The sequence below is a fragment of the Balaenoptera musculus genome, chromosome 2 (assembly GCF_009873245.2).
Source record: "Balaenoptera musculus isolate JJ_BM4_2016_0621 chromosome 2, mBalMus1.pri.v3, whole genome shotgun sequence".
Taxonomy (NCBI): domain Eukaryota; kingdom Metazoa; phylum Chordata; class Mammalia; order Artiodactyla; family Balaenopteridae; genus Balaenoptera; species Balaenoptera musculus.
Window position 1 is genome coordinate 46,672,810 of NC_045786.1, and position 144,179 is coordinate 46,816,988.

Below are 144,179 nucleotides of genomic sequence, written 5' to 3' on the forward strand. Positions count from 1 at the left end.
AGTTCTTAATGAAGTGAAGGAGAAATCCAGGCAATGATCTGGAGGAAGAAAGAAGCCAATCTGATGTGTTAGAAGAATAATGCTGTGGCTGGGGCTGGAGACAGCCTGTGTCAGACAAGGGAGATCAGACAGGATGTGGGTCAGAGAGGTAGTCAGGAGCCAGGGGAAGCCCAGTCTTGTAGGCTGGATTAAGGAGTTTGGGTTTTTTTCTGAGTATGATATGAAGCCATTGATGGGTTTTGAACCTAAGAATGCTGTTACCTATTTTATATTTTGCCAAAATTATTCTGGGTACTCCATGTACAATTGACAGTAAGTGGGTAATGATGGGTAAATTACTATTTTAAGCATTGTTTAATCAAGGCAATGTGATTCCATGGTGAGCATGACAGTGACACAGAGTGGATTGCGCAGCCCACTCCTTACTAGAGGGCCAACTCTAATCAAGTTACCAAACTTTTTTAAAAATTAATTTTATTGGAGCATAGTTGATTTACAATGTTGTATTATCTTCTGCTGTACAGCAAAGTGAATCAGTTATAAATATACATATATCCACTCTTTTTTAGATTCTTTTCCCATATAGGTCATTACAGAGTACTGAGTAGAATTCTCTGTGCTATACAATAGGTCCTTATTAGCTATCTATTTTACATATAGTAATGTGTGTATGTCAATCCCAATCTCCCAATTTATCCCTACCCTCTTTCCCCCTTTCGTAACCATAAGTTTGTTTTCTACACCTGTGACTCTATTTCTGTTTTGTAAATAAGTTCATTTGTACCACTTTTTTAGAGTCCACATATAAGCAATATCGTATGATATTTGTCTTTCTCTGTCTGACTTACTTCACTCAGTATGACAATCTCTAGGTCCATCTATGTCGCTGCAAATGGCATTATTTCGTTCTTTTTTATGGCTGAGTAATATTCCATTGTATAATTGTACCACATCTTCTTTATCCATTCATCCCCCGATGGACATTTTGTTTGCTTACCTATCCTGGCTATTGTAAATAGTGCTGCAATGAACATTGGGGTGCATGTATCTTTTCAAATTATAAGTTACCAAATTTTGAGCCTCAATGCTCTCATCCATAAATTGGGAAGAAGACCACCCACCCACAAGGCTGTTCTGAGAATGTAATAAAGGGCATATGTGAAATGTTTAATGATGTCACTGGAAAATAATAAGTGCTCAAAAATGTTAACCCCCCTTGCACCTCACCTCACTTATTCAGTTAGTTAAGCCTAGTTAGCCTTTACCACAGGCCAGGTGCTGCAGTCATCACAGAGTGCAGGGACTCTTACTCCCACCCTGAGAAGGGGGTGAGTAACATGGAAAAGTAGCAGGACAGACCATAGTAATTGCTAACTGCTAAATGATGCCTGCAGTGAACTCTGGAGAAGCTCAGTGGAAGGGGAGTGACCATGCTGGAGTTGTTAGGGATGACATCAGAGACCCACCAAACGTCAGAGCAGTTGATGAGGAAAGGGCAGCTAAGGGTGACCTTTTGTCCACATGTGGAGAAATCTATATTTTGCCCAGCTGAGAAAATGTAACCATTGCCCTCAAGTGCCACAATGTGAGGGAATTCTATCACTAGTGATGTCTTTATCTGAAGAAACATGTCTCTGATTCTGATGTCTTTTTGTTACACGCAGTGGAGTCACACACAGGAGGTTGTGTGGCCAGGGAAAGCTAGGGAGAGAAGGAAGAGGGTAGAAGAGCATGTAAATGAAGGAGGAGAAGGCACTGCCTGGCCTCAGAACCCCCTATATAATCTACCACAATGGGGAAAGCATAGTCAGGAGGACACATTGTAGATTTCAGCAAAGGAAGGGGTCACCACTTATGAAATGTCCACGGTGAAGAGAATAGCCAAAGATCCCAGGTTTAATTTCTCAGATGCACATTACCCATCACTAGGCCAAAAACATCAACATGGTTTCTTCTAACACAAACTTCAAGATGCTATGTACTGTGGAATGACATCCACCTCCTAATAGGTGTCTGGAAAATCCATTTTATATTATATTTGTTAATAAATCTTAGTAAAGCATGAATTATAAAGAAATGTAATGTCTTAGCTTGAAGAAATCAATAATGCTTTTAAATAGAAGCTCATTAGTATTAAAGATTATTCCCATTTTTCATTATATTGAGAAAGAAGGAAAATGATAATCATATCAATGTGTGTCATCCATTGAACTAACATGATGTCAAATGCATTGCCTAAAAAATTGAAATGTCTCATACAGATCAAATATTATTTATTTATTTACTACCCTTCTTCCCAGCAATCCTTTCACCCCCCCAACACAAAATTCCTACCAAAGAACATTTGAGACAGCTTACCAAAAATGCATATAATTCATTAAGACAAAAAAAGATCAAGATATCAGAGAGCCATATATTACTATTAAAAATAGCATGTCATACAAATGATAAAATGAACAATGAATACATCATGTTCTATAATAGTGGTTGCCTTTCATCCTATAATCTAAAAGGACTCTATAGATATCAACCTATGAATAGTCCTGTTATATTTGCCCAGGTAATCCATTTTAGAGAAGATTAATATTCAACAAGATATCAAGAAATTTGAGATTCCCGTAGAAACAATGAATATTCTAGAAAACTGTTTTCCATCTTTTAGGCCATTTTCACAGGTTCATGGAAGAATTATAATAATAATTCTTTAACAATAAAACCTCACTGGAATATTGTCTGTGCATGTCAACCCAGTTTTACTCACACATCTTCACATTTATTCACACATATACATAGGCTTTTGTTTCAGTGCATGTAGATATATGTATACTTGCTTTGTAGAGAGAGACAAAGATATTCCCAGAAGGCAACTGCCGAAGGAGGCTATCACATTTCTTAGTTCTTGTGGTGTGCAAGCTAGTACTTCCCCAAGACAACTAGATGAATGGCCATTTGCCAAGCAGGATTTGATCACTAGGAGATACTTGTCCTCAACTGTGACCACACCTCCAAGGTAATTGTAATAAGCACTGGGATTCCTTATGCGTAAAGGTATAAAGGTGAGGTTACCCATGTCAACTGGGAAAAGGAGACAGGAGCTTGGGGACCATGCTTTTACAAGGGATGTAAATCCACAAAACATTCCAACGCCAACCAGACCTCTCACTCCTTGTATAAAAGAACACAATCAGCAGAAGTCTCCTAAGAAATCACAATACAATTTTTTAAAAAGCACTCTAAAGTAGGTTTTGCATTCTACATAAACATTTCACTCAAATATTTAGTATAGAGTATTGTTATTTTTCATTTTCCTGGTTGTTCTTTAACGGAGAAAATTTCATTAACAAACCATGGATATAAAATATGAAATCAAGATCGTCTACTGCCTAGGAGAAGACAAACATCACTAAAAAGGATTAGTTACTTTCGCTGTCTAGAAATTTTTCATAGAAGACCTTGGCTGGCCTTTTGATATTAAAACTTCCTAACAAGTATTACACAGGAGTTTTAAATTAGAACTTGCTGTCACTGAGACAGTTATAAACTGTTAAATATGTCCTTTCTATGCTAAGCTCCTGTAAAGTATGCACATGGCCATGGCTGGGACACTCTTCCTGACAAGTAGCAGGGTGAGATCACAGAGATGTTTGCAAGCTGCCTGCAAGTCCATGCAGGTGGCCCCGTTAAGAGTGTGTGTGTGTGTGTGTGTGTGTGTGTGTGTGTGTGTGTGTGTGTGAGTGTGTTCCAAATAAGCCATACTTCTCTGCTTCTCAAATCATATACTTCCCTCCGATGAAAACTTCTCATGGAAATCACGTTGTATTTTTCAATGATATCTACAAACCAAAGAGTGATTTTCAAGCTAACCTTTCATCCATTGGATTAATTTAACATTGAGTTTTCTCAAATAGTAAGACCTTAAAAAAAAATCATTCTATTTTATCATTATCCATAAGGTAGATCATGATCCATAGGGTCTCATAATTTTACTGACTCTGAAAAACTGAGTCATCTCTTAAAAATATTTTCCTGTTATCATTATTTTTCACAAAACAGAAAAGTAATATATGAGGTCAATGACCACATCCTAGAAATTGGGGGCTGGGGAGAGGTAGAGAAAAAGGAAACTCACACTTCCACCTTTTCTCATTCTTATGTTTTATTTTGTTTATTTTATGATATTTTTCAACAACAAATATCTCCTTCCAAGTTCTGCTCTGGAGGTGGTATAATGAACTCTGCTTTCTCCTATCTGAGCAGCAAAGCCCATAATTAGTGCTTAATTATAGTTTATATGGCCACTTTGGCCAAGAAGAATAGAGCAGCTTTGTTACAGTGAATGAAGTATTTAAAGCTATGCCCAAGACAGGGCTGGGTTTATTAAACACTCGGGTAAGCAATAATAAACCTACATTGATCGGGCAACTCGGTAGATCTCTTTTATGTGCTGCTTACAAAAAAAATCCAGGTAGAATTAAAAATAAATGGGGGTCCTGTATGCTAAAAGTGGCCACTTCCCTACAAAGCCAACAGAATGGGAGAAACGTAATCCCTTCCTCCAAGAAAAACTGAGTCTCCAAAAACACGAGATATTCCTGCTTCACGTTAACTATGACAAAAGGGGTGGACACGTCTTATATTCTACAATAATAGTTATATGCCTTGAAAGACAGGCACGGGCTCTGCACTTTCCTTGAATATAAAGGTTAAATAAGTTGTCCAAGGCCACAGAGCAAGAATTCAAATCAAGGGGGTTTTGTTTCACAACATGAGCACTTAAATCCCAAATTCTCACCTTTCTCAGCTTAAGCAAAGAAGGATGCTGCTTGCGTGGACATTTGCCTTTTACGATTTTTAAACTAAAAAAAATTATTCTTGGCTGACCTTCCTTCCAAAATTAAACCTTGCTGGGAGACAGAATCCTCCTCTTAATGTAGAGGCTAAAGAGACAGGCTACTCATTGCCCCAGCTTCTCCTGCAGCAAGGGCATGACCATGTGTCCCAGGACAGCTGGTAGCATCCTGAGACTTGAACTGGGAGCCAGCAATGCCCAGGAAGGGAAGCAGGGTGGGGTGTCATTCATTTTGGCTGCAGCAGGTACACTGGCAGCGACATCTAATTTCCCTGAGTGGAGGGAATTGTGGTGTCAGCAGTGGTGTCTGGGGATAGGGGACAGTGCCGAGTGGGGCCTGGCAATGCGTGCTGTCGCATCTGTGCTCATCAAGACAAGAGCTATGTAATTACTGGCCAGGTCCTGGCTGCTGCCTGCCTTCTTTCAGCTTCTTTTTGCTGAGCCTGCTTCTCCTTACTTCCCACTTCTCTGGTGGCTTCAAAAGTATGTTTCCTCTTTAAACTTGTCAGAATTGGTTGTTGCTTGCAACTGAGCGCTCTGCTAAGCACTTGATGATAAGTTGCTGTTTCCATGTATTTAAGCATTCAGCAAAGTAATTGAGCTTGTTATATTTTGCAGCACTAGGTGAATTTCACATTATGTCTTTGGAGAGTGACATTTAATGTTTTATTATTTCTGGACTGTACCTCACTACTGTCAATCTAGCTCAGCACATGCATGGATAAAGGCCAGTACACTAAGCCCACTGCATCCAAGGCTGCACACCCTCTGTCAGGAGGGAGGGAGGGAGGCCTGCATTGTCATCCTTGTTCGTTCTCTCCTGGGATCATTGCTCAAGGCAGAGAGGGTTAAAACAAAAATGAAGCCGGATAATACAAAAAACAAACTGCCTCCTTCTGCTTTTTTTTCTCAACTCTCACCTTTTCTTAGTACAAAAATAATCAACACCACTACCTCTACAATACTCATGCATTCCTTCATTCACTAATTCATTGTCTTGGATGAACCATGACCTTGCTGCAGGACAGCTACACAGGCAACGGGGGAGCAGTCATCAAATAATCACAGAAATTCACAATTTGTAAAGGTGACAGTTGCTCTTAAGGAAGGGTCCTGGGTAGTTTGAGAATGTAAGATGGGAGTCAGGATCTGACCTGATAAGACATGGCATAAGAATATTGGGATTGGTTAGGTAAGGATGTAGGAGGGGGCGGTGTGTTGGTTGCTGCTGAACAAATTACTACAAACTTCGTGACTTAACACATATTTCTTACAGTTCTGGAGGTCAGAAGTCTGAAATGAATTTCAGTGGACTAAAAATCAAGATATCAGCAGGGCTAGTTTCTTCTTGAGACTCCAGGGGATAATCTGTTTCCTTGCCTTTGCCACCTTCCAGAGGCTACTTGGACTCCGTGGCTCATGGCTCCAGCCAACAGTGTAGCACCTTCTCTCTGACTTCTGCCTCCAATCTGACTTCTTCTGTCTTTTACTCTGATCCTCCTGCTTCCCTCTCATAAGGACCCTTAGGATTACATTGGGTCTACTTGGAAAATCCAGGATGATCTCCTTATTTATCTCAAAACCCTTGAATTAATCACATCTGTAAAGTGCCTTTTACCTTGTAAGGTAACATAGTCACAAGTTCCAGAGATTAGAGTGTGGATGGGGGCATTCTGAGTAGAGGGAGCAGCCTGTGCAAAGGCACTGGGGTAGTCTGGGGCATGGTTCATTTGAGCAATTGAGGGAAGTCAAATGGAGAAAATTGGGAAGAGAGTGGCATGAAAGAAGCCAAAGAGAAACAAAGAGTACTAATCACACAGGGAAAGACGGGAAGACCATGTCAAGGACTTTGCTAGGTATCCTAAGCACAGTGAGGAGCCAAGGTTCAATTTGCAATTTATACATATATAAATTCAAATATATATATTTGAATTTTTGTACATAGTTCGGTTAAATCATAGACCACAATAAGATTTCCGGTTATACCTGACTTGCATTTTTAAAGATGGTTGTGACTCCAGAGTGGAGAACTGGTTGTCATGAAGCATGAAAAGAAGAGGAAGAAGGAAGAAGGAAGAAGGAAAATTATGCACAGTACGTACCAAGAGAAAGACAGGGCATCAGATCCCAGGATACGTTTAGAGAATCAAAATGGGAGAAGGAGTCTGATGCCCTAAGGAGAACTGTACCCTTCACACTCCGTCTTATCTCAAGCCTGTTAGACCACAAGCCACCCCATCTAGGGTGAGGAATCTCTGAACAGAAATAGGTTTTTAAAAATCATGGTTAGCAAGGCAGGGACATACATAACCTAGGGAATTGAAATAAAGTGTTCAAATAGCATTAATTTTAAAGCAAAGTCAATTCTTGAAGAAACACTAAAATAAATAAGAATCAGCAGTGTTAAGTCTTTTAAAAACAAACAAACAAACAAACAAACTCTTGTCGTGGTAGGTTATCCTTCATCTTAGTTATTCTGGCATTGATTCTCGCAAGGGTTTTAATTATGCAGACTCATCTCTTTCTTAAAGTATCTAAGTTCCCTTTTACTGACATGAAAGTTAAAGTCTTTTACATTTGCCTCCTCTCTTATGTTATTTATATAAGTCTTGAAGAAAGAAAAAAAAAAAGACATGTTTTTCTATCCCAAATGTTAAGTTACCCTTGTTCTCAAAATATAGATAAAATTATTTTAACATTTATTATGCTTTCTATGGAAAGTCTGCCATCTTCTACAAGACTGCTACACTTTCTGGAGAGACGACATTTGCCTGGTTACCTTTGGCTTCGACTTCCTTTCTTAGATGAATTAGTTTAGTTTAGAGATTATGTCACTTTTCTGTGTATGCTCCACAAGCCCCTTGGGGCTTACGTGTGTAAAAAACTTTGCTGAAGTTTTCTATTGTTGGTTAATTTGTTAATTTTTAGTAAGAGAAGTGGTGAGTAGGGTATAAAATGTGTTTGGACAACAAAATAAAATAATATTGATGCAATACTTAAATTGTTGCAACTCTGAGCCTCTTCCCATAAATCTAGGGAAATCAATTCTTCTCCAGATATTCTCAAAGACTCACTCCAGAAATATTTACTCAGTCCAGAAAGGAAGGCACTGGAGACCTTTTCAGGAAGCATAGTCAATCTCCCCAAAGAATCTACTCTCCTTTTCTCCTCTGCTGTAACTTGACTCATGGGGTTGCCACTAAAAATCCACTTGAGATCATTGTAACCATTTCCCACAGTAGTTTCCGAGGGCAATGGGCCTGGAGATGTTTAATCATTGTGATGGGTCTCTTGTTTAATGCCTTAAAAGCATATCGGAGAATGTCTTTCTCCTTCCAACACTCTCTTCCATTGGTTTTTGTGAAATAATGTTCTTCTAGTTTGCGTTGGCCCTCTCATCCTCTCCATCCCAACTATTACATATTGGGAGTCCTCAAGACTCAGTCCCAAGACTCTTCTCTCTGTATATTTTCTTTGTACATACTCTTATCTATGCTGATTACTCAAATGATACTTCAGCTCAAACCTCCCTCTGAGATTCAGACTCTAATCTTCACTGAGATGTTCACCATGTCTTTAAATGAACTTAGGCTCTTTATGATCGTTTTGTCCAAACATTATTCTCTTCATGTACCTACTTCATCAACCATCCATCTAGCTGGGCAAGTCAAGAACCTAGGTGTCCTTAATTCCCCTCTCTTGCTTACATCAGTCTCTTATCTATTACCAAGTCCTCTTGATTTTACCTCCTAAATCTCTCTTAAAATCATTCATTTTCATCTTCACTGCTAACTTGACAGTCTATGTTCTCTCTCACTAGGACGACTGAAAGTCTTTGATTTCTTTATATGTAACATGCTTCCTTCTTCCCCGGGCCTTTGCACATGAGATTCTCATTACTGGGTTAACTCATAATTCAAACCTCAGCTCTAGAATCATATCTTTATGGAAGACCCAGTTGACCTCCCATTCTAAATTAGTTCTCCTCATTATGTGTGTTCTTTGCCTCACATAACTATGAAATTTTTGATTCATTTAAGAGATCATTTATTTAATATCTGTCTTCTCCACTAGGCTATAATTTGCATGAGGGCAGAACTCTATTTTGCTCATTATCACACCCAGCATCTTGCATAGAACTGGACACTTAATGGTAAATATAGACATATATTTATTTAATTGATGAATAAATTTGTGACCCAGAAAATCATAATAACCTTTAAATTTGGTCAAAGGTCAACAAACTTTTTCTGTAAAGGCCACATAATAAATATTTTAGGCTTTGCAACCCTGCAGTCTCTGTGGTAACAATTCATCCTACCACTGTAGCGTAAAAGCAGCCATGTATCAACGGGCATAGCTGTGTCCCCCCAAAATTTATCAACAGAAACAGGCTGCAGTCTGGTTTTGGTCCAAGGGCTTACTTTGCTGACCCCTGATCTAGGGTGTCAAGTTTTAAAGAACTCCATGTAAAGGGCATTGCATCTTTCTTTTTGATCACTTTTCAACCTTTGGTAAGGGTTAACGATTTCTCCAATTCACTTTACTAAATAGTACATTTAACATGTCCATCTTTATAACAACTGTATGCCAATTTCACAGAATCTCACAGTTTTCTCCTAGAACAAAGGCTACAGTTTGCCTTTACTCACCTCACTAAATGGCCATACTTGGTTTCCTAAAGCAAAGGAAGTTAACATTGAGGGCAGAGCGGATTTTACTTCCAGGAACTTAAGCTAGCAGCTACCCCAAATGACAGCTCCTCAGTTATACTAAACCGATTGAAAATAATTTTTCAGTAATAGAATTGTTCATGAATGCCCACTTCCTCTCACATCAATGGTTGAAGATTATATTCCCCACTCTGTGGCCAAACGACTTGCTTTGGCCAGTGAAATAGGTTTTGAAGTGTTGGGTGTCAATTCCAAGCAGAAATTTTCAGTCAGGTTGTGCTTCTTTTCTCTCAGACTCAATGGTCTCTAATGTTCTAGATAGAAACTGGTCTATGAGCCTGGACTCAAAGAGAAGACAGCCTGGAACACAACTGCAGCCTACAATGAGTACATAATGGAAGTACATTTTTTGTTGTTTTAAGCCGCTGAAATCATGAGGTCAATTGTTACTGCATCATATCTTAGGCCATCATGATGAATAAACTGGAAACCTCTCACCCAAACATAGAACATCATTGTTGGAAAAGCCACTGTTAATAAGGAATAACTATATTCTACATTGATGTGATAAGGATCCTAGTCGCAGTCAGCAATAGCTCAATGAAGTTAAACTGAATTGATGGACAAGCTACATAACAAAGGGCAAAAAACACATTTTGTGAAAATGCATTTAAAAAACGAAATCAACATAAAATTATTTTACAGTTTCTCATAAAATTGCCAACTTTCTAAAATCTCAGAAGATCTGGGTGATTACCTAGCATTCGTACATAGCAATGATGGACTGGAGCCGATTTCCGACTGCTCTCTCTAAACATGGCGCCCCCTCTCCAGTTTGCCACAGCCCTTCCCTCTCACGCAACAAATACAAATGCCCTTCACCAACTTCCCCTGGGCCTGCTCTTCCCATCCACCATTTCAGGCTTTGTACCTGCCAGACACTCCGTCTATACCCTTAGTCAGTGAGATTATTGAGACCAATGACTGTGCCTTTTTCATCTTTGCATCCTTGGATCTCATCTTTGCACAGTGCTTGGAATATAGTATGTGCTCAGTACATGTTGGGTGAACACACAACTGCAATTGAACTTCTGTACTAGAAGCTTCCGCAGAGTTAAAAACTTAACAATCAACTAGGCTTCAGATTCGCTTTGAAGCAATGAGTGTATCAATCCATCTAAATATTCATTAAATCCAAGCAAGTATTAAAGAGAGTCTATATCCAAAGTAGGAGGAAAAGAACAGAGACTGGAGCAGTCAAAGGAATGTATGATATTGGTAAGTTCTGAAGCCTACAGTATGTTGTCCAAAATTCAGTTGAACTTCTAAGGTTTTTTAAAAAGCAGAAAATTTAAGGACATGTTCATCCCTGATATTTAGTATCACTTAATATGAGACTCTTGCTCCAAGCCAGGTGTGGTAAGGTTCATCCAAATCTCAGGAAGAGAGAATAAAAGTTGATGTCTGTGAACCCAGAACTTTAATATTAATCACAAAGGCTATATCCTTTTCCCATACCTGTTGTATTTCACTTCTCCATCCTTCCCTCTCTCCACCCTTTTCCTTGCTCCATTACACTTTATTCTCTTCTTGGGGGACAGGTGACGGGGGGAGAAGTAATTCATGCTGCATCTTCAGACTGTGTGCAGAATGTCGTCTCCCTTCAAGGTGAACAACAGTAAGTCAAACTCTTCATTTAAAAGGTGAACATAGGATCCGCAGTCAGCAAAAGAATTATACCCACAGATCAGCAGAATCTCAATCCAAACAGACAAGGTATGAAGAATCACTTGGCTGTAGTATTTATTTACTTCTTGATAAACTTAAGAACAGACTTTCAGACGTGCACAATGTTTTTTCATTTACAATTTTATGTCTTTACGAGAGTAAAGAAATGATGGAGTTGCACTGATTTATTTTAATGAAAAAGAAATAGATATAAAAAGCTGTAATTTTAATTATATTTTACTTTCATGACATACTTGATTTAATTAATTTAACACTATTACCGCTTACAGTATGACATTTTATAAAGAACTGCTCTTAAGCAGGACTCTGCATTCAACTTTACTCTCTCTAGTGGTCTTATCATTTATCTGCATTATGCACAGTTTTGCAACAGGAGAATAACAATATCTTGTAAAAAGATAATAAACTCAGTGAAAGGAACTTGCTCAGAGTGCCTGTACTTTATTCCTAGGTGAATTTCTATTGTCCATTATCATTTATATCTAATATGAACCATTCTACACTGCTTGCCTCTAATCCCCACTCTTGTTAAGAAGCTTAAGAGGAGAATCACTTGATTTCAAGGCCTTTTGGAGTTCAAGGGCAAAGTGATTATTTCCTTAAAGGAGAAAAATAAAGATCACGGACTCATCACAATTTCCAAAGTTCAGCTCTTTTTGCTTCACTAATTAGAAGCCAGACCAAATGCATATCTGGAGGCTTTTATACAAGCGATCAGCCCTTTGCTCTGGGACCAATTATAGAAAAGTGTCTTTTACACATTACTCTCTGTGAATATTTAGTGTTCACATAAGCTGTCATGTTTCACCATGAGTCATGCTAAGACCATATAATCACATAGTTGAAGAGCTAATGATATGTTTGCTCTTCTCAGTTTAATTTACAAGTATAACTGCACTTAAATGCCTATGGCTTATCTGTAGCTTAAAAATAAATGCGTAAATATACATATATGTACATGTCAAAAACAAAGGATGCTATTTAATCAGTAAATAAGATCATGCTCTTTCATCTGAAAACTATGTTTCTTGTCTAATTCCATCCATAACAGTATTTTGTCCTTGCAAAATGACAGCAACAGTTGAGTGTATTTATTGAGAACTTGGTTTGGATACCAGCCTGAAGTGGGTAGTCTTTTTTGATGTGTTTCAGAGAACTATTGGCACATTGTTTATGCATCGGGTTGGCCAAAAAATTCATCCGGGTTTTGCCTTAATATGTTAAATAGACCTATTTTTTAAAACGGCTTCACTTTTCCAACTTTATTTATCTGGTAGAGAGAGAGAGAAAAAAAGGAAGAGATTGATTCTTCCTGACTGAGGAATTTGCTTATGTAATTATGGAGGTTAACAATTCCAAGATTTACAGTTGGTGACCCAGGAGAACCAATGATGTAGTTCCAGTCCAAAGGCCAGCAGGCTAAAAACCCAGGAAGAGCCAATGTTTCAGTTCAAGTCTGAAGGCAGGAGAAAACAAAACAAAACAAAACAAACAAAACAATGTCTCAGCTTGAAGGCCATCAGGTAGGAAGGGTTCTTTCTTACCTGAAGGAGGATCAGATTTTTATTCTATTCAGGCCTTCAATTGATTGGATGAGGCCCACTCACATTAGAGAGCACAATCTACTTTACTCAGTTTATTGATTTAAATGTTAATCTCATCCAAAAACTTCCTCACATTAACACCCAGAATAATGTTTGACCAAAAAGTCTGAGCACCCTATCGGCCCAGTCAAGTTAACACATAAGACTATTCATCACATCAACCAACACTATTGCTGGTCAAAATCTTCATATGTTTGATTTTGGTGGCCCAATGATGTCTAATTTATGTAAGTCATAATCTAAAAGAGCTTAGCTCTTGTCAGAGCTTTGAAAATTTGAAATGAGAAAACAGGAAATACTCACCTTTAAGAACTAGGCAATGGTACAATCTTCTCACAATGTAAAGTCTATGGAAAGAACATAAGAGATCTTTTAGAGATATGACACTTAGAAACCTCTGAAGGATTTGTATTAAATGCCATGTGTGTTTATCAACAATTCCACTTTCTAGAAAGGGTCACCTAATTGTGATGTTACAAGTGACTGTTGTCATTGAGTATTATTAATGGTTGAATGGTGGGAAACAATGCTCACAAAATAATTTTCTGTGTCCTCCACTGGAGAGACTACTTGATTATAGTTGACAGAGGAAAAAAACATTGCTTCTTCTATTAACTGCCAAGGCTAGGAAGCTAAGTTAATCTTTTTTTTTTTTTTTTGAATATTGCACTTAAGTCCACAAAGCACTTCAACATATGCTGATTTCCTATTTTTTGCTATGGGGGAAAGAGAGTATTAAACAGAGGATTTAAGGAAAGAGGAAGGGGTCATCTTGTCACAACTATATAGCAATGTTGGAATGGTTAGCTGGGGCTTAAAATAGGATATGTATTCTGAAAACAAATACTTGTATATAGTTTTAAATGGCTTGGTTCTGTGTAAATGTTATACATGTGAAGGTCTCCTAGGTTCAGGATTAGACTGAACCCCCAAGATTGATGGTGGATTTTGTTTATCAGGCTGATAAATAAGGTACCTTCTCTTCTTCACATCCTACCCTATATCTTGTATTTAAGTTGGATGCCCTTCCCAAAGAGAGAAAAAATTAATTCTTTACTTAATGGCACACAAGTAAAAGTCATCCCTTCCTAGAAGTGCCAAACAAGCACTCCAGGTTTATTTAGCCACCTTGTTAATTGTATAATTGTAGTTTATGTATCTGTCATGTAGTTTTAAGGCAATCAAACCTAGAAGAGGTTAGTCAGGGTTGCTAAAATTTTCTTATGACTATGCGACTATGTCCACTTTTGTAAAATTAAATATTCTGGCTTTGATTTTAGATAGATCCAAATTTGGGTTCTGCTGTAATTTCAAATAATAGACTTCCTAATTTAGTAAGTCACAGTTTATGGTACTAACTGCTAGGGAATGAGGTTAGACGAAAGAGTGTTCTTTCCTTTGAGATTTGAATAAAACTGGACTGAGTACTCTAGGAAGTGCTTCTCTGGGGGAAGCACAGTGCCTTTTCAGATTCTTACCGACAAAGATATTTACTTGGCTCTCCTCTATTCTCTCTCCTTCCTGCCGGCACATTTTCCATTCACTCTGTGTTTCAAGCAGTTTGGCATCTCTTCAGTTCCTTTGCCCCTTCAAACCATGCTCTCTAGACTTTACAGAGGACTCACATGCATTAAAAAAACAAAAACAAAAAACCCTGCTTCACTGAGTGTTAAGACATTCAGCTGAGCCAGAAGCTTCACAAATCTAAGTTTTCAAGCATTGAAAACAGAGAGAATGACACCATTTGGAAGTCCAGAGGAGTGTCTAGTGTAAGAAGATAGAGTACGATAAGCTGGTGCAGTCAGCTCAGGAATTACAAGGTTGGCCAACATGGAAAAAATATATTTTTCACTCCACAACTTCCTTCAAATGACCCAGAAACTTAGCATTCAAAGAAACTAAATATATAAAATTGAATATAGAATCCGGTAGGAAATATCAAAGCTGGAAGTTTTTTTATCACCATTCAAGTCATGACAGTCTCTGGGTTACAGATGTGGAAATAAGAGATAGATTCAGGAATCAGTTAATGAGGATGTTAATAAATATTTTGAGGATGTTTGGTCAAGGAGAGAAAACAACACGGAAAAGAAATAATATAAACCAACAACCAACACTGTATAAAATCTTATTTTGCTAAGAATGACAAACAATAATAAAAATTAAAGAAACAAAAGATTCTGATAAGATTTTCTAATTTAATGTATGCATATTATAATCAAATATAATATTTGTTAACTTATTCATTTGCTTCCTAAATGTAAATTAGCTTATGAATTGATTTGTAAGCCAAAATAAAGGCACAGATTGCTAAAATATATACAAAGTAGATGCTCTGAATATCCTTATATGCAGATTCTATGTATACTTGGCAGTGCCTGAGTTATGAATACCCACTTAAGAATACCTGTTCATAATTTAGGGATAAATCCCACTTGAGACCATAACTCTGCCTCGGTGAAATATATGAGAAGGTGGTCAACATTAGACGTTGTGAAGGAGCTGCCAAGATTTAATGAAAGTGTTAACTCATCATGATGCCATTTTTGCCAAGTTTCCAGCAAGGAATAATCCTGGTAGAAGTTTGTGGAGAAGCCCTATCTTAAGCTGATAAACTGGTTGTGTTCTTTTTCTCCCAACATAGACCTCAGTGAAACACAGTAACGTCGCTACAGAGGGACCATGTCCTCCAACAATCACTACCACTAAAACCTAAAAATTTCTGCTGTGACCACCCTATCCTGCCATATTCATGCTTTGGCTGGCCCCAATCTACTTCTTAGATTCCCTAGAGTTTTTCTTAAACTGACTAATGAAGAGTAGCGAAAAAGACAACTCCTCATTTCAAATGGGGTCATCAGGATGGTCAACTTGTTGTGCAATCTCTAATCTCCTTTTTTTTTTTCCCCTGCTGTGGCTCATTCATTACACTGGAGAATCCATCTTTGGCTACTTTTGGCACATAGAGGAACTAACCAGAGGAAAGTGTTAATTGGGAAAAAATGTTCTTTCTTTAAGAGAATCCATAAAGATGGAGTGAAATATAGTTGGGCACCGGAGTGGCCTTGAAATGAATGTAGCTTAGATGAATCCACAGAAAAGAATGGAGATGTTGGTAGTTTTGAGTAGAGGGTCCAGGAGAGCATGCATTATTTATAGAGGAAAAGGTAGTCAAATACAAACCAATGACTGACTCAGGCAGACAAAAAGAAAGAATTGTGGAATAAAAAGATAAAAACATAGTCTTAGGAACTAATTCAGCACAAATTTGATTTCTTTAAAAATACTATTATTATTATTTTCTTTAAAAATTTTTGTAGAATTAGCAATAGTGACATGGAAAACTAATATACAATTTTAGTTCTCACACCTTACTCTCTGAGCTTCTCTTTATCCCAAGGTCCTGGTCCATGTGTAGATTATCATCCTGGCCCTCTAGCCATAGATCATTGAGGTATGGATGACAACCTGGCTGAACCTAATTCAATAGGATTCTTTTCTCTTAGAAATATGGAAATAATACAGTGAAATGCTAATAACTTACTGTTAACTGATTGAACATGTGGTGGTGGTACAGATTACCCATTTGTTTACCTAAACTGAGGGAGTTATTCTACAAAATAGAAAGAGAAAAATGAAGTAATGGTGAAATTTCATGGATCCCACAGAAATAGTAAGTTTATATTGGTTCCTGACTATCCTTCCTTGTTCCAATATGGAAATAAAATATGATTTCATATCTAACCTTTGATTCTATGACCTCTTTTAATAAATTACCTTTTTCCTTTGTATATGTGAGTTTGAATGGTTTCTCTTCCTTATAACCAAACAATTCCCAAAATATAAAAATAAAAGGTAATTTAAAGTTTCTGTATACATTTATTCTTTATACAACATTTCAGTATGCAATATATGTCCAGTATACAATAGGTTTTTCTGAGATGTGCTCACCACCAACTCACACTATAATAAATGAGTAGGAGGCAAATCCTGTAGAATGTTGAAAGTCATTCTTAAATTATTTTAAAACCATTTCTAAAAGAGGATTTTAAAAAAACTCTTTTCTCTATTAGGCATAAACATTTTCCTGACTAACTCTATATTTTCTAAATAAATTTCAGGAAAGAGATAATCCCAAGTACCCCCAATTTCCAATCATATATTTGCTGTTTTTTAAGAAATGCGCTAATGAAATGGAGGTATTTGTAATGAGGTGGATGGAGTTAGAGTCTGTCATACAGAGTGAAGTAAGTCAGAAAGAGAAAAACAAATACAGTATGCTAACACATATATACGGAATCTAAGGAAAAAAAAAAAAAAAAAGGCCATGAAGAACCTAGTGGCAAGACGGGAATAAAGACACAGACCTACTAGAGAATGGACTTAAGGACATGGGGAGGGGGAAGGGTAAGCTGGGACGAAGTGAGAGAGTGTCATGGACATATATACACTACCAAATGTAAAATAGATAGCTAGTGGGAAGCAGCCGCATAGCACAGGGAGATCAGCTCGGTGCTTTGTGACCACCTAGAGGGGTGGGATGGGGAGGGTGGGAGGGAGGGAGATGCAAGAGGGAAGAGAAATGGGAACATATTGTATATGTATAACTGATTCACTTTGTTATAAAGCAGAAGCTAACACACTATTGTAAGGCAATTATACTTCAATAAAGATGTTTAAAAAAAAAAAAAAAAAAGATATAAGAAATGCGCTAACTTCCCTAATGGGTAGCTCAGATCCATGGGGAAATGCAAGACTCTTTTAACTGACACCCACAAAATTGGAAATAATTTATGTTTGACCGAACAGAGAGATATATAAATTGTTAAAGCAATTAATTAAAGTCCTTCACAATATAGAGGGTTTTAATAAGTATAAATTCTTAACTGGAATAAAGACAGTAAGTTTCCTCTTTTCAAAGGGAAGGACTAAGGATAATAAAGTTATCTCATAATCATTAGGTATTAATGTGGAAGAAATGTTATTGTCCAGGCTTCTGGTTATAGTGCACTAATTTATTTGGTTAAAATTTCCTGCTGAAGATAACTAGAAAAGCTAGGTAAAATATAAAAATCTATCTACTTGAAGATTCTTCAAATCAACTTCAAATCATCTTAATTTTAGAAATATCATTAAGATTGTACTAGAGTGCCATAAAACCCCAGTACCTGTCAAAGAAAAATATAAATTATTTTGGAGGAAGATGAAATTATGCATGTTTCAAAGTATTTCTGCAAACAATTTTCAAATAAAATATCAGGCAAAAACATGGCCAGGCCCATGAAGAACTCAAGACTGTATGAACAAACCCCGGAGAAATAGTTTAATAGGGATTCTAGAACCTGGAATCATCAGAAACAGATTTGAAAGTGGCAGCTATGTTTACTTTGTTCCACAAAATAAAAATCTAAAATATTTGAGAATCTTGGAAGACATCTATAAGACAAAGATGGAAACACAGAAGAAAAAGGAGAGGAAGAGGAAGAAGGGGAGAAAGAGAAGGAGCAGAAGAAAGAAGGAACAGGAAGAGGAGGAGACAGAGGAAGAAGAGAAGGAGGAGGATAAGAAAGAGAAAGGAGATGAGAAAGAAAAGAAAAAAGAGTCAAATTGAAAGTCTAGATTTGAACAATAAATAAACAGAATTAGACAATTATTGGATGAGATTAATGGCAGGAAATGACAAAATGGAAGAGATAATTAGTGAATTGAAAAATACATTAGACAAAAACTTTCAGAACGGTGCCAAATAGAAAAATTGAAATAGAGCAGAGCAACAAAGCATAATCCATGTAAAATTAGATTTCCAGAAGAAAAAAGGAAGGAGGGAGAGGAGGAGGGAGGAAGAACGAAAGAGAGAGAGAATAGTACAGAACGAATGTTTTGAGGAGATAATGGCTAATAATTGCAACACCAGTGAAAGGTCTCAAACAAATTCAAGATAGTCTATAATTATAATTAGAATAAATAAAAATAAATTTGCACCCAGAGATATCATATTACAACTGGTGAAAACAGGAGATTAAGAGAAAATCTTTAAAAACATAATTCCAAAGAAGGAAAATACAAATTTCCTAACTTCTTAATAGAAAGAATAGAAGGCAAAGAGTAATGGGATATTTTTTGTTGTTGTTAAAAAAATATTAAATGTTAAAATGAAATAACATCCACCTGAGAATTTTATATCCAGTAAAATTGTCCTTTCAAATTAAAAGAGAATTATAGCAATTTTAAGACAAACATTAAGAATTTAAGAGATTTATCACCAGCATTCCTGTACAAAAGAAGAGCTAAAAGAGATTTTCAGAGAGAAGGAAACTAACACCAGATGGAAGATCAGAGATCCAGGAAGAAATGAAAAGCATAAATAGATGAAAATTAATATCAACTGTAAAAAATAGTGTCCTGTGTTTATATATTTAGAATTAAATTTTAGCAATAACATATGAATAAGGAGAGTGAAATTGATTTAAAGTGCCCTAAATGTCTTGCACTGTCTGAAAAGAAAGTAAGAACACCAATCAATATGTCCTTGATAACCTGAGAAATACATCTTCTAATCTCTAGGTTAGCCACTAACAAAACAGTGAAAGAATGTATGACTTTCAAGCTAATAGAAGATGAAATGATAAAATTAAAAAATATATATTTCAAAACACTACATGTATATAAAGAAATAAGAAACAGATCATCAGAAAAAAATAGAAAGCATTTAATAAAATATTTTACACTCAAATATATCAGCTAGTATATAATATATAAATGTAGTAAGTGTTCTAAATAAAAGAAAAAAATTCCTACTGTATTAAAAAATCCAACTATATTCTATAGTAAGTGATATCTAAAATATAATAAAAATATTATAATAGATTTGGAAACATTGAAAATAAAGAATGGAGAAGGATATAACATGTAAATATTGATCAAAAAGAAAAAAACAATTTTGTTTGCCTGTATTAATAGAAGACACAGTAGACTTGAAGGCAAGAAAAGTTCAAACGTCATAAAAATAACAGTTTCAATTAACCAAGAATTCAAGTTAGAATGCACCTAAGAGCATAGCCTCAAAATATATAGAAAAATGTGGACACAATTAAAAGGAGAAAAAGACAAATCCACAATCCTAGTGGGATATTTTGAAATATAACTCTCACTTGTCAACAAAAATCAAAAAACATAAAACAAGCAAATTGAAAAGTTAGTAAGGATGTGAAAATTTTCAATAACAATACCCACAAAATTAACCTTGTAGAAATATGTAGACCACTACACCTAATAGCTGCAGAACACATATTTTTTTTTTGAAACATACATGGAACATTTTTTTAAATTGACTGAATAATGAGCCATAAAGACAGTCATCACAAATTTCAAAGGATCAAAATTATATGGAGAATATGCTCTGATTGCAATACAATTATTAAAAAAATAAGTAACAAAAAGCTAGAAAATACTCTTATGTGTGAAAATTTAAAAATAATCTCTTGTAACTAACCCATAGGTCAAAGAATAACTAGAAATAGAAATTTTTAAATATTTTCAACCAAAAAACCCCTGCATATATGAACATGCCTGTAAAGCTTTTGCCAAATGGGATATTTATAAGTTTGGTCACATATATTAGAAAAGAAAGAAGCTAGAAGTCAATCATTTAGCCATTTATCTACTAATTTTAGAAAAAAATGACAAATTAAGCCCAAAGAAAGAAAAAGATGGAAATAATTTACAAAATTATTAAATAATGTAAAACTAATATAAAATGACCAATAAAGTCAGAGTCTGTTGCCTGGATACACTAAAAAATAAATAAATAAAAAGACCTATAGTAAAACCAATTAAAATGAGAGAAAGAGTGCAAAAATAATGTTAGAAAGGAAAATATCAATATCACTGCAGAGGTTATACACATTAAACAGAACACAAGAAATGTTATAAGCATGTTTAGTAATTTTTAAAATTTAAATAAAGTGAATACATACCTTAAAATAGCAAAACTGACACAAGAAGAAATAGAAAAAAATAAATCTATAATTAAATGTCATTGCACACCAAAAAAATGAAAGGATGGGAAGGGGAAGAAAAATGAAGGAAGGAAGGGAGGAAGGGAGGGAGGGAGGAATGAAGGAAAGAAGAGAGGAGGAGGAAAGGAAGTAAGAAAAGCAGGCCAAGGTCCAAATGGCTTCACTGTTGAATTCCATCAAAATTTCAGGAAAGAAGTGCCAATCCTATCACAGGGAGTAAAAGAGAAACTTACTCTCCAAATCTTTTCTTGAGGATAGCATAACCTCATTACTAAAATCAGATTACAAGAAAGTAAAATTATAGTACCTAAATGCTAAAATTTTAGAAACTGAAATACAGCAAAATATAAACATAATAATCCATGATAACTAATTTGTGTTGGTTCAAAGTAGGTTTAATATTTAAAGTAATCATTGGATTCGCAACATTAATCAAATGAAAGAGAAAAATTTTATGTACATTTCAATGGATGCATAGAGAGCATCCAGAAACCACTTAAATATGTATCAATGGTAAGTGCATTGTGGTATGTTAACACAACAGAATACAATTCAGCAATAAAAATGAAGAAACTAGAGCTACATACACACAAGAATGAGTTGTACAAAGATAATGCTGATCAAAGGAAACCAGACACAGAATAAATGTTGTTTAATTCCATTTATATAAAGTGAAAAAAAAATGTTAAACCAGTGTTTAGGATACATGCTTAGGTGGTATAAAGAAAGGAGAAGGTGGTTATATAAGTACCAGGATAATGACTGCTTTTGGTAAGAGCTATAGGAGGTATAACTGAGAGGGAGCAGCTTCTGAGATGTTGATCATGTTCTATTTCTTGACCTGGGCCAGGATTATATGGATGTGTATTTTGTGATAAATCATTGAGCTGCTTATCTTTGTCTTGTACAGTTTTCTGCACAATTTTTGGCTATGTTTCATAGAAAGTCTTTACCAACCATATCCCACTCACAAAAAATAGACGTAGATTATAGTATCAGAGGTCTATATCACAAATGTGAAAAACTGATATTTAAAGCATCATTATTCTAATGGCTCATGTTAACGAATACAAAACATCACTTATTTGGCCTTCCTTCTTACTTATACCTCAGGTAAGGACAAATTCAGTGTAAGGACATACAAAAAGTAAAAGCTATATCCCATATAAAGGGAAATCGTTATTTAATATCATTTTGGCATTCTGAATACGTCACAATTTAGAGAAAAATGACCTTAGCCACTGAAAATACAGCAAAAGATTTTGTTCATGCCTTAACTTTAAGAACTGTGCTTAAAACATGAAGCATAAACATATAACCATAGCAGATAATTCATAGTTAAATTAGTGTAATAAATAACTTAGTTTACCCATGTAATTTTAAAAATTAACTGTACCAATTGCATACTTTTCATCTACTTTGTTGTGCAAATACTTTAGCAATTAATCCATTCATTAGTTAGACTGTCACTTTAGATCTATCAAAACCAAGATGCTCCTCAAGGAAAGAACCTGGGCATTATTTTTCTTTTATTACTTCTAAAAGCACCCATCAATAGATTCTTGTTAATGGTTTCACTTAATTTTGAACAAACCAAATCTGATGCAAAATCTGAGGTAAGAAAGAATATTTAGGCAAGGATGGCATGAGTTATGAAAGTCATAGTTGAAAAGGCTAGTGTGGAAGGAAGGTCCCATCCTAAGAAAACTCTAAATTTGAAGGAAAAAAAAAAAAAATGCTGGTTCTGGAGAGGCACTAAACAAACAGACTCTGCTGGTAGATAGGACCAACATAGAATTCCACCAGAAACCAAACATTTTGGAAACATATAAGCCATGCTTTAACTGTGTAGAGTTAACTCTAAGAAAGTTGAAGTGGGTGTAGTTAGAAAGAAGAAGAGAAAGTAAAACTGACAGGAAAAGAACAGGAAAGGAGAAAATTGGGAGGCTCTGGAAAGAGACACAGTTTTTGTGAGATTCACTGCAGAGGGCAGGTACACAGAGGAATAGATACAGAGATAGAAAATTATTGTGCGCAAAGCCAAACATAACTCATTCCACACACATACATAGTGATTTTAATGTTTGGCATTTTTCTCCACTCCTTTTTAGATTCTTTTCCCATATAGATCATTACAGAGTATTGAGAAGAGTTCCCTGCACTACACAGTGGGTCTTTATTAGTTATCTATTTTATATATTGTAGTGTGTATATGCCAATCCCAATCTCCCTGTTTATATCCCTACCCTCCTTCCCCCCTTGGTAACCATAAGTTTGTTTTCTACATCTGTGACTCTATTTCTGTTTTGTAAATAAGTTCCTTTGTACCATTTTTTTAGATTCCACATATAAGAATATCATATGATTTTTGTCTTTCTCTGTCTGACTTACTTCACTCAGGACTAATGTTTGGTGTTTCTAAAAGTTGTCTTCAATTCAGTCAAATGTCTTGTGGAGGAGGTGAGCAGACATGGCACGAATATGACATTCCATCAGTATGACCCTCTTTTTTCGCCTTTATACCAATTTTTTCAGAATCATAAAGATGCAGATCTGGCCAAATTTTATCAGCCAAGAGAACTCCCCTCTGCCCAGTTAATGGAAAGATGGTTTAAAATGGCTCCTGGCAGGGATATATAAAATTATTAAAAAATAGAATAAGAACGAGAACCACTTAGCAGTTCAGGTCAAGCCCTGTAAGCCGCCGAGCAGTCTATCCCTTCAGCAGAGAGATTAGGGAAGCTCTTGGTCCAGGGGCAGCAGAGGGCACTCCAGGCCACATCAGGTTAAGTTGTGGTCACTTTATCTCTTGTTGTTGACGCAAAGTCCCGAGGCCATGGCCCAGGGTTTTCCTGCAGAAACGTGTTTACAAGCAGGTCAAGGACTTGTAGACAGATAACCATTAGCAAAACAACTTTTCTATTGACAACAGAGCAAAGAAAGGTGTGTTTGCAGATGAATTATCACTTGCTTCTTAAAGGAAAAGAAAAGAAAAGCTCAACCAAATCACTAAATCCCAGCTTTCTTACCCCGGGACTAAATTCTCTTGTTTTTCCCAGTGTTACATTCATACCTTACCAACTTCAGAGAAATCTGCAGTGACACCTTTTAGCCTTCAGCAATGCCTATAAATTATCCATTTGAGTCTTATTGAGATGAAGAATTGATTTTATGCAGGAATTAAAAAAAAACGAAGTGAATATCAAGAAAGTATTTAAATCTCTTGAGCAAGTCTTGGGAGTGCCTTATTGCAGGGGAAGGAGAATTCTCAAAAAACTGCTGACATTTTCTGGTTTGAACCTGTGTCATGGCCTTTAGGCTGCAGATATTTTGGGTGAAATTCTAAATTTATAAGGATTGAAGCCAGAAGAAAGGAAGGATTCTAGGACGTGGAGGCAAGTGGAGGAAAAGCAAAAGAAAACCAATCAACAAACAAACAAACAAAAAGATTTCAAATACGGTGACCAGAACTCACAGGAATGAAAAGCTTAGCTAATGAACACGTTTAAAGCTTTGAAAACTGTAGCCTATTTCAGCTCAGAGCGTGATGTAACTGGTGCATAGAAGCTGGGGAGAAATAAGCCTCTCCTGACATGGCTACTCTTATGCTAAAGAAGGGAACTCACATTTTCACTAAAGGAGAAAAATCTGAACTTGGAAATCTGTGAATGGGTAAATATGAGCTGTCTCATTAGAAAGATACTTCTCAATTAGTTTTCTTTTCATCCTTCTTACTTTCGGCTCTCAGCCCTCTTATGCACAACGCACACACACACAGAGTTCTGCACTAGCCAAGGGTCAGAAAGGTTCCTGCCCATTTCTCTCCATAGAAGTCCTGACAATGTGGCATGTGCAGTGTCGACAATGACATGCCACTCAAAATCCCTCCCTTCAGATTGTCCCTCCCTTTAAAGGAGACAGCCAACGTGAATGAAACACTTTTTTCCCCCCGGGGACGTCTGACTTGCTTTTATTAACCCAGATACAAAGTGCCACTCAGAGGCCTCGGACAGTCGAATTCTTTATTCCCTTAACTAGCAATTCGTTTGACCCTCAAGAATAGTATTAAAGCTCCATCGTGTTTTATATTTCTTATTTATTTTATGCTCCCACTGCTTCATGAAGCATGCTTCTAAAAACATTGTCATGTACCGTAAAGTCTTCATATTAAAAGGACGTTTTAAATGGTTTCATCTTAACATGCTTCTGTCACTCAAATTGGAAAACTTTATGCTAGTCCCTTTCCAAGCTGTTAAAGATTAGCTTGATGTAGATAAGACTATTCCCCAAACTCATTATCTGTCTTCCAAATGCACCTTAAGGACTCCTTAATAAAGTCAAGGTTACGCGAAGAGTATTTTACTGAAAATCAGTGAATGACTATTAATAAATTTGCATTACAGAGGAGTTATTTCATCTCCACCTCTCATCTTTACAATGAATGATCTTTCTCTTTTATTAGGTTTTTAAACAATAAGGCTATTTCTTAATTTTATATCACCAACAAATCAGTAGCAACTGGTTGGAAGCAGCTAGAAAATATCTCCACCAGTTTATAAACAGATGTACACCATCTATTCTACTGTATACGTTGCACAAATATCTTTGACCTCTACATCACCCCAAAATTAAAACTCTGCCCCACCCTGCATCTCTCTTACTAGCATATAAAATACACACACACACACACGCACACACATCCCTTTCCTAAATAAAAACATGAATAGTTCCCATCTGATCATTATGTTTTTAGTTCTGGTAGAAGAAAATTCCAGTATGTATAATTAATATAACAGGTGTCTCTCTATCTCATACAGATCTTAAAGGTACATCGAGTTGCAAACTCAGTAATTCTGTTGTCACCCCTACCTCTACGTAACTGGAACTCCACACAATGTTGTTTCTAGTATTTAGTTTTTCACTAAATCTGCACCTTTCCTACCACACACAGCAAATATCACAGGTTGCTTATGTAAGAATCACCTCTTTTATTTTGGAGTCAGGGTTTCTAACTACCCCACATTCTCCTGCTTTCTTCACCAGACTCAGGATCCCAGAGTTATTTGGAATGTGGCATTATAATTTATCCTAAGTCATCATGAGGGTCTCTCATAAGGTAAGATTGTTTTGTAGTGGAATTTTTACAAATCTGCTTTTAACACATACAACAAAGATGTAAGCAAATCTTTTAAGGCTTGTTTTATAACAAAGAAATGTTTTATCGGTGGCTCCTTTCTGACAAACCTGAGCCACACTCATATCTTTTGGTTGAAACATTTTTACCAGGGATCTTCCAAGCACTGGCTTTCCAGGAGTGATTTTCTCACCTTTCTGATGTAAGTCAGATTAAAATCCAGTGTACGTGAATCATCTATCTTTATTGATCATGTCAGCTCAAGCCAAAATCACCATCTGCAGACTTGTAATCATAGTAATAGTGGTGCAGGAAGCCAATGAGATAATGGACCATTTAGAGGCTGCTCCATCTTGACTCCTGAGAATTATTTTGGGCCCATAATAATGTTGCTAAAACTATAACTTCACATACTTGAATATGAGTAAATGGAATTTTTGTTCCCTGGGCCACACCTTCTCAATAGAGAGACTCTTATACTGTTTAGTGCCTTCCTGGTAGCCTGAGCTCCACACCTAAATTTAGAGCCCACAATCCGCAGCTTTTCTAATGGTAGAGGACAAATCTGGCTGCATGTTGTAGGGAAAAAGGATGAACTAAGGATTTCTCAATGTTTCTTCCATTCCTTTCTTTGTAAAACATTCTGGGATATTTTGTCTCTGTAGTCCTCCGGAAGGAGGCCAGCCTTACCTTCTGTCTGCCTTCTCTCCTCTTTTCCATCCAACATGATTCAGGACTGATGGAGTGGAGGGGCAGAGGCCAAGGAGGCCTACAGTGTGAGCAGCAGGGCAGTGTTGTCACTGGCTCCAGTTGACAGCAGCCCCTGCCTGCAGCAGGGGGCTTCCAGGGGTGGGGATCAGTACGGCCACTCCAGATGGTCACCACGCAACTAATCCCAGTGACGGTGGGGGGATCTGTCCTAGTGGAAAAATTAACAATTCACAGGAAAAATGAGATTTAAGAGACAGAGGTTGCAAATGAACCTATAACTAAAAGCCTTTAAAATATTTTTATGTCTTGTAAAAAAGAATCAAAATGAAATAAAAGAATCAAGAATCAAAAGAATCAAGAATGAAATAAAATATCAGTGACATTTTATACATTTTAAATTAGTGATAATGAGTACCATATATTTTAACTTCCATTTGCCATCCTTTACTTGCTGTAAATTTTCAGGATCTTCCTCTGGCTTCTGTTTCACTGACACTTGGAGATTAAAAAAAAAAAAAAGAAAGTATACCAAAATGTACTTAAAACCAAAAACAACTCAAATATCATGTATATGTTCAGTTCCTTCTTGAATTTATGACTCAGATTTATTGGCTTCTAACTTGAGTCCCAGTGGGGTCCTGAGACCAACCCCTAAATATGAGCTTTTCTTCTGGGCTTCAATTCTGGTTCTGTGATCCATTTTTGAACCATCTAACAAGAGATGGCAAAGTACAGTGATCAAGTAACACACTTTAGATTTAGACCCAGATCCATCATTCGCTAGCCATTTTAATTTCTATAAAAGTGAATAATAAAAGTAGTAATTAAAATAAAGGAAAAATGACACTATACGTTTTATACCACTATTTAACCATGTATGACTCTGTTTTCTGATCTGTAAAATTAGACAACATTACTAACTTCAAAAACCTATTGGGAGAATTAAATTAAATTATTTAACAAATATTTGTCCTGTCTCACTCATCATAGTCAACAACTAATGACTGATCTTTCCCACACATACATGCAAACATACACACACACATGGCATATATATGTATGCAGATATAAATACACACAAACACCATTATATGTAATAGTTGAATGATAGCTAGCTATGTGTGTGTGTTGCATATAGTTAGACCAAAATTCTTGATATTGCATAAAAATATATCACTGATTAATGTCTCACTTACTCGATCTTAGGCAGGATGGTTTGGGGCTCCTGTGGCTTCAAGTACCTCCTAGGTACTTGGTATTGGAATGCTTAATTTACTCCTTCAGCCCAAATTGCAGAAGGCACAGCTCACAGTAACATTCCTAATAAGCTATTTGGTATCTCTCTATGATTCAGACATGGTCATTTCTCTTGGTAAGTAAATATATATATACTTAATACCTATATTTATATATATTACATATATTAAAATATATATATAAATTCAAAGCATTTTATTTTTAGCCATTCTAGTGAGTATAAAATGATACCTCATTACGTTTTAAATTTTTGCCTCGTGATTAAATATATTGAGCACTTTCTCATACGTTTATTAGTCATTTTCTTATCTTCTTTGGTGAAGTGTCTGTTAAAATTCTTTACCCATTTTCAATTGGGTGCTTTGTCTTTTTACAGTTGATTTGTACGAGTTCTGTAAAAGTTCTGGATACAAATTTTTGTCAAGTATGTGGTGTATCATATATCTCCAGTATATAACGGTGTCTTTTGAAGACCCAAAATGACTAATTTTGAAAAATTCTATATTTGTTAATTTCATGGTTAGTGTTTTTTTATGTGTCTGTGTAAGAAATTGTTTTTCATTCCAAGGTTGTGAAAAAATATACTCCTTTATGTTCTTCCAGAAGCTCTATGGTTCGGAGTTCACATTATGGGCTTAACTCAAGTTGATTTTTGTGTGTAGAGTAAGATAGGGATTGAAGTTAACTTTTTCTTATAGGTATCAAGATGCTCTAGGAATATTTGTTTAAAAGGTTTTCCCATCCCGCATTGAAACTGGTCAAAAATCAATTGTCTGTATATATCTAAATCTAATTGTGTGCAGCTTATTCAGTTTGTTACCTACATGTCCATTCTTAAGACGATAGTATAATTCCTCCTGCTTTATCGTCTTTTACAAAATTGTTTTGACTACCTAGGTCCTTTGAATGTACATCTACACCTTTAAATTAGCTTGTAAATGTGTACAAATCAACTTTCTGGGACTTTGACTGGGATCATGTTGTATCTATGGATTAGTTTGGGGATAATTGATATCAACTTTGTAAATCTTCTCAAAAAACTAGCATTTGACCTAACTGATTTTCTATATTATTTGTCTACTATATCATTGATTTCGGATCTTGCTTTGATTAATTCTTTCCTTTACTTACTTAGGGTTTAATTTGCTTTTGTCTTTTCATTTTCTTAATGAGGAAGTTTAAATTACTGATCTTACATCTTCTTTAATTTGTGCTATAAACATTTAAAATTATAAATTTTTCTGCAAGCACTACTTTCACTATAACCAACAAATTTAACATATTCTGTTTCATTATTATTTAACCTAAAATATTTTGTAATTTTTGCTTGTGATTTTTTATTTTGGATCCATGGTTTATGTAGAGGTTTGCTGATAAATTTCCAAATACTTAGGAATTTTTAAGAAATACCTAGCAGCGCTATCTTATATCTTATCACTATTAATTTCTAATTAAGAACCAATGTGGTCAGATGATTAAAACTGAAAGATTTCAAATTTTCAGTATTTATTAAACATGTTTCAGTATCCAGTCTATATTCTATTTTAATAAAGGCTCTATGTATATTTGTTGAATAATATTCAAAAAACATCAACTAGATCACATTGGATGATAATGCTTTTCAAATCATCTATATTTTTACTGTTTGCGTGTTTGTTTGTTTTTTGGTTTGCCTGTTTTATCAGATACTGAGAAAAGGTTGTTAAAATCTCAGACTATGTTTTGCATTTATTTCCCTCTTTACTTCTGCCAAATTTTCCCTCATGTATATAAAAGTTTTAAAGGTGCATACACATTTAATATTGTTATAGTTCTTGATGAACTTGATCCTTTCAACATTATGAAAAACAAATTTAGTACTATTTTTCAAAGTCTACTTCGTGTGATATTTTTATAGGTAGGCACACCATAGTACACTTTTTTCCATACTTTTAATTTCAAATTTTATGTTTGCTTATAATTTTTAAAAATATAGTTGGGTTCTTTTTTCTTTAATTTAGTCGGAAAATGTATGTCTTTTAATTGATTTTCTAATCAAGTTACAGTTAAAGTAATTATCAATATGATTCAATTGAGCTCTTCCATCTTGAATTTTTTCATCTTTATCCCATTTCTTTACTACTTTGTGTTGTATTCTTTTGTTTTCCATTTGTCTTATGTATTAAGCCTTTAGCTATATTTTTGTGTTATTTTTGATGAATGTTCTAGTGATTACATTATTTATCTTTAAGTAATCATGGTCTACCTTCAAGTAATATTATACATTATTTTTAAAAATGCAAGAATCTTAAAACTATGTAATTCAATTTACCTTCCTCTCACCCTTTGTTCTCTTGTTTTCTTACATTTTATTGTTATATGTGTTATATATCACACAATATATTATTATAATTTTTTGCTTTAAAAAGACATTAGTCTTTCAAAGCTGTATGTATATATAAAATGAAGGCTCTATAAAAATAAGTCTTTTGTGTTTACCAAGATCTTACCCTTTCCGGTATTCTTTAATCTTTCCTAAAGAAGATCCTCAGTTCCATCTGCTGTTATAATTTTCCTTTGGCTAAAAAACACACCTTATTTTAGCATACATTATAGTGTTAGATTTTATGTTTCAATTGCTTGAGATTTAATTCCAGCTGAAAAATATTTTAAATTTTTTTTGGAGAAAACTTCTAGGTTTAGAATACAGAAGGATAATGTGGATTACTATATTTTCCTCTACCCTTCCATTTGAAGACTCAGAAAAAGTGCTCCATTTCACCATGACTCAGAGCAATGAATATTAATCAATGATATTTCAGACACCAGGAGAATACCCACCCTCCAGGCATGTAGGAATCCCTCTGGCATTTGGGTATCTAACTTTTGGGTGGCAAATACCTAAATGCCACTGAGGTCTCAGTTAGACATAAGAGACATCAAAAGTGTCAGAGGATGTCTGGCCAACTATTGGTCTGTGCCCAGCAGGGACATATTTGCATAGGAAATTAAAGACTTCCTGGAAAATAATTTACCTGGAAAAAAAGAATAAACTAAGCACAAACATCATTAGCCAATAAGAGAGCTCATTCCCTCAATTTTTCCAGGAGAAAGGATGATCACTCTGAGTCATGAATTTTTTCATGAGTATACAAGGAAAATCTCTAAGGATGCTCATAAGAAATTTAGGGATATGTGCTCATAAGAATATTATTCTGAGTGTGATATTTGTATTTTTATACTCATAACACTAGAGCTATTTGGATTATGTAAAGATAAAGACAGAAACCCTGAAGAAAAGAGTATTGGATTTGGCTGAACACTAATGTAAACTTCTAAGTTCTAATTAAAACTTGGAAATTAACTAAAAGGAAAATGATCAACTCAAGAAAAATCAAAACCCCAAATAATAGCCATTATATTCAAAAAGCTCTTAGGAAAGAATACCTCTTTTAAAAACAAGAGAAAGCATTAAAAAAAAAAAGTGCTTCACAAAAGAAGACCACATAGAAAACAAACATATCAAGAGTGTTTAAAAATGCCTGGTAGTCAAAATAATGCAAAGTAATATAACAATAAGATAAGCTATTTTATTTATAAAAATGGTAAAAATGTTTTAATGATATATCCAATATTGTGAAAGTCCATTCATAAAGAATTAAGAAGCTTTAAGAAGTTATGTTTTGATTTACTCATGAGAATCTATGCAGCCATACAAAATAATTTAAAAGAAAATATAACAGCATAGAAGACAAACCTATAGTCTGATGTCAAAGAAAAAACAAGTTACAAGATACAATGATCTCATTTAAAAAAGTATAACTATATACATCCAGAAGTCTGTAAGGATATATGCATGTATCTTTTATCAATATGGAAGTTAAATTTCCAGGACTCTAATGAATGAGAAAACTGTAATTATATTAAGAGTTAATGGGAAATAAGGGTTTTACTGGAAAACAATAAAATGCATTACACTTAAAGCATAGAAAGTAACCTATGTAGAGTTAAAAAAAATCTGCTTTGGTAATTAATCATACTACTGATTTGCCTTCTTCAATCTTCCTGTGAAATGTTATTTTTAACACCGTTCATCAGCTAAAGGCAATGTGTTCCACTAACTTTGTGTTACCCACACACTATTCTGATTTGAATTTTTTTAACCTTTATTAGTGTTTTGTTTTCTACCCTGTGTTTTCCTTTTGTATTGTTTCAACAGATATCAGCAATTTAAATACCCCCTTGGGGCTTCCCTGGTGGCGCAGTGGTTGAGAGTCCGCCTGCCAATGCAGGGGACACGGGTTCGAGCCCTGGTCTGGGAAGATCCCACATGCCGCGGAGCGACTGGGCCCGTGAGCCACAACTACTGAGCCTGCGCGTCTGGAGCCTGTGCTCCGCAACAAGAGAGGCCACGACAGTGAGAGGCCCGCGCACCGTGATGAAGAGTGGCCCCCGCTTGCCACAACTAGAGAAAGCCCTCGCACAGAAACGAAGATCCAACACAGCCATAAATAAATTAATAAATTAATAAATAAAATTAAAAATAAATAAATAAATAAATAAATAAATACCCCCTTGGCTTTTGTACACAATCACATTTTGCATGTCTCTTCCTTTATTTTATACATAAAAGGGGTGGAATTTAAAGAGATCTCATCATTTTACACATATTCAAGGAAATTGAACTGAATGCCATATATGTAAATAGGTTGTGGATTTTTAAATTTGGCATAATAATACAAAACAGTATCAACTCAAACCTTTGGTTGGCAAAGCTGAAGTTGGCAAAGAGTTATGACATCTCAAAATACAAATCACGATTTTCTGGGCAGAATTATAAAGATTTTTTTTTCCCACTGTAATTTTATGTAATTTTTCAAATTTCTATAATAACATGTCACAATCAGAAAAAATAATGAATGCTATGAAAGAACATATATATATATATATAGACTTGTGGTTAATTGGGGGGATAGCTCTAGAAATTACTTTTGGGGTGCACTAGCTGGCAGTAACTGGGTGGGTTTTTTCCCTACAAACCAGAAGACACAGCATCTTATAATGTCATTTGGGGGTAATAGAAAGAGACAAATTTGTGTCTTCTAGCCCTGAAAATATCTTATTTGTCTGGTTTCAAGAAGAAAAGTGCAATAAAATAATTTGAGAAGTCCGTAGCAATCGCTAACATAGGTATGCCCAATTTCATGTTGCACTTAAAGCTTAGAAAAATTATTTAACCTGATGCTGGCACAAATGAAGTTTGATGTAAGAGTATGCCAATTCCCATCGAGACTGCCATTTTAAGAAATAGGAATAAAAACCCAAAAGGAGAAAAAAAAAAAAAGGAAAAAGGAAACATCCCTTCCTTGGAAACAAAATTGGATTTTCAGCATTTTGCAGTTTTGAATTTCACATGAAGATGACCTTAAAAACAGTGACCATTAAAACAGTTGTTAGAAAAGTGTATTATTTACGCGGCATGCACTTTTGAAATAGAGGTTACAGGAAGACATAATCGGACCGTACAGTGTATAACCTACTTTGAAAGGTGTAGGCAGCATAGCAAAAAATGTCCTTACATCACACTTGTCAAGAAACAGAAGTTTTATTACCAAGGAATTTCACTTTTGCTGCTTATTCTTAACACTAGCCCAGGGACTGAGCGGATTTGTTGATCTAATATAGATAGCGATGTCTTGGGTTTGTTCAGATTTATATGGACAGCATCTGGGGATCAGGAATCACATTTAAAATGTAATAAAATGTCCCCTTGCACTTTAACTTACAAATACTATACTTAAAAAAGTAAACATCAAATAATCTCAGGTATCTTTCAAGAAAATGTTGACATAGCTCAAGGAGCTCACACAGATATCTTTGAATCATTTCTAAGTAAACTTAATACACTCATTTTCGTATTCTATAGCAGTACAATAAATGATCATACCTGGGAGAAAAAGAGATGTCAAAGCATATGGTCTCATTTACTCCAAAATGCGTGCTTTTCTAGTTCAAAAAAAAAAGATGTCTTTCTAACACTATCAGAAAGATTCATTCAAACTAAAAGTAACCATATATAAAGGACAATCTATTACCAAGAGACTACAATAAAAATATCAGTAATCACAGATAAAAGAGCAAGAATGCTCATAGTATTCTTGAATTATTCGCCTGAAGCACTCATATCATGGTCAGAGTTACCATTAGACTCTGGTGCTCCAGAACAAAGGCACTTTCATTTAATTTTTTAAAAAATCTTTGGACTAAAAACCTTCCTCCCCAAATTTCCTTAATGACAAAACTAGGAAATTCACTTCAGTGGGATTAAAATACAACTGAACTAAAAACAAACAAACTCCATTTTTCAAATTGCAAGTTCTACTTTTTTTTTTCATATCTAAGATAGTGTTAACAAGAACCTCCCTTCTCTACTCAAATCTCAGTCTATTCCTATTTCTGGTGTGTTTGGATTCATAGCGAGACCACTGAGAATGCACACTTCACTTAGGAAGGTAGTAAAATGGGCTGGGAAGAAGGCTATAGTTTTATAAATTAACAGAGTTGAAAACAGAATTTTCTGTTAGAACAGTTAAATGCAAACAACTTTAACAAACCACACTTTGAGAGATGATATTTTCAGCCACAGTTTTTAGCCTATGGAACCTTGCAGCACGGTGAATAAGTGCAAAAACAAACAAACCAAATTTCCTTTATAATATTTGAAGATTTTGTTCCAAATATTTTTCATTTTAATTAACATTAATAGAAGATTGCTTACTCCCAATAAACTGTTTGTAGCATAGAAAGTTACCTTCTAACACCAAGCTATGGACCACCATCATCGTATTTCAGCTAATTCCATTAACTGGACTTAAAAAAAAAAAAAAAAGGCTGGATATAAAGATTATAGATTTATATTATATACAATAAAACATAAGCTTACTGATTATATGATTTCCATTTTAGGCTATAGATGTAAAAAGGAGTTTGATTAAGTTTATATACCCTTAGTTTAATTTTCTCTTAATGGAAGGAAAAGAAAAGCACTGTTTTTCGTGTTTTGTGTGTGTGTTCTTTCTAAAAAGACATTGAATGGTGTGAATCTTTGTGTGTAAGTGTGTGTTGGTGTGTGAGAGAGAGTGAAAGCAAGAATGAGAGGGAGAGAAAGAGAGAGACAGACAGGAAGTTTTCTTAGATTTTCTTCAATGCCAAGCCTTTTTCAAAACATTCCACAAAATGATTTTTCATTTTGCCACATAGGACTGGGAAACCCCACATACATGGTATATGGCTGAACTCTGTGTGGCTTAGAACACAAAAGCACTAAAGTAGCACATTTTTCAAGTAGGTCCTATCACCTCTGCACTGAGGACATTTCTTTCAATATATGGAACCAAACGTGGAGAATCTGGTAGCTGAGTTATTCCTCTGCAGAACACAATAAAATGAAATAACTTCTATCTCTAAATGGCAAGCTGCAGGTTTCCATCTGCTATTGGTACAGTTGGCACTCGGTATCTGAGGTTCATGCATCCTATTAGTTCAATGGGTGTAACAATTCCCTCTGCGGTTGGTTGCATCTGTGGATGTGGAATTCGGGGATACTGAGGCCGACTGCACTATGCCATTTTGTATAAGGAATTTGAGCATCTGTGGATTTGGGTATCTGTGGGGGTACTGGACCCTATTCCCGTGGATGCCCAGGGATGTCTCTACTCTGATGACACCAAAGAAGCATTCTTATTTTTGAGCACCTTTTGAAAACTTAAATAAACATAAATAACTTTAATATGGTTAAATATTTATTTGGAAAACATGTCTTCCAAAGGCTTGTTAGGCAAGTTGCCACTCTAGGAGTGAAAGGAAACAAGGATGTCAATGTCACCTTGCCTAGGACATAGATTTCTGCTAAGCAGAAATAAGTGCCAATTCCTTTCTTTTATTTGTCTAATTTTTATTGAAATTCAGCTACGTGCCAGGCACAATGCTAGGTTCTTTTCAATATCGGACAGGAGAAATCTGCAGAATCCACTTGAAGTTCACATCTACTCAGATAAGAATGAAAAGCAGATTTATGATAATTATCCAATGGGTATAAGGATGTATATCCATTAGTTCATTTTTGCATCATTAATTCATTCAAACTATTGATTTATTCAAAAACTCTTGGAAATTCCTGTGTCCCCTGAAACAAGCCTACTTTCCTAGGGCAAAGCAAGCCATAGGATCTCGGCCTGTCTGTTGCTATTACCAACGTTGTGGACATGATTTTTGGTATTCGCTGCTATCAAGATGGACAAAATGTTAAAAATGTCAATCATGTTATCATTTCCCAAACAGTCCAGCATGTCAACCTGTTACTGGTAGCCCAACAGCAGCAGCGTCTTCAATTAATTTAACTTTTAGCGTAAGATTTATTTTATTTGAATAAAATTTTTCTAAAAAAGGAGCCATCAAGTTTTTTGCATGAAAAATTGAGTAAAAAATACAGTTATCAATATATTTAATGCAGTATCGTTATATTCTGGGTGTAATTTTCATGAATATGTTTTATGAGGAGATAACATTTTTCAGATTGTTGCATTTGTGTCCCCAAAATAATTTGAAAAATTATTGTTTTACAAACACTCTTTTATTTTTTTAAAGAAATACTTTCAGAAATGTTCAGTAGCCTTCTCATCATTCCTTAACACTTTCTTAAACTGTTAGTCCTAGATTAGAAAAATGTTAGTATTTGGATAATTTTTCTCTTCATCCCAGGGACCAAATTACAACCTTTCAATCATATTGAAATCTATTCAAATTCCTGCTTTGTATCATACTGCATATGTGACCATAAGCACCTTTCTTAGCCTCTCTCAGTCTCAGCTTCCTCGTCTGTAAGATGGAAATATGAATGCCTGCCTTCCAGAGTTGTAGTGAGAATTAAATAAGATAATGTGTATAAAGCAGTTAGCATGATATCTAGCCCACAGTAAATGCTCAGTAGGTAAAAGATGGGTAGGTAAACATCAGCAGCACTAATAGAACTAATGACCTTTAGTTTCTACAACTGTGAAAAGTCAATCCTCAAATTACTTAAAGGCAAAGTGATATTATTTTCTAATTCTTTGAGTGCTTATATTTATATATGGTATAATTCACTATTATTGACAAATACTAAGCTCTTCTCCAGCACAGCCCATTGGACTTCCCTGATCACAAGAAGTTAGGTTAGGCTCTGTGATTACCCTCCACCAATGAAATAAAAGTGAAAGCCATGTGTGCTCCCTTGGGAGTAATGACACTTTCTGATTCTTGGTGTTGAACCCTTCATTTACTGCGGCAGTCATTGTGGAAGCAAGTGATGATATGGAGGTGCCACAGAACAAATTGAACTGGATGGCTGAGCCAGCATGTGGAGAACAAACTGCCTAGAAATTTCCTGGACTCCCTGGCCAACTTTCGATGAAAAATAAACTTTGATTATATGATACTAATGATATCCTGAAATTGTTTGTTACTGCAGCCTAACATAGCCTGTGCTCACAGAGAGATAGACAGATAGAGACATGGTAAAGAAATTACATAAAAATAATTGTAAGGTTCCCTTGCTTTGTTAGTATTTGTACTGATGTTTAGATTAAAAAAAAGAAAGAAAAAAGACCAAAGCCCCTTGTTCCCTTCCTCTTCTCCCTGCTCCCCATTCTACTCTGCCCAGAAGCCACTTGCCTTCCCTCTAAAAGGCAAACTGGAAAAAAAACATGTCAATCAATAGAAAGAATTCAGGGAGCTGAATGGCTGTGCCAATTCAATATCAGCTTGGTTTTACCGTTGCGATGTATTGGAGCTTTGACCTCAAAAGATTTGTTGTTATGGTAAAAATGAATAGTAGATATATTTTAAAACTTACAAAACATTAGGAGTAAAGGGAATGATGAGAAGAGACACTTGGTACTGAAGTGTCCTTTTGATACAGGTTTTATTTTCATCTTAGCGTTGACCAAAACTTGTGATCCATTTACCAAATTCTCAGGCCTCCTGGAGAGAATACCTAAACTCAGGAACTTAACGCGATTACTAAACAATAGATCCAGAGGAAACAAAAATCCAGAGCCCATGTTCTTGCCATTATACCTCAATACCTTTACCTTAAAAGAAAGGTCATACAACACTTTCTCTATCCTACAGAGGAGAGACATGGCTTCTTCTTTACTAAGAACTGATCATTTACTTCATTCCCTCTGCGGATATTCTGTCTTTTTCCATAGGATTTCTCAGTTTGGATCCTTGCTTTTCTCTTTGCAGGACTATTGGAATAGAAGTCTCATACTGCGGCTAGAATGGCCATTCATTGCCAGACTCTCAGATTTCAATGCCAAGTTTATCTATCCATAGCTCTCTAAATTGCAGTCTTTTAAACCTTGTTTATTTAGCCACCCATTCCTTGGATTTTTCCAGTGCCAGGTATCTGCTGAATTATCACATAGTTGATGCCACCTTATTCTCTCTGTTTGACAGGGAAACTGCCTGATGTGATCCAGCCTTTTATTCTGAAAATATAGCAGTGAAATTGAATGAAAAAAGGAAACTGTATTGTGGTATATGCCTAAGCCATATTGAAATGAAAAGATAGATAATCCTAAATGTGTAAAATAATATAAAAGTGTTCCATCTATATCTGTCTTTTACTGATAACACAATCTGGAATCAAAAATCGTCAACAATTTAACTAGATTAGCAGAATTGTTTAAAGATTTGAAATGGAAATGCCTTTTTAAAAATAATATAAATATGAATCAACCTGAAGTGTTAAATAAAACTTGAAACAAGCACTGATTTCAAGAAAATAAAATAAATATAGGTAAATAATAGAAATAGCTTTATATAAAAACGAATCTATTACAGAAATTAATTTGGGAAGAATATAGTTCCAAGGGCAATCAAAAATCTATTTATTTCCCCCAGCAATTTGATATGTAAACTGTGCAGGCAGCCTCAGACACAGCCCCCTGCCGCTTTGGTAGAAACCCTCTTCAGATTAAAGCAGTGTTCTAAGCCTACAGATCATCATAAACTAATGAGCTGAAGGTTATCCTTATAGTAACTAAATAGCTTGTTTCCTTCTTTCTTTTTTTTTTTAACATCTTTATTGGAGTATAATTGCTTTACAATGGTGTGTTAGTTTCTGCTTTATAACTAAGTGAATCAGTTATACATATACATATGTTCCCATATCTCTTCCCTCTCCTTATTTCTTAACGTGTCTCCCCAAATAGCGTGTGGCAGACACTATGGGCTGACCAAACCCTGATTCCAAATCCCCTGCTCCTTGGTCATTTTCCTATTTGAGGTGGCCTCAATGCAGAGTTTTAGCCAGTGAACTGCAGGCAGGAATTCACTCTGTGTTTGCCCAGAAATCTTTTGCTTTCTGAATACAGGGACCACCATTTCTCATTCCTCCTTATTCCTGCTATAATCCAGAGTTGAGGGTTAGAGTTTCAGCGGTCATCCACTACCCATCAGGGGAATAGCCATGACCTCAGCATTGAAATCATCGAGAGGTTGAGCTATTTGTATTACTCATTGTATAAGAAAAAAAAAAAAAAAATCCCCTAATTTGGAAGCCACTATAGACATATTTGCTGTTACTTGTAATCAAGATGTTTCCTCATTGCTTCAAGTGTCTTAACACTATTTTACTCCCTCTAAGGACATTTTTACAAAATTCTCAATCTACTATTTTATCCAATAACTTATGATTATTTGATCTGATAGATTACTTGACTTATGTAAAAACTTGACTGATTCTGAGGCAGACATCGTTTCAACAATCCCTTATCTGATCATACTACTGTAATTATTGCTGAGTATGAATCTCCACCAATTTCTATCTTAATTTCTACTAGACTAGAGAATATCACTTGCCAATGTACAATCCGATTTTCTCAAATTAGAGAATAGACTTATTCTCCACAGCTGCTTAATCATCCTCATTACCCTGAGATCCAGGAAACCCATAAGCTTTCTTTAAATAATTGATTGACAGTACGGCATTTCAGTACATATTATTAATTCAGCCTTTTCAAGGTTGGTGTAGTTACTAAATCAGAAGCTTCATGATGATACCATCTTAAGTTCAGACTTGTAAATGCTGCATTCCATGACCTTAAGATCCTCAAAAATAAGCCTTCAATCACATACACACACACACACAAACACTCCCCTGGAATACGGTAGAAAGAGGGAGGATATTTAAAAATCTTACTTGTGTAGCTCTTTTGGACTTCTACATCATTGTTTATTAGAGGTATGGAAAATAACTTTTGCCATGTTCATGACTTCAGGCAATTTTCTTATTTTACACGGGACAGTTATTTTGTTGATGGAAACAATGGGCTGGTATTGTTAATTCAGATAAGGTCAGAAAAATGATACTTGAGTTTATGATGAATATCAAAAGTTAAGATGAAAAACTATTCTACAGATCCAAGATGGAAAATAAGAAACCGGACACTACTGTTTTAGAAAATTTCAAGCAGAATTTTGAGCTATCAACTAAAAATTAAACAAAAATACGGGTGATTAAAATTAACCAGGTAAGAATCTCTATCTCTGTCTGGATCAATCTATCAACTATCTATCTATCTATCTATATATCTATCATCCATTTACCTATCTATCTTATCTATCTGTTATCAGGAGTGTAAAGGAAGCAAATCTTTTAAAACACAATAAAATTCCATTTTAGTTTCAAAATTCTGTGGAATTTCATTAAATCATGATTAATGATGGATTTATGATATTCTCTTTTTTACTTGTGAGCCAAGACAAGACTAAGCACTCATTAGTCCCTGCCTTGGACACATTTGAGGAAGACATCAACTGATAGGAAACATGGTCTCTACCAACAGAGAAATTATAAAGTCCCCAAACTCTCATTTAATGAGATTCCATTACTCTTGGGTCATGTGCAGAATTTAATAGATTGTGACTTACAAATATCTAGACGTGCCTTGCAACAGAACAGTTCTGTATTCTGTGTTTCTCTATTGATATATTACCGTGAAAAATCCAGTCTTACTGATGCACAGTGCTGCTAAAATCAGGAAAATTAAAATTGAAAAAAAATGCAGAAAGTTATGTTACTCTGAGAAAAAGTTTCCCCTTATATGTTCTTTTTCTGTGCTTGCCCATTTGTATGCAGGCATACATTTGAATTTGTAATCATTTTATAGATATAATTTTTGTGTTCATCTTTTTAAATTTAACTTCCATGAGAGTCATTTTCTTACATTGTTCTGCATTTTCTCATTTCTCTTTAAGGCAAGTTCTACTTCTCAAAATTACTTTCTGGAACTGAAAATATCCGTCCATGGTAGCAGTTAAATTTTTCCATATTTTTCCCTTGCCCTTACCAACATTTTCGATACATTGCCTTATTGAATAGAGATAGTTATTCCAGTAATAGATCAACAGGTATTTTAGACCTATTCCAATTTTGGTAGTACTGTATCTAATTTGCAGATACATATTTTAAAAGAGATAGGAAAAATTAAAGTAGGTACAGATGTAAACAATGACAATGATTAAAGGGTGGGAAAATGGAACCTCTGAGGAAAGAAAAAAAGGGGATGAGATTATTTTTTCTTCAGAAAAGAAAACCAAAAACTGAGGGGTAGCTTTATAATGTTCTTAAAGAATGTACAGAATTATCACAAGAATGAATGTTTCTAGGTTTCTTCTATTTTGTAGTAGAACATGCAAAAATGGGTTTAACTTGTGATTAGGGTGGGCATAAAGATCCTATGATGGCTGGTCTGGGCAAGATGGCGGAAGAGTAAGATGCGGAGATCACCTTCCTCCCCACAGATACATTAGAAATACATCTACACGTGGAACTGCTCCTACAGAACACCCACTGAACGCTGGCAGAAAATGTCCGACCTCCCAAAAGGCAAGAAACTCCCCACGTACCTGGGTAGGGCAAAAGAAAAAAGAAATAACAGAGACAAAAGAATAGGGACGGGACCTGCACCAGTGGGAGGGAGCTGTGAGGGAGGAAAGGTTTCCACACACTAGGAAGCCCCTTCGAGGGTGGAGACTGCGGGTGGCAGAGGGGGAAAGCTTCGGAGCCACAGAGGAGAGCGCAGCCACAGGGGTGCGGAGGGCAAAGTGGAGAGATTCCCGCACGGAGGATAGGTGCTGTGTAGTACTTACCAGCCCAAGAGAGGCTTGTCTACTCACCCGCCGGGGCGGGCGGGGGCTGGGAGCTGAGGCTCAGGCTTCGGTCTGATCGCAGGGAGAGGACTGGGGTTGGAAGCGTGAACACAGCCTGAAGGGGTTAGTGCACCACAGCTAGCCAGGAGGGAGTCCAGGAAAAGGTCTGGAGCTGCTGAACAGGCAAGAGACTTTTTCTTGCCTCTTTGTTTCGTGGCGCGCAAAGAGAGGGGATTCAGAGCGCCGCCTAAACGAACTCCAGAGACGGGCACAAGCCGCGGCTATCAGCGCGGACCCCAGAGGCAGGCACGAGCCGCGGCTATAATCGCGGACCCCAGAGACGGGCATGAGACGCTAAGGCTGCTGCTGCCGCCACCGAGAAGCCTGTGTGCGAGCACAGGTCACTCTCCACACCGCCCCTCCTGGGAGCCGCTGCAGCCCGCCACGGCCAGGCTCCCGTGATCCGCGGACAACTTTCCCGGGAGAATGCACGGCGCGCCTCGGGCTGGTGCAACATCACGCCGGCCTCTGCTGCCGCAGATTCGCCCCGCATCTGTACCCTTCCCTCCCCCGCGCCTGAGTGAGCCAGAGCCCCCGAAGCAGCTGCTCCTTTAACCCCATTCTGTCTGGGCGGGGAACAGATGCCCTCAGGCGACCTACACGCAGAGGCGGGTCCAAATCCAAAGCTGAACCCCGGGAGCTGTACGAACAGAGAAAGGGAAATCTCTCCCAGCAGCCTCAGAAGCAGCAGATTAAAGCTCCACAAACAACTTGATGTACCTGCATCTGTTGAATACCTGAATAGACAACGAATCATCCCAAATTCAGGGGGCGAACTTTGGGAGCAGGATATATTAATTTTTCCCCTTTTCCTTTTTTTGTGAGTGTATATGTATATACTTCTGGGTGGGATTTTGTCTGTATAGCTTTGCTTTCACCATTTGTCCTAGGGTTCGGTCCATGCGTATTTTTTTTTACTTAAAAAAATTTTGGGGCTTCCCTGGTGGTGCAGTGGTTGAGAATCTGCCAGCCAATGCAGGGGACACGGGTTCGGGCCCTGGCCTGGGAAGATCCCACATGCCACAGAGCAACTAGGCCCATGAGCCACAACTACTGAGCCTGTGCGTCTGGAGCCTATGCTCCGCAACAAGAGAGGCCATGATAGTGAGAGGCCCATGCACCGTGATGAAGAGTGGCCCCCGCTTGCCGCAACTAGAGAAAGCCCTCACACAGAAACGAAGACCCAACACAGCCAAAAATAAATAAATAAATAAATTAATTAAAAAAAATTTTTTCTTAATAAATGATTTCTTAATAATTTTTTCCTTATTTTCTATTTTTAAAAATTAAAAAAATGTTTCTTAATAAATTTTTTCTTAATAATTTTTTTCTTATTTTTTATTATAATAGCTTTATTTTATTTTATTTTATCCTCTTTCTTTCTTTCTATTTTTTTCTCCCTTTTATTCTGAGCTGTGTGGATGAAAGGCTCTTGGTGCTCCAGCCAGGCATCAGGGCTGTGCCTCTGAGGTGGGAGAGCCAACTTCAGGACACTGGTCCACAAGAGACCTCCCAGCTCCACGTAATACCAAATGGCGAATATCTCTCAGAGATCTCCATCTCAACATCAAGACCCAGCTTCACTCAACGACCAGCAAGCTACAGTGCTGGACACCCTATGCCAAACAACTAGCAAGACAGGAACACAGCCCCATCCATTAGCAGAGAGGTTGCCTAAAATCATAATAAGGCCACAGACACCCCAAAACACACCACCAGACGTGGACGTGCCCACCAGAAAGACAAGATCCAGCCTCATCCACCAGAACGCAGGCACTAGTCCCCTTCACCAGGAAGCCTGCACAACCCACTGAACCAACTTTAACCACTGGGGACAGACACCAAAAACAACGGGAACTATGAACCTGCAGCCTGTGAAAAGGAGACCCCAAACACAGTAAGATAAGCAAAATGAGAACACAGAAAAACACACAGCAGATGAAGGAGCACGGTCAAAACCTACCAGACCTAACAAATGAAGAGGAAATAGGCAGTCTACCTGAAAAAGAATTCAGAATAATGATAGAAAAGATGATCCAAAATCTTGGAAATAGAATAGACAAAATGCAAGAAACATTTAACAAAGACAGAAGAACTAAAGAGGAACCAAGCAACGATGAAAAACACAATAAATGAAATTAAAAATACTCTAGACGGGATCAATAGCAGAATAACTGAGGCAGAAGAACGGATAAGTGACCTGGAAGATAAAATAGTGGAAATAACTACTACAGAGCAGAATAAAGAAAAAAGAATGAAAAGAACTGAGGACAGTCTCAGAGTCCTCTGGGACAACCTTAAACACACCAACATTCGAATTATAGGGGTCCCAGAAGAAGAAGAGAAAAAGAAAGGGACTGAGAAAATATTTGAAGAGATTATAGTTGAAAACTTCCCTAATATGGGAAAGGAAATAGTTAATCAAGTCCTGGAAGCACAGAGAGTCCCATACAGGATAAATCCAAGGAGAAACACGCCAAGACACATATTAATCAAACTATCATAAATTAAATATAAAGAAAACATATTAAAAGCAGCAAGGGAAAAACAACAAATAACACACAAGGGAATCCCCATAAGGTTAACAGCTTATCTTTCAGCAGAAACTCTGCAAGCCAGAAGGGAGTGGCAGGATATACTTAAAGTGATGAAGGAGAAAAACCTACAACCAAGATTACTATACCCAGCAAGGATCTCATTCAGATTTGATGGAGAAATTAAAACCTTTACAGACAAGCAAAAGCTGAGAGAGTTCAGCACCACCAAACCAGCTTTACAACAAATGCTAAAGGAACTTCTCTAGGCAAGAAACACAAGAGAAGGAAAACACCTACAGTAACAAACCCAAAACATTTAAGAAAATGGGAATAGGAACATACATATTGATAATTACCTTAAATGTAAATGGATTAAATGCTCCCACCAAAAGACACAGACTGGCTGAATGGATACAAAAACAAGACCCGTATATATGCTGTCTACAAGAGACCCACTTCAGACCTAGAGACACATACAGACTGAAAGTGAGGGGATGGAAAAAGATATTCCATGCAAATGGAAATCAAAAGAAAGCTGGAGTAGCAATTCTCATATCAAACAAAATAGACTTTAAAATAAAGACTATTACAAGAGACAAAGAAGGACACTATATAATGATCAAGGGATTGATCCAAGAGGAAGGTATAACAATTGTAAATATTTATGCACCCAACATAGGAGCACCTCAATACATAAGGCAAATACTAACAGCCATAAAAGGGGAAATCGACAGTAACACAATCATAGTAGAGGAATTTAACACCCTACTTTCACCAACGGACAGATCATCCAAAATGAAAATAAATAAGGAAACACAAGCTCTAAATGATACATTAAACAAGATGGACTTAATTGATATTTATAAGACATTCCACCCGAAAACAACAGAATACACATTTTTCTCAAGTGCTCATGGAACCTTCTCCAGGATAGATCATATCTTGGGTCACAAATCAAGCCTTGGTAAATTTAAAAAAATTGAAATCATATCAAGTATCTTTTCCGATCACAATGCTATGAGACTAGATATCAATTACAGGAAAAGATCTGTAAAAAATACAAACACATGGAGGCTACACAATACACTACTTAAGTGATCACTGAAGAAATCAAAGGGGAAATCAAAAAATACCTAGAAACAAATGACAATGGAGACACGATGACCCAAAACCAATGGGATGCAGCAAAAGCAGTTCTAAGAGGGAAGTTTATAGCAATACAAGCCTACATCAAGAAACAAGAAACATCTCAAATAAACAACCTAACCTTGCACCTAAAGCAATTAGAGAAAGAAGAAAAAAAAAAACAAAAAAAACCCCAAATCTAGCATAAGGAAAGAAATCATAAAGATCAAAACAGAAATAAATGAAAAAGAAATGAAGAACACAATAGCAAAGATCAATAAAACTAAAATCTGGTTCTTTGAGAAGATAAACAAAATTGATAAACCATTAGCCAGACTCAACAAGAGAAAAAGGGAGAAGACTCAAATCAATAGAATTAGAAATGAAAAAGGAGAAGTAACCACTGACATTGCAGAAATACAAACGATCATGAGAGATTACTACAAGCAATTCTATGCCAATAAAATGGACAACCTGGAAGAAATGGACAGATTCTTAGAAATGCACAACCTGCCGAGACTGAACCAGGAAGAAATAGAAAATATGAACAGACGAATCACAAGCACTGAAATTGAAATTGTGATTAAAAATCTTCCAACAGACAAAAGCCCAGGTCCAGATGGCTTCACAGGCGTATTCTATCAAACATTTAGAGAAGAGCTAACACCTATCCTTCTCAAACTCTTCCAAAATATTGCAGAGGGAGGAACACTCCCCAACTCATTCTACGAGGCCACCATCACCCTGATACCAAAACCAGACAAAGATGTCACAAAGAAAGAAAACTACAGGCCAATATCACTGATGAACATAGATGCAAAAATCCTCAACAAAATACTAGCAAACAGAATCCAGCAGCACATTAAAAGGATCATACACCATAATCAAGTGGGGTTTATTCCAGGAATGCAAGGATTCTTCAATATACGCAAATCAATCAACGTGATACATCATATTAACAAACTGAAGGAGAAAAACCATATGATCATCTCAATAGATGCAGAGAAAGCTTTTGACAAAATTCGGCACCCATGTATGATAAAAGCCCTGCAGAAAGTAGGCATAGAGGGAAATTTGCTCAACATAATAAAGGCCATATATGACAAACCCACAGCCAACATTGTCCTCAATGGTGAAAAACTGAAACCATTTCCACTAAGATCAGGAACAAGACAAGGTTGCCCACTCTCACCACTATTATTCAACATAGTTTTGGAAGTGTTAGCCACAGCAATCAGAGAAGAAAAAGAAATAAAAGGAATCCAAATTGGAAAAGAAGAAGTAAAGCTGTCACTGTTTGCAGATGATATGATACTATACATAGAGAATCCTAAATATGCTACCAGAAAACTACTAGAGCTAATCAATGAATTTGGTAAAGTAGCAGGATACAAAATTAATGCACAGAAATCTCTTGCATTCCTATACACTACTGATGAAAAATCTGAAAGTGAAATTAAGAAAACACTCCCGTTTACCATTGCAACAAAAAGAATAAAATATCTAGGAATAAACCTACCTAAGGAGACAAAAGACCTGTATGCAGAAAATTATAAGACACTGATGAAAGAAATTAAAGATGATACAAATAGATGGAGAGATATACCATGTTCTTGGATTGGAAGAATCAATATTGTGAAAATGACTCTACTACCCAAAGCAATCTACAGATTCAATGCAATCCCTATCAAACTACCACTGGCATTTTTCACAGAACTAGAACAAAAAATTTCACAATCTGTATGGAAACACAGAAGACCCCGAATAGCCAAAGCAATCTTGAGAACGAAAAATGGAGCTGGAGGAATCAGGCTCCCTGACGTCAGACTATATTACAAAGCTACAGTAATCAAGACAGTTTGGTACTGGCACAAAAACAGAAATATAGATCAATGGAACAGGATAGAAAGCCCAGAGATAAACCCACGCACATATGGTCTCCTTATCTTTGATAAAGGAGGCAAGCATATACAGTGGAGAAAAGACAGCCTCTTCAATAAGTGGTGCTGGGAAAACTGGACAGGTACATGTAAAAGTATGAAATTAGATCACTCCCTGACACCATACACAAAAATAAACTCAAAATGGATTAAAGACCTAAGTGTAAGGCCAGACACTATCAAACTCTTAGAGGAAAACATAGGCAGAACACTCTATGACATAAATCACAGCAAGATCCTTTTTGACCCACCTCCTAGAGAAATGGAAATAAAAACAAAAATAAACAAATGGGACCTAATGAAACTTAAAAGCTTTTGCACAGCAAAGGAAACCATAAACAAGACCAAAAGACAACCCTCAGAATGGGAGAAAATATTTGCAAATGAAGCAACTGACAAAGGATTAATCTCCAAGATTTACAAGCAGCTCATGCAGCTCAATAACAAAAAAACAAACAACCCAATCCAAAAATGGGCAGAAGACCTAAATAGACATTTCTCCACAGAAGATATACAGATTGCCAACAAACACATGAAAGAATGCTCAACATCATTAATCATTAGAGAAATGCAAATCAAAACTACAATGAGATATCATCTCACACCGGTCAGAATGGCCATCATCAAAAAATCTAGAAACAATAAATGCTGGAGTGGGTGTGGAGAAAAGGGAACACTCTCGCACTGTTCGTGGGAATGTAAATTGATACAGCCACTATGGAGAACAGTATGGAGGTTCCTTAAAAAACTAAAAATAGAACTACCATACGACCCAGCAATCCCACTACTGGGCATATATCCTGAGAAAACCATAATTCAAAAAGAGTCATGTACCAAAATGTTCATTGCAGCTCTATTTACAATAGCCAGGACATGGAAGCAACCTAAGTGTCCATCATCGGATGAATGGATAAAGAAGATGTGGCACATATGTACAATGGAATATTACTCAGCCATAAAAAGAAATGAAATGGAGGTATTTGTAGTGAGGTGGATGGAGTTAGAGTGTGTCATACAGAGTGAAGTAAGTCAGAAAGAGAAAAACAAATACAGTATGCTAACACATATATATGGAATCTAAGGAAAAAAAAAAAAAGTCATGAAGAACCTAGTGGCAAGACAGGAATAAAGTCACAGACCTACTAGAGAATGGACTTGAGGATATGGGGAGGGGGAGGAGTGAGATGTGACAGGGTGAGAGAGTGTCATGGACTTATATACACTAACAAATGTAAAATAGATAGCTAGTGGTAAGCAGCCACATAGCACAGGGAGATCAGGTCGGTGCTTTGTGACCACCTAGAGGGGTGGGATAGGGAGGGTGGGAGGGAGGGAGATGCAAGAGGGAAGAGGTATGGGAACATATGTATATGTATAACTGATTCACTTTGTTATAAAGCAGAAACTAACACACCATTGTAAAGCAATTATACTCCAATAAAGATGTTTAAAAAAAAAAAAAGATCCTATGATGACATACCTCTGGGATAGTGTTCTGAGAAACAGTCAACCAGGAAACATTTGAGGGGTATGTAATACTCAAGTGTTTCCCACCTTGCTAAAGGGGATATGTGTTGCCGTATGTTGATTTTAAGTGAGTGGTTCCATTATCCCTTTCTTCAGGACACTGCTTATTTTCCAGAGGGTCCAGTATCTATTCTCAGTAATTATAGCCTCTGATTAATGTATCAATGCTGCAGACACCTAACGCTGCTATGAGGTATTCTCACAATGGATACCAAGCTAGTCCCCCAAAAAATATTTGGTCTTCAATCCCTACTCCTTTTACCTGGATGGTTGGGTGCCTTTGCATGCCAAGATCCCAAGAACAAAAAATTCTACTCAATATTGTTCTATTTCCCCACCATCTCTCTTCTGTTTTATCCAGTCTAATCAGCATATTCAGCCAGCTGCTTAAATGTATATTCCACCAATGAAAGTTTTTGGAGATCTTATGATAGGAAAAAATACACCAACTAGGTAATTTTCTTATATGGTATAATTTTTTTAAAGTAATTATAAAATGTACTTTTATGAAAATTACTCTCTTGGGATCATTTCTTATTTTCCTTATTTTTAATCCTTAGAATTATCTAAGGTCTCTAATCTTATCCACAACTGCCTTGCCACAGGGAAAACAATCTTTTTGACAGAGATCTATGATTTCTCCTCTTTAGTGGGTCAAAAATTGTTCTATTTCTGCACTACAATTCTTTAAGTTCTTAAAAGCAGTAATTATCCCACCAATTTAGAAAGGCACCATTTCATAACTATTTACCATACAGACTCTGGACTCAGACTCCATGAGTTAAAATCCTGACTGGAACACTGAGTGGTCTGATGGCCTTAAGAAAGTTCTGTCTGTGACTTAGTCTCTTTAATTGTCAAATTGAATTCATAGTAGAACCCATTTCCCATCATCATGGCTCTGGGATCATAATCCGCCATCCTGAGTTCCCATATCTTTTCTAAGCAATGTTCTCTATTCTTACCACCTCTACCCCATTATAAAATTTTCTTTCCTGTGTCCACCACTAAAAACAAACAAAAAACTATATTCATAGACTGTGGTGATTTAAGATCAGGATGTCCATCACATATTGAACAAATTTTCAGGTTTACCTCATTTATTCTCTCTTCTCTGTCCCATCACTATCAACTACATCATCTGCCCCTTGACATCAAGAAGTCTTATTTCATCAAGACTTTAACCAAACATAATCGTTACTATATTTCTCTCCCTGGGAGAATTTCAGTGCCAGATATTAAAATAATAATGCTGTCTCTACCTCATTACTTTAGGTTTGAGGCCTGGCTCAGCCTCTCTGTGGCTTTGTGGCTCTGGTCACATCATTTCTCCTCTCTAGACATTAGTATTGATATCTTGACCTGGAAAGCAAGAATTATAACACACAAGGTTTTAAATGGGTTAACATAATACATGTAAAGTGCCCAGCAGAATATCTGGCAATGGCACAGCCATAATAAAGTTTTAGCCATCCTATCCCTGAATTCACTGAGTTAATATAATAATAGGAGCTTGGGATTAACATACATACACTGCTATATATAAAATTGATAACCAACAGTGACCTATGTAAAGCACAGGGAACTCTACTCAATATTCTGTAATACCTATATGGGAAAAGAATCTGAAAAAGAATGAATATATGTACATGGATAACTGAATCATTATGCTATACACCTGAAACTAACACAACATTGTAAATCAACTGTATGCCAATAAAATTTAAAAATAATCATCAAATTAAGTATATGAGAGAATTTTATAAATGGTAAAGTCCTGACTGTTACTGATAATGTCTTAACCATTGTTGGAATTTACCCCCTTTCCTGCTTGCATCTTTTTGCTTCTGTTGAGCTTGATTGTTGTGAAATTTGTGTCAATCTTCATGCTTCAAGTAGATTTGCCAAAGAGAATTTGGGATGCTTCTGTTTTGCAGAGTCTCTCACCAGCCTTTGGAAAAGGAGCCTTGACATACCTGCTGTTGGGTTCTCTCTCAGACATAATAAAGTTCTAGATAAAGACTGGAACTACCTCACAAAACAAAGTGCAAAACACACCTTCGTCTGTTCCTTATAAGTTAATTAATAACTCAGTAAATGTAATTAACCTAACTTGGACTTGTGAAAGTACTGGGCTTCTATCCCTAAATTAGTCTTTACTCAATTTGAGATGATTGCAAATTAGCAAAGTGAATTTAACAGGTTGGGGGGACCAGTGAAGGGGTCTTATTGTGTCCTGCTACCTCCCGATATTAAAGATCAAATATTTAGGAGAGGGTGAGTAATGTCCACAAGACTTAGAGGTAAATCTTAATGGTGTTAGGCTGGGTCTACAAGGCATGTTGCTAAATTTCTTTGAGAAACAAGGGGAGGAAAAATGTTGCTTGATATAAATTCCTTTTAAATAGGCTTGATTTGGCTGTGATTGAGAAAAGAAAAAAATGCACTAGCAAGTGAAAAACAAACAGTGGAAGCTGTATTTTAAAAGAAAATTTCTGCTTTAAAGGCATGTTTATAGTATCAGATTAAATTAACATTTATCATGAGCTAAAAGTTTTTGTTAATGATTTCTGGTGTAAACTTTAGAAGAAACCTATGCAACAGAAATGATTATTCTCGGGTTAGAGATGAAAGACTGAAGCCCTGGTAGGGAAACCAATCAAAAAAACAAAAAACAACAACAACAAAGTCCCATTATTTTGATACGTGGTCCAGCACAATTCAGCCAACCTCCCTCCTTCTCAGTTTCCTCATTTAACTCCAGTCACAACTGTGTCCTTGACTGTGATTATCAACAGTCTCAAGAAATGATCCTACAGTAAGATCCAACAGTATGGAGCAGTATGGAGATACAGGATGCGATTCCTAATTCTTTATAGGCACTTCATGTAAATGGACTTACACCTTGGACTATATATGGAGAGTCCAAATTATACACCAATGTGTCTGGAGTATAGTAGACGGATAGCAAGTTTTATTGAATTATGATGTACATCCTTCACAATTTCATCTATCTTCTATCTACCTTAAAATATGGATTATAAATATGCATACAAATTTTCATAAATAAAAAAAAAACTTAAATAGGAAGAAACAGTGTAATTCTGACTCCAAAATACATTATTTTAATTTTCTTGTATATGCTTTAATTATATTTTACATATATGTGTTTTTAAACACAAAACTAGTTTACGTTATACTTTCTCTTTTAAATGAGCTATTTTCACTTACTATGTCATAAACATTTCTCCATGTCATTAAATGATTTTCTCTGGGGTGATTGTTAATATAAGCAAGTTATTGTATGTTTTCTTCATAAAAGTTAACATTAGAGGCTTTCTTTTTTTCATTAATTGCTTTCAAATTATCAAGCATTGTAATGGCTGGAACATTTTCATTTTTTTAATTTATTCCTTAATTATCAGAGATTTTAAACATTCATAAAGTAACCAAGTTTACAACAGGGTTAATATCCAGTGTGTGTGTGTGTGTGCATGTGCTAAATTTAGCATCATCAGGATTATGTATATTCTGAAATGAATTGAGAATTTTTCCATCTTTTTATGTAATTCCTTTACTTTCTTATAGACCATGATTTTTCATATTTCTTGATAAATTTGAAAGAAGCTACCCTTCAAACAATCTTGACTATGCATTTTTTTAGTCATTGTTTGTTACATTGTTCTAAAGTTGTTGATATATTAATATTTATAACTGCAATTTTGGTAACTTTTACTTTCTTATAAAATTCTCTGTTATATTGAGGTTTTCAAATTTATTAATATTGACTAATAAAATTTAAAATGTGTATTTTTTCTTTTCAAAATTTCCCCACTATGTGTTTATTGTCCCTTTTCCATATATAACTTTACATATTTTCACCTTTCATTTATTAAATTACAATTTCTAGAGAGCCTTTTACAGCAAAAACGTCAAAATCTATGATCTCTGAAACTTCTTTTTAGAATTTTGAGGTATTTTATCACCAATGTTATATACATTTTGGTAAATTTTCCAAGGAACCTGAAAAGAAAAGGTACTCTTTGGTTTTGGAAAATATTTCTCTATTAAACTTTCCAATTTTTCTGTTTCTTTTCTCTTTTCTCTTTTTTGGACTTTTTTATGTCCCAATTAGTTGGTTCTAAGTAATGTCACTGTATTTTTAGTGGTTGCCATTATGATTACCCTAAATCTATTGGAATCTATTTTTCTCTAATTATGCACATCAAGATTGATGGAGTACATATTCAGAAATTTAGCATACTTTTGCATCTTTTTCCCACTTCTCTCTCCAATTATCAGTTTTTATTTGCATAATCTGGGATTTTCCCAAACTATAATTAAGAAATCATTACTTTTACATGGTTTATGCTTAATTTTTTTCAAATGTTTTCTGATGTAGATGTTCATTCAAAGCAAATCATTGAATACCTCAAACTTTCCATTGTAGCAATCTTTATCTTGATTCACCTCTGAATTATCTGAGCTACGTCTCAAGTTTACCTTCTTCTCCCCTGAATTTACTGTCTGCTGAATTCATCAAGTCAATACCCTTCTTCCACTTACATTATCTTTTTATAGAGGGATTTTTCTTTAGTAGCTCACCCTTCCTCCACACTCAGCTGTCTGTTTCTTATTGGCCTCTGCCTCACAAACACTACTCACCTCTCTGGGTCAAGAAATCTTATTTGTTTCCTTGTTTTCCCACAGGGTCTGTAGCATTACCTTCTTAGGTATCCTGCTTTCTCATGGGAGAAGAATTGTGACTCACACCTCTTTGATTCTCTTAAGTCCTTCATTCTTGTATCGTTTGCCCTTCGCTTACAGAAATTCTTCAAAAGTCCTGTTATGAAGCTATCAGTTCCCTAATTTTGAGTACTTCTAGCTGCTTTCTCTGTATCTTATTGATTATTTCAATGTAGGACTGCCAATAAAATACAGGACACCCAGTTAATTTGTATTTCAGATAAACAACAAACAAGTTTTTGGAATAAGTATGTCCCATGATTGTTTTCTGTTGTTGTTCTGCTAAATCTGGCAATATTATTTACAGTGGAAATCTGAGTGGGAGATGAGGAGTTACAAACTGTGCCATCTACCTGGAAATCTACCATATTTCCTCTCTTTTTCCTCTTTGATTTCTCTCCCAATTTAGGTAGTCCATTTAGCATTTAATATTTAACTCATAAGAAATTACAAAAGTAATGTGCTTGCACAGGCTACTAATGAGTCCATTTGCCCAGTCTTAAATCAAGGGTCAAACTCCACTCATCTCAACTGAGGGAGTACTGTGCCAGGCAGGAGAGGACAGCAGCAAACTTGATTTCTCCCCAGCAGTGTCCATAATTGCCCCTTGGTCACACAGTTCCTTCTTTTTCGTACAGCAAGCACTGAAAACCTTGCTTTGCAAAGATCTGACGTCATTGAAGAGAACATAGCACACTCCAAAGTTGAGACTGTGAGCTACTGAAAGCTAGAAGAGCACACACTGCTCCACAGATCTCATTGTGGTGTCCTCCAAATTTTTAAATATGCTGCTGAGCACTTATGATTTGTCTGCAGTGCACTGACACACCTCGTGATGGTTTCGGAATCTCACTCTTAACTCATCCCTAATGTGATAGGACATTAATTTTGCCAAACTAGTGGATGTCAAATGGTATAAGATTGTTTAATTTACACTTCCCAAAATATTAGGGAGATTTAGTATCTTTTCAAGTGTTTCTTGGCCAACCTAATTTCCTGCTCGATTGAATTACCTGTTAATTCTTTTTGTACATTTTTTGGAAGTTTATCTTATTTTTGTTATAAGAGTTCTTTATATATTCTACAAAGTAATCCCTGTACATTATATACAAACAAATATATTCTCTCAGTCAAGTCCTTCTCTTTAACTTAGTTTACTGGATCTTTGTTTACTAAGATTATCCAAGTGGAACTCAGACTAAAGTATAGAATTTAAAACCTGAAGATTCAATAGACTTATCTACTTTAAACTTCTCATTTTATGGAAGAGAAAACTGAGGGTGATAAAATATGTATCTAAGATTACCCTACTGGCTAGTGGTACAAAAAAAAAAAAAAAGAAATTAGATCTCTTGATTTCTAGGTTAATATATTGGAATCATACCAACATATTCTTCACTGGGCTCTGGTTAAAGTTGTATTCTTAGAGGAAAAAAATAAGATACACACAGGTACACCCACACACACATCCACTACTAATTCAATGTGTCTTGAATTACTCATATGCTGATTTTTTTCAACAAAAGTTATACTCAAGTGTTAAGTACCTTTTTGAGAGTTCTCCTTTCTTCCTCTGTCTTTCCTCTCTGCTAGGCTTCATTTGATAGCCATGAACTGTGGATAAAGAATAAATATGGCTTTTCCATATCCTAGGACTATCCTCTGCCTTATTTATGTCTGACCTGGTACAGCACTGCTGACCTTAGAAAGTTTAATTGAGGCTGGAATTATATGGCACAGCTTGAGGCCACCTGAATTTAGAGGGTGTGACATACACAAAGACACACACACATTAACGATGGAACAGTCTGATGAGTTGATGTGTGTGTGTGTCTTTAGCTCTGCTGAAATGTAATTTTTACTGGGAAGAATTCTTATGAAACAATAAAATATACCTACATTCTTCTATAATCAAAACAGAGTTTATTGGTTAAAGAAATGCAGAATTACTTAAATATGGAAGCTATTAAGGTGAGAGAAAAGCATAGACAGTTGTAACTAATTCAAGGCATAACTATTCTGTGAAATATTTCTTAACTATTTTAGTAACAGTTCGAGTGATTAATAAATGCTGACCTTTCCACTATGTCATTAAGATAATTTAATAACATAAAAGCAAACAAAAATTTTACTAATTGATTTATTTTAGATAATCATTTAAATTTTTTAAAGATATCTTAAATGGTCAGATATCAAAAAATGGTCTATTATGTTTAATAAGATTATGACAAAGACTTTAGATCTGATTTGTACATGAAACCAAAGATATTGCTATTGAGAAGAAAATATTAAGTTAATTTTTTGTTTATTAATTAACTAGATTTGTAATCAATTGCACTCCTAGCTATATATTCCCTAATTATCATTTTACTAATAGTAGGTTTTGAACTATTTTAGTACAGATGTTGTTGCAGGTAAATCTGAAAATTAAAATAGGCAGTGTTATTGATGGTACATTTATCTAATTAATTAAATAATTACCCTGTTATTTTCAGGGGTATTACTACATATCCTAGGTAATTAGTTAACAGCATGCTAAAGGCCGAAAATATTTAACAAAATATTTCCACTTTAAAGAAGTACAAAACCAAATTTTTGTTTCATCCAACACAACTAAAACTAGTCCCAAAAGTTATCTTGAGATAACTACAGAATAAGGTTAAATGGATCAATATACGATAGTTTCATACATATAATATATATATATTATACATAGCATAACACACATATATATGAAAAGACCTCTAGAGAACATGCTTTTTAATAACTAAATATCTAAGAAAAAATTCTCTTTCAAAAAATATATATATTTACACATATATAATTTTTAAATATATATATTTTTTCCCTACAGATAATCTCATAGATATGAGCAGTGCTCGGAATTTGTGAAACACAAAGGAGGAACTCAAGTTTAGCCACAGGGCATTCTAAATTCACACACATAGAAGCTGGACAGATAATTACGCCCATATGCACCCATATAAACTCACCCACAAACGAGGTTTATAGCTGTAACTGAAACTCAAGATGTCACCAAATCACAGCATAGCTTCATTAATCAAAACATTAAATGAAATTATTTTAAAATTAGTTCTCAAAGGGACAAGACTTCCTTTGGTTGCCAATTATTTCTCATAAAATATAAAGTTATGAATATACTAAACATATCAATAATTTTTAAAAACTAAAATCAATGATCCAACCAATTTAAGTAAGAAAAGGTTAAGAACTTATATCTACATTCTGCCACGAGTTCCAGTATCGGAAGATTTTGTTTTGCTAAGAGACACAGACAAATTAGACTGCCCTAATGATTGTGTTCTAACTGAAAAACCTGAATTGATAAATAAAAATAATGTTAAGTATGATTATCAGCCCTTACACAGCATTATGTGCCAGACGCTATTCTAAACACCTTGTACATAGTAATTCATTGATTGTAGTTACTCATTAATCAAATGTTCTTGCTTGTGCTAGGAAGGAATTTTACCTGACTATTCAGAGATAATGTTGAAGCAGATTTTTCACATAAATAGTAGGAAACATGGAGAATAAGGTGTTCAACCTTTATCCAACCTCACATTAATTTCTTATTCTGGATCATAGCCCAGAAGCCACCAAGATTTATGAGAATTCAGTTTTAAAATAAATGGAAATATTTTTTGATACCACATCTTAAATTATTTTCAGTAAGAAAACTAGATAGTTTGAATGGCAAAAACAAAAAAGAAGAAAAGAAAAAAAGAAAAACAACGTGACCAGCATTAGATGTTCTAGTTGTAAGGATTCTCTCAGCATCTTAATAATTAATCTGGGGAGATTTGATCTTCATTTTCCATGTTCCATATATGCCTGGATTCCTCAGTACCTTCTGAACACCAACAGCATCCTACGGCCATAAAATTTTATATTTAATAATGTAAAATAGCAGGATATTCAAAACTTAAACTTTTCTTTTAAAATAGGTATTGGATTATGACATTGTAACTGTCACAACTGTCAACCTATTCCTAATGGATTTCTGATTTTGCTTGTGATGTTTATACTCACTAACGATTTGATACCCAGAGCTATATGTGTAATATGTGACCCATTTATTGCACTGAATCTACTATGCCTAGGAAGGATTATTGTCACAGTCAATAGAAATTATTACTGAAATTCGATAATACTAGTTCCCCCTCCCAATGTGGCAAAAACTCCAGTTATAAAGAATTATGTAAGGTTTGCTCTATTCTTCAATATTGAGATATATACACAATGTGCTCTGAGATTATCTGTAAATAAATGCTTTAAAACAGAAATTCAACTAGATACAGGTATATATATGCATATCACATAAGAACAAAGGATAGAATCAAATAAAATGGCTTGAATATCTACTATCCAAATAGGGTAAGCTTTTCCTTCCATGAACCATCCCAAGACAGATATAAACTGAGTGTGTGGGATGCTAAGGCTGACAGATGTGCCATATTATGCAGGGAGACATTTTATGACTTAAGGCTATTGCCCTCTAGAGATGGAGCAGACACCATGGACCACTTCACCTGAGACCACAGATTACACTCAAGTTGCAGGCCCCAGAGGCCTTATCATCCCAGGGAATCACTAAAGTCCATTTTTGTCAAGATCTCAATCCCTTTCCTTTCCCTGGGGTCAATAGAACCAAAGTCACTGAGGTGGTCTACATAGATCTATGCAAATTCACTTTGGGGATGGGATTCACTTTAGTAAAACCTATCTGCTTTAGGTCAATTTAAATTCCACAGTGGAACATGAAATATCAGTAAGTATCCATTACTTACAGAACCTTTGAATCCTTAGAGAGTTCTATACATTTAAAATAATAATAAAGTGATAAGATAAAAACACTATGAATTTTCCCTAAAGAGCATCATAAGCAGGGTTCCTGACACTACTTTTTTTTTTTTTTAATCTGTGTTTTGATTCCTGGTGATTTCTATTGAGTCACTCCTGCTTTTATCACTAGGCTTCCATGCGAGTTTATGGGATTACTTCCTTAAGTGTGTAAATAAGGTCTATTTATTCAAATGACAAACTTTACTGAAGGATTCACAAGGCTTCAATCTGAAGCTGTCACATCTTTAACATGATTCCCGCAAAGTTTATTTTTGCAACTGTGAATAGAATTCCAGCACTGATGAAGATTCTATACATTTATGATGAGTAATATAGGGACAAAAGTACTGGGCCTGGAAAGAAATATTTTTGGATTTCTTATTTATTACATTTTTAATAGAAACGCAGGGAAAGCCTTATCTGCTGTCATTTGGTTTAAATTCCACAGTACTTTTTGTATTTGACCAAATTCCCTTATCTCTTATTTCCTTGTATTCTGCTGTGCCAGCCTCCTAGCAGTTGATATACTTATCTGTGGTTTTATAATAAAGTTTTAGCTTCTACTCAGGGAAAAGAGAAAAAAAAAAAAGAAAGAAAAGGAAAAGCTGCTCCTTAGATACTAAATATACCAGCAGCCTGCGTCCATTATATGCCTTTGAAATAGTTGCGTGTTCTTGGCTTATTTGGGAAGCTTTGGGGGTTAGTTCCATGCATCCAATTTAGAGGTGTACACTGTGCCCAGTGTTATAGCCTCTGATTTATAGAACAGGAGATGGATATGGTGTGCAAGGTGTAAAAAGGGAAGAAAAAATATGTAGACACACACACACACACACACATACCCCCACAAATGGCAAAACAGAAATAAAAAGAGGATCAGGCCAAAAAAAATGGATATATATACATATAACTGATGCACTTTGCTGTACACCTAAAACTAACACAATATTGCAAATCAACTATACTCAAGTAAAAATTTAAAAATTAAAATAAAATAAAGGAGATTAAAGGTGAAAAAAAAAAAAAGAGGATCAGTCCAAAGCAAGCTATTATCTCTATTTCAAAATTGAAGGAAAACCTGGATAACTTCTGGCACACCAACCTAATTTGATATTAACTACTTTAATTATTTTAATCCCCATTCAAAAGGTAAAATTTAACAAAAATTCAAAACCAACTTACAACAAAATGTGAAAACGTTAGTTCGGAATCCAAACTGTCTAAAGTTGTGATAAGGTGTAGATTCTAAAAGTCTCACTGTCCTCATGCAAGGAGATGAGACATAAATTCATAAACAAATGAATACACTGCTTGAAGTAGTTGTAGACAATGACATTCTTTCTCAAAGGATTTGGGAAAATGAGTTTTTCATGCTGCTTACTGGTCTAGAAAGATCTAATCCAACAGGCAGTTTGCTAAGCACCTACTATGTGCTGGACCCAGTCCTCAGTACTACTGGCTCTTACCTAGATCAGTAAGGTATAATCCTGATCTACAATTTAGAATTGCTATGCCATATATTTTATATATTTATATACATATATATATACATGTCTATACACACACATATATATACAAATATATATAAACTCGTACGACCTATGAACCTCACTTGCTTCATCTGTAAAATGGAGATCCTGCTACCTCCAAGAAAAGAAGAACTCATGATATTTTGGAGTTCTTGCTGAAATGTATATGACTTGAATTATTTCATTGGTTCTCTGGATCCCTATAATCTTCTATGAAAAATGGACTCCCATTGAATCTCCTTGAGGAAACAGCTCTGCTGTCCAGGAAGCAAAGTTGGATTCCATGATTGTTCTGAATTATGGGGACTCAAAATACTCTAACTTTAGGTCCCCTCTAAAGCATCCTGTCTGTGTCCACTTGGCCCAAGGTGCAGTTACACAGTGTAGAAAGCACAATTTGTTTGCTCCCAGGCAGGAACTATTTGGTGCTGCCCCAAAGCTGCGATCTTGGAAACGGACAAGCTGCCACTTTTCACTGGCAGTAAATTCACCGAAACTTCTCTGTGAATGTGCATAGGAAAGATGGAGCGTCTCCTCCTTCTTGTCTGTCCCAACAGATGTTTTGCCTCCGCGACACAGTACAATAAACCTGCGAAATAAGGAAAGCGGAACTCGCACTGAAACCCTGGGTGCGTTTGCAGGGAACAAACCGATTGGATTATTTCCACGATCTTCTACTGTGACAGAATGTGACAACTATACCTTTTCATTTCCCATCCAGCTTCCAGGAGATGGAAGATTTACTATCCTTTTGCACACTTTAAGTCTGAGAAACTTCTCCTTATGGCTTCTGATGAGTCCTGGAGGCTGGGAAAGAAATAAAGTTGCTTGAGATTGACGGCAAAGATTCATACTAAGTTGCTTCCATTTGCAGCAGAGACGCTGGTGGCACTTTGCAAATATTGTCACTGTTGACCCGCAGAGGTGGTACATCTCCACCTCTGAGCGCCGCTTTCATGTCAGCAAATGAGCTGTTTTCAATCCCTGTTCCACATTTTTTTTTGCTGTTTTGCCAGGTTCCAAGCTGAGACTGTCAGCATTACTATAACTTGTGATCTCGCACAGCCATCAGCTGAAAACAATTTCCATGCACATTTATTCAGGCCGAGCCACAAGCAGGAGGTCCCAAGGTGGCAGGTTCTTGCATTACTCTAATCCAGTTACCACTGAGTTAAAATGCTTTCATTACAGTTTCAAACCCCCGGGAGAAAGTAGGTATGACAAGCTGGGTTCTGCTTATTATGTTTTAAACCGAGATTGACTCCAAGAAATAGTAGCAAGACTGAACTAATATATTTTTACCTACTTTCCTTCTCCTGTCTTTCTTGGTTCATGTTTTGAATGCTTCTTAATTTGAACTCTCTTCAAGATTCCTTCGGCCCACCTTGCTGGAGATTTGGAGAGCAGAAATACAAGCAATAATTAGAAATACATTACTATTTCTGCAAAGTCCCTTGGAAACCATAGGTGTCTTGGGCAGGCTTTAACCTGCCCCTCACCCCTTCCACTCAACTAAGATATTTTGAAACTGTCTAAACCTATTCACCTAAAGCATTGGTGAATTATTAAAAATTAACTACTTTCTTAACTACTTCCTTAATCATTACAGACGAATACTCTAAATCAAATATTTAAAGTACAATTTGATATAAAGCAACTTATTTATTCAATTAATATTTATGAAACAGATACTTAAGTGCAGGTACTGTGCTAAACCTGATATCTCAAAGGAGGAAACGTGGCCATAATATCAACCTTTTCTGAGTTTACAATCTTCATGGGGAAACATGGGGACAAGTAAGCGTTTAATACTTATAATTTAAGATATGTGCTATAACAGGAGAAGGAAAGAAGCTGTGAAGTAAAATCTCAAGGTCCCTTCAGAGACCCATCTCATAGAAAAGCTATGAAGGCTTCCTGCAGGAAATAACACCTATGTTCTCGCTTAAGGGATACAATATGTTTTAGAGGAAAAATGGACCACTTTCATGTGGCAGGATCAGCTATGCTTAATAGAGAAAGACTAGGAAGGATTTTGAAAGATATTTGAGAAAGGAAGTTAAAGTAAGTGTTGCTATGTTCCAATGCATATACCTCCAACTTCATTCACTGTGCCACTGAGGATGTCAATTTTCTGAGTATCTGAAGCTTACACTATTTAAGGGTCCAAACTTTATTACTTTATTCTTGTTTCAGCCATAGACATCCATCTTAAAGGCACCACCTCATCCCTTGCCTTCCCAAACAGGGAACCTCCGGGTAACTTTTCTGTATTTGTCTAGTGAAAGAAATGAGAAATAATTATGAAAGTGACTTATCTTCCTATCTAGTTTTTAAGATCTTTGAAATTCTGTATCTTATTTTTTATGCTTTCTATACTCTTAGCTCATATCACGTGCTCAATTTATATTTGTGGGATGAATAAGGCTTGAAGGAATGTACACATGAATATGTGAAATTAAAAATAACAAAAAAATAGGAAAAATTGATCTGCACAACAGCTTAACTTAAAGAAACATGACTATAAGGTTTATATTTTGCATTCCTTTAGTATTTGGCTTAATTATTTAATTAGTCATTTTAATAGATGATTCTGAGTTAACTCCCATTTATGCTTTTTGAAATGCATACTTTGGAATCTATTAGAAGTTTGCAAGTTAGAAAAATTTTGTATGAAATTCACAGTGAAGTAATTCAGCGGCTGAATTATTAGGATGTAACGCACTGCAAAAATATACTTTTTTGTTACTTTCTTTTCAATACGTTTGCATCCCGGTATTGGTAGAAATTCATGGAAAACTGATGTCTGTTTTCTCCTTAATGTGCAGTTTATATTTGCAATTGTAAAATTAAGTTTGCTTAACACTGAGTGTGAATATCTCTGAGAAAGCCATAACTGGAGTCTAAGTCTAGACTAAAGTTGATTCAGCTCAAATCTATAGTTTGGAATGTTAAAAGCAATTGGTGGACAAGGGGAAACTTCACAAATTCTCTTAAGTGGGTTACACGAAACTTTGAATTTCTTAACACCAGTGGATGGTAAGCCAGTCAACCATAGTAAATTATCCTTGTTATTTTGAGTACCTAAAACTATAGTTAACAATCTCAAAATAATACAAATGTCTTCTTTATCTGGTGTGAAGGACATAAGTAGAAAACTCTTGGATGTGGAGGTATATAAAATTTGTTGATTCCACCAATATTTAGCAAATGCCTACTATGTGCAAAGCAATGATACAAGTGCTAGAGATACTGTTGTAAATGAAACAGACACAAATTCCTGCCCTCAGGGAACTCACATTCTCCTGGATGGAAACAGACATCTAACAAATAAATAATTAAAATCTACATACATTAGCTGGTGATAAGTGCTACAGAGAAAAATAAATATGCGTGTAGTATTTTAAATATCACAGTCAGAGGAATTCTCATTGAAAAAGGGAGATTTAATCAAAGACCTGAAGGAAGTGAGGGAAAAAGCCCTGCAGCTGTTCTGGGGAAGAGTATTCCTGTCAGAAGAAATGACAAGTGCAAAGGCCCTGAGGCAAAAACATTTCATGAGTTGAAGGGACAGAAGGGAGACTGCATGGCTGAGACAGAGTTAGTGCATGACAGAGGAATAGGGAATGACATCTATCAGAGAGTGGGTGTAGACAGAAGAGGTAAATTGTGCAGAGCTGTTGGAGAGACTTGGTTTTTTATTATAAGTGAGATGGGAAGTCGCTGGAATTGAAGGCAATGAGTGACATGATTTGACTGCTGTTTTGAGAATTGTCTGTCGGTGCACAAGAGTGGTAGGTGGGGTTGGTGGGGGAAAGGGTGTTAAGGAGGAAGGGCATTGCAACAAGCCAGTGAGAATTGATGGTGGCGGGGACCGGAGTGCTAACAGTCGAAGTGATGAGAGGTGGTGAGATTCTGGACATATTTTGAAAGATGACAGGATTTGCTGATGGACTAGAATTTGGACATCAACAGAAGAAAAGACACAAAGAAAACACTGGGATTTTTATTTCAGCAAACCATCAAAACACTTAATTTTTCTTGGGAAGAAAAAGAGGCATAAGAAACCAAACCAAATCAAAACAAAACTTTTGTTATCTCATCTTGGAGAATAAGGGAGAAAACAGATTTCTTCACAAGAGTACAATGAAATGGAACTTCTGGGCTTCAGAGTTCAGAATCTTGTTCTGAATCAGGACTATTCAACGGACTCATGGCACATAATCATGGAAGAGTTACTGAACTGTGTTCAATGTTCTTATGCATAAAGGAGTGATAATAATAGCACGCACTTCACAGAAGAGTTGTGAGTACAAAATAAGAAAATCTGCGTAATGTGACATCAGAGTGACTGACTCATAGTCATCGCTCAGCACTTCTCAGAAAAACAAACTGTTTTTCTGTGAAACTAGAGAAACTAACCATTTCAAAGGTGATGAAATTTCCCATAAACCATGAAGAAATTGTCCTAATATTAGCATGTAAATCATTTATTTTTTTTTGCAAAACAGATTCTTAGTAACACTAAGTGGAACACCTATAATGGAGAGGTGTTAATGGAATATAAAAATAAACAGCATGGTCCCCATTTTCAAAGAACATACAACATAGTGGAGGAGACAGATGTGTGCAAAATATAACGTGAGAGTGAATGAGAATTGAACAACAATAGTGATTTTTTTCCACTGAGAATGGAATTAGTTTGACTAAGTTTTCTAAATAGGAATAAAAGCTTTAGACTATAGTGATGGTATTTTCTGAACCAAAAATCAGTACATGTGACCTGAGAAACATAGTCATGGGGAAAAACAGAGCCAAATATTTGAAATCCGGACTATCCTACGAAGTTCAACATTGATAATAATTTTAATGTGTTTCACATCGTAATAATGATTACACACGGTAATATGAAAAAATATCTGCCTTCCAACATTCGAGCAGATAAACTCCCCTGTAGGAATAGGCCACATTTTCCCTAAGAGAAACCCAGAAATACATTGAGCCAAGTCCTGAATCTGGAGTGCTTACCTGAGCTAAAATCAAACCTTCCAGTTTGTCACCATGCCATTATTAATGGATGTTTAACACCCTGTTAAGCTGGTCTAGCACTCAGCTGTTTTCTTAAAGTTGGTTGAAAAACTGGTATTCTTCCTGCTCACAAAGTCTTTGTTAATGTGCATATTGCAAAATCATCCTGAGTAAACAGTCTGTGTCATCTGTATTGAAGGGAAGTAATGTATGGATTAGCATATAATAGTATGAGTTAGGGAGAAAAATGAGTCACCAAAGTAGCTGGTTCAAAGGAATAAATAACTAAATCATTATCTTGATGCCTGACTTAGAAAGCTTTAGCTCTCAAAGGCATAATGTCTAAAATATAAAGACCATTGTGTAAAGCCCCATGATGGACTGCAGTTTGGTAGTTTATGATAGAAAACTATGGGTAGGCATACACTTAGCAAAACGCAGGATTTAGAAGAAAAAAATGGAAAGAAACTATTATGATTTTCAGCTAAATTTCTTGCTCCCTAAAGGTGAAAATTAGAAGCCATTGCTGTGAAAGAGATATGGTAGGCAGGAATAAATTGCTTTGCATATCAGGTATTGATCTGTCTGGAAGTATCTTCGTGAATATATTTTTATTCATTTATTGTACCCATTCTGTGTTTCTGGTGCACAGGACCCATAGACATTTGATATGCCTGTCATCAAGGACACAGCTAGGAGCAGGTATGGTAAATGGATTTTAGGGATGTATCAGTGCCAGTGGTTAGAAGAGGCTACATCTGGCACTGTTTTGAGAGGAGTGCTGACTCAGCAGGAGAGAGTATTGTGATCAATTAATCAGGTCTGGCAGGGATGCTGTAATGGAAGTGAAGACTCAAGTATCAGATGTTTGACAACAGTGATCAAGTGGGAGGGGTAGACAAAGATGTTCAATGAAATGCTAAAGGAAGTGCTATGGGGGCATAAGAGAGGTGAAGTGGGTCAGGGAAAGTTCTAAAGGGGAGATTACATTCGGTTTGAGTCTTAAAGGATGATCAGGTATATGCCAGTGTTATGGACGGAATATTTGTGTTCCCCAAAAATTCATGTGTTGAAATCCCAATCCTTAATGTGATAGTATTAGGAGATAGGACTTTGGGGAGATAATTAGGTGTAGATGAGGTCAAGAGGGTGGGGCCCCCATGATGAGATTGGGACCTTAGAAGAGGCGACCTGAGGGCTAACTTCCTCTCTCTCTCTCTTAGCCATGTGAGGATGCAGCAAGAAACCAGCCACCTGCAACTAGGAAGAGTGTCCCCACTGCACACTGGATATGCCAGCTCCTTGTTCTTGGACTTCCCTGCCTCCAGAATTGTGAGAAATAAATGCTTGTTGTTTAAGTCACCCAGTGTATGGTGATTTCTTATAGCAGCACAATATAGGATAAATAGGTAGATGATGTTGCAAAGGCACTCCTGAGGAACCTGGAACTATTAAGCACACAGAGAGATAGATGAGAAAGGGAATGGATTGTTCAAGTATTTACAAGCAGTTTGACATTTCTACGGGACAGAGTATAAGCCAAATTTGCCATGCCCAGTCTTTCCCAACTTGTCTTGATTATAAGTCCTAATTATTTCTCAAACCTATTTCACTCTCCTTATGTAGGCCATCACCCTAGTCTCAACCATTGTCATCTTTTATCTAAGCTATCCAAGTGACAACCAGTTTTGCATATCCACAAGTTATTTATCTATTTATTCATCATTCAACAACTTTATTGAGGGACCATTTGCATATCATAAAACTCATTTTTTTGAGTGCACAATTCAGTAATATTTAGCAAATTCAAAATGCTGTAACCATCATCATATTCCAGTTTTAGAGCATTTTCATTAACCCAAAGATCTTTTGTGACTATTTGCAATCACTCCCTATTTCCCCCCAATCCCCTGTCAAATGCTAATCCACTTTCTGTCTCCATAGGTTTGTTTTACTGAGACACTTTATGTAAATGACATCATGCAATAAGTGATATTTTGTGCCTGGTTTCTTTGACCTAGCATAGTGTTTTTGAGGTTCATCCATGTTGGGGCATGTATAACTACTTTGTTTTTTTATTGCAGAATAGTATTCCATTGAATGGATATATCATATTTTGTTTACCCATTCATCAGTTGATGGACATTTGGACTGTTTCTACTTTTGGTTATTATTAATAATGGTACCATAGACATACATGTACAAATTTTTTGTGTAGACATATGTTTTCATTTCTTTTGTTTAGATAACTAAGAGTGGAATTTCTGGGTCATATGGTAAATTTAAGAAACTGCTAAAATCTTCAACAGTGACTGTACTATTTTATATTCCCATCAGCAATGGGAACAATATCCCCTTCTCCAGTTTTTTCTCCATACTTTTGCCAGAAGTTTCCTTTCAAAATTCTTATGGCATGTTATTTTACAGCTGTGAAAATTTTCAGTGGTTTCTAGCTGTCCTCAGAGTAAAGGACCAAATTCTTAACAGAGCCCATGAGGTCAAGGTAGAGGTCTGGTCCTTGGTCACCACTTTATGTCACCTCTTTATGCCTTCACATCCCCTTCCTCTCTACTCCAGCCATAGCAGTCTCCCTTCAGTCCTTTAAACATAATGCATTCCCACAAGAGAGTCTTTGTAAATGCTATTCCCAAACCTTGACTGCTTCCCCCACCTTTGCTGTTTCTTTGCCTCCTTAATAAAGCCTACCCCTCATTTAGATGTCAAATCAGATACCATTTGCTCAGCAAAACCTTCCCTAACTCTTCAGACTAGGTCAGATTTCTGCATGCTATATTTTTGCATTTTATTGATCTCAGTTTATAATTGTGCTTTCATTCGCATCAGTAAATATTTATTGAATGAATGAAGAAAGAAGAAAATGGAAACAGAAGATTGGAGAGGTAGAGATGAATGAGATCACAGAAGGGCCTTGGGCATCTTTTGCAAGAATATGTACTTTATACAACAAGTGATGGAGAGCACTTAGAAAGTATTTAAAGAAGTAAAAGTTAGAAGCAGAAAAACCTACTTAAGAGGTAAGAACTGAGAGAAGAGTTTAAATTCAAGAAAAACTAAGATGTCTTCAGTTTTCTAGCTTGCTTAGACAGATATAAGCTACTCATCAAAACAAGAAAATGATTATTGTACATTTGAGTATGTGAGTCTGTGAGTTTGGACTGTATATAGATAGCATAAGTAACCTATAGATTATCATAAAAACCTTGAGAGAAAGAGAGTATAGGTGAATAAACGAAAGAAGTTGGAATGCTGGGTAATCCCAATATGTAATGTGTACCAAGAATTGTAAGAAAGAATGAAAGAGAGCAAGCCAAGAAAATTCTAAGAAGAACCATGAGAGAGTAACATAGGAGAAAAAAACACTATGACATGAATCTTGGCAATGATTTTTTGGATGTGAAATCGAAAGTGTAAGCAACAAAATAAAAAAGTAAACAAGTAGGACTACATCAAACTAAAAAGCTTCTGCACAGCAAAAGAAACAATCAACAGAATGAAAAGGCACCTGACGGAATGGGAAAAAATATTTGTAAACCACACATCTGATAAGCTGTTAAAGTCCAAAATATATAAGGAACTCATATAACTCAATAGCAAAAAACAAATAATCCAATTAAAAAGAAGGCAAAGGACCTGAACAGACAATTTTCCAAACAAGATATTCAAATGACCAACAGGTACATGAAAAGGTGCTCAACATCACTAATCATTAGGGAAATGTAAATCAAAACCACAATGAGATGTCACCTCGAACCCATTACAATAGCTATCATCAAAAAGAAAAGAGAAGCTACCTAAATGTTCATCAGCAGATGAATGGATAAAGAAGATGTGGTACAGGGCTTCCCTGGTGGCGCAGTGGTTGAGAAGTCAGCCTGCCAATGCAGGGTACACGGGTTCGAGCCCTGGTCTGGGAAGATCCCACATGCCACAGAGCGACTAGGCCCGTGAGCCACAATTGCTGAGCCTGCGCGTCTGGAGCCTGTGCTCCACAACAAGAGAGGCCGCGATAGTGAGAGGCCCACGCACTGCGATGAAGAGTGGCCCCCACTTGCCGCAACTGGAGAAAGCCCTCTCACAGAAACGAAGACCCAACACAGCCATAAATAAATAAATAAATAAATAAATAAATAAATAAATAAATAAAAAACCCAAAGGTTAAAAAAAAAAAAAAGAAGAAGATGTGGTACATATAAACAATGGAATATTACTCAGCCATAAAAAATAATGAAATAATGCCATTTGCAGCAACATGGATGGACCTAGAAATTATCATGTTAAGTGAAATAAGTCAGACAGAGAAAGACAAATATCATATGCTATCACTTATATGTGGAATATAAAAAAGTGATACAAATGAACTTATTTACAAAGCAGAACTAGACTCACAGACATAAAGAACAAACTTATGGTTGCCAAAGAGGATAGTGGGGAGTGGAGATAAATTAAGAGTTTGGGATTAACATACACACACACTACTATATATATAATAGATAAACAACAAGGTCCTATTGTATAGCACAGGGAACTCTACTCAATATTCTGTAATAAACCATAATGGAAAAGAATTTGAAAAAGAGTATGTATATATATATATGTATAGCTGAATCACTCTGCTGTACACCTGAAACTAACACAACATTGTAAATCAACTATAGTTCAATTTAAAAAAAAAAAGACAAGAGATAACCAGTGTTGTCGAGGATGTGGGGAAAAGGCAGCCCTTGTGCGCTGTTGGTGGGAATGTAAATTGGCACAACCACTATGGAGAACAGTTTGGAGGTTCCAGAAGAAATTAAAAATAGAGCTACCATTTGCTCTAACAATCTCCCTTTTGGGTATACATCTGAATGAAATGAAATCACTATCTCCAAGAGATACCTGCATCCTATGTTCATTGCAGCATTACTTATAAAAGTCGAGACATGGAAACAACTTTGTCCATCAAGAAATAAATAAATAAAATGCATATATATGTTTATATATATATTTACTCTCTCTCTCTCTCTGTCTATATATATATATATATAGTAAAATATTATTCAGCCATAAAAATAAAGAAACCCTGCCATTTGTGACAACATGGATGGACCTTAAGGGGGTTATGCTAAGTGAAACAAGTCAGGTAAAGCAAGACAAATACTGTATGATCACACAAGCAAAATCTAAAACAACAATACTCATGGAAACAAAGATCAAATTTGTGGTTGCCAAAGGCAGGGGGTAGGGGTTGGGGGAATTGGGTGAAGGTGGTCAAACGTCCAGTTATAAAATAAATAAGTCCTGAGGATGTAATGAATAGCATGGTGACTATGGATATCAATACTGTTTTGTATATTTGGAAGTTGCTAAGAGAGTATATCTTAAAAGTTCTCATCACAAGGAAAAAACATTTTGTAACTATGTGGGGTGTTGGATGTTAACTAAATTTATTGTGGTAATCATTTCCCAATTATACATATATCAAATCATTATGTTGTACATCTGAAACTTGTACAATGTTATATGTCATTTATAACTTTATAAAACTGGGAAAAAACAAAACAAAGCTAAGAAAAGTCTAAGGAGAACCAGGAGGTAGTAATGTGCTGAGAATCATTGTAAGAGAGCTTCAGTAAGGAGAGAGAAAGAGGTCACCATTTCCATACACAAATAGTTGTCTCTCAAATAAGGACTATGAAGATCCATGGTTTTAACTGAAGGGGGGAAAAATCGATTAATAGGATTTTATCTGCCAGATTATTTAGTGGTGCAGAACGCTTTCTGATTAATTTTCTGTGGTTTAGTAAATGCTTTATTTTGGTTCACATAAGAGTTTGTTTAGGAGATAATTTAGAATAAAAAAAAAAGAAACTTGAAATGGAAAAGCAAGACTTCTTAACTCTGCCCAAGTTTCTGTCTTGCTTTCTTCCTTCCAAATCTGTTTTGACATCAAGATTACCTTGTTTTGTCAACTGAGCTGGAGACAGATAAGGATGGCAGGTATGCAGCTTAGTAATCATTAAGTCTCAAGTTGTCTTGACATCTGCCAATAGCTAAAACACTTTGTTTTTAAGTCTGAATTGTCTGCTCATTCACTTTTCTTGCTATTCAAGTTTAGTGACACAGCCAAAAACACCACCATCACCCATAAGAAAACTACATTGTAGAAAATAACAAATGCACTTTCAGAAAGCCCAATTACTTTCTATTTATTTTTAGTTTTATTTATTTTAAAATTAGTTTTGCAAAAAACTTATCAGTCTAAGTCAATCAAATTCAGATTTAAGGCTGTTTTCTTATGAACTCTCAAGAATTAAAAATCTTATACTCAAAAAGAGTGATAGCAAATTTAGAGTGGAATTCCATAGACATTTTAATAACACAACTTGGTTTAGCAATCCTTTATGTAGTAAACCTATGTATCGCTAATATCCTCATCATTTGGACAATCTCTTTAAAATTTGAAAAAAAGTTAATATTTAAGTAAAAAGTGCCATTTTAAAATAGCAGCAACTGATAATTCTATAGATGTACTATCAAGTTACATAGATAATATCTACTTATTTTCCAGCTTAATAGAGTATTTAAGTTAATCATTAGGTACAGTATAAATCAGACAATTATTTCCAAAAATAGATAATTGTTAAACATTTTTAAAATTCTCCTTGCTAATATTTCTCACTTTGGGAATTACATTTTTGAAAGAAATAGTCTTGAAGTGTTCTTTTGGGGCAAAATTTAAAACTACCTGTAGCTCTCAAAAATTAGTATAGGTATATTTCAATTCAGCTGGCTATGAAATGAAATTCAAACTTAGATTTTTAACTGGAGCCAATAGAAAAATAAAAAATGCCCATATAAAAGAAAAAGAATGCCCATATATCAAGTCAAATATTTATTTAACTCTATGTGAAGAACTTGTGTGCCCAAACCAAACTACTTGAATGTGAATCACAGTTCCTCGTTTATAACATGAATAATACTGGGAAAGTGACCCTACCTATCTGGACTTTAGTATCTTTCTCTGTAAAATGCATCTTATAAGTATATCATAGTGTTTTAATGATGTATATTTGAACTAAATGTGTAAAGCACTTAGAAAAATGGTAGCACATATTTAATATTAATAATTATTGCTTATTAATATTATTGCCAGAGGTAAAATTCCTCAAAATTTTGCTTGAAATATCCTATAGCAAGGACACTTTCAGAGTCATGATTTAGAAATTTAAAGTAGAGATTAAGTCTAAATATTACCAGAGCCAACAAATCATACAATGTAGTTTCTGAGTGCAATACATTATTTATCATATCCCATATATTCATTTATTTTAGATGAAAACAAAATTTTACTTTAAAATTGTCAATGAAAATATAGTATCAATGGTGCTAACTAAAAAGAGCCAGAGTATACTTCTGGATATCAGGGAAGAGTGTGTAGCAGGCTAACTCTCTTGATGAGGACAATTCAAAAATCTGGAAGATATATAGATATCAGCATAGATATAGATACACACATGGCATCATATATAAATATATACATAACAATCAAATGAAACACACACACACACACACACACACACACACACACACACACACACACACCACACAATCCAATCCAAGTATCCAAAGGCTAGTCAGGCAACAAAGATGAGGAAGCCAAGATTCTAGAGATAAGGGAAGCACAGAGAAATTAACCTCTCATTTAACAATACTTTTCTCCTTGAGGCAATTTCTGATTCCCAAGACAAATTGATATGCAGAGCCAAAAGGTCCACTGAGAGACTGAGAACCTGAAAAACTGAGCAAAACTTCCAGCAGTCTTCTGTAGCTGGGTTAACAATATTGGAGTTCAGAGCCCATAAAGTCTAGGGGCTCTCATAAACAGCCAGGGTGCTGAATTGGGAACTCAAAATAAACAAGCACTAGTATTACAGATGAAGTAGAAAAAAACTAATTCTTAAAAAGGCCTAAGCCCAGCTTCGAATCAACTTAACTGATGATTGGATTAAATGAAGGTAATATGCCACTTCGCAGACAGCTTGCTAAAGCAAAAGTAAATTCTCACTGGAAGAAGATAGCATCTTCCAAAGCCTCAAATTGTTTCTAAATTTTTTTTCATATGCAAGATCAAGAATTCAGTAAAAGAATTTATTAGGTCCACAAAGAGAGAAAACCAACTTAACAAAAGCCAACAGAAAAAATATACAATACAAACAAACCATAGGAGATCCAGATATTGGAATTATCAGTCATGAATTTTAAAATAATTATACGTAGCAACCAACAGGGGGTTAATATCCAAAATATACAAACAGCTCATAGAATTTAATATCGAAAAACTGTTAACAAGTCCAGGCTCATACTTCTCACTGTACAACAGGCCAGTAATTGAGAGATGAGTTGTTGGGGCAAGGAATAGTGACTTTATTTGGAAAGCCAGCAAACCGAGAAGATGGTAGACTCATGCCCCAAAGAGCCAACTTGCCTGAGTTAGAATTCAGACTTATTTTATACTAAAAGGGGAGGGAGGAAAGTCAAACATTTCCTGGTTCTGGTCAGACTCTGAAGGGGATGTGTTAATTTCTTCCTCCCTGCAGTCATTGACAGGTGGGCCTGGTCAGGATGTTTCTTGTGAGCTAAACAAAGTTATTTTAGCTTAATGCTTATTACCTGGGAGGCAGGGCTCCCAGAGATGGGCCATTATGTATAATTTAAGCTTATAGGCAACATCCCTTTAGTGATTAACTTGTAATAGAATACAAAACATTCTTCCCTATTACAAAACAACCTAATCAAAAATTGGGCAGAAGACCTAAGTAGACATTTTTTCCAAATAAAACATACAGATGGCCAACAGACACATGAAAAGATGTTTGACATTGCTAATTATTAGAGAAATACAAATCAAAACCACAATGAAGTATCACCACACACTGGTAAGAATGGCTATCATCATATAAGTCTACAAATAATAAGTGCTGGAGAGGGTGTGAAGAAAAAGGAACCCACATACACTGTTGGTGGGAATGTGAATTGGTGTAGCCACTATGGAAAACTATGGCGGTTCCTTAAAATACTAAAAATAGAGTTACCATATGATCCAGCAACCCCACTCCTGGGTATATATCTGGACAAACAAAAACTCTAATTTGAAAAGATATACGCACCCCAGTGTTCATAGTAGTACCATTTATAATAGCAAGGCATGGAAACAACCCAAGTGTCCATCAACAAGTGATTGGTTTTTAAGAAGATGTGGTATATGAATACAATGGAATATTACTCAACCATAAGAAAGAGTGAAATACTGCCATTTGCAGCAACATAGATGGACCTAGAGAATATTGTGCTTAAGGAAGTAAATCAGACAGAGAAAGATGAATACTATGTAATATCACTATTATGTGGTATCTAAAAAATAATACAAATGAATCTATATACAAAACAGAAACAGACTCACAGATGTAGAAAACAAACTTATGGTTACCAAAAAGGAGAGGAAAGGTTGGGGAGGGACAAATTAGGAGTATAGGATTAACAGATATACATATATGTATGTATATCTACTACATATACAGTAGATAAGCAACAAGGATTTACTATACAGCACAGGGAATTATATTCAGTATCTTGTAATAACCTATAATGGAATATAATCAGGAAAAAAAAAAAAAAACTGAATCACTACGCTGTATACCTGAAACAAACACAATACTGTAAATCAACTATACGTCAATTAAAAAATAAAATAAAATAACTATATGTAAATATTAGTACTGTTCAAGATTAATATTAATATGTACAAGATTTTAAAATTAAATGAAAAAGATGAAGAAAGAATAAATAGAAATTCTATATGCAAAGAGTAAGATAGCTGAAATTAAGAACCCAAATGATGGGTTTATCAACAAATTAAATACCATTTAAAAGAAGATTAATGAACTGGAAGGTAGGTTAGAAGAAAATATCCAGACTGGAACCCAAAGAGGGAGAAACATGGACAGTACAAAAACAAAAAATAGTGTGAGAAAGCTATGGAGTATAATAAAAAATCTAACACATTTGTAATTGAAAGCCAGAATTTAAGAAGCAAGAGAAAATGGGACAAAACCATAAATGAAGAGATAATAACTAAGAATTTTTCAAATGTGTTTAATACATCAATCCGCAAACAATAAATACAAAGAACATGACATTTTGGTATATCAGATCAAAATTTCTGAAAATCAAGAGCAAATAAATCATCTTAAAGGAATCTAGAGAAAGGATATGCATCTTTAAAAAGCAACAATAAACTTGAGAATAAACTTCTCAACAGAAATAGACATCCAGAAAACAGCGGACTATGATCCTTAGAGTGTTACAACAAAATTTCTAGCACCAACATAGAATGTTATGCCCAGTGAAAGTGTACTTCAAGATTGAAAACAAAATAACGAAAATCTCAGATGAAAACAGAAAATTTATTTCCAGAACTTCTGCATTAAGGAAAACATAAAAGGGAGTTCTTCAGACAGAAGACAGATGAGTCCAGACTGGAGGACTGAGATTCAGAAAGGAAAGGAATGAAAAAAAGGATAATGTGTGGGTAAATAGATATGATAACAGACTGCATAAATAATTAAAATAATATCTTACTGAATTTTAAATATAGGTTTAAGTAAATATAGGTTTCACATGTCACCTGTAACACAAATAACATGTACAATAAGTTGAAGAACTCTACAGTTCTTGAGTGGTCCAAAAATTGTTAAAAGTACTATTTTTAATAAGAATGCATGTTTGGTAGGTCTAGGTAGCCATGAAAAAATAAAATGACATATAGGAAATAAGCTAAGAGAAGGAACAGGGAATTCTTTAGAAAAAAAAAAGGCAAAAATAAAAATAGAGAAAGAGTGAAATTAAAATAAGAGAAAACAAATAATAAGATGAGAAATAAAAGGCATAGCATAATAACAGCTACATTAATTGTAAGTACAATAAATATTTTAATTAAAAGATAATTTTCTCAAACTGTATAAAGTTCTATATACTGTGCACCAAAACACATTAAAATAAGAATACATAAGAAACCAAAAAAAAAAAATGGTGCTAATAATGTTAGAATTAAATTTTTAAGGCATGAAATAGAGTATTTATCTAAGATAAATAAAGCTATTTCATAATGTTAAGAAGGCAATTCTATCAAAAAGATTGACATTTATAACCGTGAATGTAGCAAATAGCATGACTTCTAAGTACATAAATCTAAAATTGACAGCACCAAAAGGAGAAATAGATTTTAACACATCTCTCCCAAAATCTAATAGAACCGTATGACAAAAATTCAGTTAAGATACAGGAAATCTGTACATGATTAGCCGACTTGACCTAATTGAGATATACAGAGAGCATTGTATATAACAATTGTGTTTTTTAAAATACTCTTTTCAAGTTTATGCTGAACTTTTACCAAAATTGCCCGTATCATGGACAAATCTAAAAAATTTGGAAGTTTTGAAATAATTTAGAGTGCACCTCTGACAATGTTGTAATTAAACTAGAAGTTGATTTTGTAAAGTGGTAACTCTAAATGATGCCATTTATTTATAAACAAAGCAATGCACTTCTAAATAACACATGGGACAAAAAAAAATCACAATATAATTTTAAAACATTTTGAACCAAATGGCAGTGAATATATGACATTTCCTAATTTGAGTGATGATGCTAATGTCATGCTGAGAAGAAAAAGTTTAGCCTTGTATATAGACTTTAGAGAGGAAGAAAGGCTGAAAATTTTAAGTATCTTTATATATAGCCCAAGAAGTTAGAATACTGAACCTAAGGGCAGTAGAGCATAAGGAATAATAACAAGAGCATTAATTAAAGAAATAAAAAAGAATAAACGTACAATAGAGAGAATCAAATCAGCCAATTGTTGCATATCTGAAAGCAGTATTTAAACTGTTGAAATCGTTACAAGATTGATCAAGAATAAAAGAGAGAAGACACAAGAATCAATATGAGAAGTAAAAATGGAAAATGCATACATATGTGTACTAAAGGGCATGTTTCACAGGATCATCAAGACATTTTTCATAAAAGCCCCAAACTTTGAAACCATCCAAAAGTCCATCAATGGGAAAGTAAATAAATTATGGAATATCCCTACAGTGGAATAATATACAGGAATGAGATTGAAAAACTACAGATTGTTATGTGGTTAAATTCAATCTTGGCCTCTTTATCTTCATCACCTAAATAGCCCTCGGATGCTTGGATTGTGCATGGTGTGTGTGTGTATGTGTGTGTGTGTGTGTTCATGCGTGTCTGTAAATATATATTTATAATGTTATATTCAAATGTTATATATATTTATAGATGATGCCATGTGTATATTTATATCTATTTGTATATCTTTATGTATATTCCAGATTTTTGTGTTTTTTTCAGAACAATTAGCCTGAACAAACTATTTACTTCTATCCAGACACATACTCAGAATCTTTTTAACCAATACTACATAGACATATATCTTTTGAGGATTTTTAAATAAAATTTTATTTTAATCTAAAAAAATTCCCTTTATTTCCGGAATTTTAAATATCTGGAATATGACAAATAGCATAGTCACAAAATAATGGGTTAAAAAAAAGCAGAAATCGAAGAATAACTACTGTATGACTGTAGTTACATACATTTTGTACAAAGGAAAAACTAATATACAGTTTTAGAGTTTGATCATCTTTGTAGTAGAGACAAGAAGAACACTTCTTTGATGCTGGGGAAATTCTATTTCTCAATCTGGGTGACAGTTACCTGTGAAAATCTTGTGAAAATTTATTGATGTGATCAATTATGAGTTAAGGACTTTCCTGAATTTAAGGTACACAAACAAAACACCTTTAAGAAATAAAAACTTTTCCAGAGTATTAGTCTTCTTTTAACAGTGTGAAATCGCAAGTTTAGTTATAAAAATAAGAAAAAGCATATAAAACTTATTTGGCAAAATTCCACTTCTGATTCACATCCTAAACTATCATTCCTATTATTTCTAAACAGCATTATAAGTAAGCATGATTTTAAATTCTGCTAAAATATCATCACAGTGACTATTATAGAAAGCTGTGCTCTCAAAATATGAAACTCTCATATTTGCCATTTTATTATTTTTAAAGGAAAAATATATAGTGATGGCAAATAATTTACATTATCCAAAATTTTAGATAGGTGTAATATTTGTGTATATGTGTATATCTGTATATACACATTACATGTTTGTGTATTTGTATATGCGTACATGTGATAGATGTGTGTATGCATATGTATACATGGACAGATATATATATGTATGTCTATGTGGGTGTATATACACACATACAACATTCACAAATGGTTATACATATGGTACAGAAACATGTCTTACTCTTTTCTGAAACTTGCAATTTTCACTGAAAAACTCTTAAACATTCTTTATGTCAACTGAGTTCCCCTTCATTTTCACTTTTACTGATTTATTTATTTATCTGTGGCAATGGGACTTTTAACTTCCTAAGTCCCTAGCATACTACTACCAGTGATCAAATTCAGTATAATAGTATTGTATAACAATTGTACAATGGTATAATACTATTGCTATACATGCTATTCAACTGCTTACTTTTTCCTCCTCAGTATGGACATTTTATATCCATATTTCTGCATGCTATCTCTTCTGTTTTTGTCTCCCTGCCACATGGCACTTCACAGTGTACAGCCACAACATTTTAGCCACTCAGAATCCCAGTGATATGCATCCAGATATCCAGATGCTGCCTCCAACTTCTCACATCACAAATAACACTGGGGGAAAACAAAAAAGTTCACACATGCCCACATATGGATCTGAATGAGAATTTTCTCCAGTATAAAGCAGAACTGCTATTTATCTAGTATGCACATATTTAATTTACCTAAGTACCACCAAGTTGCTCTCCAGAATGGCTACATCAATCTGTATTCCCACTAGCAGGGCAGAGGGGTACCACACCTCCACATTGCCATTTGTACTTGAATACCACCAAGCTTTCTAGACTTTGGTCAATTTATAAGGTAAATTGGTATTTAATTGTTGTTTTAATTTGAATTTCATCAACTTGTAAATTTTTGGATTTCCACTTAAGTACATTGCCTATCTACATCTTTGTCTGTTTTCCTCTTGGGGTTGAAGTAGCTTTTCTTGTTGATTTAAAGGAGCTCCTTGTACCATATTTTCAAGATACTAGTTTCTTGAGAATTTTTGACATTGCAAATCTCTTCCTTCATACTCTCTTATCTATCACTTCACTTTATGCATATTATTGTTTCTTAATATTAATTTCTTATTTTTAGTGTAATCAAATCCATTGTTTCTTATAGTTTTGTCATTTGAATTTTTTTTAGTGTTTCCATGCTCCTAAGTCACAAAGATTATCTCATATTTTCTTTCATTAATTTTAGTTTTGCCTTTCACATGTTTTCCACATGTTTTTACCTTTTCACATTAACCTATATGGAGTCTATGTGGTGTAAAAATATAATAATTTTCAGTTGGTCATCCCTTATTCTTCTCAATGGCTACATAATATCACATTATGACTACATTTCAGTGTATTTAACCAGTATGCAATTAATGACTATTCAGATGACTTTTTTAGGCTTTGCTATTATACTCAGTGATGCAAGGAGTATCTTTGTGGAGCTGCTAGGTCATTGTGTATATATGTTTTTAGTGTTGCTTGTTTTGATTTATTGTCAAACTGCCCTCTAAACTACTGTTCTGTGATGTCCAATAAAAGTACCCTTCATATTTCATGCATATAAATTTATAGACAATCAAAAGTTATCTACTATTGGAAGAGATCGATCAAGATGGTGGAGTAAAAGGACCTGGAGCTCACTTCCCCCATGAACACATCAAAAATATACCTACGTGTGGAATACTTCTCACTGAAAACTAACTGGAAACTGGCGGAAGGATTCCTGTACAACAAAAGCTATAAGAACGATAAACACGTAATACAGTAGGAAGGAAAGAAAGCAATCAGGTCAGGATCTGTGCCCCTGGAGTGAGGACTCAGAGGAAAAGGGAGATTACACCGGTGGACACCTGCCCTGGGGAGCAAGCAGTGAGAGCCACAGGTTGGGTGCCCCAGTCCTGGGGCCCTACCCAGGGGAGGCAAGCCCCCTTGGGTGGTTGGAGAGACTGGGACTAACAGGAGAGTTGTGGGAAGCCTGGATTACACTCACTAGGAGCATGCGCTGGCTTGCCCACAAGGCAGAGTGGAGAGAGTTCTATTCTAATAGCTGCCAGCTTTCCTGCAACTACCTCCGTGCAATTGTTCCAGCCCCACTGCATATCACAGCGTGGCACTGAATCTGGGGTAGCCACTACCAGAGAGAAGAGTCAACCCTAGGACACAGAGGTCACCCGGTCCTGGGCTAGAGCCTGGGTGGTAGGTGGCGGTCATTTTTTGTGCTTTACTCAAGCAGCACATCAGGAGCAGCCCAGGTCTCTGGCAGCAGCCATTCCACCACAGCTCACCTCCTGATACATGCCAAGGGGCCACTCGAGCTCCACCCACACTGCAGTGTGGCTCCACAACAGGGTGTGAGTGTGGAGGCTGCAGGCAGTAATAGGCTTTGAGGGACAAAGGGGACTTGCACCTAAGGCTGCGATTGAGTGGAGCAAGGGAAACTAATACAGGCACATGCATGGACAGTGGAGACAGGTCAGACCTCTGTCTGTGGTCAGCACAAGCCGAGAGCCCATATGGGCCCCAGTTGCTTCAGGACTCCCCCACTCTAAGGCAAGTGACACAGAACAGGGAGTAAAGAAAACATGCACTTAAAGGGAACAGAGTCAGCTCAGGCCCAACCCTCAGGTATTCTGCTCAGACAATTTGGGATCAGACCTCACTCTCCATAGGGTGGTGATGGCTACAGAACAGAGGGGAAGTCCTGCCTCACACCTGTCTCTGGCCTTAGCCCCTCCATCTTCAGCTCCACACCCTACCAAGGTGACAAATGCCAGCACACCCTGGGGAAAGGCATGACTTGAGTTCACATAAAATCCAGCTCTCCCACCAAAGGCACTGGGCATATGCAGTCTGTATAGGGAAGCTCCCACATAAGGATACCCTTTCAAGACCACAATAGGTAACTTTCACCTAAATTCACCTGAAAAGATGCTCCTAAATTCATAGAGGAGGAGAAAGTTAAGCAAAATGAAAGAGCAAGAGAAACCCCCTGGAAAAAATAAATAAGGAAATAGAAATAATTTACCAGATAAAGAATTCAAAGCATTGGTTATAAAAATGTTAAATGAATTAGGGAAAAGATTAGATTTACACATGGATAATTTTCTTTTAATTAATTAATTAATTATTTGGTTGCGTGGGCTCCTTAGTTGTAGCTCCTGGGCTCCTTTGTTGTGGCTCACTGGCTCCTTAGTTGTGGCTCACCAGCTCCTTACTTGTGGCACACGGCTTCCTTAGTTGTGGCATGCAAACTCTTAGTTGCTGCATGTGGGATCTAGTTGCCTGACCAGAGTTGGAACCTGGGCCCCCTGCATTGGGAGCGCAGAGTCTTATCCGCTGCGCCACCAGGGAAGTCCCCTACACGTTGATAATTTTAACAAGGAATTAGAAAATATACAAAAGACCCAATCAGAAATGAAGAAGTCAATAACTAGAATAAAAACACATCAGAAGGATTAGCAAGTTTGTAAATGGACTTATTTTATTAAACTAACTTTTGAAAAAAAAACACATCAGAAAGAATAAATAATAGACTAAGTGATACAGAAAAATGAAAAAGTGATCTGGGAGATAGAATAATGGAAATCACCCCATCAGAACAGCAAAAAGCAAAGCAAATTTTTAAAAATGGAAACAGTCTAAGAGATCTCTGGGATAGTGTTAAGCGTACCAACATTCACATTATGGGGGTCCCAGAAGGAGAAGAGAGACAGAAGGGGATCAAAAATGTATTTGAAGAAATTATGGTTGAAAATTTTCCAAACCTAAAAAAGGAAATAGATATCCAGGTATAGGAAGCACAGAAGGTCCCAAACAGAATGAACCCAAACAGACCCACACCAAGACATATAATTAAAATGGTTAAAGATAAAGAGAATTCTAAAGGCAATAAGAGAAAAATGAAGAGTTATATATAAGGGAATTACCATAAGGCTATCAGCTGATTTCTCTGCAGAAACTTTGCAGGCCCGAAGGGAGTGTCATGATATTTTCAAAGTGCTGAAAGGGAAAAACCTGTAACCTAAGATACTCTGCCTAGAAAGATTACCATTTAGAATACAAAGAGAGATAAAGGACTTCTCAGACAAGCAAAAATTAAAGAATTCATAAATACTATACCTACCCTAAGAGAAATGCTAAAGGGTCTTCTTTAAGTGGAAAAGAAGTAAGAATTTATAAGAAAGGAAAAATCCCACTAGGAAAGGCCAATATATAGTAAAGATTGAGGATCAACCACTTAAATAAGGCAGTATGAAAATTAAAAGACAAACAATTGTAAAAACAACTATAACTACAATAAACAGTTAAGGGATAAACATGAAGTTGTAAAATATGACTTCAAAAACACAGAACAGAGGGGAAGGAAGGGGAGTGTAAAGTGTAGATCTTTTAGAATGTGTTTGAACTTAAATGACTATCAGTTTAAAACAAGTATTTCATAGATATAGTTATAGGTCAATGTATATGGACCCCATGGTGACCACAAATCAAAAACCTACAGTAGTTACACAAAAAGAAAGGAACACAAGCATACTACTAAAGAAAATATTTGCAAATGATATGATCTACAAGGAGTTAATATCCAAAATATATAAATAGCTCATACAACTCAGTATCAAAAAAAAAAAAAAGAAAAAACAGCCCAATCAGAAAAATGGGCAGAAGACCTAAACAGAAATTTTCCAAAGAAGATGTACAAAAGACTAACAGGCACATGAAAAGATGCTCAACATTGCTAATTATTAGAGAAATGCAAATCAAAACCACAATGAGGTATCACCTCACACCTGTCAGAATGACTATCATCAAAAGAGTTTACAAATAATAAATGCTAGAGGGATGTAGAGAAAAGGGAACCCTCCTATACTGTTGGTGGGAATGTAATTTGATGCAGCCTCTGTGGAAAACAGTATGGAGGTTCCTCAAATAACTAAAAGTAGACCTATCATATGATCCAACAATTCCACTTCTTTGTATATATCCAAAAAAATGAAAACACTAATTCAAAAAGATACATGCACTCCAATATTCATAGCACCACTATTCACAATAGCCAAGATACAGAAAATACCTAAGTGTCCATCAACAGATGATTGGCTGAAGAATATGTGGTATATATACATATACAATGGAATATTACTCAGCTATAAAAAAAAGAATGAAATACTGCCATTTACAGCAATGTGAATGCACCTAGAGAATATTATGCTTAGTGAAATGTCAGACAGAGAAAGACAAATACTGTATATTATCACTTATATGTGGAATTTAAAAAATAAAACAAACAAATATATAAAGCAAAATATAAACAGACTCCCAGGTATAGAAAACAAGCTAGTGGTTACAGCAGGGAGAGAGAAGGAGGCAGAGGCAATATAGGGGTATAAGATTAAGAGATATAAACTACTATGTATAAAAGATAAGCAACAAAAATATATTGTATAGCACAGAAAATTATAGCCATTATCTTGCAATAACTTTTAATGGAATATAATCTATAAAAATACTGAATTACTATGCTGTATACCTGAAACTTTGTAAATCAACTATACTTCAATTTAAAATGTTATCTGACATTCTATTGTGGTATTAAAGATTTTTAAATTAAAATACTTTATTCCACTACCCATGCTAAGGATTGATTTTATTTTTATTTGAGATCCTTAATTTTTTCTTTACATTCTTTGATGTGTCATATGATATTTTATACATTTTCCCCAAGAAAGAAAACATGGTGGTAGAATGGTAGCAGACACTTCAAAAGAAAAAGCATCTCTTGGAAATATAGTAATTCATTATTATATTCCTTCCTCTAGGGAGGTACAAATAAAAATAGACTTCTGAAAAACCTGCAACCTAAGATACTCTACTTTGATTTCATATTAATAGACTTCATACTAAAATCAGAAATATCACTTGCAAAGTAATTCTCCAAACCTAAGCATATTCACAATTAATTTTTGTAAGTATTTTCACTAAAGGGCTCTTGTCTTATCAAATAAAATGATGATAACTATTGCCAAATATTTTAAAGGTACTTGACTGTAATTTTGGCTGGAAACAAAATATTTGCTAAAACCAGAAAGCATTTAGCAATTGGTTCTATTTTTGAAAGAGAGATTTTAAATTATTTGTGGGGAAAAACGCACTAACTCATTTTTAAGCAAAATTAAACATTTTATTTCAGGGCAGGAAAAAACCTCCTGTATGAATGAAATATTTAGTGGCTGAGCTAAAATGAGACAGCCCTGATATACTTTTATTGTAACAGCATGTTAGCTAGGGTGTAACGTGATAGGCCTTTTCATTCATTGTTGGTGGGACTGTAAAATGATATAAACTGGTTGGAATAAAATTTGGCAACACATTCAATACATTAAATATAGGATGTTGGTTAAAATACTGTGAGGATATTCAATAGACTGTTCTGTGGTGTTATTGAAGAAAATATTTAAACATGGAAAAATCATTAAAATTCGTTAAAGAAAAAATAAGTTTTTTAAATGAATGCTTTACACATTTTACTCTTTCCTTTACTCTCCAGTGATTAGAAAATTATATATTCTGTCTACTCCTCTATTAATATCAATCATGAAATAATATTTATTTAAACCCCAAAGTATGTTGACTCAACTCTCTCACTTCCAGTTTCCTTCTTCCTTTATACTTTATAATAATTTCAAATTTGAAACAGATTATTATTGATAAATTACTTTTACTTTATTAATCTCCCCTTTCAAGAATAATTTTAATGTTTTCATTATATTCCTTAACTATATTTTGTAATGAGTGTTTGAAAAAAAGCTCTAAGGTTTATAGATTTCATTGCTCACCACTCTTCTTTTTTACCTCATATTCTTTTGTTCTTCTGTCTGTTATTTTGACTCATTTCTCATTTGGTTAGAACATGTCCTCCAGTAATTTTTTCACAAAAGTTTCAATGGTCTGTTTTTCTGGGACCCTTTGGGTCTGAGAACATTTTTTCTATCTCACTTGTTAATGACTCATAGCTTCTCTTTATTTAGAAACTTTGAATTACAATTTTTCACACTCAAAGCATATGTAGATGTGGTTTCCTCGGTGTGAAGCATTTATGATGAGAAGAAATTTATGCTAAATTTTCTTCTCCTCCCTTTCTCTGTAACCTTGTGTTTTCTATGCTATGGTTCATAACATTATTTTCAAATGCTGACTTTTCATTAGAGTAAGATTGGCTATAATTCTCTTTCCTTTGATGTTTTTTGTAGGCACTTGGTGAGTATTAATCTGAAGAGTCACTCTTTCTTCACGTCAGGGAAATTTTCTTCTATTGTTTCTTCTTATTGTTTCTCCATCTGCTCTATTCTTTTTCTGTCTGTAATTCCTTGCCTTTTTCAGCTTGTACTCGCATACTGAAATGACCTATTTGTAGACCAGTTTGGCTCTTCTTCCCTCCCTCTTTAACTGGAAGAGAAAACAGTGAGGGAATATAGGGGTATAATGGGTTTATAGTCAGTGATCTTTTAGTGGTAGGATTAAAGGTAATGTAAAATTTGTAAATATTTTAAATTTCATGTGTCCAAGTTTTAAAAATATCAACAAAGAATATATACTACTTTTGTAATATTAAGAAAAACTGTTTTCAAAAATAAAGAAATCATTTGAAGAGGAAGCATGTCAAAATTACAGGGATGGCCTTTCATTGCAATGATTGGTGACCAACTCTGGCCACACTATTATGGATTCTTGTGTTTTACAATCTGATAGAGATATAAGATCCAATAAATGATTTAGTGATGCTAATAATTATGGTTATAATACCAGATAACAAACGTGTGTAAAATTAGAGAAGATGAGAGATTACATTGCCTGAAGAGGTAACATTAAGATGAGCTTAAAGAAATTTTTTTCAGAGTATGAGGGGCTTTCATACTGAGGTCATATATTTCCAACCTATGATACCAACCGCCAATGGAAAGTTTAAGATACTATAGTTTCTTCCCCAACAATGAGGAGTTGATTTTAGGAAACTCCCACAGTGGAAAACTTGGCATTTAAGGAATTTATGATTCAGTGTGAGAAATAAAACTAGAATAAATCCCTGAAATCCCTCAAAAATATATTTAGTTGCAATAAAATAATAATGACAGCACAGTAATAATGACAGTTGACGATATCCAAGCCTTAAATTTATAATAATATATACTGAGCTTTTAATTTCCATTTATTATTCCAAACACTCCAGAAGTATTTTAGAATCTCCCGCTGATGCTCCAAGTATTTGTAAAGTGTTTGTTTTTGATTTGTTTTGCACTAATAGACATGTTTACAATGAGAGATTTTGTGTGTATGTTCTTGCCTATGTCTGGGTCTTCTCCAAAGAATGATGCCTTTTGGATTCTAATATCTGGAATTTTGCAGCTTCATCTACCCCGACACTGGGCCCTGCCTTCATTAGCATTTATTGGATTAGTTTCACCCTTTACCTTCTCGTAGATGATTCCAGAGTGTGGCTGTAAGGGCTGCCTTGGAATTCCTTCAGTTTTCTTACCTCTTTTCCTCTGATCCTCCAGTCTTTTTTCTTAACTGCCCTGAACAGCTGAGCCCAGAAATTTGGCACTGCCCATAAATCTACACATATTCTCAGCTCAGACTACTTTTCCTGCCACAAAAAGTAGCTGACCAGGTAAATCACTCAAAGCTCTGCTCGCTGGGAAGAGCTTACCAATGGCTTTCAAGCCAACCTTGACTATGGCTTTGATGCAGCCAACCATCCTTTCATGGCTTGCACCTTGTAAGATAGCCCATCTGGTAAGGATCTTTGAGATTTTGGTCCTCCATCAGCTTGTCTTACAGGAGCCCCCATATGGCCATTTATGAGAGTTGAGATGGGGGCACTGGCTCTCCTGCAGCATATTTGTCGCTAGGAAAACTGTCCCTATTTCACGCGATTAACAATATCCACAGTTCTCTGTGCGTCAAAGCACCATCTGGTTCTGCTTGGGCTCCATCTTAGATGTTCCTTTGCCGTGTTATGATAGATTCCTGTGCTGCCTGCCTGATCAATATATGACTCTGAAAGAGCCCAGCTTGTGATGAAAGTCCTGGATCCATGGTCACTTGTTCTGAAACATTCCATCTCTTTCAGGGTACAGAAGGATGATGATATACCATGTTTCATTGCAAATGACATTTCCTTGTTGCAGAACACTGGGGTCTTGCACTGTGACTCTCCCGCTGGCATTTGTCATGAACTCCTCTCTGCATCACTTTTCACCACTGGCATGTGATTGCATGACCCAAGTGGCTGGAATGCAGGCACTGTAGCCTGCACCTGGGATAGATCCTTTTCCTACCCCGGGTATCACTCAAAGATGATAGAATATGGGTCAAATTAATGTTTCTAGTTGTGTGGAATTTATTAAAATGATTATATGTATTAGGCAGTACCCTCATTGATTGCCCATTTATTTTGTCCCTAGGAAAATTGTCCCTATTTCATCCAATTAATAATCTCCTCAATTCTCTGTGAGTCAAGGCCCCTTGGGTACCACTCTGATCTCACTCATTACACAGTTGTCCCTGAATGCTGGTAGTTAGTACTACCACCTTGTGTCTATTGCTTTGGGACTCTGTCACCCCCACTGCTCTCAGTGAACAAGCTCTGTGTCAGGCCGCAGAGGAGAGTTAATGATCAGGTCCCTTTCTCACTGGCACATTCACAGCAGCCTTGTGAATACTGGGTCTCCTCTGGGCCTTGCCTTGGAACATAATCTTCCATCCCCTCCAGCATGGCCGCTTTGTTGAGCCTTTTACTTCCTTCTTCGACCACCTGCTGAAGCCATTCAGCTTTGCAACTTCACTCAGTGGGGTCATCTTCTTTTCCAGGCTTCTAGGAACCAGTCTCCCAACAAGTTTGCATCAACCCCTGGTGTTAAATCCTGCATCCTGATAGAGTGACCCTCTCTCTTCACCCCTTGCTATGTTCCAAACACCTTGATCAAGCACCCTCAAAATCCAGTCCGTAAGTACTCCCATCATTTTTGCCTGTATATACTGGATTTCTTACTACTCCTTAGGCATAAAGTCCTCACCAGGCCCAGCACGCCTTCAGTAAACTATGACTTAACTTCAGTTTTTGGCTTGGCAGCCAGCAAAGGAGGTGGTGGACCTGGTGGCCTTACAGAGGTGACAACTCATGGTACCTTCCCATAAGGGAGAATACTAGCTCTTAATAGGGAGTGATAAGCCACCTCTTCAGGCTCTGAGGACTTGGGGGGGGCATGAAATATTCAGGGTGCATGAGGTTTACTGGGGGCTGATGCATATGAAAGATTAAGAGAAAAAAGGCAGAATTTGGCAGGAGAGCCTCTGACTGCAGTAAAGATCTGACAAAGAACAGCCAAGCCAACAAGGAGATCCAGTGCAAAGATTGCCTATTAGAAGGACCCTGGTACCTTCTGCCATGCTTGGACATTGGCTGGGGCTGCCTGGGAGAAGTGTGATCTCAGCTGGAAAGCTGAGGTGGACCTTGGAGGGGCAATAATGGCAGGTTGTCAGCTAACTGTGTTCCTTGCCTTTGAATGTCAAGGTCTTTATGGAAGAAAGATCTCAGAGGCACAGTCCATGGCTGCCGCAGTCAGCAAGGTCTTCCCACGATGAGAACTTAGTGAGAAGTTATCAATTTTGTAGGTTTCATCTCCCATTTCCTTCAGGACATGTGCTCATGGAGAGACACACTGAGCAAAAGAGCCCAACACCACACATTGTTCTCTCTCAGGAATCTATCGTCTAATTTTTTGCAAGTTAAATATATGCTCACAGGATTCAACTGCAGCATAAATACAAAAACTAAAATTATTTTCTTTAATATTATTCATTCACCATCTATTTTTTTTTTACTACAGGCATAACTTGTTTTATTGTGCTTTGCTTTATTGCAATTTGCAGATATTGCATTTTGAAGTTGGTGACAATTCTGCATCTAGCAAGTCTGTCGGCTCCATTTTTCCAACAGCATTTGTTCTCTTCATGCCTCTGTGTCACATGTTGGCAATTGTCTCAATATTTCAAACTATTTCATTATTATTGTATTTTTATGGTGATCTGTGATCAGTGATCTTTGGTGTTACTACTGTGATTCACTGAAGGCTCAGATGATGGTTAGCATTTTCTAGCAATAAAGTATTTTTAATTAAGGTGGGTACTTTTTTATACATAATGCTATTGCACACTTAACAGACTACAGTAAAGTGTAAACATAACTTTTATATGCACTGGGAAACCAAGAAAATTTGTGTGACTCTATTGACACATTTGCTTTATTGCCATGGTCTGAAACCAAACCTGCAATATCTCTAAGGTATGTCTGTACGATATATTCCAAATCTCTATATCGTAAATCATAGAAAATTACACCTAGATGAGACTTTGACGCTCATCGAGGCAACCTTCACATTTTATAAATGAGAGAAATGAAATTCAACTCAATTAACCAGCTATAAGTGGAAAACACAGTTTCTGGGATTGAGGGTTGCTGTATTTACCAAATAAAAATACAGGATGCCCACTTATATTTTCAACCCAGATAAGCAACAAATAATTTTGTGGTATATGTATATCCATGCAATATTTGGGACAAACTTATACTAAAAAGTTATTCAGTATGTATCTGAAATTCAAATTTAAGTGGGTGTCCTGAATGTTATCTGGCAACTCTATCCATGCTTCAAAATCACTATGTCCCCTCATCACTTACAGCTTCAACTCTAAAATTCTCTGAGGGTGTTGCAAATTTCTGTTGTGCACTGAAACTAAAAGATGTCATGTGCTAGACTGCAGAGAAGAGATTGGTAAAGAAGAGACAGTGGAACAAGGCTACGCATGGTCTTTGTAAGAAAAACAAAAGTACATTTAAAAAACTGTGTTATTAAAAAAACACACACTGATCAAATACTCTATGGGATGTGCCTTGCTGGGTGCCAGGCCTGTACTTCTACCACTCTAGGTCATGATTTATCAGTGGACTGAGAAATCAGTTCAGTGGGTTGTGACCAGCATTACTTTTTTTAATAGAATGAGATAGACTGGAACAGAAAATATCATCATGTAATTTTACATAGAAAGGCTACATATTTTGTGAAAATTTTGTTTCCATTACCTATTTGTGTGTGTGTACTGGATCACACTGTGCTAGGCCCACTGAGTGCTGGCAACAGAAAGTTCATCTGAAATCAGCCACAAGAACTGACCCTTGCTCTTTCTTCACAAATCCATTTCCACAGGGTCTCAAAGCCTAGGGTCATTCTAACTGATACAGCAACACACTACATCCCATTGTCCATCCCCATCAGAGAAGAAAAAGGGCTCTATCTACAGGCACAAAGAGGTTTATGACAAGTAGACATAGCCATGAGGTTTTAAAACACTCTTAAACAGCAGGCAATGCATCCTCAAGAATAATGGTTAAGAGCCATTGGACTATGAAAGTCAGGGAAAGTCAGGGGAGACCATGGCAACTATTATAATGAAGTCACGTGTGCACCAAACTACCATGTTAACTACAAGCATTTCTTCCAGCACGAACACATTATCAATTCCTCTGGGCTACAATTTATAAACATGCAGCCTTTGAAAAAGCTCCTTTGGCATTCTGTGCTTTTATATAGTTAAAAGTGGTTTAAGTTTTTTTTTTTTTTTTTTTTTTTCTTTTTTTTTAAATTTTATTTATTTATTTATTTATTTATTTATTTATTTATTTATTTATGGCTGTGCTGGGTCTTCGTTTCTGTGCGAAGGCTTTCTCTAGTTGCGGCAAGTGGGGGCCACTCTTCATCGCAGTGCGCGGGCCTCTCACTATCGCGGCCTCTCTTGTTGCGGAGCACAGGCTCCAGACGCGCAGGCTCAGTAGTTGTGGCTCACGGGCCTAGTTGCTCCGCGGCATGTGGGATCTTCCCAGACCAGGGCTCGAACCCGTGTCCCCTGCATCGGCAGGCAGATTCTCAACCACTGCGCCACCAGGGAAGCCCTAAAAGTGGTTTAAGTTTTAAAATAAGTTTTATTTTCCTTCCATGAGATAGCAAAACATGACATCTTGCTAATGACATGTTAAAAGAGTATGCTGATTATAAATATTGGTTTTGTTTTCCTTACGGGAGTGGCATTTTCAAGAGGAATATGATTATTTATAAACTGGAAACAATCAAGACATAGAAAAAGTTTGCAGTCATGACTTAGCCGGCACAACCTTCCTTGGAAGCTTGACTCTGTCCAGTACCCTTGACCTGTGGGTAAGACTGCTTTTTCCAGCCCACACAGTTACCCAGCAGGATTAGAAAGGAGTTGATACTTACTTTTCTGTAATTTTTTTCCTCTCAACTAAGTTGAGGTTTTCTAGTTATAACAAGTGATCAGATCGCAACTTATGTTTTTTTCCCCCAAATCTACCACATCTGATTTAGTGAAAACATAAAAAAAATTACCAGATTGCATCTGGGCACAGTACCTTATTTTTGTTCTTTTATTATTGATGTTATTTGTTTGTTTGCTTTTGCTTTTTTTAATCCCAAAGTTGAAGCTGCATCAGAGAAAAATACCTTCATTCCATGTGGTAGCCTATCCAATCCAAAAAATAAATTAAAAAAAAAATCTCTGAATTAGGTATTATATCAACTAAATTGAATCGTGCATACCCTTTTAATTTAAAGCACTAACAAGTTGAAATATTATAAAGGAGCGTAATGATCTATGTCAAAGGTAAGTAAAACATTGGACTCTGCTGTCTATATTTATAAACATTATGCACAATAGAACGAAGAGTCAAAAGAGTGGTACTTGGGAATAACCCTATAGCCATAATGTCTTTGAGACACATCTCGTCCTTTTAAAATGACTCTTCTTCTTTTTAAGGGGGCAGAGTTAGCAACCATAGTTGGAACAGGAAAAAGAAGAGCACCACACTACAATTTTTAAGCTCACCTTTAGAACTGAGCATTTTTACAGAGGGCAACTTTCCATTTGCTGAGGAAATAATATCCTAGAAAATGAGTAAGAAATAAATATCCTCAGATTAATGCTATATAAATACATTTGCCATAGGTTTCATTAAATATTCATGGTGCACACATGTACAGGTCAAATTGCCTTTAAATATTAAATTTATTTCCAGTGATAGAAAATTTCAGATTTATTCCGTGTTTATAAGGAGCAGCGATGGAACCCATGCATTATTATCTGCGAGCAAATTCAGCTGCTGGTTTCACTGGGTCCCTAAAGTTAGAAGGGGCTTAACTCACCAAAATGTGAAATAGCCTCAAGTGTCTTGTCTCCGTCCTAGAAATCACAACTGGAACTTAAAGATGTATTAAAAACCTAAGTATTTTACACATACTTTAAAGAAGAAATGGGTTGTTTGGTGCTTCCTGTGTATCATGCCTCAGGCACATTATACAAATCTCACTTAACACAACCAGACTGCTGAAGTAGCAATTATTATCCTTCCACATGATGCAAGTGATGAAAAAAAAAAAAAAAAAAAAGGGTTCAGAGAGATAAGTTGCACGTGATCATAGGAAATGGCAGGATCTGCATGGAAACCTGGTTCAAAAGGGTCCAGCAGTTCAAGTGCATCTCTGGTAACGTCAATTGTCACATGGGGCCCTGTAAATCACAGCGTTCTCCAAGCATTAACAACTTGAACAAATCAAGCCTTGGCTAGCTTTCCCCTCCTGCACAGCAGTGGAGAAACACTCTGGATTCAAGTCTGAAGGATTTTTTGGTCTGGACACTCTTCTTTCTCTGACTATTGAGGTACTTGCATATTTCACATTCCTCTGATTTTTTTTTTTTTTTCATCAAGGATAAACGAGGAATAATATTACAGGTACTGCCAATCTCATAGTAGTGTCAAAGGATTAGCTGAGATGGTATATGGGGTCATTGTGTAGGAAAATGCCAAGTCCAAAGTCGATTTAGGGCTTATGTGGATCTCATCACCCACCCATCCCTGGGGATAGGCTGGTCCAGCATTTCGCACCTGTTCACCACCTCAGCTTCTGGTGTCACCTCTATGGAGATGACTCCCAAATTCATTTCCAAAGACTATTATTCCCAAAGTGCCTCCAATTGAGAATTCTGATGTTTCTATAAATTGGCTTTATAGAGAGTTACTGAGCAACTTGGGGACAGTGATAAGAAAACATTCACCATAGAGGTTTAATCATATTGCTAAGTTGATTAAACAACTTATCATCCAAACTGGGAGACTCTTTGAATGCTATTAATAATTATGCTGAGACAAAGGGTTTACACCAGGACTGTCCCAGGCGCAGTGAGAGGAAGGATCACCCCATATACACCCCAATATAAAACCGTCCTACTTAGAGAAACATTAGTGGATGTTAATTGTCTCCCCACCTGTATTTATGGGTGTTAGTTCAACTGCTTTGCTAGTTGCAAAGCCGTATCATCAGAGTAAAAGTGTATTGGTAAACTGTATGGGAACTAAAATTAGGAATAAAACCATTTTCTTAGAAAAAAAATAAAATAAAACCATCCTACTTAATCCTCCATGCTTACATATATTTTAGGAACTCCATCTTAATTTTTGTTTTTAAAAAAAGGCAGTTGGATTGTGTTTACTGAAAGTGTTATTTTGATAAATGTAAAAATGTTAAATATGCCACCAAGTTTCTAAGCTTGTTCTCTTTATTTTTTTAAATATGCCAGTTATGTCAAAAAAAAATAATCGGAAGTGGTTCAGAACTCTCTGAACCTCAGAGAGGCTCTAGGCACACCCCTAGACTTGACCTTTCCCCTGGTTCTGTCAATGCAGTTTAAACTAACTGGACATTCTCAGCTCAGTGTTTTCTCAAATTCAGTACAGGGAAAACCAAACTCCCCTAAGACAGGTTCATCTTCACTTGACTATGCTAGGGAACATTCGGTGACTGCGCCTGGTTCCACTGTATTTGGGTCCAACAGTTTCCCAAGATATCATAGTGTGACACTTTGCGACTTTTGATCTACAAGGGAAGCAGAGGAGAGGAGAGATGTAAATGAGAGTCAAGGCCAGAATCCCTGTTTGGTGGCACTTCCAACGGCTTCTGCTGCCTGTGATTTCTCATCCTCCATGGGGCAGGGTGCACAAGCTGCAATGTCAAAGAGAACTCTAGGAGCAAGGCAGAGAGCCAGGCACCTGAGCCTCGGCTGGCAGCACAGAGTGACTCAGGCAAGTGGCTTCTGGGGAAGGGAAGGTGACAGGGACACATGCTGCTTCCCCATCTGACACTTACCTGCAGTACCATCTGTAGCACCTACTCAGAGCCGGGAAGTTTCATGGCCTCTGGGGGAAAAGAGGGCCCTCCACTGCAATCTTGTAGACCCCGAGTTGATGGATGCCTGCGCTGAAATAGCAGTGGCAACTCCTGGTTAATAAAAATCCACCGAGATAAAGACGTCCTTTAGAATCTTCCAGCAGGCTCTGATCCCAATGCCTGTGTAATTGGCCTCCCATACAACTGTCTCCTGCTGCCTGGTTGAATGAATTGCTTTACACATCCACATCAACACTTACACCTGCATCGGTACACACCCCACAAGTGATGTTTTTACATCTTCAGGGATGAGCTTCACACTATTATAAGGTGACCTTTAGCAGAGAAAGTGCCCTCATGGAAGGAAAATCACTAGCAATCATCCAAATTATGCTTGGTCCTGTAAGGACAATGCTATAGGTACCCTGAGGGATGCTATATGAAGAGACTTGCAAGGCGATGACATGTTGCCCGGTTCTCTGAGGTGATCATTTCTCTGAGGATCCTCTGGCCGTGGGGCAGATGGAGGTCCCTGGATACACTGATGCCCTTGATCAGACCCTCAAGTCACTAAGCAGTGTCCTTCATCTCTCTAGTCTATCTGTCCTGCTGGCATCCATGATGGAAGTGGAGTTATTACAAACCATGATGAAGCCATGACCAGTCACCCAAGTGGCTCCGTGAGGGAGAAAGAAACTTCTGTTCCTTCAAACTAGTCTTTCACGGTCTCTTTGTTGCCAAAACCTAAGCTGTTCTACAAATAATTTTATGTTTCACCTTTAAAATAGGGCATTGTTTTCCCATTTACACGTCAGAAAACTGAATTTCCAAAGGTTCAGTTCCTTCCTTAAATCACATAACTATTAAATAAACTAGCCAACCAATGTTTAAGTACCCTTTTCTTGACAAGACTACATTTGGAAATTTTGCCTTGAACAATTGAATATTTGCTCTTAATAAAAAAAATATTTCCCATTATTATTTGAAAATCATTTGGGTTTCTAGAAAAATAGAGAGAAAAGCAGCCTGGATTCAGTGTCTATCATTAAATTTCCAAAATGCCCTGAAATTAGGAAATTACTTAATGAGCAGAATATTGCTTTTTAAATAAAAATGAATGATTTAAACATAAGTTTAGAGGGAGCTTACCTTAAAATAAGAGATATTGTCTGTTACATGGGTTATTGCAAAATCAGACTAAGGATCACAGAGAATCACAATGCTGATGGCCTTGTCTGGCAAATGAACTACTTTATAGAAAATTTCAGGACAACTCTATAGCTAAATTTATATCTTCTCCATGACTAAATTATTTTCTTCTCATAGACTCTAATTTTCTTGAGTATTGAATCTCTGTCAGATTAGTCTTTTTATCTACAAAACTCCTCACACATTTCTGAGCAGAGAATACATGCTTAAAATATGCTTATTCACTTAACGTATAGAATATTCCTGTCCTAGTTTTAGCTTCTGAGTATCAAAAGTATTTGCAGTGTTTCACATTATAAATCACTTTTATAAATGATAGGTTTAGGTACAATTAGGAGGGCTATGTCCAATATAAGCCATAGAAACTAGAGCTGAGATAAATGTAAAGAGTTTCCCAAGATGACATGGCTTTTAAAAATCTGTGTCTTGACAAGCCCAACTTACATCTTTTGACTTGAACTACTACAATCTTGCTTGTATGCAATTGAAGACTTTGCTTAATGAATGGATGCATCAATCAATCAATCAATCAGTGAAATCATTAGAAAGTGAGCAGTAAAATCATGTTGTGAAGCAACCAGCTAATTGATGATAAGTACCAAGGTTATTATTTATGTGTTCTTAATTATTTTTTTCAAACAAGAGTGACCCAGATGGGGCTTCCCTGGTGGCGCAGTGGTTGAGAGTCTGCCTGCCAATGCAGGGGACACTGGTTCGAGCCCTGGTCTGGGAAGATCCCACGTGCCCCAGAGCAACTGGGCCCGTGAGCCACAATTACTGAGCCTGCGCGTCTGGAGCCTGTGCTCCGCAACAGGAGAGGCCGCGATGGTGAGAGGCCCACGCACAGCGATGAAGAGTGGCACCCACTTGCCGCAAGTGGAGAAGGCCCTTGCACAGAAACGAAGACCCAACACAGCCATAAATAAAATAAATAAATAAAAATTAAAAAAAAAAAAGTGACCCAGATGAAACACAAACACAAAACAAACAAAAACGATACCTCCCCAAAACAATAGTCACACTGTTGTCAAGGGGCATGTATGTTTCTTTACACTCAAAGAGGTTCAGAAGTGCTTGCTTGATGAAGAGGACTCACAAAGAACTGAATAGTTTGGCATCTCAGTCCAAGTGATTCCTTGTTGGCGATGACCATTGTCACAAGACTGGATTTAGCTTCAGACGTATTGCGTGCCATCTGGCTCCAAAGAGCAAATCTATTTTTATAATATCATATTTGCAATAAGGGAAAACTACACACATGCTCAGAGTTGGATGAGCTTCCATTTTTAACACTACTGACTTTCATTCGTCTTCCTGGGGGCCCCGAACTGGGTGGGCTCTTTTTCTCTGTTCCAAGTCTTATCTCTGTTAAGTTGTATGATTAGGATCCCAAAGTCACTGAACAAACAGGGTAGGATTCTCCATAACAGACCTTTTGTTCATATACGTTTCACTGGCTTTTGTTCTAGAAGTCAGAAAACGGCTATCATCTCCACACTAATAATATCCTTCAGTAAATGATAAAGCCAAGTCCAAAGTAAACCAGGAAGCTTTATCAGCATGTCAAAGCGATCCCCTTACAGCTCTGTACTTGCCAACTGTGCATCCTTTTCCTAGACACAGACTTGATGCACATTAAAAGGCACTTACCAGAGTGGGTGTTTGTTTGCCAAAGGAGGGCCGGCTGCCCTCTGATTCCAGTCACCCTGGTTGTCACTCTCATCAGAGGAAGAGAGGTGTACTTTACAGTAAGACTCCTTCCTTGATGATCTCTTGACTCGGAGTCTGGGGGAAATTCAGAGCATCCTGCCAAGTGGTTCTTTCTCTTTCTGCTGGTTAACATTAACTGATGGACTTCTCAGAGGGAAAGTATATTTCTTACTGCAAATCCAGAGAATGATGCACTTACTCTTCCACTCCTGTTGTCAGAGAAGATGAGTCAAAAGGGATTTACACACACAGTTCATCCTAACGGATGACCCTTCCCCTATATTCTGAGAGAAGTTGAAAAATCAATCCACATCCTCTGTAATTCCAAATTAGGCAAATTAGCACGCTGGCCTTGATTATTGGGAGCAGATTTAGCAAAATGGACCCAGTGAAAAAGGTGAAAGATGTAAAATATTTAGAAAGGCCCATATCTCACCTCATTTAAAATTCTGTGCCCCTCCCCTCCCCCACTTCTGACATACAAATGATGCTTATCTGTGGAATGAAAACAGTACTATTCTTTCCTTTCCTTTCGTTTTCTGTGTGTGTGTGACTTACCACCCTATGTCCAGGAAAGGTTGCTGTATACATGCATATGCTTGTATAATTTGTGCAAGTGAATATGTAAATATAAAAAAATGTGTCTATTGTATGTACATCACACACCAAAATAGCATGTGGGTCTGTGTAGCCAATAACAGGAACAATGGAGGCTGCTAACACTGGGTAATTTGTTTTTGTTTTTGTTTTTGTTTTTTACGATTGTAGACAAATATTCCCCTGGGAGTGGATGGCTCAGGGAAGGTGTGACGGGATATGAAGCCTTTTGTCATAAAATCCCCATATAAAAATCCTGTCAAGATTGATAGGGACTGAAGTGTGTATAACACTGTTGTTGTGTTGGTTTCATTCCAAACACAGCATGCTCCTGAATGATCAGTCATTACCATCAGACCTGAAGAAAAGAAAAGCTGGAGAGAGAAACCTCTCATTGCCACCTATAGGCTGCAAGAGGAAGGTCCAAGTGACAACCACGTTGCTCTGGGAAGCAGCAGAGAGAAAGAGATGTTCTGGACCCCTCAAGTTTGTGCTCACATTTACTTTGCCTCACTTCTTCTTTCAAACAGCATTTCTGGTGCCAGCGTTTGGTCTAGATGCAGTAGAGGATACAAAGGTGAAAAAAATATATTCCTCATCTTTGGATACAAAGGTGAAAAATAAATCTATTCCTCATGTTCTAGACACTGGAGAGAGACCACAGTGAGCCGAGGACTTGATTGATGCTGGGGACAGAGAGGTCTTCCTGGAGGAGGTGATATTTGACCCCTGCTAAATGCTCTAAAAGGCCAGGTAGAGGAGAGGGGTTGCATTCTGCGTCAAGGAGCATGGTATAAGTAAAGGGACAGCAGCACAGGGGATATGCTTCACGTTTAAGGTTGCACAAATTATACAATCATATGCATGTATAAAGCAACCTTTTAATACCATAAGTATTATGTGTGAATTTGTTTACACTCCAGTCCCCTGCATATGAACCTTCAAGTTGCGAACTTTCAAAGATGCAAATGGGCTTTGGCATGTTCAGTCACGTAAGTTAGTTCATGTGTCTGGCGTACATTGTCACATGCGTGCATCCTCTACAAGTGCTTGTGTTTTTGTGTCCTTCACTGTACAGTACTGTATAGGGTACAGTAGTACAGTATCGTTATTTCAAGCCCAGGATGTCCAGAAGCAAGCGTAAAAGCAGCGGTGATGTAGCTGGTACTTTTCAAGGTACTGAACTATAAGATTAAAAATCTTTTCTTTGTTTTTGTTTTTTACGTTATATTTGTGTGAAAAGTATTATAAACCTATTACAGTACGGTACTATATAGCTGATTGTTAGTTGGCTAATATTGTTGAACTCAGGAACAAATTGGACTTACGAACGCACTCTCAGAACGGAACTCATTCGTATGTAGAGGACTTACTGTACATATCAAGGGAATAGTGTGGCCTGAGATGGGGCTAAAAATACTGAAGAAAGACAGACTACGAAAGGCTCAAGGACCATGCTATGGTATTTGGAGTTTATTTTAGACTCAAGATTCCTTCCTCTTAAGTGGGATCAGCATTTGCTGAAAACAAGAACCTTTCTTATTTTACCATTGTAATTGACATATTTGGGGGGTGTCTATCCAACTCACGCTTTTCCCTTTCTTTTGACCCTCCCCCTACTCCACAGCAGGCCACTTAGAGGTCGGTCATGTGTGAGTTTTACAACCCTGCTCCTCTGACTACCTACCATATGTGGAGTTATCAGACCCCTGACCCAAGGTGGGCCAATCAGGTTCTTTCTTACATGAGTTTCTTCATCGTAACAAAGAATTCCTGGGAGCTGAGTTAACTAATGGTAGGTCTCAAGAAGGAAGACCGAGAGCAACTGCAATCTGAGTTCCCAGGACCTCCATATTGATGTGTTTCCATCCTTTCTGAGGCTGCTTGATTCAGCCCTTTCATGACAACTTCAGTATCCTTCCAATGAATATCCTTTTTTGAATAAGCTAGCTCAAGTTACTTTCTGCTGATTTGCGAAGCAAAGAAACCACTAATACAGTTGATTTTATTTTTAATGTTTTATTATTCTTCTGGGTGATTCTCCCTTGACAGATAATGATCTCTTCCCAAGGAAAAAAAAATATTCCAGGTATTGCACTCACACAGTTCCCCAGAGCAGTAACTAACTAGTTATGCTCATCATTCAACAACCCACTCAATCAAAGCCTCAATTTTTTCATTAAGATTATATCACTAGGTAACCTACTAGAAGGAAGATCCAAATACCAAAATCCTACTTAAGAATTAGAGAGATGTATCTATTTCTGTGTTTAAGTCCATTTATATGGAGCTGGCTTTATCTGTTCATTCACGTGTTTAAGAATGACCAGTTGCATTTTGCATCTACTTAACAGCTGAAAGTAAATTCTGAGCAGCCATATTTACCATTGTCAAGACCTCCGTAAATTAGCTTTGCCATTAGAGATCACTTGTACCCGGGGAAGACATTCAGTAGCTCTCACTGTGGCTCAATATTTCAAATGAAAAGCTTTGCCCATCAGTATGATTCCTTCTGCCCTCTCACCCTCCTGAGCTACCATCTGGGTAGAGATGAATGAAAGCATTGCCAAAAAATGTTTTATCGAGCAATAGGTGTCACTATGTGACAGCAGCCAAAGATTAAGCTGTTACCTCGGTGACAAGACCAGAATAAAAGGGTCCCATAGACTTAGATTTAGTATAGAGAGAGACCTGCTGGTTTGGTTGGGTGTGGTTTGTATTCCAGCCAAACTGACACATGTATCACAATCTCTGCTGTCCAATGAGTCCCTGTGATTGGGAAGAGTCCACAGGGGACGTCTTGCTAGTGTCCAGGAGCCTGGGAAAATGAACTTGGAAAGCCTTTGTCTAATAGGCAACTCTAAAACCCTTCAAGTCAAAATGCAGGTTTCAATTCTATACTCTCACAAAGGAACAAAATATTACCAGCTCTCATCCATTATAACTATTAATATCATCAACTCACGTTTGAAAAGGTTCCAGTTCTGAACCTCCTTTCTCTCTATCAGATGGAGTCCGAGATAGGTTCAAATGAGATTAAGAGTCCAGACTGTAGAATTTTCTCTGGCCATCTGAGTCACTCAGAAAGCCCTAAGCACCCTTCTTGTCCATGTATTATAATAAAACAAATTATTCTGGTGTCACAGACCTTGAATACCTGCTAACCTTGATAAGCACTTACATCTAAACAAAAAGGGAATCAATTTGCATTTTCCTTTCTGCTGGCTAACATAATGCTTCATTTTACAGTCTCCATTAAGGGTTATTGCTATCTTTACATACCACATTAGGCAGTATGTGTCCATTGTTCATGCATAGTTCCATCAGAATGTTTCAGGTTGAAGGCATTTTTACAATGATGTGGCTTTTGTCCTGCTCCGATGCTATTATCTTGAATGTGTTTATCCCAACAGGTCTCTTGAAACCTGAAAACTGTCTTCTGTGAGAACATGTCAGTGATCACCTTCGTTCACAGTCAGAATTAACAATGCTCACTACTCTATATAAAATAGATAACTAATAAGGACCTTATTAGTTATATATAACTAATAAGTTCCCTATAGCACAAGGAACTCTACTCAATATTCTGTAATAACCTATATGGGAAAAGAAACTGAAAAAGAATGTATATATGTATATGTATAACTGATTCACTTTGCTGTACACCTGAAAATAATACAACATTGTAAATCAACTATACTCCAATAAAAAATTTTAAAAAAAGGATTAATAATGCTCAAAGTCTCACCGAGCCTCAGTGAGCTAGCACACACACACAAACACACACAAACGCATGCACACACATGCATGCAGCTTGCCTGGGTGGGCAGATAGATCAAACTGCAAAGATTCTTGGGCTGACCTTAATGAATTGAAACCTGCATAGACTCAAGAAATCCCTTGAAGGAATCATAGCATTCTAAACCAACTTACCAGGCTGAAGCTTCCGATCAATCCCTGCCCGGCCTTTGAATTAGCATTTTCTCCTCTGATCTATGGCCTCTTAATTTTCCAGGGCCGAGGAAACAAACCACAGACATTCATGAAACAAGCAACTGTGTATGAGAAGAAATCGGAAGCGTACTCCTGCTGGAAACCACAAATAGTTGAGTTAGAATAATTGAGAAATGGCCACTGGCAGGTAGGGTAACACAATTATTATAGATGTAACCTTTGGGGAAGTAAAAACCAAAAGTCTTAACCGAGAAAGATAGATGCACTCCGTGAAAAAGAATGATCACCAAAGACTCATTTCACAATGAAAAAGCATATAAGTAGTTGCTGCAGAACACTATTCCAACAATGACAAATAGCTTGGTCAGAGATCAAAAATTAATGCATAAAATATTGATATTTTAAAATTGAGTTTTCATAATAAAAAACATGAAAGAACTGTTTTCTCTTGGTATGTCTGGCAATCATATTTTAATGTATATTCAGCTATTACTTATTTTATATTAGTCCTGTGCTCTTTTTATGTCTTGATTCCATTTCAAATCAATAAAGAATAGGTCTGGAATATTTTGACATTGTGAAAAGTCTGAGTCTTGAATGCCCAATTCTTAATGTTTTTATTACTGATTAATCACATTGTGTTATGAAGAAACTAGATTCTAAAATTCTAATGGACAGGTAAAGTATGTTTAAATTGTGTTCAGAGCCTTGTGTGAAGTAGTTAATGATGATGGAAGAGATGCTGATAAATAAAAATAACAGAAGCTCTGGCAGAACTATTGTTTTTTTTTTTTTTGGCAGAACTATTGATCCTTGGAATATAGGGACATCCTCCAAAGAGTTTAAAATATAACAGCATTCCACTCAGAAACTAGTCCTTTATGTGTAGGTCCAGTGAAAGGAAGAAAAAAACACATATTTATAAAACAAGGACTCTATGCCAGTGTCTGGAGTAAGCCCCGGGGAAGGAAAAGGGAATGAGACTTTGCACCTGCTCTGTAGAATTTTACAGCCTGGAATGGAGTCTGACAAGAAAACAATCAAAACACATATAATGTGATATGTGCTTGATTTGCCTGTGCAAGACTGAAAATCATTTCAATATCACCGTCACCTTAATCTTCATGATTTTCCTATGAACCTGGTGTTAATTATTATCTTAGTTCACTGGGACATTTTGAGACATTGAGAGATGACTTAGATTTAGGTAGGAAGTCTAGACATGGACCTCAGTTTCCCCACTCCTAGCATCAGGGAGTGGTTGTGATTTTCCACAGCGTTTCTACAGGAGTACAGAGCCTCTGGCTATTTCTCAGTTCCTCCCAGAAGAATGCAAAGCCCAGGCAAAACTGCTTAATTTCACTTGTGCTGGTTACTTCACCTCTCAGCCCCACACGAGGTTGGCAATGCCCATCAAAAGGTTGGAAGAATATTTATGGGATTCCATAAATACCAATTCAAAGAATCTGAAGACCAAGCACTGTCATTCAGAATTTCTCCACATGCTCAACCCATCGTCTTATTACAATGCCAAATTCAAGTTTACTAAAGAAGGCGGGGAAACATGTACTCTGAAAAAATGGGAGTCATATTTTTTCAGAAGTAAAAATACTCTTATGATGACTGGAAGCTCTACCTAGAGGATTTCAAAATAAATTTTAAAACCAGTAAAAAATTATTTAAGGGTGAATATCTGTTTTATCCAAAGACTTTTTCCTCTACAAAAGGGTTCCCTATAGATTTCCTCTAAATGACGAACTCCCATGGTGCATTTAAATGGTATTTACAGACCATTAACTACTCACAAAAAATGCTGATGCAGAAAAACTGCCAAAGTATCAGAATCTCCCATTGATTAACCAAAATTAAGAGGAGGATGACTGAAAGATGGAATTCAGTTTGCCAGAAATGCATTTTTCATAATGAATTTTGGAACATGTCTATGATGGCAAGATTTCTTCCTTGAATGCAAACAGAACCCAAATTTTAAGAACATTATTTTTAATGCTAAAGTATTTGGGCATGAAAATATTAAAATTTGTCAAACTATCACCTGGGTATCGATAATTAGGTGATTTTCACAGTTTTTAAAATTCAATAAATAACATTATAATTAATATACAAGTGTACAAAGTTTTGCCCACATTTGCCCACATTTTGCTTGATCCCTTAGTATTGACTTGTTGAAGTTATGGATAAAATGCACATTTTTTTAATGTTCCTGATGTAAATTGTTCAAATACTTTTCAGAAATATCATTCTGACATATGTTCGCTTCACCACAATGGCCTTCTTACTGAATGTTCCCCAGAAGTGGGCATGAACATTGTGAAAGGGTTCCTAATATTTTAGTTGAAAATGGTACTTTTTGCTATTTATTTTAAAAGAGTTTGATTACAAATAAAGTTGAACACATTTATTATTTTAATTAGTGATTTGTATTTTCTTCTGTAAACTATCTGCTTTTGCCCTTGTAGCATTTTCCTGCTGAGGGTCTCAGTACTTTCCTTATTGATTTGTATGAGTTCTTCACATATCAGGGATGATACTTCCTTTCACATTGGTTACAAATGATTTTTCTAGTTAGATGTGTGCACTTTAATTTTGTTTGTTAAATTTTTAACATGTGTTTTTTGGTTTTTCACCAATTTTTACTGAGAAAACTTTTTCTCCATAAATTACATAAAGAAGTCATTTATGTTTTCTTCTATTGTTTTCAGTGTTTTTCTTTTAAATGCCTTTACCAGCTGGATGAGTAAGGCTGCTCTCCTAATCTCTCTGAAACTGTTTTCTCCTTCATAGTGTGGAAATTATAACTATCTTGCAAAGTTCTGGGCGTTCTATGAGTGATATTTGAAAGCTCTTTGTCCTCAGAAGCTGACAAAAATGAAAGTTCAATAATTTTATTATTATAGCTGACAGAATATGATATGCTGAAAAGTTCCAATATATCTTAACCAATCAAAGCAAAACAAAATGCATCTTTCATAGCTTTGAACAACGCAGTAGCCAGTATGCTTTGGCCAGATGTAAAATAATTAAATTTTATATGAGCATCTTTGAACCAAATCTTATGATGACTTTTTACCCTTTTGTTTTCCTTGTTTTTATTTTTTTCTCCTTATAAACCTTCTCCAAATAATGCACAATAAGAGGCTGCCCCAGTCCCCTGCCTCACTGCCTGGTTTAATATGGCTTGAACTGTCTTCTAACATCCCCAGCTCCTATATGAATCTTTTTCAGCACTGAGTTCTGATCATTATATACAAGGTCACTTTTTAATTAGAACAATATAGTAAAACATATGCTCAGAAGATAAATGAGGTACAAAGCTAGCTGTGCTACAGTGAACCCTTTTATTGGAAAGCCCTTAAAAATAATAAGCGTCATGTATAGTCCAGGGGCCTTTGCAACATATTTCAGTACAGCAAAGTGCCTGCCATAGTGAATGAATACCCTGTTATAGTGAACAATCATTTGGCAGCATAGGTTATTTTAATGGACACATCACTTTTAGCGAAGCCTTCGCCATCTGTTCTGCCCTCTAATTACAGATGCAAAAGGAACATAATTCACAATTGCATCATAAAAAAGTAAGATATAAGTGATTTAAATGCATGTGGATCTTCCTTATTCAATGCAGCATGCAGCTGTTATGTTGTTTTCATGTTTTAAACACAAATGAGGATAGAAATCTTTCTTCTCTGATGGAGTGAATTCCCTGATACAGGATATTGTGGGGTGTGAATAAATGCAAAAGTGTTTCCTCTTCTAGCACCTTCCTGTCGCATGAGAGGCGAGGCTATTGTGTAATGCACTCTGTGATCTGTTACCATGTGTGATGGAGGGCATGTTTCTGTTAAAATCTAATTTTTGGTTGATTCTTTATTAGGCCTTCTCATCTCGATGACTGCTCATGTACGTGTACTTTTGTAATAACCAAACAGTTGGCTACAGGTTGATGTGTTATAACAAAGAAATCCTCCTTCAGAGTAAGGTGAGTACACTGGTTACCCCAATAACAAAGAGGCAACTCTTGGCATAAGCCTACGTATATCTTACTTGAATCATTTTTGATTTTTCAAGACTAACTCTTTGGAGTTATAAGCAGAAAGATGGAGCTGCTTCCCTTTTCTCTGATGTTTCAAAAATACTTCAAGATTCCCTCGTGGATTTACAAGTTAATGATTACTTATTTGGATATCTTAATATACAAGCTTGAAGGTGAATTTACTTCCTCACTGAGAATCTGTAAAACTTCCAATGTAATTTAGTGCTGACACAATCACAATGTATCCAGAATACAATTTTGCTTCTTCTCCTTTTTAATTTTTTGGCCTCGTTGGGTCTTCGTTGCTGTGCGTGGGCTTCCTCTAGCTGCATCAAACAGGGCTACTCTTCGTTGTGGTGCATGGGCTTCTCATTGTGGTGGCTTCTCTTGTTGCAGAGCACGGATTCTAGGTGCACGGGCTTCAGTAGTTGTGGCACGTGGGCTCAGTAGTTGTGGCTCGTGGGCTTAGTTGCTCCACAGCATGTGGGATCTTCCTGGACCAGGGATCGAACCTGTGTCCCCTGAACTGGCAGGTGGACACTTTTTTATTTTATTTTATTTTAAGATTTATTTATTATTTATTTACTTATTTTATTTATTATTGGCTGCATCGGGTCTTAGTTGAGGTACGTGAGATCATCATTGAGGCATGCGAGATCTTTAGTTGCGGGTTTTCTCTTCTCTAGTTGTGGTGCGCAGACTCCAGGGCAGGTGGACTCTATACTTGTGGCGCTCAGATTCCAGGGCGCGTAGGCTCTGTAGTCTGAGATACGTGGGCTCTTGTTGAGGCTCGCGAGCTCAGTAGTTGTGGTGCGTGGGCTTAGTTGCCCCACAGCACATGGGATCTTAGTTCCTTGACCAGGGATCGAACCTGCGTCCCCTGCAATGCAAGGCATTCTTTACCTCTGGGCCACCAGGGAAGTCCCCAGTTTTGCTTCTTAAAGACAAAATTTGTTAAATTTATTCTAGAGATGCTCAATTTGTTTTCAATCTATGAAGCTGGATAGTTAAATGAAATGTTAATAATGTAAAATATTTCATTTTAGAACTAACTACTGGGGTAATGGTGCTAAAAATAAATGGAATTAATTGGTGAAGAGTGCAAATAGCTTAAAAAGCCAAGCACATTATTTAAAATTCCTTGCTGTAACCCTATCAGGGATTGGAAAATTTTGTCCTGCAAAACTTTGTGCTTCAGATTCTCTGTGTTTCTACTAAGAATGATTTACACTTCTATAGTCATTGCTAATAAACAGGTGCTTTGAAGATGTTTGTTAAGTAGTTTAAAAATCCATCTTCCCTCCAAAATAAAATTTATATTTCTAATTTACCGAACAACTAATTTTTTACAGATTAATGAGATAAACAATAGTTAGATAATCTAAACATCAACACTGCAATTATTGTTTTCAGAATGTATAAATTTAAAAGATTGCATATTGTATGTGCATGCATTAGAACTAATATACAAACAAATAAATGTTACATTATTTATGGACATACATTTATGTACATACAACAGAGATTATATTCAGCAAAACAAGATGATTCACCCAGATCAATTCTTTACATCACATTGCTTCCCATTGGTCAATGCCTGTGTAAAATTGATTGTTAAATATTTTTCATGCCACCTTTACATGCCATTTATAAGAATTAAAATATAATGCTAACCAGGGTTGCTCCTGAAAGATTATAAGATAGTAATCCTCTTTATATGGTCTTTCCAAATTCTAAAATTTTTGTAATTTAGTACTTATAATCTTTTAAATACTCAGGAAAAGTATATTTTAAAACCCCAAACAAAAACGAATTTGAGTGTTACTCTAATCCATTTTCTAACCTACTACTGAATTCATGTTTTTATGAGACTCTGTCCTAGTTTGGTATAGACTTTGTAATTCCTCTGCATGTCATATAAAACTTGATCACACATTGAATTAGAAATAACCAGTCAATTCATTATATCAATTAATTAATAAAATAGCTTGGTAATTACCATTATTCATAAAAAGTTATCACCATTTTTTTTGGAAAAAATAGCATGCAATCAGAAATTTCCATCAAATTCACCTGAATATTCTTTCATGTTTCAATGACACTCTCTTTTAGAAAGTACTAAAGGGATGCTTCCTTATTGCAGGGATTCCCAAACCTCAGGTAGCAATAATATGAAAGATGTAAAGACAATTAATTAAAAAATAAAATGTATTTAATAATTTTAAACTTATTCTGAGATTATATTTCTTCTATCTTTTTGTAATCTTTTGGTATTTTTATGTTAATTTTTTATTTTTATTGAAATATAGTTAATTTACAGTGTTGTGTTAGTCTCAGGTGTACAGCAAAGTGATTTAGTTATACATATACATATAAATATATATATTCTTGTTTTACATTCTTTTCCATTATAGGTTATTACAAGATATTGAGTATATTTCCCTGTGCTATACAGTAAGTCCTCTTGTTGGTTATCTATTTTATATATAGTAGTGTGTATATTTTAATACCAAATTCCTAATTTAATTAAAAATTTGTAATAAATGATGGAATAGGAAAACTTCTGCTGCCCCTCACACTAATTTTTATTTCTTTGTAAACTTCAAAGTCTGTTTGGGAATTTTTAAACTATAGTTTGAGAGGAGGTGAGCAGGGGAAATTTGGAAGGTTAAAAAAAATCTGTTAAACATCTTTTTTACTTTTCTCAGTTAACCAGCTATGTGGACATATCTTTTAAATCCAGGTTATAACTGAGTAACTCTGTAACTGTAGAACATTAGGATGGATCAAATATAAAAAAACAACAAATCTGGTGTTAACAACCCATGTGTTCAGACATACATTTAAATTTTTTCTTTTACTTTTTAGATTCTTTTTGATAGCCGATAAATTTTACTAGAAAAAAAGTGGATTTCAGGAAAGTCCAAATGAAAGGAATCGTGTCCTTGATAATAGTGTCTACACCTAAAACCCTTTACATTATTTTTACTTCAGAAGATATCAGGAAAAAAATGTCAAATTAATATTTCTGAACATGCTGCTTTCTGGACAGATTGCCTCAATAGTTGTTATTCAAATGATCAGTTCTTTTACTTAAATATGTGTTAGTTGCCCCTGGAAAGGACAAATGAATCATCAGCAAAATATGTCTTACCTTAACTGTATTTTTCAATTAAATCACAAATAACTTCTCTTTTTTTTGCACAGTTTTAAATTGCATTTAGTTTAAAGGATGTGTGATTTGTGAAAAAAGTTGTTACTGGTCAACCATAAATTTAGTTTCAGTTCAGACATTTCAGAGGAATCAATTGCTAGTAAACTTTAAAATGAACTTAAAAATAAATGTATTTATTGAATGGCCTGTAAGTGAATCCATTTTTGCATCAGGGATGCTAAGTAAGGCCCAAATTGGAGGTGAGAGGTGGTCACAGATACTTTCCCCACTATGGATCCCCCTCCCCAGAAGAGTGTCTCATGTGATACATGAGAAGCAATGATTCCTAGTTGTATATTAATGAAGTACAACAAAGTCTTTGCTCTGGGAAGATTAACTGAGTCTAGTATTATAAGTCCTTTACTAAGACCACACAACCAAATGTAGTATCATGTTAATACTGGAACCATGGTCGTCATTTTGGTCACAGATAGCCAATGACATTTAAGGAGGTATGGATATGAGTGGTGATGATGAATGATAGATGATGCTGATGATGGTAATGGGGATGATGAGGATGATGCTGATGATGCTGATGAAGGTGATAATGGTGATGAATGTGATGCTGCAGAATATGATGATGGTAACATTTAACACATATAAAACGACCATGTGTTGGGCTTCCCTGGTGGCGCAGTGGTTGAGAGTCTGCCTGCCAAGGCAGGGGACTCAGGTTCGAGCCCTGGTCTAGGAAGATCCCACATGCCGCGGAGCAACTAGGCCCGTGAGCCACAACTACTGAGCCTGCGCGTCTGGAGCCTGTGCTCCGCAACAAGAGAGGCCACGATAGTGAGAGACCCGTGCACCGCGATGAAGAGTGGCCCCCGCTTGCACAACTAGAGAAAGCCCTCGCACAGAAACGAAGACCCAACACAGCCAAAAATAAAAATAAATAAATAAATAAATTAAAAAAAAAAAAAAAGACCACGTGTTAAGCTCTTTTCTAATTGACTTTTGTTACATTTAATTCTCTCAACAACCCTGTGAGAAAGTCACTGGCACATTAAAAAGGACACACTACCAGAATGAGAAACTCTAGGGAATAGCACTGGTTCTGTGAAAATCTTTAGCAACTTATATCAGCTCACCTATACCAGCCCTAATGCCTTACATTGTAAAACCATTCTTGCTTGGCAAATACTTGTGATTAGGGTAATTGGAGGAAAACAGGTTCAAAAGTATTTTGAAATTAATTAAAATTTTTTAATGTTATTGTTATCTGAACTATATAAACATATACACAATATATATACTAAGTAACTTATTTCCCCAAAATCAAAATAAATGACTAAGTCAGCCTATAAATCCAGAAACAGTGAAAACAAAACAACAACCAAAAAGCCCTGAAATGCAGCATCTCTGTGCTTAAGACAACAAAAGGTAATTAAGCTTCTATCAACGTACAGCTGCTATGTGAAAAACACTGGGTTAGATGCTGTGGTGGAGATGAAGAGAATTAATATCCATCTTCACGAGCTTCCCATCCAATTAGGAGTACAAAGATGAACTCAGAGAACTACAACAATATAAGACTGAAAGATGGAGCATTTCTAGTTAATTAAATAGAAAATACCAAAACACTTTCTTCTTCCTTTTAAACTTCCTTCATAACCTTTATCCCAATTGGACGGGAGTCATCTCTCCCGTCCAATTGGGATAAAGGATTTTCATAATCCTTTGTCATTCTTTTAAAACTTGTTCTTCTTTGGACTGAGCCTGTCTGCGCCTCCATTTTCACATCTGTGAAATGGGATACTAAGTAGCAGCCTTACAGGATTATTGTCAGTATTACATGAGTCAATGACAATAAAAACTCAGAATATTTCCCGGCACATAAGAGGCACTCCGTCAATAACTAGTGTCATAGTATTATTATTACTACCTACTTCTATACCTAACTTCCTGACCAGATGTATAAGCTTCACACAGACTTGTTCACAATTCTAACAGCTTCTAGAAGACTGCATTAAGTATTTTATGTGTTTTTTCAAAGGAGAATAATGAAGTATATGATAAATGCTAATGGTGCAATTAGTATCCTGAGGGAAAGTGTTCACTGGTCTCTAGAGAAATCAATGCAGGCTTTCTGAGGAATGTGAGTTGAAATGTACGAGGGAACAAAAACTATCTCCTTCTGGGTGGAAAAACAAGATTGAGGCACAAGCCACGGGAACATAAATAGAAGAGAGGTGGCTGGAAGAGAGAATTATATTAGGTAAGTGATGAAAAAGGGAACTCACCTAGGGTGTTATTGCAGTAATTCAGGCATGAAATCTGAGAGCCTCAACTAAACAGGGCAACAGAAATAGGAAAGAATCAGGATGTAGAAGCAAGAAAAACTCAGTAGGACTAGATTGCTGCTAGCATACAGGGAGCAACAGAAAAAAAGAGAAGAAAAAATTCAGAGTTGCAGCTAAATTTCTGAGTGTGGACAACAAAAGCAATGATAATCATACAAACAGGAAAATGAAAGAGAAAGCAGAGCCCAATTTTCTAAGGAGAGACCGGAATTGAGTTTAAGATATGTCGAGTTTGAGGTTCACAGGTCATCACATTGGACATGTTTACTAAGTTATTATCATATGAGGTTGAATCACTGAGGGGAAAACAAAGTTAGAGAATTAGAAACAACAGTTAACGCCTTAATGCAAGTGATGCATGTCCTTGTAAATTTGGTATCAAGATGCATAGTTAGTCACAGGCCCTCAACAGAAGTCTCTTGGGGCCAGCATCAATGACAAGAGGGACAAAACCAAGGCAGCCATTCTTTACCTGATCATGTTCCCTTGGCCTTGGTTCTACAGGGATGCAGGGTATGGGGGCTGCTGCTGTACTTTACACAGAGGGAGTTCTTCAGTCTTTGGATCAAAAAACAACATCCTTTCTTTTCTCCGCAACCATAGTCTAGCTCTAGGAGACAAAGTGAGTGAGAGACAAAGGAAGGCCTTGCTGGCTCAGTCCAGCTCACAGTACACACACCGGAGGGACAACGTCGCCCACAGCCTGTATCAGCATAAATACAAATGGATTGAAATATCTCTTTTACCTAAAAGAAAGGTTTAATAGCATGCAAATAAAAATAGATTTTTTTTTTTTTTTGTCAGAAAGTAAGACCTTGGACAAGCCAGAACACAAATATTTATTTAAAAGAATTTTTAAACTCTGATTCAGACTAGGAAAGCCAAGTCAGTCACCGAATCCCGTGGGGCAGCCCCATGCAGGGGTCTCTGCCTGGAAAGTCCGTTTTTAATGGTGTATTTACAAAACCATGTGTCCTCAACCAGAACAAAGAAAACCCCAAAGACATATCAATTCCAAGTCCATGACACAGGTCTAAATAAAGAGTAGAGGAAATGCTTGGTCCTGTACACACATCAAATTCACGGACCTTTCCAGATGTGATGCCAACAATACCTTAAATTGAGATTATATTCTTTAACGTTCAATTATTCAATTAAACATTATCTTATTTTTTCCCATGTTTACTTATAATGCAGCTCACTGTTAAAATATAGGGTACAAGAGAGAAAGAAAACAATCATTTAGATATGTGTAGTTTGTCCATCTTACAGATAAGAAAACTAAGGGAGATGAAATGATTGTCCAAGCTCAATTAAGAGAGCACTAGACTAGACTAGATTAGACTAGAACAGAAGTCTTCCCAGAACCCAACCCATGAGTTTTCTCAACCAAATTGTTGCCTCTCAGGTAGAAGTGCCTCAGAAGGAAACATTGAGAGACATTCCCCACACCAAGGTTTGCCAGATAACCCTTAATGGAAAGTTCTTTCTGTGTTTTGAGTCAGGGGATAGGAATGAAATGGATAGAGTAGAGAAAGAGGAGAATCAAGACCAGTCACTTTGCTGCATTTGAGAAGATCTGCTTAAAATGTTCAGTCTCTATTTTATACTTTGGCAATGAAAACCTGTGGAAACATGTGTCCTCTGGAAAAGAATGGGTTAGAAGAGGCAAATCTGGACATAGAAAAGTAGAACAAATGTTCCAGTAGCTCACATCTCATCATCCCATAAAAATCCCCCAGATATAACCTACACTTTTCTCTTTCCCACAACTTCAGACTGGGTTTCTGTTTGCTCATATTCAACTTTTTTCCTGCTACAAGGAAGCTTAGCACTTCACATATGAGAGCTGCCAAATGACAGACTACGTAGATCGTCAGAGAGTCGGGAGGATGAAGGATGAAGAGAACCCAGAGGAATGTCTGAGAGCCTAGAGGAATTAAGACCCAAAGGCTCTGAGAAGAGAAAGGGGGCAATTGATTAGGCAGGGGCAGAGGGACAAAGTTAGGCTCACCTTGCTGTTTTCCCCTGAAACCAACCCTGAGATATGAAAATGGAAGTGGCATTCTGAGATAACTTGCAGGTTTCTGGAAACAATCAAGGCTCTACTGAAGTATAAGTGAACATAACTATATTTTGGAAATAATGAATTTGGGAACTCCAAAGCAAAAACAAAAGGCAATGAATGAAATCCATCTTCTTCAAGACATAATGCATTCATCAATAAGACAAAATTATTGCCACATAACTATTCAAAAGCAAATCATGGTAAGTTCAGAACAGCTACTCTAAGTTCATGATACGCATCAGCTACAGGATTTCCCTAAAGGGGAGGTTAAACCAGTGTGAATGGGAAGCTAGTCGGTATGTCCTCTATTTTCAAAAAACTAGGTTCCCAACTTGCAACTATTAGTTTTTAGAGTAAATATGTTTACTTAAAAGATTCATAGAAAGGAACTAATCTCAAATAGCTTCCCATCAATGTGATATCTTTAAATCTTAGCCTCGAGCAATGTTCTCTAAAAGGAGATTGGAGCAGAGCTGTAGAGAATAGAGTTTTTGAAATAACTTGGATGAAGAATATATTCTCAAATGATGCAAAGAGGTGTCATCAATAGAAGGAGACTCTAAACTCACAAACTTGAGAGGGGAATGGGAAGGGAAACTCAGATAGATGTTATAAACTGGCTAATGTACAATTGATCTGAGTTCCACTGTAGGGGTTTAAGTGGAACTCCCTCTGGCATTCATATCCCAACTGTAACTTTTGTTCAGCTTGTAAACAAGGGACCTGTAGGGATTTGAGCTACCACACCCTTCTCTGTCCATATATAAAATACTCTTGGATAGCTTTTTAGAACCTCTCTGCTCTGAGACCCTTAAGTCCACTCTGAAGACGGAGAGGTCTAACTTGAGCGAGATGCTTGTCATTGGGGATGCTCAGACATCATCGTCCAATGAGCCTTTTTAGAGGGTGAAAAGACAGATCTGAAATGGCACTGTGCACTCAGCATATCTAGAATGACATTCAGGAAAAGTGATCCTCTCTAGCTAATTGAACTTGGCCATAAGCCATGAAGTCCAAATGGGTTCTGTGTTCTGTATTTCAAATTCCTTCTCCGCTAACACAAAAAGAAATACTACAAAAATAACACAAAAAGAAATATACAAAAAAATACTACATCTTAGCTGATGCCCAGTCAAATAAAAGCTAATGATTAAGAAAATAAGAAAAAAACCTAATGGTTACAACAATCAAATGCCAACAGACCACACAGCTGATGTGTCCCTGCCTTCAGCACATAGAATTCTTAAATGATTGCATTCTACTTATGTGCTTGTTTTAAAGTCTTATTACCAAAATGTTCCCAGGAAAGCATTGTATTGTCTGGCCTTGGAATACCCAGAAAGATACCAACGTGGTTTTTTTTTAATCTTTTAGATCATATCATTGTACATGGTTTTCAGACTTGCTTCCTGCATCCGTTTTTCCCCTCTAGGACCATTTCCAGGGATCTCAAGAAAATGAAAGAAACCATTGTGACCAAGCTAGAATGCATGAAAACCATACCACCTCCTCACAGAGGACAAGGAACGGATCCCATGACTCTGTACCTGCCCCTTATCTTCTCCCTTTCCCTCCAGCTACACGTCCACTCTGCACCCTCATTGCTACCCAGGCCAGCTCTACCCTGGCTCCCTAGCCAAAGGGAAGATGGTTATATCTCCTGGGGCCATGATGTGAGACCTGGGAGGAAGTGTTGTCTTTGGGGAAATAGCAAAATTGTGTGACTACCTTAAAGTCAATACTATTTATCTTCACCTCTTGTCCTATGGGCTGACAAAAGGACACCACTGTTAGGCCCAACCCCCCTGCACAGCTGCAACAGAAAGAAGGCAGGGACTTGTACTTTCAAGTGTCAGACCTTTTGTGCCTGACTACTAGTTTATGAGGCTGATGTCAAGCATGGCAGTCAATGAAGTCTTTGTCCTAGGTGTACAGGGCAGGACAGTGGAAAAACTGCCCTCTCTTATATACCAGGCCCATCTATCTTCCTCTCACCCTGGTTCTCAACTTTTCTGTCTCTTGAGCCGACAGAGAGAGGATCCCTCCTGGGTTAATGTACTGGAAAATTGCTCTGCATGTTTATGAGGGGGTCCCTTCCAAATGAAAGAAAAAAGGAAAGGAAAAAAAAAAAACAGGGAATAAGAGTCGGTTTTTCCCACTGAACTCATTGGCCTTATGCATGTGGGTCTGACCCTGATTGAGAAAACCTCAATGGCCTGCTAGGAGGTTTATTGTCCAGTTTGGCAGAACGCACTTCCGATTGAATTTTTTTATTATTTATAATCACGGAGTGGTTTTGAACAACGACTCCCATCATCCATCCCACCACCGACTAAACACACACACACACACACACACACACACACACACACACACACACACATCCAAGCCCTTAATTTTGAAGAGGCCCCATGCACTCACATCCAGTTTTCCTCAGAACAATCTATACTCCTCTTTAGAGCTGGTTTCCCCAAGGCAATTCTTTATAAATAGCAAACATGTTGTTTTCATACAGTTACATGGAAGGTTGGACTGTGTGAACTTTGCCATGGACTTGGACCCCAAAGGAGACCACCTGCCGTGAAATCATATTCGCTTATTTTAACTCTCTTTTTTAGCTGAAAATAATATCCTCAATCTCCAAACTCTTCCCTCACTCCCAAATTTTATTCCTCCATTCAAGTCTTGAGGCTAAAACAAAATGTCATGTAAGTGTTTAAGGCATCAACTAGGTATCAATTATGTATGCTCGTGTCTGCAGTGGCACCAAGAGAGTTTTACAAAACCAGGCCAAGTCCTTCCAGAAACTTCTAAACAAAAATCATGGCAAATGGGATCACAAGAGTCTGGATAATTGTAACTAATGCAAAATGTGTCCTCTAGAAGCCGGCAGACACACAGCAAGTGTTGTTTTTTTGTTTTTTTTTTTCAGCAAATGAAGAAAAAGAACTTTGCAGCTCAGAGCATTTTTTTCTTTCTTCAGCCCAATTTCCAGAAATTGCTTTATGTTTCCATTGATTATTACTTTGGCCAGAGAAATTGGAGGTGGGGGAATATTTGCACATAAAAGCTCTAATTCATTGGTGACAGAAGGAAACATTTTTAAGGGAAATTTGTGGAAAAGTCACAAAAGTGACTCAAACGAAAAAGATTAATCAAAGAGTAGAATTAATATTACATCCTCAACCTCCCCTCAGTTGTGAGTTCTGTCCTCATTTTGAGTTGAGGACCACAACCTCTGAGACGAATCCCACATGAAGTTATAATTCCCTCGTAACTGAATGACCAAACCATCTCTCCTGTTAGGAATTGTTTTTGCAGAAGGTGACAGAACACAATTACAACCGATTTTTTATTCTATGTATGATGTCCAAAACCGAGACCGTTCTGTGAAAAAATTTGATTCTAGCTTGGGAAGAATTTCCTGGGTTGTTGATTTTTACTCTCTTTATTGTTCTCACTGTATATTTTTCACCAAGATTTCCCCTGCTTGAAATCTAACTTTCTTTTCTGCAGTTTCCAATACTCTCCCACTGACAACCATGGGGCTCATTTAAATATTTAGCAAGATGATAAAAAGAAATGGGGTGAAGCTGACAAATCAGGCCCAGGAGAGGGGGGCCATTAAGTCTAACACAAACATTAATAGGAACCCCTAATCTCTTCTCCTGCCCCCTTTTGTAGAAGGAGGTCAGAAGTGCCTGGTCCTCACGCCTGCTCCCTGAAGACCGATAACAAGCAGATGTTACTGTAACATGCTCAGGGAATCAAGCATAAATATGACCCCTGACCCCAGCTGTCAGCTGATCCACTGAGTCTCTTAGAAATAGACTCTTCACTTTGCTAAATTCCCCCTCTTTCCCACCATCCCCCTCCACTGGGCCTGGCGCCCCTGTCTCGGGTTTCTATGCCCGTGGCTGCTGCCCTGGCCCTTGCACAGTTGCACTCGGTGTGACCTTTCTCTTCAAGGAGGTCAAAGGCCTGAGACCTCAGGCCGGCCTCTTTTCTTGCTAAAGGCCAGCTGATGAATCATTCGCAACTTGAAGGGAACAGAGGAGAAGGGAGGGCTCTGAAGGCCTTTTGAGAGAAACAACTGTGGCCTATACATCAGCATTTACACTGTTCTGACACTTTCAAAACTCACGTTCCTCTCTGGGAACCACAGAAATAAGGGGGGACAGAAAGGTCTCACTGGCCAGGATGGAATAAATAAGAAGGAAAGAAAAAGAACATGATACTAGTCTTCAGGATTGTGTAATGGGAGGCTGTCCAGGAAAAGAAAGAGAGAGAGAGCAGAGAGAAATGTAGGCACACACACACACACACACGAGCACACACACACACACACACACATACACAAATCCTCACCCAGATTTCAGTTGGATCAGAGTCACTTTTTACAAAGTGAGAGAAAAAGATAGCGTGCATGTGCTTTTCCCCACTGCCATGAGAGTTTGGTCATCAGGACTTTGTTGAATGACTCAGAATTCTCTTGCTTATTATTTAGAAAGGTAGCAATCATCTAACTTTGAAAAAAGAAACTCTATATATGTCTCCTTTAAGACAACCCCCCGTGAGTAGAATCAAGAGGGAGGGATGGGGTTGGAATCTAGGATAGCTGGCTAAAACACCTTAGAAGGTATTTTGTTTTTCACTGCCCGATTCATCCTACAAAGTTCTAGTTCTAGTTTACACTTTGAATCTGTGAGCAGTGTATGTTTACTCTGAGGTCATTTGGGGTGTCTTCAGTAGCCTTACAGGATGGCTAAGGTTTGGACCTTAGAAGGGAGGTAGCATGGACCCAGCTGACTGTTTAGGGCCCCAGAATGAAAGGAAGTATAAGATGCTCCTAAGAGGAGCTCTATGGAAACAGCACGCCTTCGACTAGAACTTGATTTCTCAGTATGGAGTCCACAAATTTATAGGTCTTCAAAGAATTAACCGTTGTGATTATCTTTCAGCATTTTAAGAAATTTAGAGAGTAACAATGGAATAAGCTATAGGACTCAACCTAATAGGAATTTAGAAAAAAATTTTGGTTCAATCTGTCTTTATCAAAGCTTCTTAAAAATGGCCTCAAAGCAGCCTTTGCTAACTTCAAATTTCTCCTATTAAATTGTGTACACTAAGATGCAAAATAAAACATAGAAATTATGTTTCCATCTTTGCTTAGAAATATATTAATGTACATAAATACTTGCTGGCTTGCTTTCTCTTTCCTTTCCTATTTTATTCTTTCCTTATATCTGTTTTCCTCTTTTTTGACAGGGAAATGGGGAGAACTGACAAAATGCTGGAGATATGGTTTCCCAGATCTTATTATATAAAAACATAAACTGAGACAGTGGGGGAACCAGTTATGCTTAGAATCTCTATTACTGGACAAGGCAGCCCACAGATGACACTTCATCTTTGTTCCTTTTATAATTTTTTACCGCCTCCATCCAAGTTCCTAGGAGCTCATCTTTAAATACAGAACCACTAAAGATTGTTCCTTTGCTTCTCTGAACGTGCTTTGCTCAGGAGTCTTGAATAACTCAGGAGTTCTCAAACTTGGCCAATCATCAGAAACACATGAATGTCTTTAAAATATGCAGATTCCTGGGCCAGATCCCATTTTGGCTGAATAAGAACGTCTGTGGATTTTTCTAGGAAATAGTTGTGTTTAATACATTATCGAGGAGATCCTTATAATCAGTTAAGCTTGAAATCCACTCCCTTAAATAACACATAATTAAATTGCACAATCATGACTAGGCTGATACATTCTTTCCCAGGGTGAAATCTATACATAAGTTATCCCATTATACTTGGCTGAACTTTCCAGAGCCACAGTGTGAGGACAGAATTACCAATTAAGAGTTCTACAATTACCTCAATCCATACACAAGATTTATATTCCTCTAACTCCAAGAGGTTTCCATGTTTCAATATAGAAAAATAAAGATTCAATCATACATCCCTTCTTCTTGGTTCTAAAGAGCCAATTGGGCCCAACTTTCTATTCTTTTTTATGGCTCTTCCCTCTGGAGAAGAAAAAAAACCCAGGAATTAATTTCTCCCTAGCCTGATAAGCAAGCTATTGCCACCAAGATGGTCCAAATGACACGGATCACTAAAAGGACAACTGTTTTAGACAAGTTCACCAAAAATCCATTCCCTAAAGGCCCATGCCCCTGATTTTCCCAGATTGATTAATTTAATACAAACTTTTTAAAGTTCATTATGTTTAGACATATTCTCCACTGCATTTTGCTGAAAGATCATCACTGTTTCACCTTTCTTTCTCTTAGGTAAATAGCATCCTATTCAGGTGTCCTTACTTGACGTTTAATTCTTCATTAGCACATGCCAACACTCTCCCTGCTCTCTCTGGTTCTTTTTCTCTTGTCTCTTCTGCACCACAGTTTCTCTAAAATCTCCTAATTTGGACACAACACTGACCCTGCTATTATTGACCCCATCTGGAAGACAGAGGACTATCACACTTTAAATTTTGTGTTTAACTTCATTATATAGTCACTCATTTACTTTTCCATTCAATAGAAAAAGCACACAATGCCTTTTGGTTGCTGTAGGGGACACAAAGATAGATATAACATAAACCGACAAGAGTTTGCATCCTACTAGAGTAGATCAGGCAGCAAACAAATATAAAATAAGATAACAAATGCAGAGTGTCATAACCAAGGTGCTTACCAACTTCTATGACAGCTTGAAGGATGATATCATTTGAATGATGCATTAAATAAGAGTTAAGAATGGAACCCACAAAGATATCTGTATAATGTTCCAGTAGAACATAGAAAACAAAAGACTGAAGGAACAAAATATGTGCAAGGAATGCCAGCATATTTGATCTGACAATTACAAGAAGGGGCACAGAAGAGAATGACCAGGGAGAAAAGACAAAAACGACATGATCACCTGGAATTGAGGAAAGGTGAAGCCAGAATATCTGAATGGATTGAATGTCTTTGGGCCTGTCAGGAGTTGGGTATCCTCCAGTTCCTACAAACATCCTAGTATCACTGAGATATTTTTTCTTAAGATGAAGAGCATTCCAGCCTCATAGACTGAGAAGCAAATCATTATTTATAGGTCAAAAAAATTAAAGTCCTTATACAGGATTTTTGATTATCTAATCCTATGAGATTTCCCATTTATAAATTAAAAGAAAATGAAGATCCAATCATGGCTTCCCTCTTCTGATGTCAGAGCGTTAATTCAAAGAATGTGTCCTGCCATGCCTCTGGGCTCTGATTCCTACCAAGCAAGCAACTTTGACTTTCTATAATGCTTCTCCACAGCAAATGCTAGCATAATGATCTGCTTGGCTTTTATGGTTTTTATTAACTTTATTCATGGGCATCATGTTTAACATACTATTTTTTAAAGTATGTTTAGAGTTATTCAAACCCGAGAAATTGAAACTGAATATATCAATAAATTAGAAATTGTGGCTTAAAAAACTGATGACCCATATTAACAAATTTAGAAGCATAGAAATCATACAAAATACATTCTCAGACAATGGAATTAAAGTAAAATTAATAAGAATATAATTAGAAATTAAACAATAAAAATTAAACAAAATCCATGGATTTTTAGAAACCCATAGGTCAAAAAGAAGTCACAAGAGAAACTTAAAAAATTTTTTGAACTGTATGAAAATAAAAATACATCTTATCAACTTGTAGAATATAGTGAAAGCAGAGCAGAGAGGGAGATTTATAGCATTAAATAGGTATAGTAGAAGAAGAGAAATACCTATAATTAATAACCTTAGCTTCTATTTTAGGAACCTAGAGAAAGAAGAGCAATTTAAATAATCAGTAGGAAAGGAATATAAATAAGAACAAAAATCAAAAAATTGAAAACAGGAAAACAATATGGAAAAATCATCTGTTTTTTTGAAATTTTAAGAAAAAATAAAATACCTCTTCCCAGGCTAACCAAGAATAAAAGAAGAAACAACACAAATTATCAATATCAGAAATGAAAGAGGGGCCATTATTATGGTTTCTATGGGCACTAAAAGACTAAGAAAGAAATACAATGAGAAAATTTATGTCCACAAATTTCCTAACCTAAATGAAATGGACTGACTTCTTAAAAGACAAAAACTATCAGTACTTACTCAAGAAAATAAATAGGTAACCTGAAAATCCCTAAATCTATTAAGGAAATTATATCAGTAATTTATAGCCTTCAAAAAAAAAAAAAGCACCCATGCCCACATGGTTTTACTGGTGAGATCTGCTACATATTTAAAAAGAAAATAATACCAATTCTCTACAATCCTTTCCAGAAAATAGAAGAAGAAGGAGCCCTTTCCACCTCATTCTATGATGTCTGCATTACCCTAATCAGGTAATTATCACTATCCTAATACCAAAACCAAACAAAGACATTACAACATAGGAAAACTATGGACCAGTATCTTTCATGAACATAGGTGCAGAAGTCTCAACAATTCATTAGCAAATCAAGTACAATACTTTTTAAAAAATAATTATACATCACAACCAAGTGGGATTTATCCTAGGTATGCAAGGCTGATTCAACATCAAAAAATCAATCACTGACATCAAGGGGATATGTTGGTAAAATCATATAATCATATCAATTGATGCAGAAAAATATTTAACAAAATCTAACATCATTCATGACAGAAACACTCATTAAACTAGGATTAGAAGGGATCTTCCTCACTTAATAGAAAAATTACACAAAGCTTACAGTTAAAATCATATTTACTGGTGAGAGACTAGATGCTTCCCCTCAAGATCAGAATAAGGCAAGGATGTCCCCTCATCACTCCTATTCAACATCACAACCAGAAGTTCTAGCGAGTGCAATAAGACAAGGAAAAGAAATAAACAGTACATAAATAAGAAAGGAAGAAATAAAACTATTTTTATTTGCAGATGACAGGATCATCTATGTATATAAATTGCAAAGAATCTAAAAACAAACAAAAAAACAAAAACTCCTAGAGTTGATAAGTGAGGATAGCAAGGTCTTGGGATACAAGGTGAATATACAAAAGTCAATTTATTTCCTACATACCAACAATGAATAATCAGATATGAATTTTTTTAAATACCAAAACAAAAATAGAAGTATTTGGCTAACAAAATATGCACAGGATCTATATATGGAGAATGACAAAACACAATGAAAAAAATCAACAAAGATCTAAAAAAAGTGGAGAGATATTACCTGTTCATGAATTGAAAGATTCAGTAATGTTAGCCTTTCAAATCTACCCAATGTGATTTAGAGATTCTGGACAATCCCAATCAAGAATCAAAATCCTAGCAAACTGTTTTGTATATATTGACAAACTGCTTCTGAAGTTTATATGAAAAGGCAAAAGACCTATAATAGTCAACACAATTCTGAAGAAGAAAAGCAAAGTTAGAGGACTCACACTATCTGATCTAAAGCTTAATATAATGCTATAGTGTTCACGAAAGCATGATATTTGTGAAAGGAATAGATACCTAGATCAATGGGAAGAATAGAGAGCCCAGAAATAAACCCATACAAATATAGTCAACTACTTTTTTTTTGACAATGATGCAAAGGAAATCCAATGGTTCAAGGAAAATTTTTTCCACAGATGGTATGAGAATAATTGGCTGTCCATATGCAAAATGATAAATAAGCAAATAAGGAAATAAATTAAAAAGAATAGACAAATCTCTCTAAATAATTTATGTGATACTCCACTTCTCAATGAGGTGAATCATAACTCTCCACTCCTTTAGTGTATACCATGCATAGTGATTTTCTCCCAAAGAGGGCAGCATGGAAAGAGGGGAAAACTAATAACTTTACAGTAGAGAAATCTAATGAGTCATGTTGATAGTAGATACCCTTGATAAGATGTGGTGAGAAGGGCACTCTTTCTCTGTTGTCTTCTTGCCCAAAACCTGTAATTCCAGTTTAACCACAAGAAAAACATTAGGCAAATCCTAATTGAGCAGCATTCTCTAAAATACTTGACCAGTACTCCTCAAGCTTGTAAGGTCATTAAAAAGATGCTGCTTTATGAGAGAAAATGTCACAGCCTGGTATAAAAAGGGTTTAGGTAAAAAATTTTTAAATTCTGATAAAGCATAATTTCAGTTAATTATAATGTATCAATATTGATTCATTAATTGTGACAAATTTATCATACTAAGGTAAGATGTGACTCAGGGAAAACTGGGTATGGGGTTCATAGGAACTCTCTCTCTCATCTTTTCAATTTTCTATAAATTTCTGTTCCAAATATCAAAAGAAAATTGTGATGAAGACTCACTTCTTTCAAGCAAATGATTAAATTATTTTTGCTTTTCCCTTAGCCAATCTTATTAAGTACTCAATTTATTTTTTTCTACACTGAACGAATAAACAAGTGAATAATTGAATAAATAAATGCTTTAAGAGAAAATTTGAATTTTGAAAAAAATTAACTGATAACTGTAACCTTTACCATGGTCACCCAACCAAGATATTGTTCATGAGGGGGCCTTTCTGAACAGGCAACCAGTTCTCTAAACAATATATTTAGCACACAAATAAAAAAGTAAGTTGTAGTTTCTTATTTCCACCCAGAAAATCTGGCATAAAACCTTTTCAATAGATTCTATTTTTATTATAATAAAAAGTTGGTGCCAAACACCCTATCTTTATTAACAAAAAAACTCAATTACTATATTAAGAATATAAAAAGAAAAGAGAAATGCTATAGACAAATAAAAAAACATTATTGCAATGGATCTAGTGTTTTTTTGTCCCATTACTCCTTTTCAGGAATAACTTGAAGTACAATCAGGAACTCAAGTGGAGGTGAGAAATGTTCATCATCTTGTTCTGGTCATTGAAAATCTCCCAGTGGCTAATAACTCAGAAAATGCATTCATTCATTCAACACAGTTTCCTGATCATGCATTATAACACAGGTACTGTAGTTTGATCTTGGTATGAAAAAATTGAGCCCAACAAATGTTCTCAAAGAGTTCCTGAGTATTCACTGATAATGCTACAATATTTGCAGAAAAGGAGACCAAACCCAGGTCCAAAGAAAGCAAGGAGTTTGGAGGATGAGGGAGTCTTTGGCCATCAGGGAGCCAAGAAAGCGGTGAGAACAGACGAGAGGCCTTAGATTGTATTATGTCACTCCTAATTCATGGGGTGCTGAGTTCCTCCTTAGCAGTAACTCCTGTGCATGTGTGACCACTACTCCTCCCGGGAACTGGTCTGGCTTTTCCTCTCCTGGTCTAGGTTATAATGGTAATGTTCAGAGTCCCCTAAAGGAGTTTCTTGTTCTCACACAGCAGTGATGATCAAATAGATACATTTACTTTTTAAATTATGTTGTATTTTTTTCTACATGTATATCTTCTAGATGAAAAATGTAAATCTGTTCAAAACACTATCTGATGGATTGTTTGCCAATAGTGAATTTGTTAAATAAAAATGTTCTTACAGGTTATATGTACAATTTTTTAAATAAGTTTATACCCTCTGATACAAAGGTTTTTCTTACAAAAAAATATCCTCTGGAGTCAAACGTAAACATTTAAAATAACCAGAAGACTTGATAATAGTAAAAATGTTTTTTTAAAAAAACTGAATTTGCAACATGAAGAGAATAGTTAATTATATTATTATCATGCTAAATCAGGAAATCTTCAAAAATCTTGTTTTCAAAGAATATGTAAGACATGATGATATTTCAAGACATGATGTTAAATGGAAAGAGGGGAACCATGGCTACTTTGATTTCACACACACACACACACATAATATATATATAGCAGAAAGAATGCACCAATAATTGAACAAAATGAAATGAGAAAAATTTTAGTTCATATTTTCATAGTGATCTTGTATTTTCTAAACCTTTTCTCGTGAAGAGGAACAGCCTTAAATTTCCCCCATAATAAGAATTTTACATACACCTAAAAAATCATATTTATTGTGTTTTTTAAAATCACATTTACTCAAAAGAAAGTAATTATTCAAAATTAGGACTTTCTTATGTACTTGCTGTTGGCAAAAATTGCTTAGTCAAACCACAATAGAGAGACTGATGTTTGGGGAAAATACCATTTTCTTTTTTAAAAATATGATTCCTCTTCCATTTCATGGATAGGATCGATTATGAAGACCAAATGTGGTGAACTAGTCAGTCCTTTGGAAAATTAAAACAGTTAATTTATTATATTATAAACAGTTAATTTATTATGTTACTATTATTATATACTCTCTGTAAGTGGATACTCTAATGCATTTCTCCATGTGGTTTTAACCAATGAGACTTGCATATTTATCATGCATTTTGATTAAACTACTCACCTCACTTTGATTGATTCCAATAGATTTTGCTTTACAGGTATCCCTGGCTTTTTGAAAGTTTGCTTTACACCACTTCTGGTTTACGAAAGATCTTCATTAATACCTATTTTCGCTAACCTAAAGAAACTCGAAGAGGAATTTAGCTTTTACAAAAAAAAGACAAAAAGCAACAATGGTGTTCAGTATGTATTTTGCAGTGAACCATTATAGAGACTTCACGCACCCCAAGCAGTGAGAGTAGCACCGTCAAGCTCCTTCCCCAGGAACAACACTCAGCATCTCAACATCAAGCCACCATAGCTTTGCATTGTGTCTGCGAACATCTGTGCTTTAATCTCGATTTATTTTATGCATCCATTAGCAAGTTGTGTCCTAAGGTAATTGCTTCTTTGCTTTACACCATTTCTGATTACGAAAGGTTTTATAGGAACACTCTAATTTCAAAACCTGTATTCATAGGAATGATTAAAAGTTATCCTGTTTCTGTTTTTGATTAGTTTTTTTGCAGGTAGGAGCAGACTTTAATGAATGGAATGGAAATAAAAGGATGGGCATGATCTTTCTTCACAAGTCTTCAGCCCTGACAAAATCGCTTTGGAAAACACATTTCACTTTGTCACCACCCTTCCTTCTTTTGCCTCATACCCTGGCCAATGTTCACACACTTTCTTTGATCTGCTCTTTTGAGCAAATCTGAAGTGAAATGTTATTTAGAAGAAAAAAACTAATGAGAAGCTATTTGGCGGTGAAAACAATTTCCAGAGCATGGAAACCTCACCCAAAAGCCAAGATTCTTGTTAATCAGGAGTCCTTAGGGCAGCAGACTCGGGCTTAGACTCTCTCTGCAGCACTGGCCTTAATGTCTACCAGACCCAGTTCACTGAACACTTTTGGCCAGACTGTCACATCAGGGTCAATAACAGAACTGGTAATTTTTTTTTTCAACCTGATCATTATATAAAGGACACTCATTAATAAATGTTTCCATTCTTCCAGAATATACCTTCACATGGACATTTATTTCATCTGTCAAGGGCTGGATTATCTCCATTTTCCAGTTAAAATGTTTGAACTGACACAACTTGGAGATGATGAGCAGTAAGACTCATACCCAGGTTTGTCTGACCCCCAAAGCCTTTTAATATTTCCTATGTACCTGAGCTTCCTACTGAAGCCATCTTCTGTGTAGGGGGGAATGGTAATTGATGACCATCTCCAATTCTCAACACTTAAGCAGGCTCTATCCACAGGGGAGGAGAGGAAACATAACTTGGGTGCTGGGTGAGGAACAAGGAGAAGGATGTGGTACAGTGGAGGCATCCACAGGGTCAAACTGCATTGGGAAGTCTAGAGGTAAGATGTGGCTTTCATTATGTATGTTGCAGAATCCAAAAGATTTCTCAAATCATGTCTGGAAAAATGAGAGCTTCGGGAGCTGTATCTTACGTAACTGTGTGGAGAATTGCTTAGAGAAGGTAGAGATTTGAAGACTCAATTAAGAGATTTGCCTAAATAGTAGAGTGGTCATGCAGATCCGAACCCAAGCCATCTCGGTGAAAAGGAAATGCATGTGACAAATGAAAACAAATTACCAAGGTGTTATTGAGGAATCAATGACAAAGTAAATATTGGTAGGATATATGCAGGAAACAAAGGGGATCTCTGAGGCCACATACCCATGAAACCAAAATGAGGGTAAAAATATTATGAGATAAGAAAACTAAGATGTTTCAGTGAAGAGGTCATAATTCTATTTGAGACTGGAACTGAACACTTTAAAAAATTACAACAAAGAACTAACCTTCTAAAGATCAGTGAGCTGTAGATTCCTTTGATATAATCTTGGTCATGTTCTATAATGATGCTGATTTATAAGGGGAAGTATAACATCAGTCATTGTAAGAAAACCTAACTATGGCTGAGAATAGTTCTAGACTCATGGTGGTATTAAGCAAGAATGGAACACTATGTACTAAAAAGTTGGATATAGTTTCATGGGAAATGGCAAATAGTTGGGAAAGGACATTGAAAAACAAATCCTTGGGGATGCAAAATAGGATCAATGAAATTCCTTGGTACTACATTCTTAAAACCCCATGAGGAAAGAGATAGACAGATGGTTCTTTAAAGCTAGGATGAGTGTTTTTTTTATCTAAGAAAGAAAATCCACACTTGCCCTTAATTTACTCTCAAAAAATCCATAAATAGACTTGTCCTTTACTAAAAATAACATGGTAATGTTTAAACTTTGAATATCATCTTAATACAGCAAACACATCAGTCTATTTGAAGTTGTTACCTAATTGATTTGAACAAAAATATAAGAAATAACTCGGTTTGTAAAGTTTTATTTTTCCATAACAACGAAGCATGTTCACCCAACAACTCTGTGCCTGTGTACATATTTTTCTTAAACAGAAATACAGAAATACATAAAAACTTTGTAGTCAGTCAATATGATATACTGAGAAGCTTCGTTGTACAGATTGTGGTGACCAATAGCATAGGAATATATAACATTGCCTCCTTTTCAAAAGCATTAACTCCTGAAGTTGGTGTGGAGTTATAAAAATCTATTTCTCTATTCTATCAGGCCAAAAATAATTCAACTCGAAAAGAAGCTCCTAAAACAAACGAAAACTTGAAAACTTATCTTCCTGAGGGAGGCAAAGATCTGCATAAGCATGGCATACACCTCAAAAATGTTGATGGATTCTATTTCTATATTTTTATTAATATCTGCATTCATGGATTGCAAAATTGACATGCACATTTGTTCAACTTATGATCATTTATACCATGCTTATGCATAGTATTGTTTCTGAAGACAACCCAGTTGAAAGTAGCCAGTTGACAGCCCCGTCACTCTACCTCACAGAATCTGTGATATTCAGAGAGTTACTAGTTTATTCAAATTCATTAACTCAATAAAAACACTAACTCAACAAATATTTATTAGGCACAAGTTATGTAAAGCACATCAGACAAATTAATCTCTTAGATGACTTATCTGGTTGTTTGACCAAACTCGCTGGAGGGATTTGTAAAAATGGTGAAACTAATTATGTGTGTAGAAACAGCCAAGTAATCAATACATGAAAAGACCTAGATGTTTAATGTCAGGGGGCATAACGATCTAGGAGTTTTATCCTGATGATCAAACAAGTTTCAGATTATTTGTTGTCCTGAAGACAACTGATGCCATGTGTCAATAAATCAGCTGTGGAGTGGGGACCTGGAAAGGAGACATTTGCTCTTATATGTGCCATGGGAGACTGGGTGGGCATACATTAGTTCTCTGTTTTGACGTGTCCTGCAACCATTTGTACAACATACTCTAATACAACGGTCTCCATCTTTTTGGCACCAGGGACTGGGAGGGATGGTTCAGGCAGTAATGCAAGCGATGGGGAGCGAAGGGGAGCGGCAGATGAAGCTTTGCTCGCTCGCCGGCCGCTCACCTCCTGTTGTGCGGCCCAGTTCCTAACAGGCCACAGACCGGTACTGGTCCACAGCCCGGGAGATGGGGACCCCTGCTCTAGTAGACTTCCACTGCCATATGGCCAGTGAAAGCTGCCTTCAGTAATAAAGGCATCAACACAGAAGACTTCTATTACAGAATAAAATATGGAAAATACACAATACATATTTTTAGGTAAGATCATAATCACTGCCAGACTCATATTGTTTCTGTTTCCACCGTTCCTTTCTATTATAGTTGTTCCTTTCAGTTATTTACTTAAATATGTATTGACACATACTGCATTCCTGGCATTGCATTAGGAGCTGGGGATACAGAGATGAGAAGAACATAGGAGAAAAATGACACCCACACAAATATCTAACCATTATGCTACATATTATAGTGGAGGTTCACAGATGACAATGTGGGACTGTAAGGAAGAGAATGTCAGTGCCAGGCAGTGCCCGGATGCCTTTGTGTTCCCAGGGGTCTTTTTAGAGCTACGATTTTATGGACACAGAGTTAACGACTGGAGTGGAGGGTGGGAAGTAATGAGACCCATCCTAGGTATTTCATAGTATAGTTAGTGACAAACTGTGACTAGAACATAGGCAAAACCCTATGCCCAGGTATCATTATTTTAGGTCTAGTGTCATTGCCACTATACTATATAGATTCACAGCTACTTAGAGGGCCTAAGTTTTTAATCTATCTGATTTCATACTTAACCAAGGTCTTTGGTGCTTTAATACAGAATTCTTTGAGATTTGTCTTTCTATATTTATCTCTAGTGCTTTGCATAGTACCGGTCATAAAATATATGTTCCATAAATTTTTCTGAATAAATAAGTAAATGAATGGACTGAGTAATGTATGTACAAAGCAAGGGTATAAGAAGGTAAGTTGATGATAGATAGATAGATAGATGATAGATAGATATCAGAAACACTTTTTGTATCTCTCAAATTATTCCAGGAAAAAAAAAAAAAACAGTTCTAAAGCTGACACTACTAGAAGTATTGTAGAATATTTTATTTTATTATTTTACTCAAGATTATAACATACTAATCAATTATGACTATTGTTGTCAATCCCCATTGCCTAACTAAAAAATTAGAAGCTCCTCTCTTGTCATCTAGCTATTAAATTTCAAATTATTAAGAATAATCCAGAAAAGGCTTAGCACCAAAACTCTGGCAGAAGAAAGGCCACAGATGCATAAAGCCAAAAATGTGAATGAAAGGGCACTATTCTAAACGATAATAATTATTATAAAGAAAAAGTTACTGAGATTGACTCAGGTTTTGCACTTTTTAATCATGACATTTTGGGGTAGTCGGCATGTACTTTTAATATAACTACATCATAATATTATTAAATTAGACACAACAGTCTCACATACTGTTAATATTATTTCAAAGGAGTCACAATATCACGTCCTAATTTTTACCTATTTAGTACATTTGAAGGAATAACGAAACAAACTCATCAAACTAAGCACAACAAAGAAAGAAAAACTTCTGTAAGAATCTTATGCCTTCCTCACTTAGTAATCTTGCAGATCAGAAATTACCATCACATGAATATTAAAGTATATTTTCCAGACTGGGTGTTATTGGTAATATACCCAACTTCAATTAAAATTTTGATTGGCCTGTTAAATTTTTACTTTTATAATTTTTTAAATTAGTTGCTAAAGAGAACATTACTCCTTCACTTTTCACCATACATGTCACCAATAACATTCTTTCTTTCCCTTTACTAAAAAAACCCCCAAGAACTTCGATAATGTTTCCAAAGACTCACAATATTTTTCTTTTCCCTCACTCTTATGAGGAAAAAATGTTTAAATCTTCCAGATAGAATTTCTGCAGCTCACTTAAAGAATTCCACCTTCTCAACACCCTTGCATTTAACTTAATGTTTTTCAGATTTCCAAACTCTATTACCACAATGCTAAACAAATAACTAGAGTTCAAAGTTCAGAGAAAGAAACCTATTGGGTGAAAGGTTGAATAACTTGAAAGAAAAGTGTTACAGCTCTAAGAAAGAGGTTTAACAGGTTTGGGACCTTTTGCCTGCTGGCGACAGCCCTTTCTTTCTTATTTTGGCTCTTCACCACTAAGGTGTTAACTTTTTAGCTGCTGGGATTTGAGCTTTATTATGTTTTCTCCTTCCATTTACTTATTAAGTTAGAGGAAACATTACTTCATGGCCAAAACAATATTTCAGATTTTATGAATTAGCTTGCCTTAGGGAAAAACCAAGTTAAGTTTGTAGCCTAAATTTGTTCTCATATTTATAACCAAATTAATTCTGTAAACATGATTCTTAAGGAACACATTGAGCCATTCAGGTTTAAACAGATGTTACTCATCCATGTAAAAACCTCAAATGTAATTCTTTATGTGTCTATCCACTCAGAAGGAGAAAGAAGGCAACCAAGCATATCCCATTGAGACCAAAGTCATATACAAAGAGTATTACTATCATATTTAAGATTTTCCTTTCCCCTTATTTCCCTCCTTGAGATTTTGGCAAAGAGGAGAAAGAAAATTTTGCAAAATCTGTTTTCCTTTTTTTTTTATTTTTTAAAGATTTTTTTTTGATGTGGACCATTTTTAAAGTCTTTATTAAATTTGTTACAATATTGTTTCTGCTTTATATTTTGATTTTATGGCCCCGAGGCATGTGGGATCTTAGCTCCCTGACCAGGGATCGAACCTGCACCCCCTGCATTGGAAAGCGAAGTCTTAACCACTGGACCACCAGGGAAGTCCCAAAATCTGTTTTCAAAGACTAGATAGCTTACCCATGACTTCAAATGAAGAATAACTAACTGGTAATAATAATAGTTCCTCATAGGGAGCCACAGACTAACTAGGGGAAGGGGGAGGTGATGGGTTCTTGCAGAGATGACAACATGAAAATTCGGTGCTGATGAATTCATTCACCCCTTTCACTCACCTTTCCTTCATCCTCTACTAAGTGAGGTCCCTAAATATGTAAGACACAGTGCCAGGTACAAAATGTGACATCCACTGATAAAAGAGCCCTTTGAGACTGAATGAATAAAAGGAGAGGATTTATTTCAGATGGTCGAATGGAAATAGACCCTCAAGTTCAAAGAACGTTTCTCCTTTTAAGTTGCATAAAACTGGGCTGTAAGAAGTACTACACTGTCTTGGTTTAAAAAGATGTAGAAAGAGATTTCTCAGGTTCATCTGTGGCCTAGTTGTGTACATATATAGGTTTGAACACAGCATGTTCATCAGCTGTGCTAACTTTTACTTGCGGTTAAACTAAGAACAGCCTGTGGCTACTCCCTAGCCTTGTGGTAATTCATGGAATTAAAGCTAAGTTACACACCTAAGTCATTTTCACCCACTGGATACATTTTCATAATCCAGTGTAATAGTGGGAAAAGTTTATTCTACCCTACAGGTTGAATTTTTCCCTTGAGTAATTTAGAGATACAGGAAGATGAGGGTGGGGCTTGTTTTGTCCATCCAGGAGATATCTCTAGTGTATCCAGACTTTTAAAGAACTTTCTAGGTTATACTTTACACATCCGTTCTTAGTCAATTTTCTCACTTTATTATAAATATTTTTGCTTATGTCTTTGTCCCCTTTAATAAGTCCCATTTAGTATATGAGCTGGTTGAAAGCAGAAACTGTCTTACTGGCTTTTAGATTCTTGAATCTTAGCACATATTAGTGTGAACATTTCAATATTTTTACCTGACTATGCCCCAGAGGAAGTGGACCACGATTTTATAACTGGCGTGGCCATCTATGATAACTTCAGACTGGAGTTGGTCTTACGAATATTTTTAGAGCAGAAATGGAGCATGGTCCATGCCTTTCAAACTGAATCAGCCGAAAGTCTACATTTACCAAGTTATTCTAGAATTTATCAGTCCCCAGAAAGTTCATGCTCAACTTGTGCTTGGCTGACATTTGCAGTCTATTACTTCAGCCAGGACATGTGTACATGGTGTTGGTAAAACACTTTTCAAACAGGCCAATCCAGGATCAGATCACAAAGAAGCAGGGCAAGAAAGAATGCAGTTTTTCCAGCAATATCTCTTCAGAGTGGCCAGAGACCTGCCTAACAGGAACTTCCAACAGGAGGCATCAGCACTTATTCTCCAAGAACCATGCCCAGTGTTTTACCCTTCATTGCTGAAAAGGAAGGAGCAGCTCACTAAGTTTACAAGCAGTTCTTGTAGTTACCATGAGTTATGTTCCTGGTAAAGGTATTGTAATTCACAGTGATATAAGGAGAATCTGATTTTCCCATTGAAGCGATGTTATAACACGGGATTCTGTGTCTAAGAGCCTATTACTTGATGACTGACAGAAATGACAGCAAATACCACCTTTAATTAAATACACAACATATTTGAGTGCTATAAGGTGTAAAGCTTTCAAAGGTGTAGGGAAGGCATTTAAACTGGGAGTATGATGACGAGTTCTTTAACTTTTATGAAATGGTATTTCTTTAAGACAATTCCTAAAGAGGATAAGGGAAAATGTGGAATTTAAAATGTTCAAAGCTGACATTGGGAGAGACGATACACAAGACAGGCAGAAAGTATGTCATCATGCAGAAAAAAACCAGCAACACGATGGGCACTGTGCCTGCGGAAAGGACCACAAGTGGTGGCATGCCGTGGCTGGACGAAGAGTATCGCACAGGAGAATCCCAGTCTTAAGTTTAAGTAAGACATAAATAAAAAATAAAACAGCCCATGAGCAAGACATCTAGCTTCCCAAGATCTCAAGTTCAAAGCAAGAGCAAGTGAGAGAAAGAAAGAAGGAGGGAGACAGGGAGAAAAGGAAAGAAAAAGTAAGCAAGAAAGAGAGACAGAAAGGAAGGAAGGAAGGAATAGAAGGGAGGCAGGGAAGGAAGGAAGATTGATTGATTAAAAGACCCTCTGGCTAAACATACCAGATTGACTATTTTCTAGCAAAGATAACTAGTATTTCAAAAGTAAGTTGTAAATGAAGTGTGGGCAGAACAGAGACGTGTCAGATAAGTTTCTGTAATGCTGTGTGTATTTTCAGAGTATTAGATTTAATGTGGGGGGTAGGATGAGACAGAAAAGACTTAGTTACTAGTAAACAAAACTAAAGAAAAAGTAAAAGAAATTCTTTGCAAGTGTGGAGAAGACAATTGAGAGGTATCTCACATCCCCCTTTAACCCCAATGTGGTTTTAAAAGAGTTAAAAGAGTGACAGAGAATCCAATGGATATTTCCCATAAATTCCAACTGAATCAGGAACCAGAAAAGCCAGGAAAATAGAATTCTTTCTTATAGTCTGATTGAAAAACAAACCAGTTTTTGTCAAAATTCTTTGAAATAGATGATTTTTTTCCCATTAAAGAAGTAGAATCACAAAATCTAAATTACATCGAGGGGTGAACACTCAAAAATGGATACAAATACTATGATTTTAAATTATTTAAGTTTTAAAAGAGCATTTCCCCTTTACCTTTAAACTGCGTGCACACGCGTATGTGCATGTGTGTGCCTATGTGCGTCTGTGTGTTGGAGCTCTCTCTTTCACTACTTTTTTCCTAGTCATTTAAGAAGAAGCGAAGATTCCTGTGTGAATGCAGTTCGGTTTCTGAATCCAGAAGACCCACTCTGTGGATGACACATCTACTAGCATAAAAAGATGAAATCCAGGTGCTTCCAGTAAAACTAATGGAAAAGTCTGATTTCTTCTTCCTCCTGGACACACAGGTCATCTATGTTTTGCTACCTCCCTTGAAGGTGCCTGTGGACATATGGCTGGGATGACACCAAAGGAATGTCAGCACAGGGATATGAACCACTGCCAGGCTGGCCAAGAGAAAGACCCCAGCAACAATCCTCATGCTCTTTTCCTCATTGCACCCTTCTGGAGCAGTCGTGGTAGCGACACACTGATGAAGCTAGAGCCACAAGATGGAAATAAACTGGGCCTCTGACTTACTTCTTGGTGGACACCTCCTTGGAATTTATGTGGTCTAGAAATAAATTATATTGTATTAAAGCCACTGACATGGGGGAGAATCATTATCTGCAGCAGCCATCATCACCTTGACCAAAACAGCTATCCCACCATTTTCTTTACCCTTTCCTATTTTTATACCATCTGAGGGCTTGAGTCCCAGGAACATCTGGATCTAAAGAACTCTGAGAAGCCTCACCCATGTCATCGGCACTGTCAGGTACTCACTTTGATGTCTGATACCTGTCACATAGGTATTGCATGAAGGGAAATAACTTTTTAAAGTCTCTGCTCTATTCCAGGAACTTTCATAATCTTCCCAGTATCCTCATGATTGTCATTCTCAGATCAGTGAGATAAGCTGAAGAAAGGTTAAGGGCTGTGCACTGTAAATCTATAGGAGACATGATTCACATAGGTTCATGTATGCATAATGCCCTCTAAATTTGCTCAGTGTGCAACCCACACAAACCAAATGTAACTTGATAGGTGGTATCAAGAGGAAATCTCTTCTTCCTTCATGATATCTTTTCAATCTTCAGTTCCTGGCACTATTTCTCTGCTTTTTCCTTCCTGAAATTTTTCACTCCTTGGGAAGGTTGTGGCACAATTCTCTTCCCGTCATGGAGACTATTTACCACTGGATTGCTAGATCAGCTCTTAGTTGCCATTAAAAAAGCCTGTAATTCACTGGGAAATGGGAAATTTTTCCAGCCATAAAATTATTTTTCTGTTTCTCAAAAGCAAAGATTTCATTAGGGGGTTTATCAATAACTCAGATATCACCTAATAATGATCTGTTAGATAAAAACTGTAGAACAAGCAGGGAGAAAGCACAAAATTTATTTTTATATGATCTTATTTTTTATTTATCTTTTTTATTGAGTGAAATTTCAAGCTATTTCTTTTTAAATTTTTATTGGAATATAGTTGATTTACAATGTTGTGTTAGTTTCAGGTGTATAGCAAAATGATTCAGTTATATATATATATATAAAGTTATATAAAGAATATATATATATATTCTTTTTTAGGTTCTTTTCCATTGTAGGTTATTACAAGATACAGAGTATAGTTCCTCATGCTATACAGTAGGTCCTTGTTGGTTATCTATTTTATATAGAATAGTGTATATATTTTAATACCAAAGAATTTTTTAGAAGCAAACTTGTCTCCATTAAATTATCAAAGAATGAAAAAAACAAGCCGAGGCCTGATTTATCTGTATAACATCACCTCAAGTTCTCAGGCAACTGACTTTCCAGTTGTCTTGTGCAGACCTAGCCCATTACAAAATGTCTGGAAAACTTCTCATTGGTCATAATTATCCTCAGGGCATCATGGCCATGCCCCTTTGCAGGTTTCTCCTACATGAATTGAGAATTAAGTGGGGGAAAAAAAATCCACCTACATAGAAAAAATAAAATCTGTCAGCTTAGCATTTTGTTTTAGGTATTACATAAGCAAGCATTTTACACATTCCAACATAAGTTGAAAGGTTCTAATGATTTTTTTTTAATTGCAATGATTAGGAAGGTGTAGTTAAATAGAACCCCACTAAGTGAAGGTATGAGCCATAATAGTCTCAAAAAGACTAATCAGACGGAGCCTCCTGCAGCTGGAAAACATCAGGGAACAGCAGCTCCGATGGAGATGCTCCAGCACCATGCACAGCTGTGGGAGACTGCAAAAGTGACAGGCTTCTCATCAGCAATCTGGAAAACTTATGATCCATCCTCAGAGATCACTAGTGAGAAATGGATGGATCGCGAGGTTTCCACTAGGCAAAGAAATATGCAGTGATTCATAACAAAGGAAAAAGTAAATGCATGAGAAAGATTAAATGATCATTTTATTTAAAGAGGACAAATAAGGCTTTCCATCAAATTCTCATTTACATGGGTTAAGCAAGTAAGATACTGAAATATTTCTTTTTCTTCAGCTTCCTTAACTAGCTGACTAAATTGTTAGCATTTATTGAACACTTACTAAGTGCCAGACAATGCCCTGAGCACATGGTCATCATTATCTAATGTAATTATTTAATATCAGTCATTCAGACGAACAATATTTATCAAGAACCTTCTTTGGGGGAAGTAGATAAAAGCCAAATGCTGCAAGGGAATACAATAAAGATAATTTTTCAGCTCTCCCAAAGCTTGTCGGCATAAGTGGGGAAATAAATGTGCAGGCACACACGTAGAAAGTACAAATTAATATGACATTGAGTGATAATGATTGACAGGAGGCAGAGGGGTGATCTGAAAGGACGGGCTGACCAGTCTAGAGAAACTTCCACATTTGAGAACTTAGGAAGGAATGCAAGTAGAGCATTCAGTTGGGAGGGTGTGCTTCCCCCAGAGGGCTGAAATCATTATGCAATATCAGAACAGAGGGGAAAGGCTAGTGCTTATCATTATGATGACCATTTTCACATATATTTATTTACATAAACAAAACCCAGACCTAACTTTCAACTTTTCATGTTTTTCCATTTTCACACACACACACACACACATGCACACACAATTCACCATATTAAAAATATTACTTGTCAGTGATATGTTAACTAATTTTGACAACAAAAAAAAAATCCAGGGATTTTTCTGTTTCCCACATTTGGCTATTTATAAAGAGAAAACTAATCAGATCATTGGCTATTTTCCCTTTATTTTTAGCAAAATGAACTCAAGTACTTGTCTAAAAATCTTGGATTTAAAAATATATGTCCAGTTTCTTGAAATGGCCAGATATTTGAGGCCCCCATAAAAAATGTTTATTTTGCAAGTCAGCTTGTCATGTCATTTTTTTTTTTTTTAATTTCTCTTAAATGTCTCTATGAGCTGGCATGGGGTTGAGATTCCCCACCTTACTATGTATATAATTAGGGCATAGGTGTGTGCTACTATATACACTGCATGTATGTGACTGAATTTCTAATTTGTTACATCAAAATGAAAACTCTTACCTTAAAGGATAATTATTACAATTTCCCTGTAAGAATAAAATACCACCAAGCAGCACACCTCAGGGAATAAATATGCATCATACTTCCCTGAAATTTTCACATAATACAGGTCAGGTAGTTAATGCAGCCATAAACTACACTATGTCTGAAGTTCTAAACATCAGTTTATTCAGTCGGCCTCGTGGTTGAGAGCAGAAGATGTTTACTGCCAGCAGCCACCCTTCTTGCCCATTCATAGCCAGCTCGTTGTAAATAAACATATAACCTGTGCAAGGTAATTTAAGGATGCGCCTTAAAGAAGATATTAAAAGTGCACGGAGAGAGAGAGGGAAGATAAAAAATCTCATGAATAAAGTAGATGGCTGCAGGCTAGGTGGTTATTAAGTCTCAAGATGTTTTTCCTTCACTTTTCCTCACCACCGAAATAAAAACAATTATTTCTCTGTTGCTCTAAAATTAGAACACATTTGCCATTTTTAAAGGCAGCCACAACTGAACTTGAGCGCAGCAGTAAAAATGGAGGCAAAGAAAACAGTTGTGCCCCACGCCTGCCCTCTCCGAGTGTGGCATCAGCCAGGAAGGAGAACTGTCAGCCAACAAGAGTCTGGGTTTACACAGAGGGGCCTGGGCGAAGAGTCCTCGTAAAGGGGATTTAAGAAATCCCGTTGGATGGTTTCCTAAGGCAGGGATGCTACAGCGCGCATCTCTATTACACAGCGCTGCTAGCACGCCCTGCGCGGGGATTGGCTGCAGCCCCACCAGAAAGGTTCGCTTTATTATTGCAGATGACCAGCCTTCAAGGACTGTGCTACCGTGTTCGAGAAAACCCGGGTTGTTAAACAACTTTATTCCCTGCTCTCTTCTACAGCTGCGCAGAGAGAGCTTTGCCTAAATAAAACAAATACAGTATGCTAACACATATATATGGAATCTAAGGGAGAAAAAAAAAAAAAGTCATGAAGAACCTAGTGGTAAGACGGGAATAAAGACACAGACCTACTAGAGAATGGACTTGAGGATATGGGGAGGGGAAGGGTAAGCTGTGACAAAGTGAGAGAGTGGCATGGACATATATACACTACCAAATGTAAAATAGATAGCTAGTGGGAAGCAGCCTCATAGCACAGGGAGATCAGCTCAGTGCTTTGTGATCACCTAGAGGGGTGGGATAGGGAGGGTGGGAGGGAGGCAGATGCAAGAGGGAAGAGATACGGGAACATATGTATATGTATAACTGATTCACTTTGTTATAAAGCAGAAACTAACACACCATTGTAAAGCAATTATACTCCAATAAAGATGTTAAAAAAATTTAAAAAATTAAAATAAATAAATAAATAAATAATCAATTATTAATGACCAAAAGCCTCTACCTCACTTGAGCTAAGAGGAAAAAGTCACAATGTGTAATTCTTGTTCAATGTCCAAAGTGAGTTGCCCAAAGGAGGCTTTTATTCAGAAAATGCAATTGTGTCTGCCTCCCCCAGACCACATTTTCCTCAACTTCCTTAGACATCTCAGCCAAAAAATGTTTGGCCAGTGCCCTTAATTACTGAGATAATTGTCTTAATTCTCTCTTCACTTTGCTAACGTAGCTCTGGCTTTGAATCTTAACCGTTAGATCATTGTAATTGGAAAAAAAAAAACAACTGGATTATGACTCAAAGAATACTAATCTAGCCTTTTTTAAACAATGTTGTGAAGAGAGGGAAGATTTTATATATATATGTATGTGTGTGTGTGTGTGTGTGTGTGTGTGTGTGTGTATCTTTGGGAGAGAGAGAGAATATATGTACAGAGACTATATGTAAGGTTACATTAAATTTATATTAAATATATAATTATATATATTCAATCATATACACAAGGTAAAAACAGATTTCCAAGGGAGAAATACTCTCATATTTCCAAGCACAAATTTTGAAATGGCTTAAATAAGGAAATTAGTTTTCTGCCATGTAAATATTTGTGCTTACAAGTAATCTAGTGTTCCAACATAAATGAGTTTAAAAGAATTTTAAAAAAAGCTAAGGCTGAGGGATGTGGACTCCGAGAAAGCCCTGATTTTGTGCCTTCACTAAGTATTGCTCATCGTATCCACGGGTCACAAGTCTTCCAAGGCTATGAATACTCATTCCTCGCCTGCCTCTCACCATCATGAGGTGAAGGGCAAGCTCCAGCCTGGGATGGGAGAGAAGGGTTGTCCTCTATTCCATCAGCCCACCAGCTTCCGCTTTTCAGGATAAAGTAGCAAACTGCTGGCTTTTAGTGTGAATCCTGTGGCGATTCTGAGAGAACTGGCTTTCGTTTTAATGCTATTGTAAAATGTCTAGAGATGCTTAGCTACAAGGCACTATAAAAGTTTGATATTATTGTTAAAAGGACACAGCAAAGCTATTAATAGCAAAGTTTCAGCTGACTGCAAAAGCACAGGGACTGACGAGTAAGAGAATCCAGGAGGGTTTTTGTAGGAGGGTTTTGTTGTTGTTTTAATTTTTGTTTTAAAGTCTTTCCGTCAACAATTTTACAGGATATAGCTATTCGAGGTGCTGCAAATAGGGACTCCATATCAGCTTTTCTTTGTTCCAGAGAGGTTATAATTTGACTGAACTGAAAAGCATAAAAACATACATCATCCTCAGAATAATCAAAGAAAGATGAATTTATTAACCAACAGAGCAAATATCTTGTTCCTAATTCTAGTCCTTAATTCTTTCTAACTTTGATCCAGTCCATGGAAATGTTGCTTTGGGGATGCTTTTTTTACCACATCTTTTCAAATATCTATATGGTGTGTCCAGATCCATTTTTCTGGATAATTCAGATTCAAAACACTCTGGTAATTTAAAACTGTGTTTGAACGTTCAATAGCATTCCCTCAGCAAACAGGTACTGAGCATCTTTTATCTGTAGTCATTGAATTGGCTTCTGGGGATAAAATACTGAGTAAACATGAGCATGGTGCCTGCCCTCATGGAGTTCAGTAAACCAGGGAGACACACATTCATCACATCAGCTCCCAGAAAAGCATAAAATTCTAAATGATGCAGGTGCTGCAAAGTGGTTCAGGGGGCTATGCATGTATAAAATAGGGTATATGACTTAGCCAAAGAAAGCTTTCTTGAAAATCATAAGAGCTAATATTTATTGAAACTTACTATAAACTATAGTTCAAAGCACTTAGATGTATTTTTTTATTCAGCCATATGAGATGATACTATTATTGTTATTCCCACTGCAGAGCTGAGAAAGCCGAGGCAGAGACTCTCAAGTAGAGAACTAAACTTTGAGTGGACTAAACCAAGACAGGCAAGGCTGTGCTACCAATCATCCTCAAAATACAAATGTGTGTTCCTTGAATGGGAACACTTTGTGTCAGGCAGGTCCAGATCCTTCTCTAGGGCAACTGTCCTCCACCTGATGATTTGGCATTCCAGGATACTTCCATCTATCTCAAAATCCTTATCTCAACACGATGCACCCTGGTTTGCTGCAGTAGGGGGAGAAAGAATAGAGAACAGAATGATGATTCTTAAATGCTTTCACCAGGGAGGGAAACATGTGGCTTATCCCTGTATTTCATTGGCCAAAGCCAATCACATGGCCATGGCTAACTTCTAGTGAAATCCTTTTGTGTGGCCAAGGAATAAAGGAGAAGCAGAAACATTAGCAGGTACCAGCACCATCTAGAACTATAGGCCAAGTGCAGGAGGGAAGGACAATAATTTTTTTTTTTAATTGAAGTATAGTTGATTTGCAATGTCATGTTAGTTTCAGGTGTAAAGCAAAGTGATCCTATTATATATATATATATATATATATATATATATAGTCAGTTATATATATGTATGTAATATATATTACTTTTTATATATTTCAGATTCTTTTCTTTTATAGGTTATTACAAAATAGTGAATATAATTCCCTGTGCTATACAGTAGGTCTTGTTGTTTATATATTTTTATATAGTAGTGTGTATATGTTAATCCCAAACTCCTAATTTATCCCTCCTCCCCCTTCCCCTTTGGTAACCATAAGTTTGTTTTCTATGTCCATTAGTCTATTTCTGTTTTGTAATTAAGCTCATCTGTATCATTATTTTAGATTCTACATATAAATTATATCATCTTATATTTGTCATTCTCTATCTGATCACTTAGTATGATCATCTCTAGGTCCATCCATGTTGCTGCAAAAGGCATTATTTCATTCTTTTTTACAGCTGAGTAATATTCCATTATTATATTCCAATATTCCATATATATATATATATATATATATACACACCACATCTTCTTTATCCATTCATCTGTCAACAGACATTTAGGTTACTTCCCTGTCTTGGCTATTGTAAGTAGTGCTGCAGTGAAGATTGGGGTGCATGCATCTTTTCAAATTATTGTTTTCTTTGGATATATGCCCAGGAGTGGAAGAACAATTTTGACATAGGTGTCATCGTGTGCAGAGACTCTGGTGTGGGGATGGAGCCTGTATATTGTAAAGCATTGCAGAAAATCACTTTGGTGTGGCAGGAAGGAGTTAGACCATTCAGAGTCCATCCTACCATGTTTATTTACCACATTTAGCAAGTATTCAAAATATCCAAGTGTGCCAGGTCTCATTCTAGTCACTTATTCCACACTGGATCTTCACCAAACTAATTCCACATTTATTATATCTAAGACACCATCAACTGTAAGTCAAATCTTTAGCTTGTGTATTGTTACAAAAGAAAATAAAAATGGAAAAGCCGCTACCAAGAAAATTATAGCATAAGATTTCTTATCACTTAGAATATTTATTTTATACTTATTGAGAGAGTACTTTTAGATCTAAGTATACCCATTTTATCATCTATTGTTCTGGAGTGTGAGTGTGTGTTTGTGTGTGTGTGTGTTTATGCAAAATAAATGAATTGAGGAATACCAATACTTCTTATTTTCAGAGCATGACTCTGCTGAATCATTTTTTCTCCAAAACATTGATGTCCATATCTGAGTTTTCATTTCCAGCATTGTATACGATGCTATCAAGACAGATGGTGAAGTATCTTCTACCAAAATAACCAAAAGCCATTGGTGCTGGACCTCTAGGCCAGCTCTGCAATTATGAAGAGTTAGCCTACTCTTGACTCCCAATTCAGGAATGTAACTAAACATGTCTGATTTGTTACCTCACCACCCACCCTCCTCATACCTATTTG